Source organism: Zea mays, chromosome 1 (assembly GCF_902167145.1).
Source record: "Zea mays cultivar B73 chromosome 1, Zm-B73-REFERENCE-NAM-5.0, whole genome shotgun sequence".
Taxonomy (NCBI): Eukaryota; Viridiplantae; Streptophyta; class Magnoliopsida; order Poales; family Poaceae; genus Zea; species Zea mays.
Genome location: NC_050096.1, coordinates 68,167,276 through 68,310,808, shown reverse-complemented (window position 1 = coordinate 68,310,808; position 143,533 = coordinate 68,167,276). Strand labels below are relative to the sequence as shown.

The window sequence follows — 143,533 nt, the reverse complement described above, 5'->3', positions numbered from 1 at the left end:
GACGGTCCGCGCCTGGTGCAGATTGTCCAGCCTTGCTGGCCGGGCTATCTGCCATACCTGCAGGGTGCTGCACAAGTATTGTTTGATTTTCTATTTTTGTGGCCATTTGTTTTTCCTCAACGGCCTTTGGTCTCCATTTCTTTTGCAGTGGTGGGTACTGTGGATGTGTATCATTGAATATCTTTTCCGCCTCTTTCTCCTGGCTCTCTTTTGCTCTTAGGCGCTGTAATTTTCTCTTTTGGGACCGTGTCAATCCCGCTGGGCACCATCGAGGCATGGAGTATTTTGGATCGGCTGTTTTGATGGTAGTTGTATCTTCTTTTTTGGTTGTATTGGCCGATTCACCAAAAATCATCGGCCCTTTATTGTCTCCCTGTATGACAACATCTGCAGTGCCTATTTTGATGATGTCCTTTTTTGTTGTTCTTTGAGTTGCTGCAGGCATATGCCCCCCTGCCGGATTGGTCGGCCTTGGAGGCCGAGTAGTCCGGCAATCTTGTTAGGCCTGTGCCTGGTGACCGGATTCAGCATCGCTCAATCGGTTTTGTACTGGCGGCGCCAACCTGTCAAAAACAGATGTATGGGGTGCCCCCCAGGCGGGGTACTGTGGCATCCCAAATGGACATGGCGGCATGCCCCATATTTGATTTGGGACATATTGTGGAGGTAAGTATGTGTATGAATACGACATGGACGGATAAGGGGGTGGAGGTGTCCATGTCGGCATGTTAGGTCTCAATTGTACAATAGGACCTTTCATTTCTTCTGATTGGTGAGGTGGTCCAATCGGCCTGACCTGACGTTGCTCATGAATGGGTGAGCGGGGTCGCTTTGGTGGCCGGTCACTGGGGCTGGCCTTCTTTTTAACGTATTTAGACAGCAATTGATCGAAAGTCGGGCCAGGCTTGATCAGCCGACCAGCTGCTTTAAATGTATTTGTTTTCCACGTACCTATTTCTGGTCATCGTGGTTTGAAGGTACGTGGTCGCTGCGAGTCCTGAGCATGACCGGACCGTCCGCTGGAGTCCTCCGGACCGTTCGGAGAAGTGTCGGACCGTCCGCGCCTGGATGGCGGACTGTCCGTGATGCGTAGCACGGGTTCCCGCAACTGTCTTCCTGTCTGCGCTTGCCCCCCAGTGCTAGAGGCTGTGATGGTCACCTTCAGGGTCTCCCCTCCATCGGGAGTCTTCTCGGCCACCACTTTCCTGCAAGAAACTTTACAATCCCCATCGGGCTTTTTAGCATTGCCGATGATTGTTTCCTTGCCTTTGCCTTTATCGGCTGTATTTGGCCGAACCAGGACTGTCTTGCCCTCGAAGTCAATCATGTTCATCGGAAAGGGCTCTGTATCCACCTGCATTTCCTGAAATTTCAATCGTCCTTCATTAATGGCCGATTGAATCTGTCGCCGAAATACATTACAATCATTAGTGTCATGAGAAAATGAGTTATGCCACTTGCAGTACGCACGACGTTTTAGCTCGTCGGCGGATGGAACAGTGTGATTTATTTTAATATTGCCATTTTTGAGTAATTCATCAAATATTTTATCACACTTACCAACATTAAACGTAAACTTAACCTCCTCTTGCCGTTTCTTTTGAACCGGCTGTAAGGAGGAACAAGCCGAAGATTTGGCCTGTTTTGGCCAAACCATTTCAGCAGCGTATACTTCTACTGATTCATCATCTGAGCTACTTTGGTCGCATTCTACTATATGTACGTTGTGACGCATTGTTTTAGCAGTTTCTTTGCTCCGGCTTTCGCAAGCCAAAGCTCTCTGGTGTAACTGTGCTAGTGTAAAAAATTGGATGCCTTCTAATCTTTCTTTTAAATGATATCGTAGACCATTAAAGGCTAATCCTACTAGCTGTTTTTCTGCTAAATGAATTTGAAAGCATCGGTTTCTTGTATCCCGGAATCTCCGGATGTAATCATTAACCGATTCATCTTTTGTCTGTCGCAATGACACTAAATCTACCAAATCCAACTCATAGTCACCGGAGAAAAAATGATCATGAAAATTTTGTTCTAGATCCCCCCATGATGAAATGGAATTAGGAGGTAAAGTGGCATACCATGCAAACGCGGTTCCTGTTAGCGATAATGAAAATAAACGCACGCGAAATGCCTCTGTGTCGGCCAATTCTCCCAATTGTGCTAAGAACTGGCCTATATGTTCGCGCGTGTTTTTCCCTTGATCACCCGAAAATTTTGCGAATTCGGGTATTCTAGTTCCCTGTGGGTACGGGTGATGATCAAATCGGCTGTCATAAGGTTTCCGATATGATTGCCCCCCAGGGACCATGCTTACTCCAAGCTTATCTCGGAACGCCCCGGCTATTTCTTCCCTCACTATATCAATGGCAGCCGGTGCAAGACCACCGGCTCTCTGGTCAGACATAGGTGGGGTTGGTTGTATGTTAGTATGTTGTATTTCCCCCCATTGGTTTGAGCTACGTGGTGCATTTCCATTTGCCCTATATGGCTCATAGGTTTGATCGTTTCTTTCCGGCCTTCTAGGTGGGGCCGGAAAGCTTTCCTAGGCTCTGGATCCTGAATTAATGGGCTGGTGCATTGCATAGTGTGATGGGAAGTGTTGCTGGGACGGGCGAGGATTCAGGTAATAATCCTCCTCAAAAGACTCATGCGCGGACTGTCCGGATACGTACCCGGACTGTCCGTCGTTATATGCGGACCGTTCGTCGTTATATGCGGACCGTCCGACTGGGTAGTTTGGGTTCTGTGTCATATGTGGTGGCTCGGGCGCATGTCTGGGTACTTCATTAAAAATGGGTACGTATCCATCGGCATCCCATAAAGGGGTTGTGACTGGTCGTGACAACCTACAGCCGATGTATTACGCGTGTTACCCCCTAATTCTACCTCATTGTTGGAACTTGCTCTCAACTGCAAGGAGGCCAACAAGGGTGAACAGTAGTGACAACAGGGTTACGTGCTAGGAGGCAATAGCTCTGTTGATCTAGCCTCTCACGGGCACTGTGCGGGGGTATTTATAGGTATCTGAGTGCCCAGCGCCTTGTGTTAAGGACGCATGTGCCCTCAGACACCTAGTTTATCCCCAGAATATTCCCATAAAGCAGGGTTACAAGCTGTAATTACAAGAATGCCTTTACAAATTAGGCCCGTAACACAAAGGCGGTCACGCAGGGCCCGTTACAATGGGCCAGATCACACGTGGGCCTCAGAGCTGGACGAGGCCGCGCTGCGGGATGACGACGCCGCAGGCCTTCGTCTGGTGCCGAATGGAGCGAAGGGTGTCCCTGCCCGTTTTGTCTCTGTCAGACTAGCGACTGCAGCGAAGGCCTCGAGCGAAGGGTGGCGTCTTTGCCTTCGCCCCAACATTTGCCCTCCGAGGGACCAGTTCGACAAAGTCACCTGGTGCCGAAGACGTCGCTAGATGGCGGAGACGCTGCCCTCGCTCGAAGTGGTTCCGCGGGGGTTTTCGATGTGACCGTTGATGGACGGCGTACTGTTGGATTGCGGGTTTCCCGAAGCGCCGCGCCCTGTCGGATTGCGGGTTTCCCGAAGAGCCGCGCCCTGCCTATAAAAGGGGGCGGGGGTCGGCGCTTTTTGAACTTTGCCTTCCGCGCTCCGCGAAAACCCTAGCCGCCCGCCGTCTTGCTGCTCGTCTGCCCGCCATGCTCTTGCTCGCCGGAGATCTGGCTCGAGTGAAGCAGACCGCCCGCCGCCGCCGACGGTACGTTGCAATGCCGTCCTCTTCTTCTTCCGCTGCCACTACACCGCCGGCCGCCGCCTCGTCTGAGGAGACGTTGAGTAGCTTGATGGTGGAGGAGTTGCGCGCCGGCGACTCTGTTGATTTTGGTGTGTCGCGGATGACGTCAGCCCGCGTTGAAGATATGCATCGGTTGGGCTACTTTGGCGGCGGAGTTGCTCGTGCTCCGGGGACGGAGGAAGTCCCCGAGCCGGAGGGTGAGTTGGTCATTTTCGAGGCATTCTTCGCCGCCGGTCTCCGCTTGCCTGCGCACCGGTTTGTTGGCGAAGTCCTGCGTAGATTCAACGTTCAAATACATCAGCTGACACCGAATGTTGTGGTGGCACTGTCGAAGTATGTCTGGGCGACGACTTCGTACGGCGGACAGCCGTCGGTTGAAGTTTTTGCGAAGTATTATTGTTTGCACTGGCAGAAGAGGATGATTGGGGACGAAGTTGCCCAGTTCGGGTCATGCACATTCACGCCGAAGACCGGCAAGACCACAATGCAAGTAGTGGAGTTGGTTCCGTGCGCCCACAACAAGTGGGGCAATTGGAATGAATTTTGGTTTTACGTTGCTGAGGGTACTGTCGAAGGCCATGAGGGACTCCCCGTGTCTGAGATGTGCTCTCATTATTACTCTGCGTATCCGCCCTTTGAAGTGGCAGAGGAGGATGCAGACGAAGGGGCCCTTCGGTGCGCCGCCGGTCAGAGCAGTGGGCGTGATTTAGTTGAAGAGTTCGTGGCGTACGGGGTGTGGCCCTTGGCGCATGGCTGGGCGTTGGGCGAAGTGTGCCCTCGCCAGATGCCTTTTCACGGAGGAAGGGTGGTGCGAAGTCCTACCTTCGCACTGAATCTGCGAAACCGCGACCCGACCGCCTTTGTGCGCGATGCGGAGGACGGGGTGGTGCGGCTCGTGGGACGTTACGTGCCGAGGACGGAAGGCCAGCGCAGCTTTGATATCCGCGGGTCAAATGACCGTTTGAATAGGGTCTTCGAATTGAATCAATTGCCGTACGACGGCTATCCTGGTCAAGACGAAGCGGACCGCCGTGGGAAGAAGCCGGCGGTGAAGACTGGAGACGACCCTGCGCCGGCGGCCGCCCCTTCCTCAAAAAAGAGAAAATTAGGTACTGCGATGGGAGGACTTGGGGTGTCTGATAGTTTTGCTAGAGAGTTGATGAGGACGTGTGCGGCCCCGGGGGAAAGGATGTCTTCGCCCGAGCTCCGGGAGTCTTCGGCTCGGATGCTGAGGGTTACCGGGGGTTGCTGGCCTAGGAATGTTCCTATCCCCTGCGCGGCTGACGAGGACTGTTTTACATCTCGTATGGTTCGTCAGTGGAGAGTTTTTCTTACGGGCGGAATATCGGTGTTGTTGTGTGGGCAGTGATGGACAAGGATCGCCAAGGGGCGGCGCAAAAACGCCAGGCGGCTGTCAGGCTGCATGAAGCTAGGCCGAAGCGGCAGCGGGGGCTGCGAAGGCTGCGGCCACCGGCGGAGGCAAGCCGCCGCTGGCGGCGAAGGCGGGCGCCTCTGCACCTAGCAAGGCGCCGGAGGCAACGGCGGGCGCCGGAGGCTCCAAGTCAACGAAGGTGGTGCCGCCGGCCAGCGGAGTGGCGGAGGCTTCGAAGGCGGCCCGAGCGTTGCCGTTGTCGGGCAAACGTGTTGCCGACTTCGGCACCGATATTACTGTGGACGACTATCTTGGTGGTAAGTCGTTGGCCTATTATTATTATTATTATTTTTTAATTCGTTGATGCGTTGCAGGGTCGGACGAGGGCCAGCTTGCTATAGTTGCGCCTGGCGCGGCGATCGCGACGGCTGCCATAGTGCCGAAGGCGAGGAGCGAGGCTCTTGGCGCCGGAGGCGAGGTGTCGGCCCTCGCGGTGGTCAGGGACGAGGCGGGCGCAGCGACCCGCCGGCTGAAGGGAGTGACGGAGGCGCTGAGTCAGGCGACGGACGAGCTGAGTCAGGTCCGCTGAGCTATACTCTCTCCCCCCTTTTTTTAAAGGCAACGGCCTTACGTGTGCTCTGCAGGTGGCTAACTTCACCAGCCGTACTGCGTCGGGGGCCCTTACGGCAGCTTTGTCTGCCGAAGTCGAGAGACTTCGGACGCAACATGCTGATGCTGTCCGTGAAAAATCGGCCTCCGACAGCAAGTGCCGTAAACTGGCGGAGAAGGTGGCCGCCCTGGAGAAGGAGAAGGCTGACCTCCGGCGCCAGCTGGCGGGGGAGAGGAGGGAGGCCAACGAAGCCATCGCCAAAGAGCAGGCTGCGCAGGCGGAGGCCAAGCTGGCGCGGGCGGAAGGCAATATTGCCAAGGAGCTCGCCGGACATCTGCAGGAGCGGCTCACCGCCCTGGAGAGCCGCACGAAGGGGGCCGAGGCCGCGATGCGTGCGGAGGCCGAACGGACGCGCACACAGCTTATGGATACATATCGTGAGCTGGGTGTGTGGACCGGTGACTTCGAGGTGCCGAACCGAGAGCCCGGGCTTCGCTGTCTGGAATGGATGCAGGAGGAGCTGCAGGAACTCCCCGCTGTCGTGGGGGGTTTATGTCGTACGCCTCCCTGGTCACCTGCGAGGGGGCGGTGAACGCACTCTCCCGCGAAGGGTGCCGGCACTTCGAGGTCTTTGACCAGGCAGATGAAGATTTTGAGCGAGATGTCTATAAGGTCGAAGACCCCGTTGTGAAGGAATCCGCCGGGGCCCTCTACGACCGGATGTGGGGTCCGCACGGTCGTGAGGTGGTCAGGGAGCGGGCCGAGACTGCGAGGGCTCAGGTAACGTTGTTGTTTGTTTGGCGTTTGCTGTATGTGGGGTGTGCTTGTGTTTGCTGATTTTTGTGTGTTTTGTCTTAGGCGGCGCGTGGCGAGCGGGTGGACGACTTCGGGGCTCTGAACAGCGCGCTGCCACACCCGGAGCCGACCCCTGCGGAGGCTGTGACTGGGGTCGCCCTGGAGCCAACCCCGGAGACCGCAGCGATCGCGACGGCTGCCCCCACATCTGTTGCGGTCGGCGAAGACCTGCCCCCAAAGGTGGCCGAAGGCGCCCCTGATGCCCCCGCAGCTGCTGTGCCGAGTGTTGAAGATCCCGTGGCGGTGGCGGTGGAAACAACGGTGGAAGCAGCGGCGGAGCCAACGGCGGAGGCTCCCGCAGCGTCATGGCCTTCGCAGGTGGCGTAGTGGGTGTTTAGGGTTGGGGAATTTTGGATGTTGTGCTGAATTTTGGTTGCTGCGCAGGTTCAAGATTTTGGGCCTGCGCACGCAACCGCTACTACTGAGTTTTTGGCGGCTTTGACCGCGGAAGGTGGTAATGAATATGGTGGGTCTGCATCTGAGTTTTTTGATTTTACTGACTCTGGGAGCTCGGTTGAGTGGACTGAGGAGTCGTCAGAGGAGGACTTGGATTATTTTGCGGCCTTGGACGTGGCTGCGGCGGAGGCTTCGCCACACACCGCGGACGCGCCAGACGTGCCAGGTCCTAGCACCGGGCGCCGACGACGAAGGGCGGTTGCAAAGCGTAGGGTTAGTACGGAGGAAAGGGCTCGGCTTCGCGTGAGTAGGTCTGGTCGGCAGGAGCTGTTGTCTTTGCCGGCCGCCGCGAGTACAGGGGAAGGGGAACTGCGAAGTCTTTTTGCGGGTGAGGAGCTTAGGATAATGTTATTTAATTATAGGGAGATGGGAATTATTCCTAAGGTTGAGCCGATGTAGAGCGTGGCGCCCTCGCTTGTATATGTGTAAAGGCTTGTAAGATGAAGTTGTGTGCCCTCGCGTGCCTGTGCCTGCGAGGGCGTTGTGTACTTTGTCTGGTATGGTTGGTTATGTTGTGCTGGTGTGATTATAGTTGGTCTTAGCGCGGATGGTTTGATGCTGTTGTTTCTGCTTTTGTTGTACTAGTTCGGCTGCGCCCTTAGGCGGCTTCTGCGTGGATAGCCTTCGCGGTAAACTTCGGTTTTTTCGCACTTTTTTCGCACTTGTTGTGCTAGTCCGGCTGCACCCTTAGGCGATTTCTGCGCGGAGTTTTTGCGATAGACTTCGGGTTTCTTCGCACTTGTTGTGCTAGTCCGGCTGCACCCTTAGGCGACTTCTGCGCGGAGTCTTTTGCGATAGACTTCGGGTTTCTTCGCAGTTGTTGTGCTAGTCCGGCTGCACCCTTAGGCGACTTCTGCGCGGATAGTCTTCGCGATAGACATCGGATTTTTTCGCACTTGTTGTGCTAGTCCGGCTGCACCCTTAGGCGACTTCTGCGCGGATAGTCTTCGCGATAGACATCGGATTTTTTTCCGCACTTGTTGTGCTAGTCCGGCTGCACCCTTAGGCGACTTCTGCGCGGATAGTCTTCGCGATAGACATCGGATTTTTTCGCACTTGTTGTGCTAGTCCGGCTGCACCCTTAGGCGACTTCTGCGCGGATAGTCTTCGCGATAGACATCGGATTTTTTCGCACTTGTTGTGCTAGTCCGGCTGCACCCTTAGGCGACTTCTGCGCGGATTTGTCGCACGCGAGGGTGGCTAGCGCTTAGCCTCGCGGTGACCTCGAATTGGTCGAATGTCGAAGGCCGTCGTCGCGGTCTGTTTTCGACGCATGTTTTTGCGGGGGATTTTTCACACATATATTACATGGCTCCGCCTCGTTAAAAACCTCACCCCCCGGGAGGAAAAGAGTGCGGGCCGGTACAGGATTGTTTTTGGCGAATTACAAGGGCAAGATCAGCCCCAATGAGTCAGACAAAAAATTTGCGGAGGTTGTCGATGTTCCAGGAGTACTCCAGGTCCTCGCCGTTTGGCGTTGTGAGCCTGTAGGCGCTGGGGGATGCTTTTGTCTTGACTATGAAGGGGCCCTCCCACTTGGGCTCCAGCTTTCCCCTGGACTCCGTCCGAGCTGTTCGGACGAGTACGAGGTCCCCTTTGCTGAACTCCCTCGGGATGACTGCGTGGTCGCGCCATGCTTTGGTCTGGGCTTGGTATTTGTTTAGGGCCTGTAGGGCGAAGACCCGGTCTTCGTCAATGAGATCTTTTGAAGTTGGCTCGTCCACGTCGGGGACGGCTGACGGAACTGTACGCGGGGACCCATGCTTTATTTCTTGCGGGGTCATGGCCTCCGATCCGTATAGAAGGCGGAAAGGAGTGAACCCAGTCGCCCTGCACTCAGTTGTGTTTAGCGCCCAGACTGCCTCAGGTAATAAATCGGTCCATCTGCCTTTTTTCATCGAGGAGCATCTTCTTGACAGCTGTGAAGATTTTCCCATTGGCGCGCTCCATGACCCCGTTGGACTGCGGACGATAGACTGAAGCGAAGGCAAGCTTGGTGCCAATGGAAAAACAAAAATCCTTGAAATCTTGGCTGTCAAACTGCTTGTCGTTGTCAACTGTTAGCTCGGACGGTACTCCGAAGCGGCAAACAATGTTTTGCCAGAAGAATTTCTGGGCAGTCTTTGATGTTATTGTAGAAACAGCCCTCGCTTCGATCCATTTGGTGAATATTCGACGGCTACGAAGGCGAACTTAAGGTTCCCCTGAGCGGTGGGCAGGGGCCCGACAATGTCCAGGCCCCAGCGCTGGAGAGGCCATGTATGGGCAATCAGCTTTGTATACTGCGAGGGGTTGCCTGACCGAGGAGAAAACTTCTGGCAGGCTTCGCAGGACCTTGTGACCCGATTTGCGGCGCAGATCATTGCGGGCCAGTAAAACCCTTGGCGGATCACCTTGGCAGCTAGGGCCCTTGGCCCTGCGTGCGAGCCGCACGTGCCACTGTGGACTTCACGTAGGATCTGCATGCCTTCGGTTTCGGTGACGCACTTAAGCATTGGCTGACTGACCCTTTTCTTATAGAGTTGGCCCTCGATCAGTGCGAAGTCCCGGCTTCGATGTCTGAGGCGCTTGGCCTCGCTGACGTCGGTTGGATGATAGTACCCCTGTAGGAACAGGGCTATTGGTGCCCGCCAGTCTTCGGTCATGATTAGGTTGACTATGCGGTGGCCCTCGCTATCATTAGTTATTTGGAGCCCTTCGGGGCTCTGGACGGCTGGCGTGCCGATGGTGTGAAAGAACACGTCGGAGGGCAAGGGCTCGCCCCTGGCGGCAGCCTTGGCCAATGCATCGGCCTCCTCGTTCATGGCCCTATCCACATGCTGCAAGGTGAATCCCTTGAACTGTCTCTCGAGACTTCGGATAGCCGCAAGGTATTGCATGAGCGCGGGGTCTTTTGCTGCATAGTCTTTCTCGACCTGGCCGGCAACTATCTTGGAGTCTGTCTTGATGATACATGTGGTGACTCCGAGGGCCCTTAGCTTGTGGAGGCCGAGGATAACCGCTTCATACTCTGCTATATTGTTTGTGCATCTGTCGGATTCCAGAGCGAAGCTGAGGCGTGCTGCATATCTGTGTTTGACTCCGGCTGGTGAGGTGACGACTGCAGCGACGCCTGCCCCCGCATGGCACCATGCGCCGTCGCAATGGATGGTCCAAACCTTCTCTGTGGACGGGTCCGGCTGTGTTATTGGCCCAGTCCAATCGACGACGAAGTCTGCCAGTATCTCTTTCTGCCTCTGGAGATTGCGGTTCTTGAGGCGCAGGGCGCGCAGCTGTAGCTGTTCTTCTGTTGAGACGCCGAGGACCTCGCCGTCCTCGGTGAGGTCCGCGCCTTCCAGTGGGGCGAAGCCTGGGGGCGGCTGCGATTGTCCTTCGGGCCCGCAGGTGCGGAAGGTGTCGTCTTCGCAGGTGTGGGGAACATTGTCTTCAGTGGGATCTTGGTGGGTGGATTGGGTGAGGACGAGGGCCTTGCCCTTTCTTGCGGCCAGCAGTGCTGCCTTCGCAGCCTTGTCAGCCTTCGGGTTAGCTCTCTTGGGTGCCATCGCGGGTGGTTTTGTCGTAGCACGAACGGTGGGCACCAAATGTTGGAACTTGCTCTCAACTGCAAGGAGGCCAACAAGGGTGAACAGTAGTGACAACAGGGTTACGTGCTAGGAGGCAATAGCTCTGTTGATCTAGCCTCTCACGGGCACTGTGCGGGGGTATTTATAGGTATCTGAGTGCCCAGCGCCTTGTGTTAAGGACGCATGTGCCCTCAGACACCTAGTTTATCCCCAGAATATTCCCATAAAGCAGGGTTACAAGCTGTAATTACAAGAATGCCTTTACAAATTAGGCCCGTAACACAAAGGCGGCCACGCAGGGCCCGTTACAATGGGCCAGATCACACGTGGGCCTCAGAGCTGGACGAGGCCGCGCTGCGGGATGACGTCGCCGCAGGCCTTCGTCTGGTGCCGAATGGAGCAAAGGGTGTCCCTACCCGTTTTGTCTCTGTCAGACCAGCGACTGCATCGAAGGCCTCGAGCGAAGGGTGGCGTCTTTGCCTTCGCCCCAACACTCATGTGATGAAAAATTTGTAATGCTAGATTTGTCAAATGCACGCGCTAATCTCCTATAGTCGTTTTGCATATCCCCTATGATGTTTTGCATTTGTTCACGCTGTTCATCTACATAATTCTTAAGAGATTGCAGCTCGTTTGTATTACTTACATTGGGGATGTCTGGCGTGGGTCGCAGTGAAGCCGGATCTGTTGCCTGATGTCGGACGACCTTGTTGTTCCTGTCCACTTTGAAGTTGGCCAAGAACATCGCTTTTGCCTCCTAGATCATCTGCTCCTTGTGCTCCTCGAACTGGAGCTGTTCGTCAGCCGGCAATGTATCCCAAGTTGGCTCTATGATGTTGCTTGGGGAAATATTAGAGCTATCCCTTGAACCGGCCATTAGGACCGATTTAATAGGTCTAAATATGTTCTCCCCAGCGGAGTCGCCAAAAAGTATGTTGACGCCTTTTTGGAGCGCCAAATACTCAAGAAGAACCGGCGGCGGTGCTCTCTGGTCAGGCGCGGACGGTCTGCGGCCTAGGGCCGGACAGTCCGCGACCTGGCGCAAGGGCTAGGGTTTCCTGCCTGATGGCCGGACGGTCCGCGCCTTGGGGTCGGATGGTCCGCGCGTGCGCAGGGGCGGCGGAAGATCGCCGGCGGCGCCTGGATCTCGCTCCCGGGAGGGACCCCGTCGGGGAGGAGAGATCCTAGGGGTTGTCTAGGCTCGGGTCGGCCGACCTAGACTCCTCTAATCGGCGTAGAGTCGAAGAGAGGCGAAGAATTTGGGGATCAAGAGGCTAAACTAGAACTAGACTAGAACTACTCCTAATTGTACTGGAAATAAATGCGAATAAAAGTTGTATTGATTCGATTGATGATTACAAATCGGTCGTAGACCTCTCTTTTTATAGAGGAGGGGGGCTGGACCCTTTACACGACCGGATTCCGAGCTAATTCCGCGAATATAGCTAACAAACATAGCACAAAACTCGGAACCCTAATCTATTCTGCGCATGCGCGGACCGTCCGGCCCACAGGCGCAGACTGTCCGGATCGCGGACCGTCCGACCTCAGGGTCGGACCGTCCGCCGTCTCAAAACGATGCTCAACAGTTGGCACTAGATTTTTTTTCTCTGGCCTGATATTTATTATGGAAAACAATACGTTGTGATTAAGTAAAATGACAATATCAATATATAGTTAACAGAGGCTGCTCCACAATTATAGATTCCAATCCCCGCACCATACGCATGTACGTGCATCGGAGCTGGAAGGTGACTTGCCACGTACAAAAGGGCAGGTCGTTTATTACATCATGTTTGCGAGTATTGCAAACTCCGTCAACATCGTGCAAGTATCCATTGCGCGTGCGGACGGTTTGGGTGCTCGTGCTCCCTAGCCCACAAAGAACTTCCCTCCGACTTCGAGCCATGCAGCATGCGTATCCTACGATAGCAACTACCAAACCTATAGCTAGTAGCACTACCAAACCTAGGCCCCGTTTTTGGCAAGTGCAGCCTCTACGGCGGACGGTCCACGGTCCAGACTGTCCGTCGTAGGGGCACGGACCGTCCACGCATGCGTAGAATCAGTTAAGGTTTTATAATTTTTGTGGGATTTTAGCAAAATCCACAGGATAAGCTTGAAAATCGACTTGTAACGGGTTCAGACATCCACCTTTATATAGATGAATGGGTACATCCGATTAAAGCCCTCACAATCGATCCAATCATATTATTCATATTTACCATATTTGCACTGTTCTTTCCCTTCCTTAGGAGTAGGAGTAATTTAGACTTAGTCTAGCTCTAGTATTAGTCTTCCTCAACCTATTACTTCACCTATCTTCGGCCTCGCGTCGTCTAGAGGTGTCTTGGTTGGCCTACCAACACTAATGAACACCTAGAATCTCTCCTCCCCGATGTGTCCCTCTTCAGTGATTGGCGTCCAAATCGAAGCCAACACACTTTTTGGCGACTCCGCTCAGAAACAGGTGTCTAAATCTATAAAAAACATGTTCTCAAATGGCTGGTTCTAAAGATCACACCGATATCTCCACAGACAATATCCTTAAAACCCTGTTTGGAAGCAATCATGTTTTTAAGAAAATCAGTTTTCATCTTTTCGTTAGGAGAGGCTAGCTTTGTTTTTAAGAAATTGAGAATCTAATTTCTATAAACTAGATTATAAACAGGTATGTTTGGAACCACCCTAATTTATATAAACCACTTAAGGTAGTTCGAAAATTAATAGAGGGTCCCATTTGAAGTCCAATTAAGGTAGATCAATCGTGCGTGATTGTTACCTTATTCTTCGCAAACTGTTTAGAGAACACGACCACGTGGTACCCTTAGCTTGTCCGCACTCGTGTACTATAAAACCAACTCCAGTAGCATTTTACACTAAACATAGCTGCACTCGTATACTGCATGTTCTACTGCTTCCTTCAATTGTTACTCTCCAACCTCAAATGTAGAGTCTATGTAGTCCTACTTGCTTCCTTCAATTCTTACTCTCCAACCTCAAATGTAGAGTCTATGTAGTCCTACTCTATCACTCTCTCTGTCTTTCACTTTTCGTAGCTAGGACAAAAGCGAAGGAGATGGATGGTGGGGACAGAGGTAGGTATTTTAGATATATATTGATAAAAATGTGGTAGTTTGTATAGAGTTAAGATATTGAGTAGTTGTGGACACGTCAGTTTAGTTAGTGTATTTTAAAATGTTGATGACTAGGTTAAAAAAATTAGAGTACAAATCTATACTACTCCTATAAGATGCTAAGGAGGGCGTCCACAACTGGGTGCCCCCGCCCCCGTCTCTCGCACGCGACCCGCACCCTCTCCCCACGCCCAAATCTGCGCGACTGCGCCTCATGCCGCGCCCCTGGAACCGCCCCTGTTCCCCGTGCATGCAACTTCTATTGCCCCAAACATCGATCAGCTGCTCCCCCGCCCCCAGCAAGCACGGGACGCCGCTATCTGTGCCCTCGATGCCGATTTAGCAAGGCCGTAACCGACATCTGATTTTTGGCGCACGATCTCCGACGTTGGTTTGGAAATGCCACCGCCATGTCCCACGAATCCAACACCTCTTCCACTGATTTGGAGATCCACACCGATCTGGCTGGCCTCTGCGTCTCTTACCGCTCGCTCACTCCTCCGCTTCTTGCCCGCCGCGGCCACGGCCAACTGGTTCCTTGTCACACGGCAACAAGTTTGGGAACAATGAGCCTCTGCTTGGCGCCCATCGCCACTTCTGTTGTCAGGAGACCTCCCCTCGACCAGGTAGGATCCCTGCGCCCTCGACCCGCAGATATGGCCACGACCCAGGTAACCGAAGCTCCTGCTCTATGCGAACCAAGTGCTTCTAGGGTTGGTTCGTCACATCTCTCACTGAAAAACAGAATGAAGGATTAGTTTTTCCTAGGGTTAATTAGTTATGTGCCATTATAATTTTTCTGGTTTTGATATATGCCATCGAAGATTCTAGACTGGTAACCATGCCATTAAACTTCTTCTTAGATTTGCAATATACCATTTTATACCGTTTTTGTTGAATCAGGTCCAGTACGCGCAAGTGCAAAAAATGTCGTAGTATCTCAAATCATTTTTATTTAAAAACATATATTTGTTTCTAGAACAAATGAGAAACATATGGTTAAGAGCCAACTCTAATTCTATTCAGACTGATAACATGTGGAGCAGGGAAATGGTGTTATGTGTTTTATGGAGGTTGATCTAACTATGTTTAAGTGAGTTCTGCTTTCAGTAGTTTGCACTTTGCAGTTGTGAGTGAGTGGGCTAGAAAGAACTATATTTTGGGATGCAGTGAATTTTTTTTTCTTTTAGCATCCAAGCAATTTTTTTCCTGTAGCAGCTTCTATGTGCTTGCTGATAATCTGACTGTAATTATTCAATCATGTGAGATTGGAGAATAATCGGTTGATGTTGATCAGATCAAAATGCATATTTCAAACAGACGGCTACTTATGGCTGGTGGTGGGAAGCGAACAGACCGCAAAACACAATTGAGAGGTAGGATGAACAATACAAAAATATGCATATCTACAGGTGGAGGTGATTAAAACAGTATAAAATAGCGTATTTCAAATCTAGAAAGAAGTTTAATGGCAAGGTTGCCAGCCTAAAAAGTTCAATGGCATATTTCAAAACCAGAAAAATTATAATGGCACACAACTAATTAACCCTTTTTTCTATGCTCGCTTACCTAATGCCTGCTTTTTCAAAGTAATGTATCACATTATATTGAACGCCTCCTCACTGTGAATAAGAAAAGAACCAACAAGTTAACTTCTTCGCATATGAGGCAGTTATCATTTCTCGATCATTTTCAAATATCCAAGCTGAACACATAAAGTTTTGTTTGTAACTAAATTGTGGTATGTTTGACTACGCGCATCTTAAAATAAATGACTGGATGGAGTCAGTTGCCTTGTTGGTGTCCAAGTAATTACCCGTCTTGGTAACACAGCTGACATGGTAAATGCATTTTCAACAGGATATTTTTAAAAGTCTTGTCATCATTCGGTAGTCTTGTCATCATTCTACCGAATGAAGAAGCCAAGGTTCTGTGCTGACTTGATCCACAAAGGCCTGAATCACACCTTCCTGTTGACACTGAAAAATTTAACAAAAGGGTGGTCCTATAAAGTCGATCATATTTGTACTATGAATTCCTTAATTTTTACACCAATTTATATTATTTTCCTCTTTTTTGCAGGTTTCTATGGTACCACAAGTGAGTAAGTGAGATCTCTTTATCATTACAAACATTGCAGCAATCAAATGGTAGTACCGTTGGAGTTTTCCCAATGGTGAAGTTCTTGAAATGAACATGAATCCAAATATTGCTATTATTCAGATAGCCTTTTTCATACAGCTATACTCAAACTGTTCCACTGTTGCTACTTAGGTTTTTTTCAGCTAGCCAGTGATCTGTAGCTAAGCAAGTATTACAACTAAAAAAATGCTAGCCTACATGTGTACTGATAGGAATACTCATTGGGGGTAGGATGAACAAGGGCTACAGTTTCTAAAATATGATAAATGCATAGTTCTATTAGCATTTGTTCCTGTATACATAACTTTCTGTTGTATCCTGCATGTGAACCTATTTGCTTTCATCTCTCGTGACTTTATTGGCTTGAAGCCATTTGCTATCATCTCTTGGTCATACATATGAGATCTTTTCATCTTCTCAAGCTTTTAAATTCATTTGATCTTCATCAAACTAAAAGATGAAGTCAATTTGCTTACTTTCAGCCTCCAGTTCTAAGTTTGTGCAAAAACTCTGAATGAGGGGTATCAAATTAAAAAATAGTGCTTACATGCTAGATGATTACAAATGTGATCTGGGCTCAATTGCTCATTACTATTTTATTTTGCTTGATGATCTGTTAATGAAAGTAAAAAGTACCCTCTCCATCATCGGTCCGCCGTCGGCCACGTCGCTCTGCGACCCCATCTTCATTCTACACAAGCGCTCACCTCGTCCGCGGCACCACACAACAGCTCAGGCGAGGCACCCACCATCCATCGACACAGATGGGATGAGGTGAGGATTAGGGAGACAATTTCAGAGTTCAGACTTTGTTTCAATGTTTCGGACATTCAGAGCTTACATTGCCTCCAAGTTAGTTCTATTTAGACGTAACATTTGTTGTAGGTAATGCCCCTTTACTGTTCTTATTGATTAGCATGTTGGTACTTAACCTATTGGTGTGATGAACACAATCCAATAGTAATCTTGAAATCTGAAACATAGGCTTAGTGCAGTTCGTTTAGCCTAAAGAATTAGGGGTGTATTGTTTGATTGCTTATGCATTATGCAATTTGGTTATAGAATTTGTGACACCTGATCTGCATCTCCAGCTCCTTCACACCCGTGCAACAGATAAGGTAATTATTCTATTTGTTTGGTTGGCATGGATGAATTTTCTGAGTCGATAGGCTTCAAATTTGGGCTGGCTCCGCCACTACTTCTGGGACAGGACATTTAGAGCTCTTAGCAGGTTGACTCACACAGCTTTCATATAAAAATCTTAGTGCTTATCTGTTTTCCCCTTTAATTCATTTGACTTGCAATTAGTCAATAAACATTCTGCAACAACATCTGATCCTCCAAACATCCAAAAGATACTTAGTTACTTACCTTACTTTTTGGCAGATGCACTTCATTTTACCATGCCCACCTGAATCAGACTGAATTGTGATACTTTACCAATAATAAACATTACTCTCATTCAACAAACAATTCCATTGCCCACCTGAATCGAAAATTTTATAAATTAGTTGTCTAACATTAACACATATCCAGATGGTTAAATGATGTATCTTACATGACCTGCTATCAGTGGTGAAAGGCATTGCAATGCACGTGGCTTTGTAGGATCACTTCGGCATGTGCTATAGCTCTTAATCTTCTTCGTCAAGAACCCATCCTTACTCCCAAGAAGGACCTCCATCCCTGCAGGCTTCCCAGGTTCGCACCAGTTAATCTCTGGCTCATTCTCAGCTTGACCATTCCAAGAGTGCAGAATTATTTAGCATTCACTAACAATGTTATATTTAAAGCCCACACAAGATTATCAACCAATTCAACAAGTGAACACCCTATTGCACCATTCAATAATTAAGTTACAATATTAGAAAACTGTTAATTGGACACCATTTTTATTCAAACTTCCAAATGCAGTACTGTTCTTGATGGTGTTCAGTTCAGGTTGTGTGTAGGTACTAAAAATGCTATAAGTGCAAAGAAGAGCTGGAAAATTGTTGTATGTTAACTAAAATAGTACTATGTTTGTTTATTAGCTGCAAGTTTTATGTATTAACTTCAAGTACTACTGTCCATTATCCTTATCTATACTACTCTATATGTCTCTAACGAGGGCGTCCACAGGATTCACCATGCCCCGTTAGCGCGGACCACGCCTTCGCTCGCGATGCCCTTCCCTGCTCGCGTCCGCCGCCACGGCCGCCGCGTCATCCCCGCCTCCCCCCCCCACCCATCCCCTCCGGTCATCCCGCCTCCCCCCACGCCGCACACAGCCCGCCATCCACTCTCCTGCCCCATCCCCGCCTCCGTCATACGCACCCCGCTCGCCCGAGATCTGCTGCAGCAAATGGGGTCTCCCCCGTGATACCATGCCCCTGCCTCGGTGCACCCCCTCGCCCTCGTTAGAAACAAACTTATTGTTCTATTAACACTTTAGAACAATAAGCATATGATGCAATAGATCATACTACGTTGCGCCCCGCCTGCAAATCATGCTGCGCCCCGCCTGCAAATCCTGCTGTGCCCCAGCAAGCCATGAGTATGCCTGGTGTGGAACTACTATGAATGTCGCGACCCCTGGTGGAGTTGGAGGACCGACGGAGGATAAAGGAGAGGATAGCGAGGCCGGGTCTGAGGTCAGAGCGGCGCGGGAGTGAAGGAGACTAAGGTAAATGTTTAGACTGACCAAGACTATAATACATTGGGCAGCAAGTTCAATTGCTTATAAACAATTATTCGAAGGGTACTGTATCAGTAAGGAAAAACAAATTGATTCTATTATTTTACTGATGGTAGCACCATTGGTGTGATGGCTCTACCATCTGAGTCAGCGTTCGAGTGGTTGTGGTTTCTAGATTTGGCTAAGCACTGATTTTGTTCAAACATCTGATTTGCCTTCAGGACTGGATGTGGGCTGCTTCTCCAGATAAGCTTGTTCTTCAAGTGTAGCACCACCGGTTAATACTGTGGTCTGAAATTTGAGCTAAAGAGGCATTGCATGTTTAATATTTTAGCTAAATATGCATTGTTGTCTAAAACTGGGCTAAATATGCATTGACGTCTTAGATAACCTATTGCTGATGTCTAAGATGCATGCTTTTATTTTAATAAACACTTGCTTGGGTAATTTGAGCTAAATATGCATCATGTCGTAGCCTTGCTTCATTGAGAAGCAGTGATCTTTGTTCTTAGTTGGAATGCACTTCCTTTCAGACAAGGATGACATGATCTTTTATGTTCTCAGTACCAACACCTCTTTTGTGTAATGTTGTCTTAGTGAACCTCATGATTAAATTGTGACATGTGTTGCAGGCTTTAAATCCACAGATTGTGAGCAACAACCCTGTTCCGATCTCATCAAAGCAGCAGCATGTCTGAAGTAAATTTGCAGTTACCGTTCTGTTTACTTTTCATCATGCAGCTGTACTCGTCCTTTACTTTTAAATCTGTAACTGCATTCGTCATAAATGCAATAGAATTTCAGTAGACCAATTGAGAGTAGTATCTGAGGCATGAGCCTGTTTATATGTTGATGTTGCATCTGTATTCATAAAAAAGGTAGAACTACCCACATGAGTGGGGTCTCAGGAAGAGATGAATCGAGACAAGTCTTCCTCTCTAAATATAGAGATGCTGCTTAGAACAACCTGGTATCCTTGAAGGAAGGCTTGAGCCTGTTTATATGTTAGCTATTGACATCTGTAGTTCATGAGTGCGTGACACTTCCATTTTTTTGGTTAAGAGTTATTTTGTTTAATTGTTGATCACCGTGATTTGATATATGGAAACATTGGCACGATTTTTAAGGCACTAAAGATGTAAATGGAGGTTCAGAAGCGACTACATGAGAAACTCGAGGTCTTTTATTGAAAACTATTAATTTACTAGGTAGATGCCCGTGCGTTGCAACGGTATACAAAATATTCAACAAAATATTAGTGCATAAAAAAGAACACCGCATATTTCAGTTCCAGCAAAAACGATACATTCCCCACTTGCAGGGTCAGGGCCGTATTTTCTTCCTACTTTGCACCTTAGCGAACAACAAAAACCAAAGAACCATACAATCCATAGACACACTTGCACACTTGAAGAGCAACCAAGTCATGGTAGTCTGCTTACTGTTGCGCGCACTGCACATCTCGTTATCCTCCTCATACACCTCCTAAGCAGTTATGTTTTAATATAAATACAAACAGACTCTAATCATTGTGATTATCAAGGTACTAAATTCATATACCATAGAAAGAAAGAAAACATAGTTTAGTTTTTGCATATAATTGTTGTTTTGTGTGCTTCTCCACCATTCGCGGATACGTCCAGATTTTCCACTAACCCCACCATTAAAAAAGAAAAACACGATTCACAATAGAAGTAAACCATTTACAACATGGCTGAGTGCTACGATTGAAGGGAACTACTCTAATGACCTACTACCACAGCTAGAAAAAACAAGTGAAATAGGGCAGTCATCTTAGGTTAACAAGAAACAAGGAAGCTAATATTATTGACAATGCTTAGCTATTTTCATATCTTCTGAAATGACACATAAGCCAAAAGAAATTATAAAGTATCATAGAACCACCCAGAGAAGTCCAAACCGAACATTTGTTGCCAAAGTCCTCTCATAGTCTCATGATCCAGAATTGTCTCTGGTGACTTCTTTTCACCTGCTCCATGAACATGAGGGAATCTGGTCTTCCTTAATATTTCCACTGCATCTGCATTTTGTCTAAGTTGATCTGTTGACCGCTTGAGCTTGTTGAAAGCGAAACCACAGAAAAAGTTATAAACAAAGAAAGCTCGTAGGCGTAGAGTAGAGGAGACATAAAGAGAAGGCAACATCTTGCAATGCACGATTTTAAGTTTGCGTTTCACCAGCACCGGTAGGTAGCGTCGGAGAGACATGCCGGGCCTAGGAGTGGGAGCGGTCAGGCGCGCCTGGAACCCCAATGGCAGCAGCGTCTCATCACTCAGCCCGATATCCCGCGCGAGGGCGCCATCGTACGTCCGCGCCTAGAATTGGGTGTCACTTCATCGTCGCTAATGAGGGTGGACGGATCCTGTTCATACCAGCAGTTGCTGCCGCTACGCCAGCCGTAGCGCGCTGTGCAGCAGTTACAGGCCATGCAAATAAGAATGAGAAGCCTGCAGAAAGCACCAGAGCCGCCGAGGTTAATATACAGGACATTGTTACAATGAAACAATTGCACATCTATTTTGCTACACAAACAAAGGATGTCTGGACTATACGATGAAGTTGTGGGGATGTAATAAAAATGCACAAGTTGGGAAGCATTCTGCAATTTCAACAGCAAATCCATACAAGATAGGTGTGAATGTAGTAGTGATTATTATTAACTTTCAGATGTTTGTAACATGGTAGAGATCAGACGTACAAGACAGATCTAAGAATCTGATAACTCACCTAACCTATAGTTTGTTCAACAGATCACAACCGTACAGGACAGATCTAAGAATCTGATAACTCACCTAACCTATAGTTTGTTCAACAGATCACAACAACGGAAACTAATCAACAAATCCAGGTCTAACCAAAGTTTGACTCAGAATCAGGGTATAATATATTTTTTAATATGTGAACGCAAATAAAAACCACCAAGTGGATCACAGGCAGAACAACAGTGCATTCCAAATTCAAACCGGCCTTGTGTGTGCACATGAATGATGGATCCAATTCACATTCACGGTTGAAAAGAAAGACAATGCATTTCAGGCAGGTAAAGGCATGCATTTACCTTTATGGGCTGAGTACTCCAGCAGGGATGGAAAGCTTCCGAGTGAGCGGCTAAAATGTAGTGTCAAAAGGGAGGAAATCTAAAATGTAGATATAAAGGTAAGAAATTATGAAAACCTGCACTAAAATGTAGCGGCTAGTCAAAATCTCAATAGCTTGTAGAACATGAATAATGTGTAAGCAACAAAGGGATCTATGATTATTCTGAGTTTACGACACTAAAGGAGGTAACCATAGCAATGACAACAATTTTTATCTTAAGTGTAGACAAGTTATTAGGGTCTAAAAGTCATTCCCTCCTTGAACAAACCGCTCCTACAGGTAGCATCACAGTTTCATGAGGATGAGTAAAGTTCAAACAGTGAGGAAGGGCGCTCAATCTCTACAAAACAGGAAGTTGCCATACATGAGAAGGAAGAGCAATTGTATAAAAAATACCTTTTTCCCTTGTATAAATAGAAGGTCCCAATTAATACCTTTTTCCCTTGGCACATTCAAGAATCTGGTCAAAGTTTGTTTTCTACCAATAAGTTCTCTCCATGCAGCTCCCATGCAAAAAAGGTGCTTCCAGCCTCCCTTGCCTATAAAAATAGTAGTTTAGAGAATAATTTCTTGTCTCCTTTCACCAAATTCTACATCCTAAAGTCACATTCTAAAAGGGCTTGCAAGCAGTAAGAATTATGGTACATGAAGGATTCAACAAAAGCACACAATTATGAATACTCCACAGCACCAGAAATTATTTGAATTTATGTCTTCGTGTGTTTTTTCTTGGCGACAACCCAATACATTCTAGAGGATGAACTCATAAACAAGAATTAACCCTGTGGTCATCTTCATAGCAATAGCCGATGAACACAAAATGACGACACATATCTCAAATAAACACAAGTGTGCTATGGATAAGTGGTTAGTGAAAAAAAGTCTAAAATTGATCTGATTATACATACTCTCTGGCTCACCTTCCATCTCGTCTACCATGAAATTTTCTCTGCACTCCATGCTGCAAAAGGATTTGTCACCCCTACAGTCAGAACACAATATACCAAACATCAAACAACCATCAATAGAACCACATGCCTATTCAAGAATAGAAAAACACCCATAGCGGTGATTCATCTACTAAACTGGATCACTTACTGATAGATGTAGATGTCTTCCCCTTCTTTGAGCTTCTCGCTACAAAAACAACAAAAGATCATCACACCCTCTTTCCACATGAGGCAATTAATAAAGGGGCCTGAAGCATAACAGTACATAAGGAACTGCTAGCAGTTAACCCATTAGAATTAGGATATCTCCTTCCTCTTATCCAAATGTAATATCAGTAAGTGGAGAATCATTAATAGTAATACTTGCATACCAGTTATCACCTTCAATGAACTACAGTCTTTTATTTTTCAAAATTCTTCGGTCAAACCCTTTACTCAAAATATGATGACACAACATCGGTCCAATCTCAGTGAAAACTTACCTTCATGACAACCCAAATGCTAAAATGTGAGCGATACTCTGCTAAGGTCATGCTACCATTACCTACTTCTAGCATACCTGGGTCTACAGAAAAGCGAGGTTCAATAACAGAGTAAAATGGGCAACCTGAGTTGTGTACAAATTCTCGACGTGGCGGCATGACGTGGGAAGCGATTGGGTGGGTGGGGAGTGCTCAGACATGGTCACACAGCGTGCGAGCACATCGACCTAAATTGCCTGTTGCAAGCGGTTGACACTGAGTTTTAGTATTGGTTTCTCCAAGTTCGTCCAACAAGAAGTTCTTCGGGTATTCTCCCACTTTCACTTTGGTCTTGCCCAACTTCATCCCATATCATTTAAAGTGACACACTGAGTTTAGTAAGCAATTCAGCTGGAATCAAACAGATACATATTCTTCTGTTGAGAAAACTATGTACCTTGAGTTCTTGAAGTAAGTATGCACATGAAGACTCTGGTAGCGTAGCAGCACTCGGAGTTTTTCAGCCATCTATGATGAGAATATGCATGGACCATATTTACTTACCATCACTGTTATCATTAGCTCACAGCACAATAAAACAATATTTTATCAACAGAAGGAGAATCATAGTGTAGATAATTAGAAACATGACTCCGAGGAGGTCATCTGTGTTGAGCCATTAATACCCTCCTGAGCAGCATTCTCGCGCATTGTAGAGAATTGAAGGCAGCACCATATCGGAGGCCATCAAATGTACACCTGAAATTCACTTTTAAATTATCAATGTGAATTGCTAGCCACCCAAATGCCCCATTGAGATCAATTAAAGTAGAAGCTACCAGCAATATAAATATTAATATAGACAATAATGCTATATCACTATACATCACTAAACAAAATGTGTTTAGGTACATCAAGTACTTTAATGTTTCTCAAGTAACATAGTATGCATATAAACATTTGCATCATAGAAAAAGGTAAATAGCTAGAAGCAGCACGGCGCGGCCGTGGAAGTTCGCAGAGCGCTTCTTAAACCTTGTGTACAGGCGGTCGAAGCAGGCGGCGATGAGCTGTCGGAGAGTGACTCTGTTCCAAAAGAGAACAATATAATGCAAGCCAAATCTAATTTATAAGAAAACAAAATACAGAACATCTATCAACTATAGGTGGACCCAAGTATTGCAGTACACACTGAAATTGGATGCCTCTGAACATCCATAATTGAGCATAACTGATGAAACTACATTCAATTTGGCATATCGTGGTGAAGGGGCAACACATGAAGCATAATTCTACCCTGCACTGTATGCGAGGACTTCCAATGGGTGCTATCGTATTATAAGATGTGTTTCCTTCAAAAATCAAAAGAACAAGAATACAAAAAATTACCATCCCCACGAATCAAGGTATCTACAGATATGATGATGAAGCTTCCTCATAAGGCCATAACTAAATGATACATGAACCTTTAAAATATGCATAAGGTTTTATGCTCTATTGTTAAAACAATAAAATTAGCTGATACTCATTCGTCCTGAGAGCTATCATGGTGTTCCAACTTCCAATGCGGTAAAATAAGAAACGGAGGAGCTTGCCACTTACCAGAAAGTTGTGTTCTCACGCGATAGCTTAAGTTCAGCACATTTGGGGCATCTGGAAATCAAAACAACAGAGCATAAGCAATTACTTAAAGAAACCGACATGTACTACGCGCTAGTTTCCAAACTATAACTCTGCTTTTCCAGACATATATCACAGCAATGAGCAATCAGACCCACCCAGGTTCTACCTCAATGTTGCAACTACAAGCAGATGAGAGCCAAAGATCCGATTTCTATAACTTATACTAAATAGCGCCACAACAAAGCTGTGTCAATCGTCAGTTCCTAAAATTAGATGGACAGGTGTAGGGCTTCGAAGCAAAACATGTCTGTAATATTTAATCAGACCCACCTGCAGTAATATGAAAAAACATGATTGACAGATAAGAAAACAAAATGCAGAACCAGATCTGTACGCTCACCTAGGCCATGGCGCCCAAAATAGCCAAATCCCACCCGAGACCGACATAATTAGGTTATATTCGACAGCTCCTCCGCCAGCTCCTCCGTCCTTGCTCGCCGATGAGAAGAATCAGAGACCTAGAGGGGTGAGTCGGGGGAGGGGAGACTCACCTTTGTGCGTGCGCGAGAGGCGAGATGCAACGACGGAGGAGAGGGAGAGACGGTCGACGAGGAGCGCGAGGCAGGCGTCGGCGGGAGCACGAGGAGGGAGTGGGGGCGTGGCTACGTGCCTTCCACCAGAGATAAGCTGCGTCGTCCGCTCTGAGGGGGCTGCTGTCTTGGACGAGATGTCGATCCTTGCGGGGTCGCACGCCTCCACAACCGCCATGCGGCAAGGTCGGTCCTCGTGGGGCCGTGCGACACCGAGGCCGAGGGCGGTTCCCAAGCTGCCTGCGTCGAGGCCCTAGAGCGGCGGTGGCGACGACGTTGGGGGAGGGGCGGTGGAGGCAAAGGGAGGAAGGGAAGCGGTGGAGGCCGCGTCGGCGGTGGAGGCCGCGAGGCATTCTATCGCGGCAGGGGCAGGGGGCGGGCAACGCGAGAGAGAGAGGAACGTGTGGGGGAAGGTTAGGGATTGGGTGGTCGTGCGGTGGAGGGAGATAGAGTGTGGGAGACGCAGACGCACGATGCGATATGAACGGTCCAGATCGATGGATGGCAGAACGGCAGAACGAGGGAGGCAGACTACTATTGCTTACTTAATAAGTAGTAGAGATTTCTGTTTTTTACATCATTTTAGTTTACCGACAATCCTACTATGACCAGAAGTCCTACTTAGTTGGGGCTACTTCTACAAGCTGATATTTTGGCCCATTCTCAATATTCACTTATTAACTGTCACGTTACACCTAACAGTGGTTTCTTCTCATGGTTGTAGTAATGCTTAGTTGTCAATAATCTATTGTTGGCAGTTCTCCTGTTTTGTCTTATTGCTTGTAGTTTATGAGTCCTTTTTAGCTTCAAGATCAATCTAAATTTTCCTTGCCAACTTTCTTTTGCTTGTCTAAATAAGTTATGTTTTCAGGTTCAAAGACAACTGCAACTAACAATTAAAGCACAAGGAATATACTTGCAGATGATCATTGAGGAGCAACAAAAGCTTGGTGGATCAATTAAAGCTTCTGAGGGTCAGAAACTTTCTGATTCACCTCCAAGCTTAGATGACTACCCAGAGATCATGCAACATTCTCCCAAGAAACCAAGGATAGACGCATTATCACTAGATTCAGAGCGCGATATAGCACAGCCTAAATTTGAATCCCATTTGATCGGTCTGTGGGATCACGACATTGCATTCCCAGTGGAGGAGTTCAAAGCAGACCCTGCTATGAGCAAGTCATAAGGCAAACTTCACCTTGACAGAAAATTTTCAGAGCTGACCACCTGCTAAACAAAAATAAAAAATATGTACCTTGGATAGGGACTTGTTCCAAGTTTTTCTATATCTTGGGTAAGCAAGTGATTTGGAAATGGTTATACATGACAGGTGCTGCATGTTTGTCATAGCAAACTCTGGTTATTGTTCTACTTGTTTTTTGTCATAATTTTTGCATCAAAACTAAACTATTAAGTGGAAGTATAATTTACTCATCTCGAGGGGGATGGAGCATGTTTGGCTGATTGTCATTATAGTTAGCCTCTCTGATAGTGTTCTTAGATGTACTTCTATATATGTTGCAGGACATTGAGAGTGATGACAAGGATCTTGATTTTGAGGTTGATGATGGAGCTGAGGATGAACCTAAAGCATGATCCGAAAGATGCCCCAGCCGAACCTGCTATCAAGACAGTTGTGGCCCTAGCTGCGCCACCCAAAGAGACAGAAAGACAGTTGTCTAAAAAGGAGATGAAAAAAAGGAACTAGCAGAACTTGATGCAGTATTGGCTGAGCTGGGACTTTCTGGTATTCGAGCAGCGCTGCACAGGATGGTGAGAGTCATACATGTTTCCGTTAAAACTGCCTGATCTATTTTGTATGCTCCGGTTTAGAGAGAGTCTAAATAATTTTGAGTATTTTGAAATTCTAGATGAGTTGTAAATTTCCAACAAGACTATTGTAGTAATAGAGGTTAGATGTTCACGTGTAGGCATCACATTGGTGTGCTTTTGGGTTACCCACTTAGGTGGATTGCCTGAGTCATTCATGAAATATTATTGTGTATCATCGCAACATAGTGAATTGGTTGTTGGCAAAAAGAATTTGAGACAATTAGACTTTGTTAATATAAGTATTTTTCAATTTTATGTAATCGTTGTGCACTTGTGCTCAAACATTTTATCGAATAATTGTGCACCGTCTCAACACACGAGCATTGTACTAAGTCAAAAGAAGACGTCTACCGTGCTTTACCCACTTACCCTGGACACATCATTAGTGAGCAGTGAGTTGCTACATTTTATTGAATATTAGTGCTACAGTGATATTTTGTTACACGAATTTGTATATCATAATGATGTTTGTCATTCTGTATTTATGTTTTATACTAGGTTTTAACTCTCGTGGTAACGTACGGGCACATACAGGTACCTCACTAGGTCCAATAGAAAATGACTTCTAATAATACCGATCCCTCGTGTCGCGTAGCAAAACACATGGATTTATATGATCTCCGTAGCAACGTACGAGTACCTCACTAGGTCCAATAGAAAAATGACTACTAATAATACCGATCCCTCGTGTCGCGTAGCAAAACACATGAATTTATATGATATCTGTTGCAACGCACGGGCACCCAACTAGTTTAAAGTATGATGAATGCAGATAGCCTTACCTCCACGCGCACGACGTGGGCGTTTGTGGTTGTCGGGGACCATAATTAGGGGTACCCTCAAGACGCCTAATTCTCAGCTGGTAACCCCCATCAGCATAAAGCTGCAAAGGCCCGATGGGTGCGATTAAGTCAAGGATCAGTCCATTCGAGCGACTCGATCACGCCTCGCCCGAGCCTAGCCTCGGACAAGGGCAGCCGACCCCGGAGGATTTCCGTCTCGCCCGAGGCCCCCCTCCAACGGCGGACACATCTCCGGCTCGCCCGAGGCCTTGCCTTCGCTAAGAAGCAACCCTGACTAAATCGCCGCACCGACCGACCGAATCGCAGGAGCATTTAACGCAAAGGTGGCCTGACACCTTTATCCTGACACACGCCCTCCGGCAGAGCCGAAGTGACCGCCGTCACTTCGCCGCTCCACTGACCGGCCTGGCAGAAGGACAGCGCCGCCTGCGCCACTCCGACTGCAGTGCCACTCGACAGAGTGAGACTGACGGGCAGTCAGGCCCTGCCAAAGGCACCATAGGAAGCTCCGCCCGACCCCAGGGCTCGGACTCGGGGTAAGTCCCGGAAGACGGCGAACTCCGCTCCGCCCGACCCAGGGCTCGGACTCGGGCTAAGCCCCGGAAGACGGCGAACTCCGCTCCGCCCGACCCAGGGCTCGGACTCGGGCTAAAGTCCCGGAAGACGGCGAACTCCGCTCCGCCCGACCCAGGGCTCGGACTCGGGCTCAGCCCCAGAAGACGACGAACTCCGCTTCGCCCGACCCCAGGGCTCGGACTCCGCCCTGGCCTCTGCCGAACGACCTCCGCCTCGCCCGACCCAGGGGCTCGGGCTCGGCCTCGACCATGGAAGACAGACTCGACCTCGGCTTCGGAGGAGCCTCCACGTCGCCCGACCTAGGGCGCAGGCCAGTCACGTCAACAGGAAGCGCCATCATCACCCTGCCCCGAGCCGACTCGGGCCGCAGAGAACAAGACCGGTGTCCTATCTGGCTAGCTCCGCCAGATAGGCAATGATGGCGCCCCGCAAGCTCTGTGACGACGGCGGCTCTCAGCTCTCTTACGGAAGCAGGAGGACGTCAGCAAGGACTCAACCGCTCCAACAGCTGTCCCTCCGCCAGGCTCCGTCGCTCCTCCGATGGCCACGACATCACACTCGCTGGGTGCCAAGATCTCTCCGGCTGCCACATCGGCATGTACTTAGGGCGCTAGCTCTCCCCCGCTAGACACGTAGCACTCTGCTACACCCCCGTTGTACACCTGGATCCACTCCTTACGACTATAAAAGGAAGGACCAGGGCCCTCTTAGAGAGGGTTGGCCGCGCGGGGACGAGGACGGGACAGGCGCTCTCTTGGGGCCGCTCGCTTCCCTCACCCGCGTGGACGCTTGTAACCCCCTACTGCAAGCGCACCCGACCTGGGCGCAGGACGAACACGAAGTCCGCGGGATTTCCACCTCTTTCACGCCCGTCTCCGGCCACCTTGCTTCCCCCCTTCGCGCTCGCCCACGTGCTCGACCCATCTGAGCTGGGGCACGCAGCGACATTCACTCGTCGGCTTAAGGACCCCAGTCTCGAAACGCCGACAGTGGTATTCTGGCTTTGCTCGAATTTTTGCGTGGCAACAACAACTAGCAGTAGTCGCGGGGCCGGGTGGCCTCCAGAGGCAAAAGCCACCGGGCAGGCAGGCGCAGGCTTGCCGTGGCATGACTCGGACAGCGCACGCGCGAAAATACCAGCACGCCGCAGGGGCATTTCCGTCAAGGGCCGTCCATAAGAGTCCTGTCCACAGCCCTGCCCTCCCGCAGGCCGCAGCCGCCCTTCCCGTCCTTCTTTCTCGTGAACAGAGCAGGGCAGGCTCACCAGCCAGCACGCGCGGCCACGCCACACCCGCGGAGACGCGGCACGCCTCCACTCCTCGGCCCTCCCCCGACTCCGAGGCGAGCACGCCGCACGCTCCGCCTCGCAGTCGCGGCCCCGTGCTCTCTTCCTTCTTCTCCGTCCACCGTCTTCTCCTTCTTCGCTCGGAGGGTTCGATCTGGTGAGTTCTGCTCATTTCAAGGCTTGGTAGTAACTGATTTTTTGGGCTCATTTGGGAGCGTTGCGCCACCATTTTTTTTAGATTTCGCTCTTAGTTAACCCTTTTCGTTGTGCTACTACTGCAAGGGTTTAAAAAGGCCTGCGCAATCGAATTCCGCGCTAAGCTCACCCGGATCTTGGAGCTGCCTGCCAATTTGACCCAGCACACTAGAATCCAGTTGGTTAGCCTCATTTTGTTCTCGGCGGCTCACATATGCAGTAGATTAGTAGACAGCTAGCAGTAGTCTAACGGATTGCAGAGCGTAAATCTGATACCAGCACACTTGAGTTTCCGTATGGAAGAATCGCTGCGTCCTTCCTTCCTTCCTTCCTTCCTTCCGTATAATCAGGAAAACTCATCAAGAACTTGGTTCTATCGATTCGCGCAGGTAACTCTGGTGAGAAGTGAAGACTTAGCACAGTCTGTGCTCGTCAAGTGCCCTGGCACTCTGGCAGGATGCGGTGGCTCGGTCTTTCGGTGGCACTCTGGTGAGAACTATCCCCGTTCATCTGAACTTTCTGCTTTCACTCATGCTGCTGCTACTAACTGTTTCTATTTGATGTTGGCATACTAACGCTCAGTTTCGTCTTGGTATTCTCAGGTAGTTGTGTCCATGGGGGACAAGGTTAATCCCTGGTGCCACTGCCATTGGCATAATCCTGCATGGAAATCCGACACTGAAAGTTGTGCCGGCGATCTCCACCCACCTGACGCTGGGCATCTTACCGCCGATTCGGTCGCGTTGGCTCCAATTTTGGAATTCCCTCCACCGTACCCCTCACGCAAGAGACCTCTCGTTTTGTACCAGAAGGAGAAGCGTGCTCCTGTACTCCCAGCTCCTTTGCCGAGCAAGGGCCCGCCGCCGTTAGATCCCGTGCCGGAGCTCCAAGGTAGCAACGAGACTGACGTGACTGATGCTGGAGCAGGAGAAGAAACCGAGGAGGGTATGCACGAGAACAGGGACGAGATCAACGCGCTCCTGGACACCGACAGGCAGTCTGGTGGCGCAGCCTTGAGCGTGGAGTCGGTGGCCAGCGCTGGCGCTGGCGCTGGCGCTGCGCCGCCGCCGGCAGCCAAGAAGAGAAGGCTCAGCTCCTGCACCGACAAGTCCGTCGTTGACACGGCCAGTTCAGCAGCAAGGCCTCCTGAGCGTTCCATGGAGCAGGAGCAGAGGGTTGAACTTGCGAACGACCGCGACGCGCAGTCGTGCTGCGTTGGGGAGGTGGAAAGCGGGCGCAGGTTTGCTCTGGGGGAGGCGGAAGCGGAAGCGGCAGAGGGCGACAGCCCCGACGAGCAGAGGCGGAGGAGGGAGAGGATCCAGGAGACTGTTGCCGCGCTCAGGAACATGGTCCCCGGGGGCATCGCGAAAGACGCCGCGGCTGTTCTGGACGAAGCGATCTGCTACTTGCAGTACCTGAAGCTGAAAGTGAAGACGCTGGGAGCTGTCTCCCTCTAGCTAAGCCTATCTAGCCCTCTCTCCTCGTCGTGGTGGCTTTGTTGTCGAAGGCCGAAGCCACTGGCTTCTGGTGAGAGGAGAGCTAGCCTATATCACCCATCTGTTCAGTTCAGTCCCAGAGGAGCTCGGATCTTCTCCTACCCGACTCACTGTCGGTGGCTGCATCACCCATCTTCCTCATCGTGGGTTGGTATGCAAAAGCTAGAAACATCTTTCCGCTGAGCGTGATCCAAAGCGAAGCCCCCATTCCATGCAAAGCGCTGGGTCGTGCCGTGCGTGGGGTGGCTCCTGCTTTATATACGCGTTGTGCTCCTGCTTTGGCTGATGTTTGCTTTGGTAGTTATATATAGTTCTGTGTACTACAAAGTAAAGTAAGTCTTGTAAAACGTGCACATCCTCCAGGCGGGTTTGTTTCTCTGCTGCCCGTCTCCTATCCTGCTGGCCATGATTGTTTGGAGGCTGCTGCTGCTGCATCATGAGTCGTCCGTTGCCCTTGGAGAGAAGAGAAGAGAGGGTCCGTGCTGCGTTCCACTGCCAGGTTGGGAACCGCAAGGGTTTGCCGGGAACGGAGGGAGGGTCGGAATCCGACTGCGAGTGGGCACTGGGCACCAGCACGCGTGCGGCGCGTGGGGGTCGGAGCGTGCGGCGACGGAATGAGTGGCGAGGCAGGCCAGGCGCGGGGGCACCTGCTGCTTTCCTTGGCTTAGGTTAGGTGCGACTGGACTGGACCCCCCAGCTGAGTCCGCACTAGAGATGGCAATGGGTACACGAAATCCGGTGGATTTTTCTCTATTAGAGTATGAGTTTGTCTACCCATAGGTTTGTTAATGGGTTAAATGGAAACCCAACGGGTACGTAGGCATGAGTTTGTTCTTCCACTACCCATACCCGCAAACCCATGTGTTTTTAAAACCCGACTTAAAATCAACATTCCTTATAAATATGTCTCATAATATTATTAATTGAATATGTTCTAATTAAAATAAACTTCATGTAACAAATTTTAGGCTAAAATTAGTTATACTTGTTCCTTGTACGCTAGCTTATTAATGTATTGATTGTCATTTACATAATGAATTATTTTTTATGTTGATGTTAGTGGGTATGGAAAACCCGTTGGGTACCCGAAACCCGCGTGGGTATGGGTTTGGGCAAAATTTTATACCCGTCATGGGTATGGGTTTGGGCAAGTAATACCCAGCGGATTTTTACCCATTGCGATCTCTAGTCCGCACGCCTCCCCCCATTAGAGTTGATATGTCTTCTACTCTGTCTCCCTCCCCCGCCGCACTCCTCCGCCCCTCTCCCTCGCGGCATGGTCCGACGGACGCCAAAGGCCGTCGTGTCTCCCGCCCCATCACTCGCCTGCGATGTCGGGTATTGCCGCCCTCCCTATTAAGAGTGTAAAGTCAGCGTCTACAGCCCCGCCTTCGATGCCTGCCCGCCTTCACCTCCGCAGCGCTGGGAACACCCTCTAGAAAACATCCTGCTCGCAATGCACCCGCGTCTATCGCTGCCCGCGCTCCTCTCCCCTCTGTCGCCTCCACCGGATCTGCGAGCAGGACCGCCACCGCCTCCATGGATGATGCCTCGACTCGCTACCTCTCCCTCGCCCCCTCGCCTCTGTCACCTCCACTAGATCTGGGAGCAGGGCGTCGCGTGGAAACCCTTTGGCGGACGACACGGAAGGCCAACCTCGGGCGGCACACGCAGTCACGGCTCGCTTGAGGCCAACCCTGGACGGGAGATGCAGCCATGCCTCGTCCGAGACGAACCCTGGGCGGGACACACAGTCACGGCTCACCGGAGGCCAACCCTGGGCGGGAGACGGAGTCACGCCTCACCCGAGGCCAACCTCGGGCGGGAGACAGTCACGGCTCGCGGGGCCAACCTCGGGTGGGAGACGCAATCACCGGCTCGCTTTGGGTGAGAGACAGTCACGGCTCGTGAGGCCAACCAAACACAGCCACGGCTCGCCTGAGGTCAACATTGGGCAGGAGACACACGTGCACAATACTAGATAGATCTTTACGTCGTCTAGATATGCGCAGGTAATAAGCATTTAACGAATAGTTTGTTTAAATGAGGTAACTAGTTTACCACGTCGTAATCTGCAGTAGTCATAATTCTAGATAGTTGGTGTTGCAGAGATTAATAAGCCTGTTCCCAACAGTTACTTCACATAGATAGATCTTGTTTAAATGAGGTAACATGTCTACCACTTCGCTTCAAGAACATAGATATGCGCAGGTAATAAGCATTTAACGAATAGTTTGTGTTCTGTTACAACTTACGGACACCATACTAGTTTGTTACATAAAATTCTAATTAGCATAAAATGTTAGTACCAAATAGACAATAAATTTGTATTATTTGATATTACTATACAAATTTATTCTATTTTCTATATTATAATATTAGTAATATATTTATTTTACTAATTTAAAATATATTATTTAAATTATTTTTAAGATTTTATAATATAATTTGGAGCGTAACTGCGAGCAAGGAGCGAGCCGAGAAGACAGCTTTTCAGGCTCGTTAGAGGGGCGAGCGGAGACGAGCTCGGCTCGTTAAATAATCGAGCCACAGCGAGCCGAGCTCGATTCGGTTTGGCTCATTTCCACCCCTATTAATGGCAAGCACTCCATATTAGGAATGTATATAGAAGCATTACTTGAGGCAATTGATGTAAGGAGTTTATAGAGCCCTTCCAAAATTTAAGGATCCTTCGGTTTAATTGCTGGTAAAGTTCACTGATAAATGGAACCGGGTTGGCCAGCGGCAGCTTTCTGCATGCGACGGCCACGCCATGAGCGCTGGATCAGCACGGGGCGCGCCACGCTTGCCGACGGTTTGCCACTGTCAGTCACCTCTATCTCCTCTTGACAGAAAATTTCATAGAAATTTTATACGAATCGATCCATTTTCACAGAAAAACGCAAGAAACAAACAAAATTTCTCTGTTCCAAAGGAGCCCTCTATCTCTTGGGTGTCTTTAAATGTAAGGCAGAAGCTGACCAATACATTCTCAGGGACAAGGTGGCTCAATTTTGTGGCCCTAACTTTGGTGATATTGTTGCTTCTTCATCTGCTACGCTAGAGATAAAAGTTGATAGTGAGGTAACTAATCCTTATCCTATCCATGCTAATTATTCTAAAATGTTCTAAAAAATCAAAACATGTTAACGACAATAATATTGTGGCTCTTTCTAATATGACCATGGCACACTTTGATGAACTAGAGGATAAAACAACAGATTATGTTGATTTATCGGTTCAAGAATTTGCTCTTAAGCAACCTCAATGTGGCATGGCTTATAATTACTATGGAAATTTAAGGCTTTATGTAGTAGCCAATAAAGCTGAATTGGCCTCTTCAATATTTGAAATCGATAAGGTAAACAAAGGCGGAGTTAATGCATCTATGCCAGTGACCACTTCCACTCCTAATTCGAATCAAAATTCATGAACCGGTTATGGAACAAATAGAGAATCAAGTTTCGGTGAGGTATAATACGATTCCCCTAACCCATGGAATTTACCTAGTAAAAATCCTGTAGTTAATAGTGTACTAGTAACTTCTGTCACCGACTTGAATAAAGCTTTGAATGAGTATAAAAATGAGATGTCTAAATTTATTGAGAATAGCTTGGTGTATAGATTAAGCCTAGTAGAAACACTTATAACAAGTTGTATGCTTCAATTTTTTTTGATTTTTTTGGAAGCTACTCATAGTTGGAGGGTACCAAATTTACAAAAAAAAATTGGTGATTATAATAGTAAATCTACCATAGAACATGTTAGCTTGTTTCTTGCTCTGAGAGGTGAAGCTAGTAGCATGAAAATTGAATGTGCGTTATTTTTCTTTTTCACTTACTGGTACAATTTTTGCATGGTTTATGTTGTTGCCCTGCTTGTTGTATTGGTTCATGGGCTGGTCTGTGAAATAATTTGGCGATAGCCATTTTCTTTTTTGAGATACATTGCTTTTGCTATATATATCTAGATATGGTGCATATTTAAATGCATAATAAAAATGTAAAAATCTAAAACGTCTTATAATTTAGGACAGATGAAAGTACTAGATATTAGACATTTTTAGTGTTTTTATTAAAATGGAATATGTACCGCCTTTGATGCTACAACTTTTACTTAGCTTTTAAAACACACCATTCTAAATTGTAAAAAAATATTAAAAATGTGTTTTGCAAGATGAATATACTAACCTTTGTTATGATAATAGTTTTCATATGTTAATGGAACAAGCTAAAAAGTTTGGCAAAGTATAGTCCTATAGCTTCCATTTCGACTCAGAGAGAGTATGTTGTATCCACTAACCGTGTACACAAGATAGCCCAACTAATTAATTATTTTGTGAGCTATCACCCAACCTTCTGTTTATCATGGATTCATGGAAAAATGTAATTGCCATCATTACACTAAAAACTAAAACTTATGAAGGAGAACCATTGTCTTGCTATATATGAGATGACAAAATTTTCCAAAGAAGAGAGAAGCCGGCAGAACCCATCCTGTTTCAAATCTCTTCTACTACTTAAGTTTCTAACGTAGGCGTCCACAAAACGGATTGGTGCACGGTTCTGCCGATGTCTCCCACACACGCGCATGGAAGGAGGCAGGCACCCTTCCCCGCCGCCCCGGATCTCGCGCCAGCCCCAGCCCTACCCCGCCTGCCCTTCCATTCTTCCCCAGCCGCCCCCCGGTCAACGTCACGAACCCGGGCCTCGTGCCGTTCGCCGTGGCCACGCGGTTCGACGAGCGGGTCACGGAGCTGCTGAGCGCGCTCGCTGACGCGGCGGCGGGGCGACCAGGCAGGTGGGCCATCGGCGAAGCGCCATGGTCGTCGTCGGGGGGCAGGAACCAGGCGGTGTACGCGCGCCGCGCGCCCGGCTCTTCATCGCCTCCACCCGCTCCAGCGTCTCCACCACCTCCTTCATCGAGGGCCGACTGCGAGGCTCGCCGGCCAGGCAGCCGAGCGTCAGTTGCGCCGCTTGGAACGCCTGCTTTTGTTGATCGTTTGTTTTGGTCTGATTTCGGTGGGTCTATCCGCAGAGAGGAAGAAGCAGAAGCTCTCCGAGATCCAATCCGGCGTTGAGGAAGCTGAATCGCTGGTAAATAGATGCCGCGACACGTTCTGGTTTGGGGATCCCCTTGGCTAACAGGACATACGACATTTGGGGAATGGGTAGAAAAGCAGAGATTAGGGATTTTTCGTTTCCGTCGGTGCAGTTTTGGTGTTCCAACGGAGTTGCGAGATGTTTATGTGCCTTAGTCTTCAATTTGGGGGTTGGGGGAAAAGTAATTTTATGTTTTTGTTTTGTGTCTGCAGATTCAGAAAATGGACCTGGAGGCAAGGAGCCTACAGCCTAGCATTAAGGCTAGTTTGCTTGCAAAGCTGAGGGAGTATAAATCTGACCTCAACAACGTCAAGAGTGAGCTCAAGAGGATATCTGCGCCCAATGCCAGGCAGGCTACCCGGGAGGAGCTCCTGGAGTCTGGAATGGCTGATACTCTCGCAGTGAGCTAATGATAGGACTTGACTGTGTCTACGAGACTGCTCCTAACAATAAACTGAAGAAAGCAAAAGAAATCATTCAACGTATTCGCCGAAGAGAACTCTACAAGGTAGTATGATGCTTTAATTGCTCATATACAAGTGTCATTTTGTCATGTCATTACACATGGTTAGGATACATAGGAGATTCTGTTTTTTAACACATAGTTGTCCCATGTCCATGAATTCATTTGAATTAATTTACTCTTCGCAATCTTATACATTAAAATCGTGTTACCTATTACATCACAACTTCATGAGAGCATGCTTGTTCTGTGTAGATATGGTAGTCCTGGGAGGAAGAGCCATCGCCGCTATGTATGGCAGAACCACCCGCGAAAGCAACCTCTCTGGTCTCGCATAGCCAGAGCAGGAGCAGCTCGCTTGCGCGGCCGCAGCGCTGGCGGTCGGCCCCGCGTACGAGCGCCTGCAGGTAGGCCAGCTTCTGCTGCAATGCCCGAATCTCGGCGTCCACGCGCAGCAGCGTCGTCGCCTCCTCCTCCGTCAGCTCACCCAGCTTGGCCAGCACCCCCGTCACCCCCGCGTCCGCCATGGCTGTCGCCGGGACCGAAAGGCTAAAACTGTCACAATGACGTAAAGTTTGGTTGGTGTTGGCGGCTCACGCAAAACCAGACCTTTCCAAGTTTTACTTTAGCGGAGTTTTTTTGGAACGAGAGCAAAGCAGCACAGTTTCAAGAATGTGGGGCAATTTGAATGTTCGTTCCTGCTGCACTGCTACTGCTTTTAGAATTGTAGTATGCTTCATCATTTATTTATTTCTAAAAAAACTTGCATGAATTCTATCGTGACTTTTATTGAGAAAATAATGTATTCACGTATCTTCATGTTTCTGATAAAGGTATTTGTATATGCATCGGTGCTACATATGCGAATACAAGTTTTGTTTCAACTCTGAAGTCTCAAGTTGAATTCTAAACTCCAGTTTGTTTTCTACTGTGCTGCTGCAGGAAGCCAGGAACCCATCCGAACAAGGTTGCAATCATGATAAGCAGATAGAGCAAGCATATGATGATATTTTGAATTCGTCGAAGCATACTTTGGCCAGCATGATGGAGCTGCAGGAGGTTCAGTTATTTGCACACATTGTTTTTCTTTCACTCCTATGATTTTCCTCAATATGATCAAAATGTTTCTTTTGCAAATAATGATTGAAATGTTTCTCATTGTACTCAACCTCTTAAACTACCTATAGGCTTTGCTTGAGAGTAATCAGGCTACAAAGGATGCCAATGGTATTGCTGCTCTCTATATTGTTCTTGTTCTAATGTAAAAACTACAACACAACTCTTTACTTGATCCCAGAAATTCCTTCTGCCTCAAATGGAGACAATGACGAGTGGTCAGAAGTACAGAGATTGCAGACAAGGTAAATTTTGCAATAGAAATAACTAACCAACCATTAGTGCTTGAAAAAAACTGGACTGGTGACTGGGGCACGTGGTTTCATCAACATTTGGACCTCAACGGTCTAATCAGTATAACTTAGAAGTTGGCTAGCTCTTGAAAAACACTGCATGACACTAAGCATTTGTTTATTTTTAGCTGCTTGCACCCCTATGATTTCAAGTAACTACTTGTCTACTTGTGATAATCACCTGAATATGAGTATTTGAAATGCTTATCACGTCTCGGCAATTGCATTTCTTTTATGCGTAACTGAAGTCTGCTCTAGCTTCCTAATAGAGTTCATTTTTTAATACAGAAACCACTTTGAGATAGCCACAATATAGTAAAAGTGGCAGCTAAGGTACTAAAAACACCCATGCAAATAAGAAAAAAAATGAATCTTGTATTTTAATTTTGTTAAATACCTCTATAGTTTGGCGATATATTATGTTACCATCCTGCTTGTAGCCTGTAGGTCATTTTATATGAGCCATCAAATTGCGATGACAGTTGCCACAAATCCAGTTTCATATGAAGGTATTAGCTGTGTAACAAGCTAACTGCTGCTCTCTGCCCAATAAGTTATTCAATTGGATTAGTAGGTTGCATCCAAGGTTATTCAATTGGATCAGTAGGTTGCATCCAAGGTATACTGCTGCTCTCTGCCCAATAAGTTATTCAATTCGATCAGTAGGTTGCCTGTTCCCTTCATTTTATTAAAAAATACATAATAATATAATAAGTACCTGTTTGTTCTAAAAATAATACTTCTGTAAATGAGGTTATTAATTTTCCTTTTGGTAATAATGCAGGTTGATGATACTGAAGTCATCAGTTTTTTGTTGCAAACTGAAATAATTTCTCTGTGCTTGCGAACCATGGAGATGGGTAGTGAGCTATCCAAAACTGTATGTAGCTAGCCATATATTCTCATTCAAATATCATAATTTATCTCTTCTGCTTAATACTGGCAAAGGTGTAATAGTTTTTTTAGTATTGATTTGTCACCTGAAGTTTATCTTGTGCACTACTACTTTGCCATCATCAGTTATCTCTAGAATACTCTTATCCTGTACCATCTTCTCTCTGATAAGCCTAAATTTGTACAATTCATAAGCCTAAAAGGTGACTTATATAATATATACAAGGACCCTCAAGAGTTGTTTGGCAATTCAGTGACTGTCCTGGGTCCTGTTTTGGGGAGCTTCTGGTAGCTTTTGCTTCTCCAAAAGAAAAGCTAGAAGCTCCCCCCCAAACAGAGCAGCTTCTTCAAGCCGGTAAAAGCTTCAAAAGCTATAATTATACTAAAAACAGTGAAGCTCCCTCAGAGCAGCTTCCCAGCTCTCCAGGAGATGCTTTTGGAGAAGCTACAGTTTCCCCAAACAGGGCCCTGCTCTGTTGAACCCCCCCTTCCTGATACATATTTGAATATGAGTTTATAGTGTGTGTGGGGGGGTGTAAGTAGGGGGGTAATGGGTTCTAAATTTTATACTATAAAAATTAAGGATCAGATTAGAATTGAGCTCTATTTCTATTCATTTTTGAACTAAAATTAATTAAGGGCTCAAATGAATTATGAAGAAGCATTAGGATCATGATCCATTACCACCCCTACGTGTAAGATGTTTTTTGGTGGTTGTGGTTGATTTTGAATTTTAAGGCCGCATATGTCTCATGGACTACACAAGCTCATATTCATCTACATTTGTAGCCGTCACTAACTTAGCCAAATATGCATATGTGGCGGCTGAGAGCACCTAGAGGGGGGGGGGGGTGAATAGGTGATCCTATAAAAACTTGAAACATAATGCCACAAAACTTGATTAGGAGTTAGCACAATAAAGCCAAGTGACTAGAGAGGAGTTCTTGCAAGACACGATAACCACACGAAGATCAACACAGATAGACACAATGGTTTATCCCGTTGTTCGGCCAAGTCCAACACTTGCCTACTCCACGTTGTGGCGTCCCAACGGACGAGGGTTGCAATCAACCCCTCTCAAGCGGTCCAAGGACCCACTTGAATACCACGGTGTTTTGCTTAGTTTCACTATATCCCGCTTGCGAGGAATCTACACAACTTGGAGCCTCTCGCCCTTACAATTTGATGTTCACAAAGAAGCACGGAAGTAAGGCTGGGATGAGCAACGCACACAAGACACAAAATCAGAGCACAACACGCACACAAGTCACAACACGAGCTCACAACACAACCCAAAGAGTTCTCTACTCAAATGGAGCTCTAGTTGCTATCACAAAGAATCGAATACGCGGAATTGGAGTCTTGGTGCTTAGAAACGCTTAGAGAATGCTTGGTGTGTTCCTCCATGCGCTTAGGGGTCCCTTTTATAGCCCCAAGGCAGCTAGGAGCCGTTGAGAGCATTCCAGGAAGGCAATTCTTGCCTTCTGTCGCCTGGCGCACCGGACAGTCCGGTGCACCACCGGACACTGTCCGGTGCGGATTTCTTTCCTTCTTTAGCGAAGCCGACCGTTGGAGATTCAGAGCCGTTGGCGCACCGGACAGTGTCCGGTGCACACCGGACAGTCCGGTGCCCCCTTCTGACCGTTGGCTCTGCCACGCGTCGCACGCGGATTACGCGGCCGACCGTTGGCCCGGCCGACTGTTGGCTCACCGGATAGTCCGGTGCACCACCGGACAGTCCGGTGATTTATAGCCGTACGCCGCCGACGAAACCCGAGAGCAGCCAGTTCGCCAGAGCCAGCCTGGCGCACCAGACACTGTCCGGTGCACCCAGACTACGCAGTCTTGGCTGCACAGCCAAGTCTTTTCCAAATTGGTCTTTTTCTGTTTCTAGCACTTAGACACATTACATTAGTATCCAAAACAATGTACTAAGTCTTAGAAACATACCTTTACTCTTGATTTGCACTTTGTCCATCATTTGGCATAGATTAACACATGACCACTTGTGTTGGCACTCAATCTCCAAAATACTTAGAAATGGCCCAATGGCACATTTCCCTTTCAATCTCCCCCTTTTTGGTGATTTATGCCAACACAACAAAAAGCAACTAAAAGAAGTGCAACATCAATGCAAATGAGAACAAAAAATTGTTTTGATTCAAATTTGGCATATTTGGATCATTCTTTGCCACCACTTGGTTTTGTTTTTGCAAATCAACCTCAATTTCCTATCTCTAAGTCAAACACACTTGTTGAAACATAAAGAGAGTTGTTCCATGAGAAATTGATCAAAGATTTCAAAAACTCCCCCTTTTTTCCATAATCAAACATTCTCCCCACAAGAGACCAACTTTTGACAGAAGAGACAATAAGAGAATTTTGACAAACCAAAAAGCTCTATTCTACTATTTTCAAAATTCTCAAGTGGTAGCTGATCCATTTATTGCTTTGGCCTTATTTTCTCCCCCTTTGGCATCAAGCACCAGAACGGGATAAATCTTGGCCCTTAAAACCCCATTGCCTCACCAAAATCTTCAATTAAGAGTAAAAAGGCAATAAGAGCATGAAGATGAACTTGGAGTTAGTTACTCTTTCATCGGAGTGCAGTGGAAGTCTTTCATGGTCCAAGTCCAACATTTCCTTTCAATCCACCTTTGAGACTAAATCAAGCAAACTCAAGCACACAGTTAGTCTCAAGGGGTCAAGTTGTAGCACAACTCCCCCTAAATATGTGCATTACTTGCAAATGGACTTGTGAGGTCCGGGGAGTGTTTGTACAACTTGAGCACCATACATAAACAACAAAATGCATAAAGGAACATGATCAAGGCATAAAACACATGTATGCTATAAATCAATCCAAGTTCCGCGAATCTAAGACATTTAGCTCACTACGCAGCCTACAAAAGGTCTTCTCATCTAGAGGCTTGGTAAAGATATCGGCTAGCTGGTTCTCGGTGCTAACATGAAACACTTCGATATCTCCCTTTTGCTGGTGATCTCTCAAAAAGTGATGCCGGATGTCTATGTGCTTAGTGCGGCTGTGTTCAACAGGATTATCCGCCATGCGGATGGCACTCTCATTATCACATAGGAGTGGGACTTTGCTCAGATTGTAGCCAAAGTCCTTGAGGGTTTGCCTCATCCAAAGTAGTTGCGCGCAACACTGTCCTGCGGTAACGTACTCGGCCTCAGCGGTGGATAGGGCAACGGAGGTTTGTTTCTTAGAATTCCACGACACCAGGGACCTTCCTAAGAATTGACACGTCCCCGATGTACTCTTTCTATCGACCTTACATCCAACATAGTCGGAGTCTGAATATCCAATCAAGTCAAAGGTAGACCCCTTTGGATACCAGATCCCGAAGCAAGGCGTAGCGACTAAATATCTAAGAATTCGCTTCACAACCACTAAGTGACACTCCTTTGGATCGGATTGAAATCTAGCACACATGCATACACTTAGCATAATATCTGGTCTACTAGCACATAAATAAAGTAAGGACCCTATCATAGACCGGTATGCCTTTTGATCAACGGACTTACCTCCTTTGTTGAGGTCGGTGTGTCCGTCAGTTCCCATTGTAGTCTTTGCGGGCTTGGCGTTCTTCATCCCAAACTGCTTTAGCAGATCTTGCGTGTACTTCGTTTGGGAGATGAAAGTGCCGTCCTTGAGTTGCTTCACTTGGAACCCAAGGAAGTAGTTCAACTCGCCCATCATCGACATCTCGAATTTCTGAGTCATCACCCTGCTAAACTCTTCACAAGACTTTTGGTTAGTAGAACCAAATATTATGTCATCGACATAAATTTGGCACACAAAAAGATCACCATCACAAGTCTTAGTGAATAAAGTTGGATCGGCTTTCCCAACCTTGAAAGCATTAGCAAGTAAAAAGTCTCTAAGGCATTCATACCATGCTCTTGGGGCTTGCTTAAGTCCATAGAGGGCCTTAGAGAGCTTACACACGTGGTCGGGGTACCGTTCATCCTCGAAGCCAAGGGGTTGCTCCACGTGCACCTCCTCCTTGATTAGCCCGTTGAGGAAAGCACTCTTCACATCCATTTGGAACAACCTGAAGGAATGGTGAGCGGCATAGGCTAACAAAATACGAATAGACTCTAGCCTAGCCACAGGAGCAAAAGTCTCCTCAAAGTCCAAACCTGCGACTTGGGCATAGCCTTTTGCCACAAGTCTCGCCTTGTTCCTTGTCACCACCCTGTGCTCGTCCTGTTTGTTGCGGAACACCCACTTGGTTCCCACAACGTTTTGCTTGGGACGAGGCACCAGTGTCCAAACTTCATTTCGCTTGAAGTTGATGAGCTCTTCCTGCATGGCCAACACCCAGTCCGGATCTAGCAAGGCCTCTTCTACCCTGAAAGGCTCAATAGAAGAGACAAAAGAGTAATGCTCACAAAATTTAACTAATCTAGAGCGAGTAGTTACTCCCTTGCTAATGTCACCCAAAATCTGGTCGACGGGATGATTCCTTTGAATCGTCGCTCGAACTTGAGTTGAAGGGGCTTGAGGTGCTTCTTCCTCCATAACATGATCATCTTGTGCTCCCCCTTGATCACATGCCTCCTCTTGATGAACCTGTTCATCGTCTTGAGTTGGGGGATGCACCAATGTTGAGGAAGAAGGTTGATCTTGCTCCTTTTGTTCCTGTGGCCGCACATCTCCAATCGTCATGGTGCGTATTGCGGCCGTTGGAATGTCTTCTTCATCTACATCATTAAGATCAACAACTTGCTCTCTTGGAGAGCCATTAGTCTCATCAAATACAACGTCGCTAGAGACTTCAACCAAACTCGATGATTTGTTGAAAACCCTATACGCCTTTGTATTTGAGTCATAACCTAACAAAAACCCTTCTACAGCTTTGGGAGCAAACTTAGAATTTCTACCTTTCTTCACTAGAATGTAGCATTTACTCCCAAATACACGAAAGTATGAAACATTGGGTTTGTTACCGGTTAGGAGCTCATACGAAGTCTTCTTGAGGAGGTGATGAAGGTAGACCCGGTTTATGGCGTGGCAAGCCGTGTTCACGGCTTCCGACCAAAATCGCTCGGGGGTCTTGAACTCTCCAAGCATCGTCCTCGCCATGTCAATGAGCGTCCTATTTTTCCTCTCTACCACACCATTTTGCTGTGGTGTGTAGGGAGCGGAGAACTCGTGCTTGATTCCTTCCTCCTCAAGGTACTCTTCTACTTGAAGATTCTTGAACTCCGACCCGTTGTCGCTCCTTATCTTCTTCACCTTGAGCTCAAACTCATTTTGAGCTCTCCTTAGGAAGCGCTTGAGGGTCCCTTGGGTTTCAGATTTATCCTGCAAAAAGAATACCCAAGTGAAGCGGGAAAAATCATCAACTATAACAAGACCATACTTACTTCCTCCTAAGCTTAGGTAGGCGACGGGCCTGAAGAGGTCCATATGTAGCAACTCCAAAGGTCTTGATGTGGTCATCACATTTTTGGTATGATGAGAGCTTCCCACTTGTTTACCTGCTTGACAAGCTGCATAAGGTCTATCTTTTTCGAAAGTAACATTTGTTAGTCCTATCACGTGTTCTCCCTTTAGAAGCTTGTGAAGGTTCTTCATCCCCACATGTGCTAAGCGGCGATGCCACAGCCAGCCCATGCTAGTCTTAGCAATTAAGCATGCATCTAGACCGGCCTCCTCTTTTGCAAAATCAACTAAGTAGAGTTTGCCGTCTAATACACCCTTAAAAGCTAATGAACCATCACTCCTTCTAAAGACGGACACATCTACATTTGTGAATAAGCAATTATATCCCATATTACAAAGCTAACTCACAGACAATAAGTTATATCCAAGAGACTCAACTAAAAACACATTAGAAATAGAGTGCTCGGATGAAATGGCAATCTTCCCTAGTCCTTTGACCTTGCCTTGATTCCCGTCACCGAATATGATTGAGTCTTGGGAATCCTTGTTCTTGACGTAGGAGGTGAACATCTTCTTCTCCCCCGTCATGTGGTTTGTGCATCCGCTGTCGATAATCCAGCTTGATCCCCCGGATGCATAAACCTGCAAGGCAAATTAGGCTTGGGTCTTAGGTACCCAACTCTTGTTGGGTCCTACAAGGTTAGTACAAATAGCCTTAGGGACCCAAATGCAAGTTTTATCTCCCTTGCATTTTGCCCCTAATTTTCTAGCAACCACCTTCTTATCCTTTCTACAAATATCAAAGGAAGCATTTAAAGCATGATAAATTGTAGAAGGTTCATTACTTGTTTTCCTAGGTACATGAGCATTTCTCCTAGGCACATGATGAATGATATTTTTCCTAGCCAAATTTCTATCATGCATAATAGAAGAACTTGAAGCAAACATTGCATTTGAATCATAAGCATGTGAAATGACATCATTGCAACTTCTATCATGATGAACATTCCTGGAATATCTCCTATCATGGTATAAGAAAGCATGGTTCTTTTGAATACTATTTGCCATAGGGGCCTTCCCTTTCTCCTTGATGGAGATAGGAGCCTTATGACTTGTCAAGTTCTTGGCTTCCCTCTTGAAGCCAAGCCCATCCTTAATTGAGGGGTGTCTACCAACCGTGTAGGCATCCCTTGCAAATTTTAGTTTATCAAAATCATTTTTGCTAGTCTTAAGTTGAGCATTAAGACTAGCCACTTCATATTTTAGTTTAGAAATGCAAACTAGGTGTTCACTACAAGCATCAACATTGAAATCTTTACACCTATTGCAAATCGTAACATGTTCTTCACGAGAGGTTAATTTACTAGCTATTTCTAACTTAGCACTCAAATCATCATTAACACTTTTTAGGCTAGAGATAGATTCATGGCATGTAGACAATTCACATGAAAGCATTTCATTTCTTTTAATTTCTAAAGCAAGAGAATTTTGTGCTTCTACAAACTTATCATGTTCTTCATACAAAAGATCCTCTTGCTTTTCTAATAATCTATTCTTATCATTCAAGGCATCAATCAACTCATTGATCTTATCAATCTTAGTTCTATCTAAGCCCTTGAACAAACTAGCATAGTCTATTTCATCATCGCTAGATTCATCATCACTAGAAGCATAAGTAGACTTTCGAGTGTTTACCTTCTTCTCCTTTGCCATTAAGCATGTGTGATGCTCGTTGGGGGAAGAGGAACGACTTGTTGAAGGCCGAGGCGACGAGTCCTTCGTTGTCGGAGTCGGACGACGAACAATCCGAGTCCCACTCCTTGCCAAGGTGTGCCTCACCCTTAGCCTTCTTATAAGCCTTCTTCTTTTCCCTCTTCTTCTCTTGTTCCTGGTCACTATCATTATCGGGACAATTAGCGATAAATGACCAATCTTACCACATTTGAAGCATGAGCGCTTCCCCTTCGTCTTGTTGGGATGCTCCTTGCGACCCTTTAGTGCTGTCTTGAATCGCTTGATGATGAGGGCCATTTCTTCTTCATTAAGCCCGACCGCCTCAACTTGCGCCACCTTGCTAGGTAGCGCCTCCTTGCTCCTCGTTGCTTTGAGAGCCACAGTTTGAGGCTCGTGGATTGGGCCATTCAACGCATCATCGACGTATCTTGCCTCCTTGATCATCATCCGCCCGCTTACGAACTTTCCAAGTATTTCTTCGGGCGACATCTTGGTGTACCTAGGATTTTCACGAATATTGTTTACAAGATGTGGATCAAGGATAGTGAAGGACCTTAGCATTAGGCGGACGACGTCGTGATCCGTCCATCGCGTGCTTCCATAGCTTCTTATTTTGTTGACGAGGGTCTTGAGCCGGTTGTACGTTTGGGTTGGCTCTTCTCCCCTGATCATTGCGAATCTCCCAAGTTCGCCCTCCACCAACTCCATCTTGGTGAGCATGGTGACATCGTTCCCCTCATGTGAGATCTTGAGGGTGTCCCAGATCTGCTTGGCGTTATCCAAGCCGCTCACCTTATGGTATTCATCCCTGCACAATGATGCTAGAAGAACAGTAGTAGCTTGTGCATTTTTGTGAATTTGCTCATTGATAAATATGGGACTATCAGTACTATCAAATTGCATTCCACTCTCTACTATCTCCCATATGCTTGGATGGAGAGAGAACAAGTGACTACGCATTTTGTGACTCCAAAATCCGTAGTCCTCTCCATCAAAGTGAGGAGGTTTACCAAGTGGAATGGAGAGTAAATGAGCATTTGTACTTTGCGGAATACGAGAATAATCAAAAGAAAAGTTTGAATTGACTGTTTTCTTTTTCTCGTAGTTGTCGTCGTCCTTTTGGGAAGAAGAGGACTCGTCGCTGTCGTCGTAGTAGACGATCTCCTTGATGCACCTTGTTTTCTTCTTCTTCCTGTCTTTTCTTTTGTGGCTCGAGCCCGAGTCAGTAGGCTTGTCATCTTTTGGATCATTGACGAAGGACTCCTTCTCCTTATCATTGACCACCATCCCCTTGCCCTTAGGATCCATCTCTTCGGGCGATTAGTCCCTTACGTGAAGAGAACGGCTCAGATACCAATTGAGAGCACCTAGAGGGGGGTGAATAGGTGATCCTATAAAAACTTGAAACTTAATGCCACAAAACTTGATTAGGAGTTAGCACAATAAAGCCAAGTGACTAGAGAGTTCTTGCAAGACACGATAACCACACAAAGATCAACACAGATAGACACAGTGGTTTATCTCGTGGTTCGGCCAAGTCCAACACTTGCCTACTCCACGTTGTGGCGTCCCAACGGACGAGGGTTGCAATCAACCCCTCTCAAGCGGTCCAAGGACCCACTTGAATACCACAGTGTTTTGCTTAGTTTCACTATATCCCGCTTGCGAGGAATCTCCACAACTTGTAGCCTCTCGCCCTTACAATTTGATGTTCACAAAGAAGCACGAAAGTAAGGCTGGGATGAGCAACGCACACAAGACACAAAATCAGAGCACAACACGCACACAAGTCACAACTCGAGCTCACAACACAACCCAAAGAGTTCTCTACTCAAATGGAGCTCTAGTTGCTATCACAAAGAATCGAATGCGCGGAATTGGAGTCTTGGTGCTTAGGAACGCTTAGAGAATGCTTTGTGTGTTCCTCCATACGCCTAGGGGTCCCTTTTATAGCCCCAAGGCAGCTAGGAGCCGTTGAGAGCATTCCAGGAAGGCAATTCTTGCCTTCTGTCGCCTGGCGCACCGGACAGTCCGGTGCACCATCGGACACTGTCCGGTGCAGATTTCTTTCCTTTTTTAGCGAAGCCGACCGTCGGAGATTCAGAGCCGTTGGCGCACTGGACACTGTCCGATGGACACCGGACAGTCCGGTGCCCCCTTCTGACCGTTGGCTCTGCCACGCGTCGCGCGCGGATTACGCGGCCGACCGTTGGCTCGACCGACTGTTGGCTCACTGAACAGTCCGGTGCACCACCGGACAGTCCGGTGATTTATAGCCGTACGCCGCCGACGAAACCCGAGAGCAGCTAGTTCGCTAGAGCCAGTCTGGCGCACCAGACATTGTCCGGTGCACCACCGGACAGTTCGGTGCACCCAGACTGCGCAGAGTCTTGGCTGCACAGCCAAGTCTTTTCCAAATTGGTCTTTTCCTGTTTCTAGCACTTAGACACATTACATTAGTCTCCAAAACAATGTACTAAGTATTAGAAACATACCTTTACTCTTGATTTGCACTTTGTCCATCATTTGGCATAGATTAACACATGACCACTTGTGTTGGCACTCAATCTCCAAAATACTTAGAAATGGCCCAAGGGCACATTTCCCTTTCAGCGGCTAGCAACAGGTCCTTGGTTTCTTGGGTTATTTATTCTCTTTTTATCGTGTTTGAATGTTTTCGTGTTCATTTGCATAACATCTTAGGTCTACATCAGTATATGAATTGAGATCAAATGTGAATTGGACCACACAAGCTCATATTCATCTACATTTGTAGTCGTCACTAACTTAGCCAAATATGCATATGTCCGCTTCTGATTTCATTGTGTCTTTTCTTCAGGAGTTTGGGGATCAAGGAGAGGACTCCATTATCTTGTCACCGCGACTGAAGGAGATTAGTACTCCTGACCGCCCCGCTGCCCTCCGTTTCCTAGGTACACGCATAACAGCCATTGGTATGAATACATGTTTTATACGTGAATGGAGTTCCAGTTTAATTTAAAGCTTCAAGGTCACTACAACAAGATTTTACAGTACTGAGCCCATTTGACTTTCCTTGAGAAATAGCCAGTGCTTTTTGATCTGCGAGTTCCTGCACTTGGTTAATCAACTGTGTCGCCTGATCTTCTACTTGTTTGCGCGAGAAGGTCAAAGCCACTTTCGAAGCTATTAGTTCAGAACACACAACATCTAGCTAAATACATCACCTGTTTGAAGTCATTGATTGTATTCTTGATATCATCTTTATTCTTGAATGTCATTTGTGCCAGTTCATTTAACTCTTATGCTGCAAACCAACCTGACATCGTCAATTCATTTAATCTCTCAATCTCAGTTTCCTTTTTTTGTTTCACATTGAAGCTCCCTAATTGTTGCTTCTCGATGTGCAGTGGCCTGATTAGCTACAAGAAGCTCTTGTTCCATGGACTCGATCTCTGGACCGCACTATCGTTGCCTCAGCCCCTAGGTCATGCTGCCCTCTGGCCTCCTCATCGTACAATTCACCAACATCTCCAATGTAAGTGCAGCTGGTTCAGTAATGAACTCAGAAGTGGCATCAGAATACTCCAAGAGTTTTTTGTTCTTTTTGCCTGGATATATACCAAGGGAAATGCATTCAAAACTCCTATAGATGACGAATCCCATCTCTCCCTCTTTTCTCGGACACGGATCCCCAGGTCCGTCTCCGTGCTTTACTCATTTGTTTTTTACAAGTTCAGATCCACTTGCGTACTCACACAGTGGACATCTGTTATGCACATGTGTAAACCAGCATAAGAATTAGGAATTATGCTCATTTTATCTAAGAAGTCCTTACACTCGAAAATGCATGTGTTATTTAGCTTGAGAATAAATAAAATTATTAGCAAGGAGAAAAAAAATAGGACTAAAGAATAGAGTCACATTGGTTTAAATTAGTACCTAGAAGCAAAAAAGATGATCTAAATTAGATACATCATACGAAATACCATATTACTATTCCAGTTACCCCTTCTACTATGCCTAGATATCAAATTCTTGAAGGTTGGCCTTCTCATTTTCAGTAATAGCCTGACGAAAGTAGAGTATGTTTGTATGAGCAATTTTGCTGCTCACTACTGCCTTGTGCTATAATAGGCCACTACTGATTTGACATGCTTTTTCTACGTTAGATAGCTCACAAACATGCTAACTCAAAAAAATGATGGCAAAGGGGAGCCACAAAATGTCAATTATTTTGTCAAGTATTAGCAGTTTTCTAGTGTATGTGATCAGACTAACACTGCATGTCTTTGTTTTCCTGTAAAACTATGTATGATGAAACCATGGTGTGATTGTATTGGCTGGCCTTACCCTGTTTTGTTGCAATGCATTCGTTGCTGTACAGGTAATATGTTGAAACACAATTCATTGCATATGACAATTCTGTTTTTTCTTTCTAGAATATTGACAGATTGTTTGATCATTATTTTCTAAGCAATAATCATGGCTATTCTTATAGTATTGCATAATACCTTTTTCTTTTCGAACCCTAGCGCATTGATTCTTTAGTGAAGTGATTATAGTGATTCCAGCGGGAGAGTAGGGTGGGGGAGCAGAGGGTTGATTCTGGACTGATTTCGGTGGAGATTAAATGGGGAGCAGTGAGGAGCATGTTTTTTTAGATCCCACCAGAATATGTGCATCCGTGTCACTTCTTGCTCATGATCTCATTGGCCGAATGCTTAATCGAGAGGTCTCTTCAAGGCCCAATGCCAAAGAAGTTCTCCGTAAGTTCAAGCACCCTTGTAACTTGTGCTTTATATATATGATTCTCAATTTATCATTGACTTTTCCTAATGGCTTTCAACACAGGGCACCATGGGTCTTATTCTACACTGATTGCCCGCAGAAAGCTGAATTCTCTAACATATGGGATACTAACAAAACTGCAGCTCCCATGATTCATCGGGAGATAGTCAGGTTTGGTTACTGTGAGTCTTCATCTTCAAAATCCTCAAGTGACAACTCTGAAGAGCGAGATGAATGCGGTATAGTTGATGCACTGGTGACAACAATAACACAGGTGAGGATCTCAGAGCCCAAGAGGAGTCGGCTGTTCAGCCTACCCAACGGGTTGTTGCCGCCAAGCAGGAACAGTCTCCGAACATGAAGATGATGAATCCGTGTGTGGCTTTCTAACTTGACCTACCTAGCTCCCATCCCCATGCATGTATAAACGACATTTGGGGAATGGGTAGAAAAGCAGAGATTAGGGATTTTCGTTTCCGTCGGTGCAGTTTTGGTGTTCCAATGGAGTTGCGAGATGTTTATGTGCCTTAGTCTTCAATTTGGGGGTTGGGGGAAAAGTAATTTTATGTTTTTGTTTTGTGTCTGCAGATTCGGAAGATGGACTTGGAGGCAAGGAGCCTACAGCCTAGCATTAAGGCTGGTTTGCTTGCAAAGCTGAGGGAGTATAAATCTGACCTCAACAACGTCAAGAGTGAGCTCAAGAGGATATTTGCGCCCAATGCCAGGCAGGCTACCCGGGAGGAGCTCCTAGAGTTTGGAATGGCTGATACTCTCGCTGTGAGCTAATGCTAGGACTTGACTGTGTCTACGAGACTGCTCCTAACAATAAACTGAAGAAAGCAAAAGAAATCATTCAACGTATTCGCCGAAGAGAACTCTACAAGGTAGTATGATGCTTTAATTGCTCATATACAAGTGTCATTTTGTCATGTCATTACACATGGTTAGGATACATACTTAAGTTTCTAACGTAGGCGTCCACACAACGGATTGGTGCACGGTTCTGCCGATGTATCCCACGCACGTGCATGGAAGGAGGCAGGCACCCTTCCCCGCCGCCCCGGATCTCGCGCCAGCCCCCGCCCTACCCCGCCTGCCCTTCCACTCTTCCCCCGCCGCCCCCGGTCAACGTCACGAACCCGGGCCTCGTGCCGCTCGTCGTGGCCACACTGTTCGACGAGCGAGTCATAGAGCTGCTGAGCGTGCTCGCTGATGCGGCGGTGGGGCGACCAGGCAGGTGGTCCATCGGCGAAGCGCCATGGTCGTCGTCGGGGGGCACGAACCAGGCGGTGTACGCGCGCCGCGCGCCCGGCTCTTCATCGCCTCCACCCGCTCCAGCGTCTCCACCACTTCCTTCATCGAGGGCCGACTGCTTGGCTCGCTGGCCAGGCAGCCGAGCATTAGTTGCGCCGCTTGGAACGCCTGCTTTTGTTGATCGTTTGTTTTGGTCTGATTTCAGTGGGTCTATCCGCAGAGAGGAAGAAGCAGAAGCTCTCCGAGATCCAATCCGGCGTTGAGGAAGCTGAATCGCTGGTAAATAGATGTCGCGACGCGTTCTGTTTTGGGGATCCCCTTGGCTAACGGGACATACGACATTTGGGGAATGGGTAGAAAAGCAGAGATTAGGGATTTTTCGTTTCCGTCGGTGCAGTTTTGGTGTTCCAACAGAGTTGCGAGATGTTTATGTGCCTTAGTCTTCAATTTGGGGGTTGGGGGAAAAGTAATTTTATGTTTTTGTTTTGTGTCTGCAGATTCAGAAAATGGACCTGGAGGCAAGGAGCCTACAGCCTAGCATTAAGGCTGGTTTGCTTGCAAAGCCGAGGGATTATAAATCTGACCTCAACAACGTCAAGAGTGAGCTCAAGAGGATATCTGCGCCCAATGCCAGGTAGGCTACCCGGGAGGAGCTCGTGGAGTCTAGAATGGCTGATACTCTCGCAGTGAGCTAATGCTAGGACTTGACTGTGTCTACGAGACTGCTCCTAATAATAAACTGAAGAAAGCAAAAGAAATCATTCAACGTATTCGCCGAAGAGAACTCTACAAGGTAGTATGATGCTTTAATTGCTCATATACAAGTGTCATTTTGTCATGTCATTACACATGGTTAGGATACATACTTAAGTTTCTAACGTAGGCATCCACACAATGGATTGGTGCACGGTTCTGCCGATGTATCCCACGCACGCGCATGGAAGGAGGCAGGCACCCTTCCCTGCCGCCCCGGATCTCGCGCCAGCCATCGCCCTACCCCGCCTGCCCTTCCACTCTTCCCCCTGAAAGTCGCCTAGAGGGGGGGTGAATAGGGCGAATCTGAAATTTACAAACTTAAGCACAACTACAAGCCGGGTTAACGTTAGAAATATAAACGAGTCCGAGAGAGAGGGCGCAAAACAAATCATGAGCAAATAAAGAGTGAGACACGATGATTTGTTTTACCGAGGTTCGGTTCTTGCAAACCTACTCCCCGTTGAGGTGGTCACAAAGACCGGGTCTCTTTCAACCCTTTCCCTCTCTCAAACGGTCACTTAGACCGAGTGAGCTTCTCTTCTCAATCAAACGGAACACAAAGTTCCCGCAAGGACCACCACACAATTGGTGTCTCTTGCCTTGGTTACAATTGAGTTTGATCACAAGAAGAATGAGAAAGAAAAGAAGCGATCCAAGCGCAAGAGCTCAAATGAACACAAATGTCGCTCTCTCTAGTCACTATTTGATTTGGAGTGATTCCGGACTTGGGAGAGGATTTGATCTTTTGGAGTGTCTAGAATTGAATGCTATAGCTCTTGTAATATGTTGAAGGTGGGAAACTTGGATGCCATTGAATGTGGGGTGGTTGGGGTATTTATAGCCCCAAAACACCAAAAAAGGCCGTTGGAAGGCTGCTCTCGCATGGCGCACCGGACAGTCCGGTGCGCCAGCCACGTCAGCAGACCGTTGGGGTTCGACCGTTGGAGCTCTGACTTGTGGGGCCTCTGGGCTGTCCGGTGGTGCACCAGACAGGTCCTGTAGGATGTCTGGTGCGCCAACTGCACGTGCTCTGTCCTCTGCGCGCGCAGGCGCGCATTAAATGCGTTGTAGTCAACCGTTGCGCGCGAAGTAGCCATTGCTCTGCTGGCACACCGGACAGTCCGGTGAATTATAGCGGAGCGCCCTCTGATTTTCCCGAAGGTAGCGAGTTCAGCTTCGAGTGCCCTGGTGCACCGGACACTGTCCGGTGCGCCAAACCAGGGTGCCTTCCGGGATGTCTTTTGCTCTCTTTGTTTGAACCCTTTCTTGGTCTTTTTATTGGCTTATTGTGAACCTTTGACACCTGTAAAACTTATAGACTAGAGCAAACTAGTTAGTCCAATTATTTGTGTTGGACAATTCAACCACCAAAATCAATTAGGAAATAGGTGTGAGCCTAATTCCCTTTCAATCTCCCCCTTTTTGGTGATTGATGCCAACACAAACCAAAGCAAGTATAGAAGTGCATAATTGAACTAGTTTGCATAATGTAAGTGCAAAGGTTACTTAGAATTGAACCAATAAATATTTTCATAAGTTATGCATGGATTGTTTCTTTATTTTCATCATTTTGGACCACGCTTGCACCACATGTTTTGTTTTTGCAAATCCTTTTGTAAATAGTCAAAGGTAAATGAATAAGATTTTGAGAAGCATTTTCAAAATTTGAAATTTTCTCCCCCTGTTTCAAATGCTTTTCCTTTGACTTAAACAAAACTCCCCCCTCAAAAATCCTACTCATAGTGTTCAAGAGGGTTTTAAGATATCAATTTTGAAAATGCTACTTTCTCCCCCTTTTGAATATAATAAGATATCAATTGAAAAATTCATCATTTTAAAACCTTTTGAAAATGGGTGGTGGTGCGGTCCTTTTGCTTTGGGCTAATACTTTCTCCCCCTTTGGCATGAATCGCCAAAAACGAATACTTGAGTGAAATATAAGCCCCTTTAACTACTTTCTCCTGCTTTGGCGAACATAATATGAGTGAAGATTATACCAAAGTTGGAGAGTTGCTTGAAGCGATGGTGAAGGATGAGTTATGGAGTGGAGGTTAAGCCTTTGTCTTCGCCGAAGATTCCAATTCCCTTTCAATACACCTATGACTTGGTTTGAAATATACTTGAAAACACATTAGTCATAGCACATGAAAGAGATATGATCAAAGGTATATTAATGAGCTATGTATGCAAGACATCAAAAGAAATTCCTAGAATCAAGAATATTTAGCTCGTGTCTAAGTTTGTTCATCTAGTGGCTTGGTAAAGATATCAGCTAATTGTTCCTTAGTGTTAATATAGGCAATCTCGATATCTCCCTTTTTTTGGTGATCCCTTAGGAAATGATACCGAATGGCTATGTGTTTAGTGCGGCTATGCTCAACGGGATTATCCGCCATGCGGATTGCACTCTCATTATCACATAGAAGAGGAACTTTGGTTAATTTTTAACCATAGTCCCTAAGGGTTTGCCTCATCCAAAGTAATTGTGCGCAACAATGGCCTGCGGCAATATACTCGGCTTCGGCGGTAGAAAGAGCTACGGAATTTTGCTTCTTTGAAGCCCAAGACACCAGGGACCTTCCCAAGAACTGGCAAGTCCTCGATGTACTCTTTCTATTAATTTTACACCCCGCCCAATCGGCATCCGAATAACCAATCAAATCAAATGTGGATCCCGTAGGATACCAAAGCCCAAACTTAGGAGTATGAACTAAATATCTCAAGATTCGTTTTACGGCCGTAAGGTGAGCTTCCTTAGGGTCGGCTTGGAATCTTGCACACATGCATACGGAAAGCATAATATCCGGTCGAGATGCACATAAATAGAGTAAAGAGCCTATCATCGACCGGTATACCTTTTGATCGACGGATTTACCTCCCGTGTCGAGGTCGAGATGCCCATTGGTTCCCATGGGTGTCTTGATGGGTTTGGCATCCTTCATCCCATACTTGTTTAGAATGTCTTGAATGTACTTCGTTTGGCTAATGAAGGTGCCCTCTTAGCGTTGCTTCACTTGAAATCACAAGAAGTACTTCAACTCCCCCATCATAGACATCTCGAATTTCTGTGTCATGATCCTACTAAATTCCTCACATGTAGATTCATTAGTAGACCCAAATATAATATCATCAACATAAATTTGGCATACAAACAAATCATTGTCAAGAGTTTTAGTAAATAAAGTAGGATCGGCCTTTCCGACTTTGAAACCATTAGTGATAAGGAAATCTCTAAGGCATTCATACCATGCTCTTGGGGCTTGCTTGAGCCCATAAAGCGCCTTAGAGAGTTTATATACGTGATTAGGGTACTCACTATCTTCAAAGCCGGGAGGTTGCTCAACATAGACCTCTTCCTTGATTGGTCCGTTGAGGAAGGCACTTTTCACGTCCATTTGATAAAGCTTGAAGCCATGGTAAGTAGCATAGGCAAGTAATATGCGAATTGACTCAAGCCTAGCTACGGGTGCATAGGTTTCACCAAAATCCAAACCTTCGACTTGTGAATAACCCTTGGCCACAAGTCGGGCTTTGTTCCTTGTCACCACACCATGCTCATCTTGTTTGTTGCGGAAGACCCACTTGGTTCCTACAACATTTTGATTAGGACGTGGAACTAAGTGACATACCTCATTCCTAGTGAAGTTGTTGAGCTCCTCTTGCATCGCCACCACCCAATCTGAATCCTGTAGTGCTTCCTCTACCCTTTGTGGCTCAATAGAGGAAACAAAAGAGTAATGTTCACAAAAATGAGCAACACGAGATCGAGTAGTTACCCCCTTTTGAATATCGCCGAGGATGGTGTTCACGGGGTGATCTCGTTGGATTGCTTGGTGGACTCTTGGGTGTGGCGGTCTTGGTTCTTCATCCTCCTTGTCTTGATCATTTGCATCTCCCCCTTGATTATTGCCGTCATCTTGAGGTGGCTCATCTTCTTGATCTTCTCCTTCATCATCTTGAGCCTCATCCTCATTTTGAGTTGGTGGAGATGCTTGCGTGGAGGAGGATGGTTGATCTTGTGCATTTGGAGGCTCTTTGGATTCCTTAGGACACACATCCCCAATGGACATGTTCCTTAGCGCGACGCACGGAGCCTCTTCATCACCTATCTCATCAAGATCAACTTGCTCTACTTGAGAGCCGTTAGTTTCATCAAACACAATGTCACCAGAAACTTCAACTAGTCCCGAGGACTTGTTAAAGACTCTATATGCCCTTGTGTTTGAATCATACCCTAGTAAAAAGCCTTCTACAGCCTTAGGAGCAAATTTAGATTTTCTACCTCTTTTAACAAGAATGAAGCATTTGCTACCAAAGACTCTAAAATATGAAACATTGGGCTTTTACCGGTTAGGAGTTCATATGATGTCTTCTTGAGGATTCGGTGTAGATATAACCGGTTGATGGTGTAGCAAGCGGTGTTGACCGCCTCGATCCAAAACCGATCCGAAGTCTTGTACTCATCAAGCATGGTTCTTGCCATGTCCAATAGAGTTCGATTCTTCCTCTCCACTACACCATTTTGTTGTGGGGTGTAGGGAGAAGAGAACTCATGCTTGATGCCCTCCTCCTCAAGGAAGCCTTCGATTTGAGAATTCTTGAACTCCGTCCCGTTGTCGCTTCTAATCTTTTTGATTCTTAAGCCGAACTCATTTTGAGCCCGTCTCAAGAATCCCTTTAAGGTCTCTTGGGTATGAGATTTTTCCTGCAAAAAGAATACCCAAGTGAAGCGAGTATAATCATCCACAATAACTAGATAGTACTTACTCCCGCCGATGCTTATGTAAGCTATCGGGCCGAATAGGTCCATATGTAGGAGCTCGAGTGGCCTGTCAGTCATCATGATGTTCTTGTGTGGATGATGAGTACCAACTTGCTTCCCTGTCTGACATGCGCTACAAATCCTATCTTTCTCAAAGTGAACATTTGTTAGTCCCAAAATGTGTTCTCCCTTTAGAAGCTTGTGAAGATTCTTCATTCCAACATGTGCTAGTCGGTGATGCCAGAGCCAGCCCATGTTAGTCTTAGCAATTAAGCAAGTGTCGAGTTCAGCTCTATCAAAATCTACCAAGTATAGCTGACCCTCTAACACTCCCTTAAATGCTACTGAATCATCACTTCTTCTAAAGACAGTAACACCTATATCTGTAAAAAGACAGTTGTAGCCCATTTTACATAATTGCGAAACTGAAAGCAAGTTGTAATCTAAAGAATCTACAAGAAACACATTGGAAATGGAATGGTCAGGAGATATAGCAATTTTACCCAATCCTTTGACCAAACCTTGGTTTCCATCCCCGAATGTGATCGCTCTTTGGGGATCTTGGTTTTTCTCATAGGAGGAGAACATTTTCTTCTCCCCTGTCATATGGTTTGTGCACCCGCTATCGATGATCCAACTTGGGCCCCCGGATGCATAAACCTACAAAACAAGTTTAGTTCTTGATTTTAGGTACCCAAATGGTTTTGGGTCCTTTGACATTAGATACAAGAACTTTGGGTACCCAAACACAAGTCTTTGATCCCTTGTGTTTGCCCCCAACATACTTGGCAACTATCTTGTCGGATTTGTTAGTTAAAACATAAGATGCATCAAAAGTTTTGAATGAAATGTTATGATCATTTGATGCAGCAGGAGTTTTCTTCTTAGGCAATTTTGCACGGGTTGATTGCCTAGAGCTAGATGTCTCACCCTTATACATAAAAGCATGATTATGGCCAGAGTGAGACTTCCTAGAATGAATTCTCCTAATTTTGCTCTCGGGATAACCGGCAGGGTACAAAATGTAACCCTCATTATCCTGAGGCATGGGAGCCTTGCCCTTAACAAAGTTTGACAATCTTTTAGGAGAGGCATTAAGTTTGACATTGTTTCCCTTTTGGAAGCCAATGCCATCCTTGATGCCAGGGCGTCTCCCACTATAGAGCATGCTTCTAGCAAATTTAAATTTTTCATTTTTTAAGTCATGCTCGGCAATTTTAGCATCTAATTTTGCTATATGATTATTTTGTTGTTTAATTAAAGCCATATGATCATGAATAGCATCAATGTTAATATCTCTACATCTAGTGCAAATAATGACATGCTCAATGGCAGATGTAGAGGGTTTGCAAGAATTAAGTTCAACAATCTTAGCACGTAAAATATCATTGTTATTTCTAAGATCAGAAATGGAAGCATTGCAAACATCTAATTCTTTAGCCTTAGCAATCAATTTTTCATTTTCAACCCTAAGGCTAGCAAGAGAGACATTCAATTCTTCAATCTTAGCAAGCAAATTAACATTATCATCTCTAAGATTGGGAATTGAAACATCACAAATATTAGAATCAACCTTAGCAATTAGTTTAGTATTTTTATTTCTAAGGATGGTAATAGTATCATGGCAAGTGCTTAGCTCACTAGATAATTTTTCACATTTTTCTACTTCTAGAGCATAAGCATTTTTAACCTTAACATGCTTCTTATTTTCCTTAATTAGGAAGTCCTCTTGAAAGTCCAAGAGATCATCTTTCTCATGAATAGCACTAATTAATTCATTTAGTTTTTCCTGTAGTTGCATGTTTAGGTTGACAAAAAGGGTACGCAAATTATCCTCCTCATCACTAGCATTATCTTCATCACTAGAGGATGCATATTTAGTGGAGGATTTTGATTTTACCTTCTTCTTTTTGCCGTCCTTTGCCATGAGGCACTTGTGGCCGACGTTGGGGAAGAGGAGCCCTTTGGTGACGGCGATGTTGGCGGCGTCCTCGTCGGATGAGGAGTCGGAGGAACTCTCGTCGGAGTCCCACTCGCGGCACACATGGGCATCGCCGCCCTTCTTCTTGTAATACCTCCTCTTTTCTCTCCTCTTGCCCTTCTTGTCGTCGCCCCTGTCACTATCACTAGATAAAGGACATTTAACAATGAAATGACCGGGCTTACCACACTTGTAGCACACCCTTTTGGAACAAGGCTTGTAATCTTTCCCCTTCCTTTGTTTGAGGATTTGGTGGAAGCTCTTGATGATGAGCGCCATTTTCTCGTTGTCGAGCTTAGAGGCGTCGATGGGTTGTCTACTTGATGTAGACTCCTCTTTCTTCTCCTCTGTCGCCTTGAATGCGACCGGTTGTGCTTCGGGCGTGGAGGGACCGTCGTGCTCGATAATTTTCTTTGAGCCTTTGATCATCAACTCAAAGCTCACAAAGTTTCCTATTACTTCCTCGGGAGTCATTAGTGTATATCTAGGATTACCACGAATTAATTGAACTTGCGTAGGGTTAAGGAACACAAGTGATCTAAGAATAACCTTAACCATTTCATGGTCATCCCATTTTTTGCTCCCGAGGTTGCGCACTTGGTTCACCAAGGTCTTGAGCCGGTTGTACATATCTTGTGGCTCCTCCCCTTGGCGAAGCCGGAAGCGACCGAGCTCCCCCTCGATCGTCTCCCGCTTGGTGATCTTGGTTACCTCGTCTCCTTCGTGCGCGGTCTTTAGCACGTCCCAGATATCCTTTGCACTCTTCAACCCTTGCACCTTATTATACTCCTCTCGACTTGGATTTGAAATGTTGGATTTGTTCAACCTCCTCCGAGTCGTAATCTTTATCTCCCTTCTTTGGTACCTGCACTCCATACTCAACAATATCCCATATGCTTTTGTGGAGTGAGGTTAGGTGATGCCTCATTTTATCACTCCACATAGAATAATCTTCACCTTCAAATATAGGTGGTTTGCCTAATGGAACGAAGAGTGATGGAGTGCGTCTAGAAATGCGAGGATAGCGAAGGGGCATCTTACTATACTTCTTGCGCTCATGGCGCTTTGAAGTGGTGGAGGCCGATTCCGAGCCGGAGGTGGAGGGTGACGAAGAGTCGGTCTCGTAGTAGACCACCTTCCTCATCTTCTTCTTTTTGTCACCCATCCGATGGGACTTGATGGAGGAAGACGATTCCTCCTTATGCTTGTGGGCGGACTCCCTTGAGTGAGTTCTTCCCGAGCATGCGGTCTTGTCGCCGGTCCCGAGATCCCTCATGGCGGATGCTCCCGACATCACTTCGAGCAGTTAGGCTCTAATGAAGCACCGGCTCCGATACCAATTGAAAGTCGCCTAGAGGGGGGGTGAATAGGGCGAATCTGAAATTTACAAACTTAAGCACAACTACAAGCCGGGTTAACGTTAGAAATATAAAGAGCGAGACACGATGATTTGTTTTACCGAGGTTCGGTTCTTGCAAACCTACTCCCCATTGAGGTGGTCACAAAGACCGGGTCTCTTTCAACCCTTTCCCTCTCTCAAACGGTCACTTAGACCGAGTGAGCTTCTCTTCTCAATCAAACGGAACACAAAGTTCCTGCAAGGACCACCACACAATTGGTGTCTCTTGCCTTGGTTACAATTGAGTTTGATCACAAGAAGAATGAGAAAGAAAAGAAGCGATCCAAGCGCAAGAGCTCAAATGAACACAAATGTCGCTCTCTCTAGTCACTATTTGATTTGGAGTGATTCCGGACTTGGGAGAGGATTTGATCTTTTGGAGTGTCTAGAATTGAATGTTATAGCTCTTGTAATGTGTTGAAGGTGGGAAACTTGGATGCCATTGAATGTGGGGTGGTTGGGGTATTTATAGCCCTAAACCACCAAAAATGGCCGTTGGAAGGCTGCGGTCGCATGGCGCACCGGACAGTCCGGTGCGCCAGCCACGTCAGCAGATCGTTGGGGTTCGATCGTTGGAGCTCTGACTTGTGGGGCCTCTGGGCTGTCCGGTGGTGCACCGGACAGGTCCTGTAGACTGTCCGGTGCGCCAACTGTGAGTGCTCTGCCCTCTGCGCGCGCAGGCGCGCATTGAATGCGTTGCAGTCGACCGTTGCGCGCGAAGTAGCCGTTGCTCCGCTGGCACACCGGACAGTCCGGTGCTTCACCGGACAGTCTGGTGAATTATAGCGGAGCGCCCTCTGATTTTCCCGAAGGTAGCGAGTTCAGCTTCGAGTGCCCTGGTGCACCGGACACTGTCCGGTGGCACACCGGACAGTCCGGTGCGCCAGACCAGGGTGCCTTCCGGGATGTCTTTTGCTCTTTTTGTTTGAACCCTTTCTTGGTCTTTTTATTGGCTTATTATGAACCTTTGGCACCTGTAAAACTTATAGACTAGAGCAAACTAGTTAGTCCAATTATTTGTGTTAGACAATTCAACCACCAAAATCAATTAGGAAATAGGTGTGAGCCTAATTCCCTTTCACCCCCGCCGCCCCCCGGTCAACGTCACGAACCCAGGCCTCGTGCCGCTCGCCGTGGCCACGCGGTTCGACGAGCGGGTCACGGAGCTGCTGAGCGCGCTCGCTGACGCGACGGCGGGGCGACCAGGCAAGTGGGCCATCGGCGAAGCGCCATGGTCGTCGTCGGGGGGGGGGGGGGGGCAGGAACCGGGCGGTGTACGCGCGCCGCGTGCCCGGCTCTTCATCGCCTCCACCCGCTCCAGCGTCTCCACCACCTCCTTCATCGAGGGCCGACTGCGAGGCTCGCCGGCCAGGCAGCCGAGCGTCAGTAGCGCCGCTTGGAAAGCCTTCTTTTGTTGACCGTTTGTTTTGGTCTGATTTCGGTGGGTCTGTCCGCAGAGAGGAAGAAGCAGAAGCTCTCTGAGATCCAATCCGGCGTTGAGGAAGCTGAATCGCTGGTAAATAGATGTCGTGACACGTTCTGTTTTGGGGATCCCCTTGGCTAACGGGACATACGACATTTGGGGAATGGGTAGAAAAGCAGAGATTAGGGATTTTTCGTTTCCGTCGGTGCAGTTTTGGTGTTCCAACGGAGTTGCGAGATGTTTATGTGCCTTAGTCTTCAATTTGGGGGTTGGGGGAAAAGTAATTTTATGTTTTTGTTTTGTGTCTGCAGATTCGGAAGATGGACCTGGAAGCAAGGAGCCTACAACCTAGCATTAAGAGTGAGCTCAAGAGGATATCTGCGCCCATTGCCAGGCAGGCTACCCGGGAGGAGCTCCTGGAGTCTGGAATGGCTGATACTCTCGCAGTGAGCTAATGCTAGGACTTGACTGTGTCTACGAGACTGCTCCTAACAATAAACTGAAGAAAGCAAAAGAAATCATTCAACGTATTCGCCGAAGAGAACTCTACAAGGTAGTATGATGCTTTAATTGCTCATATACAAGTGTCATTTTGTCATGTCATTACACATGGTTAGGATACATAGGAGATTCTGTTTTTAACACATAGTTGTCCCATGTCCATGAATTCATTTGAATTAATTTACTCTTCACAATCTTATACATTAAAATCGTGTGACCTATTACATCACAACTTCATGAGAGCATGATTGTTATGTGTAGATATGGTAGTCCTGGGAGGAAGAGCCATCGCCGCTATGTATGGCAGAACCACCCGCGAAAGCAACCTCTCTGGTCTCGCGTAGCCAGAGCAGGAGCAGCTCGCTTGCGCGGTCGCGGCGCTGGCGGCCGGCCCCGCGTACGAGCGCCTGCAGGTAGGCCAGCTTCTGCCACAATGCCCGTATCTCGGCGTCCACGCGCAGCAGCGTCGTCGCCTCCTCCTCCGTCAGCTCACCCAGCTTGGCCAGCACCCCCTGTCACCCCCGCGTCCGCCATGGCTGTCGCCGGGACCGAAAGGCTGAAACTGTCATAGTGACGTAAAGTTTGGTTGGTGTTGGTGGCTCACGCAAAACCAGACCTTTCCAAGTTTTACTTTAGCGGAGTTTTTTTGGAACGAGAGCAAAGCAGCACAGTTTCAAGAATGTGGGGCAATTTGAATGTTCGTTCGTGTTGCACTGCTACTGCTTTTAGAATTGTAGTATGCCTCATCATTTATTTATTTCTAAAAAAATTTGCATGAATTCTATCATGACTTTTATTGAGAAAATAATGTATTCACATATCTTCATGTTTCTGATAAAGGTATTTGTATATGCATCGGTGCTACATATGTGAATACAGGTTTTGTTTCAACTCTGAAGTCTCAAGTTGAATTCTAAACTCCAGTTTGTTTTCTACTGTGCTGTTGCAGGAAGCCAGGAACCCATCCGAACAAGGTTGCAATCATGATAAGCAGATAGAGCAAGCATATGATGATATTTTGAATTCGTCGAAGCATACTTTGGCCAGCATGATGGAGCTGCAGGAGGTTCAGTTATTTGCACACATTGTTTTTCTTTCACTCCTATGATTTTCCTTAATATGATCAAAATGTTTCTTTTGCAAATAATGATTGAAATGTTTCTCATTGTACTCAACCTCTTAAACTACCTATAGGCTTTGCTTGAGAGTAATCAGGTGTCACACCCGGTTTTAGAAGGCAAACCGAATGCGAACCATGTACGTGCCAGGATCAGTTATTCACGTACACAGCAGTTACATAACATGGACATCATCACACAGTGCTCAAAATAGTATTACTAAGGGAAATAGTCGATTACATCATACGTCTGAGACGTCCATATAGTTCTTACAATAAATCAAAGTGCGGAAAAGAAACGTAGATAACCGCGGCCTTCACAGGCAGCCGACTGGGGGTTGCCGCTAACCCACACCTAGAACTCGTCGTAATCTTGGAACTCCTGGAAGTCTCCTTCCACAGCTTCATCTTCGACTGAGCAGTGGTTGCAATGCTGACAACCTGGGGATGGGGGGGGGGTTTGGTGTGTAGAGCAAGGGTGAGTACACATCAACATACTCAGCAAGTATCCTGTTTGGCTGTAGTGGACTAGCTTTATGTGGGGATAAGTCAAGCAGTTGCTTTTAGTTGGTCAGATTATTATTTACTAATAGAAAGCCAAGTTTTAGCATTAACCCAAGTTATTAACCCAAACGTACTCCTTTCCAAACGGAAAGAGTACCACTTACCAGCATCATAGTCATAACCAGAATCATCGATCTCATAACCACCTGTACCAAAGTATCTCTGATCAAGTACCACTAATCACTGGAGCTCCCTTGGCTGCTCATAACCGTGAGCACGGCTGATATATCAGTTTTCAAACACTCTGCAGAGGTTGTGCACTTTACCCACAAGCCGTGATTCCCATTCTGCCCGGAGATCATGACTCTCCATTGATCACTACCAAGGTGACCCAGCAGGGCATCACTACGTAGCCTTTACAAAGATTCCCCGGGACTGTAGCCACCCGTTAGGTTTCCTAAATGCACCGCACTCCTCCCCAAGGGGCGAACCCAAACTTGGCAGAGCGAGCCGCATACACCGAGCCCCATTGACGGCACGATGGCTAAGTGAACTACACCCCGGATCCTCTAATTATTCAGCTAAGGGCACCCCATTCCACCCTCATGGTTGCACTGTTTTTGATAGTCGCCTAGAGGGGGGGTGAATAGGGCGAAACTGAAATTTACAAATATAAACACAACTACAAGCCGGGTTAGCGTTAGTAATGAAGAAACGAGTCCGCGAGAGAGGGCGCAAAACAAATCGCAAGCAAATGAAGAGTGTGACACGTGGATTTGTTTTACCGAGGTTCGGTTCTCGCAAACCTACTCCCCGTTGAGGAGGCCACAAAGGCCGGGTCTCTTTCAACCCTTCCCTCTCTCAAACGGTCCCTCGGACCGAGTGAGCTTCTCTTCTCTAATCAAAGTTGGGAACAAAACTTCCCAACAAGGGCCACCACACAATTGGTGCCTCTTGCCTTGATTACAATGGGTTTTTGATCACAAGAACAAGTGCGAAAGAAAAGAAGCAATCCAAGCGCAAGAGCTCAAAAAGAACACGGCAAATCTCTCTCTCTAATCACTAAAGCCTTTTGTGGAATTGGAGAGGATTTGATCTCTTTTGGTGTGTCTAGAATTGAATGCTAGAGCTCTTGTAGTAGTTGAGAAGTGGAAAACTTGGATGCAATGAATGGTGGGGTGGTTGGGGGTATTTATAGCCCCAACCACCAAACTTGACCGTTGGCTGGGTTGTCTGTTCGATGACGCACCGGACAGTCCGGTGCACACCGGACAGTCCGGTGCCCCTGCCACGTCATCACTGCCGTTGGATTCTAGCCGTTGAAGCTTCTGACTTGTGGGCCCGCCTGGGTGTCCGGTGCACACCGGACATCTACTGTTCCTTGTCCGGTGTGCCGGAGTGGGCGCGCCTGACATCTGCGCGCGCAGAGCGCGCATTAAATGCGCGGCAGAGAGCCGTTGGCGCGGAAATAGCCGTTGCTCTCGAGTCGCACCGGACAGTCCGGTGCACACCAGACAGTCCGGTGAATTATAGTGGACGGGCCGATGGCTTTTCCCGAAGCTGGCGAGTTCCTGAGGCCGACCTCCCTTGGCGCACCGGACACTGTCCGGTGTACACCGGACAGTCCGGTGAATTATAGCGGAGTCGCCTCTGGCAATTCCCGAAGGGGGCGAGTTGGAGCTTGAGTCCTCTGGTGCACCGGACACTGTCCGGTGTACACCGGACAGTCCGGTGCTCTCAGACCAGAGGGCCTTCGGTTCCCACTATGCTCCTTTGTTGAATCCAAAAACTTGGTCCTTTTATTGGCTGAGTGTGAACCTTTTACACCTGTGTAATCTATAAACTTGTGCAAACTTAGTTAGTCCAATTGTTTGTGTTGGGCAATTCAACCACCAAAATTAATTAGGGACTAGGTGTAAGCCTAATTCCCTTTCAATCTCCCCCTTTTTGGTGATTGATGCCAACACAAACCAAAGCAAATATAGAAGTGTATAATTGAACTAGTTTGCATAATGTAAGTGTAAAGGTTGCTTGGAATTGAGCCAATATGAATACTTACAAGATATGCATGGATTGTTTCTTTCTTTATATAACATTTTGGACCACGCTTGCACCACGAGTTTTGTTTTTGCAAATTATTTTGTAAATCCTTTTCAAAGTTCTTTTGCAAATAGTCAAAGGTAAATGAATAGGATTTTTGCAAAGCATTCTCAAGATTTGAAATTTTCTCCCCCTGTTTCAAATGCTTTTCCTTTGACTTAAACAAAACTCCCCCTAAAAGAGATCCTCCTCTTAGTATTCAAGAGGGTTTTTGATATATCATTTTAAAATACTACTTTCTCCCCCTTTTGAACACAATAAGATACCAATTGAAAATAAGATACAAATTGAAAAATATTCAACACTAAGTTTTTGAAATTGGTGGTGGTGCGGTCCTTTTGCTTTGGGCTCATTTCTCCCCCTTTTTGGCATGAATCGCCAAAAACGGAATCATTAGAGCCCTCGAAGTGCTATTTTCCCTTTTGGTCATAAATAAATGAGTTAAGATTATACCAAAGACGAAGTCCGGTCCTTTGGCTTTGGGCTCATTTCTCCCCCAAAGTCCTTTTCTTTGATGCTCATGCTTATCTCCCCCGAGAACGGAGAGTTGCTTGAAGTGATGGCGAAGGATGAGGTACGGAGTGGAAGCCTTTGTCTTCGCCGAAGACTCCAATTCCCTTTCAATATACCTATGACTTGGTTTGAAATAGACTTGAAAACACATTAGTCATAGCATATAAAAGAGATATGATCAAAGGTATATAAAAGAACAATGTGTGCAATTTAACAAAAGAAGTTCCTAGAATCAAGAATATTGAGCTCATGCCTAAGTTTGTTAAAAGATTGTTCATCAAGAGGCTTGGTAAAGATATCAGCTAATTGATCGTTAGTATTAATGTATGAAATCTCGATATCTCCCTTTTGTTGGTGATCCCTCAAAAAGTGATACCGAATGGCTATGTGCTTAGTGCGGCTATGCTCGACGGGATTGTCGACCATTTTGATTGCACTCTCATTATCACATAGCAAAGGGACCTTGGTTAGTTTGTAACCATAGTCCCGCAGGGTTTGCCTCATCCAAAGCAGTTGCGCGCAACAGTGGCCTGCGGCAATATACTCGGCTTCGGCGGTGGAAAGAGCGACCGAATTTTGCTTCTTTGAAGCCCAAGACACCAAGGATCTTCCCAAGAACTGGCAAGTCCCGGATGTGCTCTTCCTATTGATTTTGCACCCTGCCCAATCGGCATCCGAATAACCAATCAAATCAAATGTGGATCCCCTAGGATACCAAAGCCCAAACTTAGGAGTATAAGCCAGATATCTCAAGATTCGTTTTACGGCCGTAAGGTGGGCTTCCTTAGGGTCGGCTTGGAATCTTGCACACATGCATACGGAAAGCATAATGTCCGGTCGAGATGCACATAAATAGAGTAAAGAACCTATCATCGACCGGTATAGCTTTTGATCCACGGACTTACCTCCCGTGTCGAGGTCGAGATGCCCATTAGTTCCCATGGGTGTCTTGATGGGCTTGGCATCCTTCATTCCAAACTTGCTTAGAATATCTTGAGTGTATTTTGTTTGGCTAATGAAGGTGCCCTCTTGGAGTTGCTTGACTTGGAATCCTAGAAAATACTTCAACTCCCCCATCATAGACATCTCGAATTTCTGTGTCATGATCCTACTAAACTCTTCACAAGTGGACTCGTTAGTAGATCCAAATATAATATCATCAACATAAATTTGGCATATAAACAAGTCATTTTCAAGAGTTTTAGTAAAGAGTGTAGGATCGGCTTTACCGACTTTGAAGCCATTAGCAATAAGGAAATCTCTAAGGCATTCATACCATGCTCTTAGGGCTTGCTTGAGCCCATAAAGCGCCTTAGAGAGCTTATAGACATGATTAGGATACTCACTGTCTTCAAAGCCGGGAGGTTGCTCAACATAGACCTCTTCCTTGATTGGTCCATTGAGGAAGGCACTTTTCACGTCCATTTGATAAAGCTTAAAGCCATGGTAAGTAGCATAGGCTAATAATATGCGAATTGACTCAAGCCTAGCTACTGGTGCATAGGTTTCACCGAAATCCAAACCTTCGACTTGGGAGTATCCCTTGGCCACAAGTCGAGCTTTGTTCCTTGTCACCACACCATGCTCGTCTTGCTTGTTGCGGAAAACCCATTTGGTTCCTACAACATTTTGGTTAGGACGTGGAACTAAATGTCATACCTCATTCCTAGTGAAGTTGTTGAGCTCCTCTTGCATCGCCACCACCCAATCCGAATCTTGAAGTGCTTCCTCTAACCTATGTGGCTCAATAGAGGAAACAAAAGAGTAATGTTCACAAAAATGAGCAACCCGAGATCTAGTAGTTACCCCCTTATGAATGTCGCCGAGGATGGTGTCGACGGGGTGGTCTCGTTGGATTGCTTGGTGGACTCTTGGGTGTGGCGGGCGTTGCTCGTCCTCCTTGTCTTGATCATTTGCATCTCCCCCTTGATCTATGCCGTCATCTAGAGGTGGCTCATTTGATTGATCTTCTTCTTCATCAACTTGAGCTTCATCCTCATTTTGAGTCGGTGGAGATGCTTGCATGGAGGAGGACGGTTGATCTTGTGTATTTGGAGGCTCTTCGGATTCCTTAGGACACACATCCCCAATGGACATGTTCCTTAGCGCGATGCATGGAGCCTCTTCATCACCTATCTCATCAAGATCAACTTGCTCTACTTGAGAGCCGTTAGTTTCATCAAACACAACGTCACATGAGGCTTCAACTAGTCCAGTGGACTTGTTAAAGACCCTATATGCCCTTGTGTTTGAGTCATAACCAAGTAAAAAGCCTTCTACAGTCTTAGGAGCAAATTTAGATTTTCTACCTCTTTTAACAAGAATAAAGCATTTGCTACCAAAAACTCTAAAATATGAAATATTGGGCTTTTTACCGGTGAGGAGTTCGTATGATGTCTTCTTGAGGATTCGGTGTAGATATAACCGGTTGATGGCGTAGCAAGCGGTGTTGACTGCCTCGGCCCAAAACCGATCCGAAGTTTTGTACTCATCAAGCATGGTTCTTGCCATGTCCAATAGAGTTCGATTCTTCCTCTCCACTACACCATTTTGTTGTGGCGTGTAGGGTGAAGAGAACTCATGCTTGATGCCCTCCTCCTCAAGAAAGCCTTCGATTTGAGAGTTCTTGAACTCCGTCCCGTTGTCGCTTCTAATTTTCTTGATCCTTAAGCCGAACTCATTTTGAGCCCGTCTTAAGAATCCCTTTAAGGTCTCTTGGGTTTGAGATTTTTCCTGTAAAAAGAATACCCAAGTGAAGCGAGAATAATCATCCACAATAACTAGACAGTACTTACTCCCGCCGATGCTTATGTAAGCGATCGGGCCGAATAGATCCATGTGTAGGAGCTCCAGTGGCCTGTCGGTCGTCATTATGTTCTTATGCGGATGATGAGAGCCAACTTGCTTCCCTGCTTGGCATGCGCTACAAATCCTGTCTTTCTCAAAATAAACATTTGTCAATCCTAAAATGTGTTCTCCCTTTAGAAGCTTGTGAAGATTCTTCATCCCAACATGTGCAAGTCGGCGATGCCAGAGCCAACCCATGTTAGTCTTAGCAATTAAGCAAGTGTCGAGTTCAGCTCTATCGAAATCTACCAAGTATAGCTGACCCTCTAACACTCCCTTAAATGCTATTGAATCATCACTTCTTCTAAAGACAGTGACACCAACATCAGTAAAAAGACAGTTGTAGCCCATTTGACACAATTGGGATACAGAAAGCAAATTGTAATCTAAAGAATCTACAAGAAAAACATTGGAAATAGAATGGTCAGGAGATATAGCAATTTTACCCAATCCTTTGACCAAACCTTGATTTCCATCCCCAAATGTGATCGCTCTTTGGGGATCTTGGTTTTTCTCATATGAGGAGAACATCTTTTTCTCCCCAGTCATGTGGTTTGTGCACCCGCTGTCGAGTATCCAGCTTGAGCCCCCGGATGCATAAACCTACAAAATAATTTTAGTTCTTGATTTTAGGTACCCAAATGGTTTTGGGTCCTTTGGCATTAGACACAAGAACTTTGGGTACCCAAACACAAGTCTTGGAGCCCTTGTGCTTGCCCCCAACATATTTGGCAACTACCTTGCCGGATTTGTTAGTCAACACATAAGATGCATCAAAAGTTTTGAATGAAATGTCATGATCATTTGATGCACTAGGAGTTTTCTTTCTAGGCAACTTGGCACGGGTTGGTTGCCTAGAGCTAGATGTCTCACCCTTATACATAAAAGCATAATTAGGACCAGAGTGAGACTTCCTAGAATGAATTCTCCTAATTTTGTTCTCGGGATAACCGGCAGGGTATAAAATGTAACCCTCGTTATCCTGAGGCATGGGAGCCTTGCCCTTAACAAAGTTGGACAATCTTTTAGGAGGGGCACTAATTTTGACATTGTTTCCCCTTTGGAAGCCAATGCCATCTTTAATGCCCGGGCGTCTCCCATTATAAAGCATGCCACGAGCAAATTTAAATTTCTCATTTTCTAAGTTGTGCTCGGCAATTTTAGCATCTAGTTTTGCTATATGATCATTTTGTTGTTTAATTAAGGTCATATGATCATGAATAGCATTAACATCAACATCTCTACATCTAGTACAAATAGATACATGCTCAACAGTAGATGTAGAGGGTTTGCAAGAATTAAGTTCAACAATCTTAGCATGAAGAATATCATTTTTATCCCTAAGATCGGAAATTGTAGTTTTGCAAACATCAAAATCTTTAGCCTTAGCAATTAAATTTTCATTTTTCTGTTCTAAGGCTAGCAAGAGAAATGTTTAATTCTTCAATCCTAGCAAGCAAATCATCATTATTATCTTTAGGATTGGGAATTGAAACATTACAAACATGTGAATCAACCTTAGCATTTAAACTAGTATTTTCATGTCTAAGGTTGTCAATCATCTCATGGCAAGTGCTTAGCTCACTAGATAGTTTTTGACATTTTTCTACTTCTAGGGCGTAAGCATTTTTAACCTTAACATGTTTCTTGTTTTCCTTAATAAGACAATCCTCTTGGGAATCCAAAAGGTCATCTTTTTCATGAATAGCACTAATTAATTCATTTAATTTTTCCTTTTGTTCCATGTTAAGATTAGCAAAAAGGGTACGCAAGTTATCCTCCTCATCACTAGCATTTTCATCACTAGAGGTTTCATATTTAGTGGAGGATCTTGATTTTACCTTCTTCCTTTTGCCGTCCTTTGCCATGAGGCACTTGTGGCCGACGTTGGGGAAGAGGAGTCCCTTGGTGACGGCGATGTTGGCGGCGTCCTCGTCGTCGGAGGAGTCGCTTGAGCTTTCGTCGGAATCCCACTCCCGACAAACATGGGCATCGCCGCCCTTCTTCTTGTAGTACTTCTTCTTCTCCTTTCTTCTCCCCTTCTTGTCGTCGCCACGGTCACTGTCACTAGATATGGGACATTTAGCAATAAAATGACCGGGCTTACCACATTTGTAGCAAACCTTCTTGGAGCGGGACTTGTAGTCTTTCCCCCTCCTTTGTTTGAGGATTTGGCGGAAGCTCTTGATGACGAGCGCCATTTCCTCATTGTCGAGCTTGGAGGCGTCTATTGGTTGTCGACTTGGTGTAGCCTCCTCCTTCTTTTCTTCCGTTGCCTTGAATGCGACGGGTTGAGCTTCGGATGTGGTGGGTTCGTCAAGCTCATTGATCTTTCTCGAGCCTTCGATCATGCACTCAAAACTTACAAAATGCCCGATAACTTCCTCGGGGGTCATTTTAGTATATCTAGGATTACCACGAATTAATTGAACTTGAGTAGGGTTAAGGAAAATAAGTGATCTTAGAATAACCTTAACCACCTCGTGGTCGTCCCACTTTATGCTCCCGAGGTTGCGCACTTGGTTCACCAAGGTCTTGAGCCGGTTGTACATGTGTTGTGGCTCCTCCCCTTTGCGAAGCCGAAACCGACCGAGCTCCCCCTCGATCGTTTCCCGCTTGGTGATCTTTGTGAGCTCGTCTCCCTCGTGCGCGGTTTTGAGCACATCCCAAACCTCCTTGGCGCTCTTCAACCCTTGAACTTTGTTATACTCCTCTCTACTTAAAGAGGCGAGGAGTATTGTTGTTGCTTGAGAGTTGAAGTGCTCGATTTGGGCCACCTCATCCTCATCATAATCCTTATCCCCTACGGATGGTACCTGTGCACCAAACTCAACAACATCCCATATACTTTTGTGGAGTGAGGTTAGATGAAATCGCATTAAATCACTCCACCTAGCATAATCTTCACCATCAAAAGTTGGTGGTTTGCCTAACGGGACGGAAAGTAAAGGTGCATGTTTAGAAATGCGAGGGTAGTGTAGGGGAATCTTACTAAACTTCTTACGCTCTTGGCGTTTAGAAGTTACGGAGGGCGCGTCGGAGCCGGAGGTTGATGTTGATGAAGTGTCGGTCTCGTAGTAGACCACTTTCCTCATCCTCTTTTGTTTGTCCCCACTCCGATGAGGCTTGTGGGAAGAAGATTTTTCCTTCTTCTCTTTGTGGTGAGAAGAAGATTTCTTCTCCTTCCCTTTGTTGGAGGAGCTCTTCTTCTTCTCCCTCCGTTTGGTGCGGGACTCTTCCAATGAAGTGCTCTCGTTGCTTGTAGTGGGCTTTTCGCCGGTCTCCATCTCCTTCTTGGCGTGATCTCCCGACATCACTTCGAGCGGTTAGGCTCTAACGAAGCACCGGGCTCTGATACCAATTGATAGTCGCCTAGAGGGGGGGTGAATAGGGCGAAACTGAAATTTACAAATATAAACACAACTACAAGCCGGGTTAGCGTTAGTAATGAAGAAACGAGTCCGCGAGAGAGGGCGCAAAACAAATCGCAAGCAAATGAAGAGTGTGACACGTGGATTTGTTTTACCGAGGTTCGGTTCTCGCAAACCTACTCCCCGTTGAGGAGGCCACAAAGGCCGGGTCTCTTTCAACCCTTCCCTCTCTCAAACGGTCCCTCGGACCGAGTGAGCTTCTCTTCTCTAATCAAAGTTGGGAACAAAACTTCCCAACAAGGGCCACCACACAATTGGTGCCTCTTGCCTTGATTACAATGGGTTTTTGATCACAAGAACAAGTGCGAAAGAAAAGAAGCAATCCAAGCGCAAGAGCTCAAAAAGAACACGGCAAATCTCTCTCTCTAATCACTAAAGCCTTTTGTGGAATTGGAGAGGATTTGATCTCTTTTGGTGTGTCTAGAATTGAATGCTAGAGCTCTTGTAGTAGTTGAGAAGTGGAAAACTTGGATGCAATGAATGGTGGGGTGGTTGGGGTATTTATAGCCCCAACCACCAAACTTGACCGTTGGCTGGGTTGTCTGTTCGATGGCGCACCGGACAGTCCGGTGCACACCGGACAGTCCGGTGCCCCTGCCACGTCATCACTGCCGTTGGATTCTAGCCGTTGAAGCTTCTGACTTGTGGGCCCGCCTGGGTGTCCGGTGCACACCGGACATCTACTGTTCCTTGTCCGGTGTGCCGGAGTGGGCGCGCCTGACATCTGCGCGCGCAGAGCGCGCATTAAATGCGCGGCAGAGAGCCGTTGGCGCGGAAATAGCCGTTGCTCTCGAGTCGCACCGGACAGTCCGGTGCACACCGGACAGTCCGGTGAATTATAGTGGACGGGCCGATGGCTTTTCCCGAAGCTGGCGAGTTCCTGAGGCCGACCTCCCTTGGCGCACCGGACACTGTCCGGTGTACACCGGACAGTCCGGTGAATTATAGCGGAGTCGCCTCTGGCAATTCTCGAAGGGGGCGAGTTGGAGCTTGAGTCCTCTGGTGCACCGGACGCTGTCCGGTGTACACCGGACAGTCCGGTGCTCTCAGACCAGAGGGCCTTCGGTTCCCACTATGCTCCTTTGTTGAATCCAAAAACTTGGTCCTTTTATTGGCTGAGTGTGAACCTTTTACACCTGTGTAATCTATAAACTTGTGCAAACTTAGTTAGTCCAATTGTTTGTGTTGGGCAATTCAACCACCAAAATTAATTAGGGACTAGGTGTAAGCCTAATTCCCTTTCAGTTTTCCCGGGCGGTCATCCATAGAACAGGTCCTTACGGAGAGGCACTCGAGAAACCGCTCGAGCCCCCTTGAAGACCACAAGCACAACATCATAATAAGAGAAGGGAAAACAGCGTATCATAGATAATCTCATCATGTTCATTGATTAGAGTTAAGCAATAGCATAAAGCTAAACAGTAATAATCCAACCCAAATAGGTGAACAAGGACATGGATAACAAAAGCTAGTCAATCCTTAGGCATAAATGTGTAAAGCGGGAGGTGAATTAAATAATGAATAGGACATAGATAGGTCAAGGGACACTTGCCTCCACCAACCGACTGCTGCTCAGGGGCTTCTCCTGCGGGTTCCTCGGGCTCTTCAACCGGATCGTTCTCTATGCGAGCGCAAACATACACACATCCACATATTTAATACCAAAGAACAGTACACCATACAATAGAATGCAATAAGTAAACAGACGTTCCACGCGGGCTCGCGAGTACGGTTAAGAGAGAAAGAGGAAAAGACAGTCGAGAAACGATCACGTTGCATGATTATAAATTAGCCACTAGCTTAATGGAAGGAAATTTAATGTAGACACTATGTTTAGCGTAAAGTAAAGTCATGTTTCATGTCTAATTATTATAAGCAGGTGGAGACAAATAAAAGGATAGCCGCGCGGCGAGACGCGCGACAAAGCTCTCTAAAACAAATTAAGAAGTTAACGACTCGTCGCGCGACTGAGCACGCAGCGAGACACTTCGCCTTAGTTAAGAGGAGACGTTAAGCGTCGCGCGACGAAGCGCACGACGGCATACGTCGACTAAACTGAGTCCAAAGTGGAACGTCGCGTGAATACACACGCGGCGTTACACCTTAAACAACCTGAAACAAAATGGATCGTCGCGCGACGAAGCGCACGACGCAACACAGGATAGAATCTGAATTTTAGATAAATCCGTCGCGCGGCGAAGCGCGCGACGCAACACGCTAATTAACGAGCAATCACCGCGAGCGCGGGCGAGCGAAGATACGGTCGGGCGAGGCCGGGACGGGGGAACGGGCGGGCGAGCTGGGGCCAGGGCGGTTGAACCGGCCAGGGGGGGCGGTTGAACCGGCCAGGGGCGGCCGAGCCGGCCGGGGCCGCGCCGGGGACGCGCCGGGGGCTGGGGGCCACGCCGGGGTCGCGCCGGCGAGCAGGGGCCACCGGGGCCGCGCCGGGCCATGCCGGGGGCGCGCCGGGGCCGCGCTGCGCGCGAGCAGGGGCGGGCGGGCGCCGCCGCGGGGAGGGGCAGGGGCGGGCGGGCGAGCGCCGCCGCGGGGAGGGGCGGGGGGCGGGCGCCGCCGCGCGCGGGGGGAGAGGCGGGGACGGGGCGGGGTCGCCGCGGGTCGGGGTGGGGGCGGGCGCCGCCACCGCGCGCGAGGGGGAGGGGCGGGCGCCGCGGCCGGGGTGAGGGCGGACGAGCGCCGCCGCGGCCGGGGGAGGGCGGGCGCCGCCGCGCGGGGCCGGGCAGGGGCGGGGGGCGCCGCGCCGCCGGTGAGCGGGGGCGGGCAGGGGCGCGCGTGAGCAGGGGGAGAAGGGGGGCGCGCGTGGGGAGAAGAAGAGGAGGGAGAGAGAGAGAGAAGAGAAGGGGAGGGGAGGGGAGCTCACCTCGGGGTCCAAAATCCGGTGATCGCCGTCTCCAAATCCTAGGGCACCACGGGGAGAGAGAGGTGGAAGAGGGAGAGGAGAGGTTGTTGCGCGGGAGATCCAAATGAGAGAGAGAGAGGAGGGGGGGCGCATGGGGGGGTTTGGGCGCCAGGGGCGCGCAGGCCGGGGCGGGCCGGGCCGGCTGGGCTGGGCTGGACTAGGTTGGGATGGGTCGGGCCACTTCGCGGATCGAAAACCCGCGACGAGCGCGGACCACTAAACGGAATTAAATCGCGAACCGAAATCCGGAACGGAACGAGACGAACACTCAACATCAGACAAAGAAATGTGCTTCGGCATGATGCAACACCCATGACACTTAGGTTTTGGTTTATACATGACACGGACACCTGCCGCTATACTGGTTTGAAATTGGGAAGAAGGAGCAAACGGGGAAAGAGAAAAGAGAGTAACGCCCGAATTTGGTGAGAGAAAAGAAGAAAAATTCTACCCCCAAATTCAGGGCGTTACAAACCTATCCCCCTTAAAAGAATCTCGCCCTCGAGATTCAGGGTTGGCTAGCAAAGAGCTCAGGGTACTTGGCCATCAGATCATCTTCACGCTCCCAGGTTGCTTCTTCCTCAGAGTGATGATCCCATCTGACTTTGCACATTCTGATGGTCTTCCTCCAGGTGACTCGGTCTGCAACCTCAAGGATTTGCACTGGCTTCTCAACGTAGGTCAAGTCCTCCTGGACTTCAAGACCTTCTACTGGCAACTGCTCTTCTGGCACACGCAAGCACTTCTTCAACTGAGACACATGAAAGACATCATGCACAGCAGACAAATTCTCTGGCAAACTGAGCTGATAGGCCACTTCTCCACGTCTTGCAAGAATCTGATACGGACCAATGTAGCGGGGTGCTAGCTTGCCTTTCACTCCGAACCTTCTGACTCCTCTGATTGGTGACACTTTCAGATAGACAAAGTCTCCGACTTCGAAACTCAGCTCTCTTCTTCTTGTGTCTGCATAGCTTCGCTGCCTCGATTGCGCTATCTTCAGATTCTCTCGGACCATCTTGATGTTCTCTTCGGCTTCAAGCAAAATGTCTGGCCCAAACACTTGCTTTTCTCCAGGCTGATCCCATTGCAACGGAGTTCTACAACTCCTTCCATAGAGCGCCTGAAATGGTGACATCTTCAAGCTGGCCTGGTAACTGTTGTTACAGGAAAACTCTGCATAAGGCAATCTCTTATCCCATCCGGACTGATCTTGCAACGCACAGGCTCTCAACATATCTTCAAGAATTTGGTTGGTCCTTTCGGTCTGGCCATCTGTCTGTGGATGATAAGCTGAACTGAAATTCAGATGCGTGCCCAAAGCTTCATGCAACTGCTGCCAGAAATGAGAGGTGAACTGCGTTCCTCTGTCTGACACTATCTTCTTTGGCACACCATGAAGACAAATGATCCGAGACATATACAATTCTGCCAATACTGCACTGCTGTAGTTGGTCTTGACAGGTATGAAGTGGGCTGACTTGGTCAAGCGGTCCACTACTACCCAGATGGAATCGTAGCCGGCTCGAGTGCGAGGCAATCCGACTATGAAATCCATACCGATTTCGTCCCATTTCCACTGAGGGATCTGCAATGGTTGCAACAATCCAGCAGGTCTCTGGTGCTCTGCCTTAATTCTTCGGCAACTATCGCACCTAGCCACATGCTCTGCGATCTCCCTCTTCATTCCGTACCACCAGAATTTCTTTTTCAGATCCTGATACATCTTCTCACTGCCAGGGTGAATCGAATAGGACGTCTCATGAGCTTCCTTGAGAATCAACTCCCGAATAGACTGGACATTAGGAACACACAAGCGGTCTTTGAACCATATCACGCCTTCTGCATCTTCTCGAAATTCTTTGCCTTTGCCATCTAGAATCAGTCGCCGGATCTCGCTGATTTTCTCATCATTCTTCTGCGCTTCTTTGATTTCGCGCTCCAAGGTAGGTTCCAACTCAACTTTGACTCCTCGCGAATTATTCAGAAAACCGAGACTCAACTTGTCAAACTCTTTGGCCAACTCATAAGGCATCGGACGAGCGACCATCAGATTGACTTGACTCTTTCTGCTCAAAGCATCTGCCACTACGTTTGCTTTGCCTGGATGGTAATGAATCTCCAACTCATAATCTTTGATCAACTCTAACCATCTTCGTTGCCTCATGTTCAACTCTGACTGAGTGAATATGTACTTCAGACTCTTGTGATCTGTGTAAACATCGCATTTCTGTCCATACAGATAGTGCCTCCATGACTTCAGTGCGTGAACCACTGCTGCCAACTCTAGATCATGGATTGGGTAATTCTTCTCATGAACCTTCAGTTGTCGGGACGAGTAAGCCACAACTCTTCCCTCTTGCATCAACACACATCCCAAACCTGTGTAACAAGCATCACAATACACTGAGAAGGGCTTGTGCACATCAGGCAAGACTAGGACAGGCGCTGTAGTCAACTTCTCTTTCAGCGCTTCAAAGGCCTCTTGACATTTCTGGGTCCACTTGAACTCAACTTTGTTGCCTAGCAACGCTGTCATTGGTTTTGCGATCTTCGAAAACCCTTCAATGAATCGCCGATAGTATCCGGCCATTCCAATGAAACTCTTGATTCCTCTAGCATCTGTTGGCGCTTTCCAGTTCAAAATGTCTGCCACTTTCTTCGGATCCACAACCAATCCTTCTTTGTTGATTATGTGACCCAAGAACAGGACCTCACTGATCCAGAACTCACACTTGCTCAACTTTGCATACAACTGATGCTCTCGCAATCTCTGCAATACCAACCTCAAATGATCTGCGTGCTCTTCTTCGCTTTGAGAATAAACCAGAATGTCATCAATGAATACCACCACAAACTTATCGAGATAATCCATGAATACACTGTTCATCAAGTTCATGAAGAACGCTGGCGCATTGGTCAAACCAAAAGACATCACTGTGAACTCATACAAACCATACTTGGAAATGAATGCCGTCTTCGGAATGTCCGAAGGTCGGATCCTGAGCTGATGATAACCTGACCTCAGATCAATCTTGGAGAACACACTGGCTCCTCTCAACTGGTCGAACAAATCTTCTATTCTGGGCAAGGGATACTTGTTCTTGATCGTGACTTCATTCAAAGCTCGATAATCGATACACATCCTCTTGGTGCCATCTTTCTTCTCCACAAATAGGACAGGGGCGGCCCAAGGCGAGGTGCTTGGCCGAATGTAACCTTTCTCTGACAGCTCATCAATCTGCTTCTTAAGCTCAACCAACTCTGGTCCAGATATTCTGTAAGCTCTCTTAAAGATAGGGGCGGTTCCGGGAAGAAGCTCTATAGCAAACTCAACTTTCCGCTCTGGTGGCATACCCGGTAAGTCCTTTGGAAACACATCTGGGAACTCGGACACAACCTTGATCCTCTCGATTGGGTCTGCTTCACTGCTATCAACAGCTATCTGATAACAACTTCCTTTCTTTGGCTCAGGCGGGACTAACTCGGTCACCACTTCCTCTCCTAGTGGGGACACCAACTTGATGGTCCTTTTATCACAACTGATAACTGCCTGATACTTATCTAGCCAATTCATCCCTAGGATGACATCTATTGCCTGAGTACCCATTACTATAAGGTTGGCGGGAAACGCTATCCCCCTTATTTCCACACTTATATTCAAACAAATGCTATCGGCTCGAATTCTACCACCGGCTGAGTCAATTTGAATGGGGGTTGACATGGTAGTAATTGGAAGGTTATGTGCTTCTACCCATGATGCAGTAATGAAAGAATGCGTTGCTCCAGTATCAAATAACACTTCTGCAATATGGGAGTCGACTGGGAACATACCTACTATCATGCCGGGGGTCTCCTGCACTGCTTCAGCCTCCAAGTGGTTCAGCCTTCCATGATTATAGCGCGGCTGAGAGCGATTGCCTGCTCCAGGCTGAGGCACATTCTGCTTCGCTGGGGCATTGGGGCCTGACTGCTGCTGGGCTGCCTTCTTCGGACATTGCATCACCCAGTGGCCTTGCTCTCCACAGTGGAAACATGCTCTGTTTCCAACCTGAGCTGGTGCTGCCTGACTGTTCTGCTGATTTGCTGGGGCAGGAAGACGAGGTGCTTGCTGATTCTGCCTCTGAAACTGACCTCCTGACTGATTGCTCTGACGGTTCTGGTACTGGTGCTGAGGATACTGCCTTTGGAATTGCTGCTGCTGCTGAGGTGGACGCTGGTTCTGCCTGAACTGCTGAGGTTGATTGCCTGAGAAACGAGGACGATTGCTGCTTCCAGGCTGGGGTCCACTGATCTTGCGCTTACGATCTTCCATCTCCTTACGCTTCCTTCTGTCATGATTGCTCTGTCAATCAGGTGCTGGAATGTCGGGAAGGTGTGATTCATCAGTTGGTACTGCAGAGGGTCAACCAAGCCTCTCAGGAAACGGTACTGTCGCTTGGCGTCGGTGTTGACATCTTCAGGAGCATAGCGAGACAATTGCAGAAACCTGTCTCGGTACTCACTGACAGACAATGGCCCTTCCTTGAGGGCCAGGAACTCCTCCTTCTTCACTGTCATCAGACCTGCAGGAACATGGTACTGACGAAAGCTACCTCTGAACTCTTCCCAGGTGATGGCGTCAGGATGGGCATGGGTGGCGAGGTAAGACTCCCACCATGACTGGGCTGCTCCTCTCAACAGACGGGGACCATACAGGACTTTCTCCCTGTCATCGCACTGAGCGGTATGCAACTCCCGCTCCACAGTGCGCAGCCAATCTTCAGCATCCATAGGGTCAGAAGAATGAGCGAACGTTGGTGGATGACCTCTCATGAATTCAGCACGCTTGTCTCTGGGCATCTGAGGCATCTGAGGTTGAGGTGGGGCCTGCTGCTGCTGCTGCTGCTGAATGGCGGCCAGAGTCTGACCGATGGCTTGAACTGCCTGAGTCTGCATCAGAAACATCTGCTCGATGGACATCGGGGGCGGGGGCGGCAGGTGCTGCTGCTGGGGCACCTCCTCCTGTTGAGCGGCTCGCTCCTGCTGAGCACGCCTTCCTCCTCTGCGCCTGTTCTCTGACATCTGCAGAATGCAACCACACATCAGGACTGATCTGGCAAATCTTGCAGCATAAGAAAAGAGAATAGAATTCTTCAACAGCACTGAACAGATGAGCATCTTCACTGATCTCCAACACAGACCACACAGTTTCTCAGATAAAGAGGAGAGTGGAATAAAAGGTTTCCCAACTATATAACTAACTCTATTAACATAATAGGTAAACCAAAATGCAGGGGGTACCCACACTCTGGTGACAATCATTACAAAGATCCAAACCAAACATAGTTCATCATGACAAACATAAATGCACAGGATATAGCAAACTACCCTGTTTAACTAAGACTAACTAAGACCGAGACTAACGCTAAGACTGAAGCTTCTATGTATATATTTCGTATTAATTACAAGATCCAACTCTAACGATATATGGTTCTAGAGTTATCTTGGTCTTGCAGGCGGGATTGCCATAAGACTGGTGTCCACGCTGAGGTGAGCGGTACGGGTGCTGAGTCCCGACGGGAGCGGGGGAACCACCATCCAGGTGACGACGTTCCGCGCGCTCAGCCCGCAGCAGGGCGATCTCAGCACGAGCCCTACTCAGCTCGTCTAATGCATGGTCCAGCTCCGTGTTTAGCACGGCGGCTAGGTTGACTGTGCTGCTCAACCTAGGATTGCCCTCACCGACAGGTGAGACAATCACGCCTCCTGTGCTGCCAGATGGACGGCGGGGGTAATACTTCAGGTCAAGACCGTCAGCTGCCCCACCGAAAACCGAGCAGTAGTGCGAAAGCGCACGCCGTGCAGCATCTTGCATGGCTGCCTCAGCTGAGTCCCGCTCAGAGATAGAATAGTGCTCTGAGCAGGCCTCCGCACCCTGGAGACTGTTCTCCGGGCAGCGCACCAAGCAGGTTGCCTCCCAGCGGTCCGGGTAGACCCCGCGACTGTGCTGGTAGACCACACAGCGATACTCGACAGACCAAGTATGCTGGTTAAATGCCCGACGTAGCAGGGTGTCGAGCGCATCGTGGAAGTGACACCCGCGAGCAGCGTCGCGAGTGATGGGTCGAGTAACCCATCCTTCCGGCTCAAGGTTAGCAGAGAAGTCGGTGTCGTGGCTCGAGCTGTCGTCGCCATCTCCATCGTCTGGGTCTCCTCCAGCAGCTACTCCAGAAGCTGGGGCGCCCAGTGGTGGTGGAGGGGGCGGCTCCAGAGGAAGCACAGGGGAGCAGCTCCTCACAGACTCTATCTCCTGGTGGAGCGAGAAGGAAGAGCTCTGCTGCTCCTGTCGTCGACGCTCCTGCTCCTCACGCAGGCGGTGGTGTAGTCTCTCCAAGTGGCTGGACTGTCCGGCCACGGGACGGCGAAGCGGACGCTCAGCAAGGCGGGAGGGTAAGAAGGGGATGACTGACTTTCGTGCAGTGTGTCTAAGTCGAGCCATCTACAAAAGACATCGCAAGCAAAAAGGTGAGAACAGAATTAATATGACCAGCAAATAATGAATCATAAGTAAATGAAGGACTGGAATAAAACATGATTTTCAGCAAGGTATAATATATAGTAGAACATAGGTTTGGTCGGTATGACCAACTTTTGAAGGGATATCAAAGTCAAGGCAGAGACAGAGGTCTATAGTCCTTAGAGCGACCATTCTATTCTAGGTTAGCGGTCCTACAGTCAGCACGGCTTTGATACCACTTATGTCACACCCGGTTTTAGAAGGCAAACCGAATGCGAACCATGTACGTGCCAGGATCAGTTATTCACGTACACAGCAGTTACATAACATGGACATCATCACACAGTGCTCAAAATAGTATTACTAAGGGAAATAGTCGATTACATCATACGTCTGAGACGTCCATATAGTTCTTACAATAAATCAAAGTGCGGAAAAGAAACGTAGATAACCGCGGCCTTCACAGGCAGCCGACTGGGGGTTGCCGCTAACCCACACCTAGAACTCATCGTAATCTTGGAACTCCTGGAAGTCTCCTTCCACAGCTTCATCTTCGACTGAGCAGTGGTTGCAATGCTGACAACCTGGGGATGGGGGGGGGGTTTGGTGTGTAGAGCAAGGGTGAGTACACATCAACATACTCAGCAAGTATCCTGTTTGGCTGTAGTGGACTAGCTTTATGTGGGGATAAGTCAAGCAGTTGCTTTTAGTTGGTCAGATTATTATTTACTAATAGAAAGCCAAGTTTTAGCATTAACCCAAGTTATTAACCCAAACGTACTCCTTTCCAAACGGAAAGAGTACCACTTACCAGCATCATAGTCATAACCAGAATCATCGATCTCATAACCACCTGTACCAAAGTATCTCTGATCAAGTACCACTAATCACTGGAGCTCCCTTGGCCGCTCATAACCGTGAGCACGGCTGATATATCAGTTTTCAAACACTCTGCAGAGGTTGTGCACTTTACCCACAAGCCGTGATTCCCATTCTACCCGGAGATCATGACTCTCCATTGATCACTACCAAGGTGACCCAGCAGGGCATCACTACATAGCCTTTACAAAGATTCCCCGGGACTGTAGCCACCCGTTAGGTTTCCTAAATGCACCGCACTCCTCCCCAAGGGGCGAACCCAAACTTGGCAGAGCGAGCCGCATACACCGAGCCCCATTGACGGCACGACGGCTAAGTGAACTACACCCCGGATCCTCTAATTATTCAGCTAAGGGCACCCCATTCCACCCTCATGGTTGCACTGTTTTCCCGGGCGGTCATCCATAGAACAGGTCCTTACGGAGAGGCACTCGAGAAACCGCTCGAGCCCCCTTGAAGACCACAAGCACAACATCATAATAAGAGAAGGGAAAACAGCGTATCATAGATAATCTCATCATGTTCATTGATTAGAGTTAAGCAATAGCATAAAGCTAAACAGTAATAATCCAACCCAAATAGGTGAACAAGGACATGGATAACAAAAGCTAGTCAATCCTTAGGCATAAATGTGTAAAGCGGGAGGTGAATTAAATAATGAATAGGACATAGATAGGTCAAGGGACACTTGCCTCCACCAACCGACTGCTGCTCAGGGGCTTCTCCTGCGGGTTCCTCGGGCTCTTCAACCGGATCGTTCTCTATGCGAGCGCAAACATACACACATCCACATATTTAATACCAAAGAACAGTACACCATACAATAGAATGCAATAAGTAAACAGACGTTCCACGCGGGCTCGCGAGTACGGTTAAGAGAGAAAGAGGAAAAGACAGTCGAGAAACGATCACGTTGCATGATTATAAATTAGCCACTAGCTTAATGGAAGGAAATTTAATGTAGACACTATGTTTAGCGTAAAGTAAAGTCATGTTTCATATCTAATTATTATAAGCAGGTGGAGACAAATAAAAGGATAGCCGCGCGGCGAGACGCGCGACAAAGCTCTCTAAAACAAATTAAGAAGTTAACGACTCGTCGCGCGACTGAGCACGCAGCGAGACACTTCGCCTTAGTTAAGAGGAGACGTTAAGCGTCGCGCGACGAAGCGCACGACGGCATACGTCGACTAAACTGAGTCCAAAGTGGAACGTCGCGTGAATACACACGCGGCGTTACACCTTAAACAACCTGAAACAAAATGGATCGTCGCGCGACGAAGCGCACGACGCAACACAGGATAGAATCTGAATTTTAGACAAATCCGTCGCGCGGCGAAGCGCGCGACGCAACACGCTAATTAACGAGCAATCACCGCGAGCGCGGGCGAGCGAAGATACGGTCGGGCGAGGCCGGGACGGGGGAACGGGCGGGCAAGCTGGGGCCAGGGCGGTTGAACCGGCCAGGGGGGCGGTTGAACCGGCCAGGGGCGGCCGAGCCGGCCGGGGCCGCGCCGGGGACGCGCCGGGGGCCGGGGGCCGCGCCGGGGTCGCGCCGGCGAGCAGGGGCCACCGGGGCCGCGCCGGGCCATGCCGGGGGCGCGCCGGGGCCGCGCTGCGCGCGAGCATGGGAGGGGCGGGGGCGGACGGGCGCCGCCAGGCGGGCAGGGGCAGGCGGGCGCCGCCGCGGGCGAGCAGGGGCGGGCGGGCGCCGCCGCGGGCGAGCAGGGGCGGGCGGGCGAGCGCCGCCGCGGGGAGGGGCAGGGGCAGGCGGGCGAGCGCCGCCGCGGGGAGGGGCGGGGGGCGGGCGCCGCCGCGCGCGGGGGGAGAGGCGGGGACGGGGCGGGGTCGCCGCGGGTCGGGGTGGGGGCGGGCGCCGCCACCGCGCGCGAGGGGGAGGGGCGGGTGCCGCGGCCGGGGGGAGGGCGGACGAGCGCCGCCGCGGCCGGGGGAGGGCGGGCGCCACCGCGCGGGGCCGGGCAGGGGCGGGGGGCGCCGCGCCGCCGGCGAGCAGGGGCGGGCAGGGGCGCGCGCGAGCAGGGGGAGAAGGGGGCGCGCGTGGGGAGAAGAAGAGGAGGGAGAGAGAGAGAGAGAAGAGAAGGGGAGGGGAGGGGAGCTCACCTCGGGGTCCAAAATCCGGTGATCGCCGTCTCCAAATCCTAGGGCACCACGGGGAGAGAGAGGTGGAAGAGGGAGAGGAGAGGTTGTTGCGCGGGAGATCCAAATGAGAGAGAGAGAGGAGGGGGGCGCATGGGGGGGTTTGGGCGCCAGGGGCGCGCAGGCCGGGGTGGGCCGGGCCGGCTGGGCTGGACTAGGTTGGGATGGGCCGGGCCACTTCGCGGATCGAAAACCCACGACGAGCGCGGACCACTAAACGGAATTAAATCGCGAACCGAAATCCGGAACGGAACGAGACGAACACTCAACATCAGACAAAGAAATGTGCTTCGGCATGATGCAACACCCATGACACTTAGGTTTTGGTTTATACATGACACGGACACCTGCCGCTATACTGGTTTGAAATTGGGAAGAAGGAGCAAACGGGGAAAGAGAAAAGAGAGTAACGCCCGAATTTGGTGAGAGAAAAGAAGAAAAAATTCTACCCCCAAATTCAGGGCGTTACATCAGGCTACAAAGGATGCCAATGGTATTGCTGCTCTCTATATTGTTCTTGTTCTAATGTAAAAACTACAACACAACTCTTTACTTGATCCCAGAAATTCCTTCTGCCTCAAATGGAGACAATGACGAGTGGTCATAAGTACAGAGATTGCAGACAAGGTAAATTTTGCAATAGAAATAACTAACCAACCATTAGTGCTTGAAAAAAACTGGACTGGTGACTGGGGCACGTGGTTTCATCAACATTTGGACCTCAACGGTCTAATCAGTATAACTTAGAAGTTGGCTAGCTCTTGAAAAACACTGCATGACACTAAGCATTTGTTTATTTTCAGCTGCTTACACCCCTATGATTTCAAGTAACTACTTGTCTACTTGTGATAATCACCTGAATATGATTATTTGAAATGCTTATCATGTCTCGTCAATTGCATTTCTTTTATGTGTACCTGAAGTCTGCTCTTGCTTCCTAATAGAGTTCGTTTTTTAATACAGAAACCACTCTGAGATAGCCACAATATAGTAAAAGTGGCAGCTAAGGTACTAAAAACACCCATGCAAATAAGAAAAAAATGAATCTTGTATTTTAATTTTGTTAAATACCTCTATAGTTTGGCGATATATTATGTTACCATCCTGCTTATAGCCTGTAGGTCATTTTATATGAGCCATCAAATTGCGATGACAGTTGCCACAAATCCAGTTTCATATGAAGGTATTAGCTGTGTAACAAGCTAATTGTTGCTCTCTGCCCAATAAGTTATTCAATTGGATTAGTAGGTTGCATCCAAGGTTATTCAATTGGATCAGTAGGTTGCATCCAAGGTATACTGCTGCTCTCTGCCCAATAAGTTATTCAATTCGATCAGTAGGTTGCATGTTCCCTTCATTTTATTAAAAAATACATAATAATATAATAAGTACTTGTTTGTTCTAAAAATAATACTTCTGTAAATGAGGATATTAATTTTCCTTTTGGTAATAATGCAGGTTGATGATACTGAAGTCATCAGTTTTTTGCTGCAAACTGAAATAATTCCTCTGTGCTTGCGAACCATGGAGATGGGTAGTGAGCTATCCAAAATTGTATGTAGCTAGCCAAATATTCTCATTCAAATATCATAATTTATCTCTTCTGCTTAATACTGGCAAAGGTGTAATAGTTTTTTTAGTATTGATTTGTCACCTGAAGTTTATCTTGTGCACTACTACTTTGCCATCATCAGTTATCTCTAGAATACTCTTGTCCTGTACCATTTTCTCTCTGATAAGCCTAAATTTGTACAATTCATAAGCCTAAAAGGTGACTTATATAATATATACAAGGACCCTCAAGAGTTGTTTGGCAATTCAGTGACTGTCCTGGGTCCTGTTTTGGGGAGCTTCTGGTAGCTTTTGCTTCTCCAAAAGAAAAGCTAGAAGCTCCCCCCAAACAGAGCAGCTTCTTCAAGCCGGTAAAAGCTTCAAAAGCTGTAATTATACTAAAAACAGTGAAGCTCCCTCAGAGCAGCTTCCCAGCTCTCTAGGAGATGCTTTTGGAGAAGCTACAGTTTCCCCAAACAGGGCCCTGCTCTGTTGAACCCCCCCCTTCCTGATACATATTTGAATATGAGTTTATAGTGTGTGTGGGGGTGTAAGTAGGGGGGTAATGGGTTCTAAATTTTATACTATAAAAATTAAGGATCGGATTAGAATTGAGCTCTATTTCTATTCATTTTTGAACTAAAATTAATTAAGGGCTCAAATGAATTATGAAGAAGCATTAGGATCATGATCCATTACCACCCCTACGTGTAAGATGTTTTTTGGTGGTTGTGGTTGATTTTGAATTTTAAGGCCGCATATGTCTCATGGACCACACAAGCTCATATTCATCTACATTTGTAGCCGTCACTAACTTAGCCAAATATGCATATGTGGCGGCTAGCAACAGGTCCTTGGTTTCTTGGGTTATTTATTCTCTTTTTATCGTGTTTGAATGTTTTCGTGTTCATTTGCATAACATCTTAGGTCTACATTAGTATATGAATTGAGATCAAATGTGAATTGGACCACACAAGCTCATATTCATCTACATTTGTAGTCGTCACTAACTTAGCCAAATATGCATATGTCCGCTTCTGATTTCATTGTGTCTTTTCTTCAGGAGTTTGGGGATCAAGGAGAGGACTCCATTATCTTGTCACCGCGACTGAAGGAGATTAGTACTCCTGACCGCCCCACTGCCCTCCGTTTCCTAGGTACACGCATAACAGCCATTGGTATGAATACATGTTTTATACGTGAATGGAGTTCCAGTTTAATTTAAAGATTCAAGTTCACTACAACAAGATTTTACAGTACTGAGCCCATTTGACTTTCCTTGAGAAATAGTGAAAGGGAATTAGGCTTACACCTAGTTCCTAAATAATTTTGGTGGTTGAATTGCCCAACACAAATAATTGGACTAACTAGTTTGCTCTAGTGTACAAGTTATACAGGTGCCAAGGTTCACAACAAGCCAATTAAAAAGACCAAAGTTGGGTTCAAAATAGAGAGCCAAAGGCATCCCGAAAGGCTCCCTGGTTTGGCGCACCGGACTGTCCGGTGGCGCACCGGACAGTGTCCGGTGCACCAGGGGACCTCGCGCAGAACTCCTCAGCCTCGGGAATTTTTCGGAGCCGCCGCGCTATAATTCACCGGACTGTCCGGTGTACACCGGACAGTGTCCGGTGCTCCAAGAAAACGCGGCTCCGGAACTTGGCAGCCTCAGGAAATCAGAACGGCTGCTCCGCTATAATTCACCAGACATGTCCGGTGTACACCGGACTGTCCGGTGCAACTGCGGAGCAACGGCTACTTCGCGCCAACGGTCACCTGCAGGCGCATTCAATGCGCGCCAGAAGCGCGCAGAAGTCAGGCACACCCATGCTGGCGCACCGGACACTCTACAGTACATGTCCGGTGCGCCACCGGACATCAAGGCGGGCCCAGAAGACAGAACTCCAACGGTCAAATTCCAACGACTTTGGTGACGTGGCTGGCGCACCGGACTGTCCGGTGCACCATATGACAGACAGCCTCCACCAACGGTCATGTTTGGTGGTTGGGGCTATAAATACCCCAACCACCCCACCATTCATTGCATCCAAGTTTTCCAGCTTCCAACCACTATATAAGAGCTAGCATTCATTGCAAAGCACACCAAAAGAGATCAAGTCCTCTCCCAACTCCACACAAAGCCTTAGTGATTAGAGAGAGTGATTTGTAGTGTTCATTTGAGCTCTTGCGCTTGGATCGCTTCTTTTCTTTGGCATTCTTTCTTGTGATCAAACACTCACTTGTAATTGAGGCAAGAGACACCAATTGTGTGGTGGTCCTTGCGGGAAGTTTGATTCCCAAGTGATTTGAGAAGAGAAGCTCACTCGGTCCAAGGGACCGTTTGAGAGAGGGAAGGGTTGAAAGAGACCCGGCCTTTGTGGCCTCCTCAACGGGGAGTAGGTTTGAGAGAACCGAACCTCGGTAAAACAAATCCACGCGTCTCACTTCATTATTCGCTTGCGATTTGTTTTCACGCCCTCTCTCGGACTCGTTCTTATTTCTAACGCTAACCCGGCTTGTAGTTGTGTTTATATTTGTAAATTTCAGTTTCGCCCTATTCACCCCCCCTCTAGGCGACTATCAATTGGTATCAGAGCCCGGTGCTTCATTAGAGCCTAACCGCTCGAAGTGATGTCGGGAGATCACGCCAAGAAGGAGATGGAGACCGGCGAAAAGCCCACTACAAGCCACGGGAGCACTTCATCGGAAGAGTCCCGCACCAAGAGGAAGGAGAAGAAAGACTCCTCCAAAGGGAAGGAGAAGAAGAAGGACTCCTCCAAAGGAAAGGAGAAGAAATCTTCTTCACACAAAGAAAAGAAGGAGAAGTCTTCCTCCCACGAGCCGCAACGGAGTGGGGACAAGAAAAAGAGGATGAGGAAAGTGGTCTACTACGAGACCGATTCTTCATCGACATCCACCTCTGGCTCCGACGCGGCGTCCGTCACTTCTAAACGCCAAGAGCGTAAGAAGTATAGTAAGATTCCCCTACGCTACCCTCGCATTTCTAAACATACACCTTTACTTTCCGTCCCATTAGGCAAACCACCAACTTTTGATGGTGAAGATTATGCTAGGTGGAGTGATTTAATGCGATTTCATCTAACCTCACTCCACAAAAGTATATGGGATGTTGTTGAGTTTGGTGCACATGTACCATCCGTAGGGGATGAAGACTATGATGAGGATGAGGTGACCCAAATCGAGCACTTCAACTCCCAAGCCACAACCATACTCCTCGCCTCTCTAAGTAGAGAGGAATACAACAAGGTGCAAGGGTTGAAGAATGCGAAAGAAATTTGGGATCTACTCAAGACCGCGCACGAGGGTGATGAACTCACCAAGATTACCAAGCAGGAAACGATCGAGGGGGAGCTCAGTCGCTTCCGTCTTCGCCAAGGGGAGGAGCCACAAGATATGTACAACCGGCTCAAAACCTTGGTGAACCAAGTGCGCAACCTCGGGAGCAAGAAATGGGATGACCACGAGGTGGTTAAGGTTATTCTTAGATCACTCATCTTCCTTAACCCCACTCAAGTTCAATTAATTCGTGGTAATCCTAGATATACACTAATGACCCCCGAGGAAGTTATTGGGAATTTTGTGAGCTTTGAATGTATGATCAAGGGCTCAAAGAAGATCAACGAGCTTGATGATCCCTCCACGTCCGAAGCACAACCGGTGGCTTTCAAGGCGACGGAGGAGAAGAAGGAGGAGTCTACACCAAGTAGACAACCAATTGACGCTTCAAAGCTCGACAACGAGGAGATGGCTTTAATCATCAAAAGCTTTCGCCAAATCCTCAAGCAACGGAAGGGGAAGGATTACAAATCCCGTTCAAAGAAAGTTTGCTACAAGTGTGGTAAGCCCGGTCACTTTATTGCTAAATGTCCATTATCAAGTGACAGTGACAGGGATAATGACAAGAAGGGCAAGAGGAGAGAAAAGAAGAGGTACCACAAGAAGAGGGGCGGTGATGCCCACGTATGCCGCGAGTGGGACTCCAACGAGAGCTCCACCGACTCCTCCGACGACGAGGACGTCGCCAACATCGCCGACACCAAGGGACTCCTCTTCCCCAACGTCGGCCACAAGTGCCTCATGGCAAAGGACGGCAAAAACAAGAAGGATAAATCTAAATCCTCCACTAGATATGAATCCTCTAGTGATGAAAATGTTAGTGATGAGGAAGATAACTTGCGATCTCTTTTTGCCAACCTCAACATGCAACAAAAAGAGAAACTTAATGAATTGATTAGTGTCATTCATGAAAAGGATGATCTCTTGGACACCCAAGAGGACTTCCTTATTAAAGAAAATAAGAAGCATGTTAAGGTTAAAAATGCTTATGCTCTAAAAGTAGAAAAATGTGAAAAATTGTCTAGTGAGCTAAGCACTTGCCATGAGACTATAAACAACCTTAGAAATGAGAATGCTAATTTGTTAGCTAAGGTTGATTCTCATATTTGTAATGTTTCAAGTTCCAATCCTAGAGATAATAATGATGATTTATTTGCTAGGATTAAAGATTTGAACATTTCACTTGCTAGCCTTAGAAATGAAAATGAAAAATTGCTTGCTAAGGCTAAAGATTTTGATGTTTGCAATGTTACTATTTCTAACCTTAGAAGTGAAAACGACATATTACATGCTAAGGTTGTAGAATTAAAATCTTGCAAACCTCCTACATCTATAGTTGAGCATGTATCTATTTGTACTAGATGTAGAGATATTGATGTTGATGCTATTCATGATCACATGACTTTAATTAAACAACAAAATGATCATATAGCAAAACTAGATGCTAAAATTGCCGAGCATAACTTAGAAAATGAAAAATTTAAATTTGCTAGAAGTATGCTCTATAGTGGGAGACGCCCTGGCATCAAGGATGGCATTGGCTTCCAAAGGGGAGACAATGTCAAACTTAATGCCCCTCCTAAAAGATTATCTAATTTTGTAAAGGGCAAGGCTCCCATGCCTCAGGATAACGAGGGTTACATTTTGTACCCTGCCGGTTATCCCGAGAGCAAAATTAGGAGGATTCACTCTAGGAAGTCTCACTCTGGCCCTAACCATGCTTTCATGTACAAGGGTGAGACATCTAGCTCTAGGCAACCAACCCATGTTAAGTTGCCTAAGAAGAAAACTCCTAGTGCATCAAATGAACATAGCATTTCATTTAAGACTTTTGATGCATCTTATGTTTTGACTAACAAATCCGGCAAAGTAGTTGCCAAGTTTGTTGGGGGCAAACACAAGGGCTCCAAGACTTGTGTTTGGGTACCCAAAGTTCTTGTTTCTAATGCCAAAGGACCCAAAACCGTTTGGGTACCTAAAGTCAAGAACTAAAATTGTTTTGTAGGTTTATGCATCCGGAGGCTCAAGTTGGATACTCGACAGCGGGTGCACAAACCATATGACAGGGGAGAAGAAGATGTTCTCCTCCTACGAGAAAAACCAGGATCCCCAACGAGCTATCACATTCGGGGATGGAAATCAAGGTTTGGTCAAAGGTCTTGGTAAAATAGCTATATCTCCTGACCATTCTATTTCCAATGTTTTTCTTGTAGATTCATTAGATTACAATTTGCTTTCTGTATCTCAATTATGCAAAATGGGCTACAACTGTCTTTTCACTGATATAGGTGTCACTGTCTTTAGAAGAAGTGATGATTCAATAGCATTTAAGGGAGTGTTGGAGGGTCAGCTATACTTAGTAGATTTTGATAGAGCTGAACTCGACACTTGCTTAATTGCTAAGACTAACATGGGCTGGCTCTGGCATCGCCGACTAGCACATGTTGGGATGAAGAATCTTCATAAGCTTCTAAAGGGAGAGCACATTTTAGGATTAACCAATGTTCATTTTGAGAATGACAGGGTTTGTAGCGCATGCCAGGCAGGAAAGCAAGTTGGAGCCCATCATCCACACAAGAACATCATGACGACCGACAGGCCGCTTGAGCTACTCCACATGGATCTATTCGGCCCGATTGCTTACCTAAGCATCGGCGGGAGTAAGTATTGTCTTGTGATAGTGGATGATTATTCTCGCTTCACTTGGGTGTTCTTTTTGCAGGAAAAATCTCAAACCCAAGAGACCTTAAAAGGATTCTTGAGACGGGCTCAAAATGAGTTCGCCTTAAGGATCAAGAAAATAAGAAGCGACAACGGAACGGAGTTCAAGAACTCTCAAATTGAAGGCTTCCTTGAGGAGGAGGGCATCAAGCATGAGTTCTCTTCTCCCTACACGTCACAACAAAATGGTGTAGTAGAGAGGAAGAATCGAACTCTATTGGACATGGCAAGAACCATGCTTGATGAGTACAAGACTTTGGATCGGTTTTGGGCTGAGGCGGTCAACACCGCCTGCTACGCCATCAACCGGTTATATCTACACCGAATCCTCAAGAAGACATCTTATGAACTCCTAACCGGTAAAAAGCCCAATATTTCATATTTTAGAGTCTTTGGTAGCAAATGTTTTATTCTTGTTAAAAGAGGTAGAAAATCTAAATTTGCTCCTAAGACTGTAGAAGGCTTTTTACTAGGATATGATTCAAACACAAGGGCATATAGAGTCTTTAACAAGTCCACTGGACAAGTTGAAGTTTCTTGTGACGTTGTGTTTGATGAGACTAACGGCTCTCAAGTAGAGCAAGTTGATCTTGATGAAATAGGTAATGAAGAGGCTCCATGCATCGCGCTAAGGAACATGTCCATTGGGGATGTGTGTCCTAAGGAATCCGAAGAGCCTCCAAATGCACAAGATCAACTATCCTCCTCCACGCAAGCATCTCCACCGACTCAAAATGAGGATGAAGCTCAAGTTGATGAAGTAGAAGATCAAGCAAATGAGACACCTCAAGATGACGACAATGATCAAGGGGGAGATGCAAATGATCAAGACAAGGAGGATGAAGAGCATAGGCCGCCACACCCAAGAGTCCACCAAGCAATCCAACGAGATCACCCCGTCGACACCATCCTCGGCGACATTCATAAGGGGGTAACTACTAGATCTCGTATTGCACATTTTTGTGAGCATTACTCTTTTGTTTCCTCTATTGAGCCACACAGGGTAGAGGAAGCACTCCAAGATTCGGATTGGGTGGTGGCGATGCAAGAGGAGCTCAACAACTTCACTAGGAATGAGGTATGGCATTTAGTTCCACGTCCTAATCAAAATGTTGTAGGAACCAAATGGGTCTTCCGCAACAAGCAAGATGAGCATGGTGTGGTGACAAGGAACAAAGCTCGACTTGTGGCCAAAGGATACTCCCAAGTCGAAGGTTTGGATTTCGGTGAAACCTATGCACCCGTAGCTAGGCTTGAGTCAATTCGTATATTATTGGCCTATGATACTTACCATGGCTTTAAGCTTTATCAAATGGACGTGAAAAGTGCCTTCCTCAATGGACCAATCAAGGAAGAGGTCTATGTTGAGCAACCTCCCGGCTTTGAAGACAGTGAGTACCCTAACCATGTCTATAAGCTCTCTAAGGCGCTTTATGGGCTCAAGCAAGCCCCAAGAGCATGGTATGAATGCCTTAGAGATTTCCTTATTGCTAATGGCTTCAAAGTCGGAAAAGCCGATCCTACACTCTTTACCAAAACGCTTGAAAATGATTTGTTTGTATGCCAAATTTATGTTGATGATATTATATTTGGGTCTACTAACGAATCTACATGTGAAGAGTTTAGTAGGATCATGACACAGAAATTCGAGATGTCTATGATGGGGGAGTTGAAGTATTTTCTAGGATTTCAAGTGAAGCAACTCCAAGAGGGCACCTTCATTAGCCAAACGAAGTACACTCAAGACATTCTAAACAAGTTTGGGATGAAGGATGCCAAGCCCATCAAGACACCCATGGGAACTAATGGGCATCTCGACCTCGACACGGGAGGTAAGTCCGTGGATCAAAAGGTATACCGGTCGATGATAGGCTCTTTACTCTATTTATGTGCATCTCGACCGGATATTATGCTTTCCGTATGCATGTGTGCAAGATTCCAAGCTGACCCTAAGGAAGCTCACCTTACGGCCGTAAAACGAATCTTGAGATATTTGGCTTATACTCCTAAGTTTGGGCTTTGGTATCCTAGGGGATCCACATTTGATTTGATTGGTTATTCGGATGCTGATTGGGCGGGGTGTAAAATCAATAGAAAGAGCACATCAGGGACTTGCCAGTTCTTGGGAAGATCCTTGGTGTCTTGGGCTTCAAAGAAGCAAAATTCGGTCGCTCTTTCCACCGCCGAAGCCGAGTACATTGCCGCAGGCCATTGTTGCGCGCAATTGCTTTGGATGAGGCAAACCCTGCGGGACTATGGTTACAAATTAACCTAAGTCCCTTTGCTATGTGATAATGAGAGTGCAATCAAGATGGCGGATAATCCCGTCGAACATAGCCGCACTAAACACATAGCCATTCGGTATCATTTTCTTAGGGATCACCAACAAAAGGGAGATATCGAGATTTCTTACATTAACACTAAAGATCAATTAGCCGATATCTTTACCAAGCCTCTTGATGAACAAACCTTTAACAAACTTAGGCATGAGCTCAATATTCTTGATTCGCGCAATTTCTTTTGCTAAATTGCACACATAGCTCATTTATATACCTTTGATCATATCTCTTTCATATGCTATGACTAATATGTTCTTCAAGTCTATTTCAAACCAAGTCATAGGTGTATTGAAAGGGAATTGGAGTCTTCGGCAAAGACAAAGGCTTCCACTCCGTAACTCATCCTTCGTCGTCGCTCTGGGCCACTCTCCATCTTTGGGGGAGAGAGCAAAAGACTTCGTCTTTGGTACAATCTTAACTCATTTATTTATGACCAAAGGGGAAGAAAGTACTTCGAGGGCTCTAATGATTCCGTTTTTGGCGATTCATGCCAAAGGGGGAGAGAGTATGAGCCCAAAGCAAACGGACCGCACCACCACCAATTTCAAAAACTTAGTTTTTCAAAGAGTATTTTCAATTGGTATCCTATTGTGTTCAAAAGGGGGAGAAAGTAGTATTTCAAAAATGATATATCAAAACCCTCTTGAACACTAAGAGGTGGATCTCATTTAGGGGGAGTTTTGTTTAGTCAAAGGAAAAGCATTTGAAACAGGGGGAGAAAATTTCAAATCTTGAAAATGCTTCATAAAATCGTATTCATTTACCTTTGACTTTTTGCAAAAGAACTTTGAAAAGGATTTACAAAATAGTTTGCAAAAACAAAACATGTGGTGCAAGTGTGGTCCAAAATGATAAAAACAAAGGAACGATCCATGCATATCTTGTAAGTATTTATATTGGCTCAAATCCAAGCAACCTTTGCACTTACATTATGCAAACTAGTTCAATTATGCATTTTATACTTGCTTTGGTTTGTGTTGGCATCAATCACCAAAAAGGGGGAGATTGAAAGGGAATTAGGCTTACACCTAGTTCCTAAATAATTTTGGTGGTTGAATTGCCCAACACAAATAATTGGACTAACTAGTTTGCTCTAGTGTACAAGTTATACAGGTGCCAAGGTTCACAACAAGCCAATTAAAAAGACCAAAGTTGGGTTCAAAATAGAGAGCCAAAGGCATCCCGAAAGGCTCCCTGGTTTGGCGCACCGGACTGTCCGGTGGCGCACCGGACAGTGTCCGGTGCACCAGGGGACCTCGCGCAGAACTCCTCAGCCTCGGGAATTTTTCGGAGCCGCCGCGCTATAATTCACCGGACTGTCCGGTGTACACCGGACAGTGTCCGGTGCTCCAAGAAAACACGGCTCCAGAACTTGGCAGCCTCGGGAAATCAGAACGGCTGCTCCGCTATAATTCACCGGACATGTCCGGTGTACACCGGACTGTCCGGTGCAACTGCGGAGCAACGGCTACTTCGCGCCAACGGTCACCTGCAGGCGCATTCAATGCGCGCCAGAAGCGCGCAGAAGTCAGGCACGCCCATGCTGGCGCACCGGACACTCTACAGTACATGTCCGGTGCGCCACCGGACATCAAGGCGGGCCCAGAAGGCAGAACTCCAACGGTCAAATTCCAACGGCTTTGGTGACATGGCTGGCGCACCGGACTGTCCGGTGCACCATACGACAGACAGCCTCCACCAACGGTCATGTTTGGTGGTTGGGGCTATAAATACCCCAACCACCCCACCATTCATTGCATCCAAGTTTTCCAGCTTCCAACCACTATACAAGAGCTAGCATTCATTGCAAAGCACACCAAAAGAGATCAAATCCTCTCCCAACTCCACACAAAGCCTTAGTGATTAGAGAGAGTGATTTGTAGTGTTCATTTGAGCTCTTGCGCTTGGATCGCTTCTTTTCTTTGGCATTCTTTCTTGTGATCAAACACTCACTTGTAATTGAGGCAAGAGACACCAATTGTGTGGTGGTCCTTGCGGGGAGTTTGATTCCCAAGTGATTTGAGAAGAGAAGCTCACTCGGTCCAAGGGACCGTTTGAGAGAGGGAAGGGTTGAAAGAGACCCGGCCTTTGTGGCCTCCTCAACGGGGAGTAGGTTTGAGAGAACCGAACCTCGGTAAAACAAATCCACGCGTCTCACTTCATTATTCGCTTGCGATTTGTTTTCACGCCCTCTCTCGGACTCGTTCTTATTTCTAACGCTAACCCGGCTTGTAGTTGTGTTTATATTTGTAAATTTCAGTTTCGCCCTATTCACCCCCCCTCTAGGCGACTATCAAATAGCCAGTGCTTTTTGGTCTGCGAGTTCCTGCACTTGGTTAATCAACTGTGTCGCTTGATCTTCTACTTGTTTGCACGAGAAGGTCAAAGCCACTTTCGAAGCTATTAGTTCAGAACACACAACATCTAGCTAAATACATCACCAGTTTGAAGTCATTGATTGTATTCTTGATATCATCTTTATTCTTGAATGTCATTTGTGCCAGTTCATTTAACTCTTGTGCTGCAAACCAACCTGACATCGTCAATTCATTTAATCTCTCAATCTCAGTTTCCTTTTTTTGTTTCACATTGAAGCTCCCTAATTGTTGCTTCTCGATGTGCAGTGGCCTGATTAGCTACAAGAAGCTCTTGTTCCATGGACTCGATCTCTGGACCGCACTATCGTTGCCTCAGCCCCTAGGTCGTGCTGCCCTCTGGCCTCCTCATCGTACAATTCACCAACATCTCCAATGTAAGTGCAGCAGGTTCAGTAATGAACTCAGAAGTGGCATCAGAATACTCCAAGAGTTTTTTGATCTTTTTGCCTGGATATATACCAAGGGAAATGCATTCAAAACTCCTATAGATGACGAATCCCATCTCTCCCTCTTTTCTCGGACACGGATCCCCAGGTCCGTCTCCGTGCTTTACTCATTTGTTTTTTACAAGTTCAGATCCACTTGCGTACTCACACGGTGGACATCTGTTATGCACATGTGTAAACCAGCATAAGTCCTTACACTCGAAAATGCATGTGTTATTTAGCTTGAGAATAAATAAAATTATTAGCAAGGAGAAAACAAAAAAATAGGACTAAACAATAGAGTCACATTGGTTTAAATTAGTACCTAGAAGTAAAAAAAGATGATCTAAATTAGATACATCATACCAAATACCATATTACTATTCCAGTTACCCCGTCTACTATGCCTAGATATCAAATTCTTGAAGGTTGGCCTTCTCATTTTCAGTAATAGCCTGACGAAAGTAGAGTATGTTTGTATGAGCAATTATGCTGCTCACTACTGCCTTGCGCTATAATAGGCCACTACTGATTTTACATGCTTTTTCTACATTAGATAGCTCACAAACATGCTACCTCAAAAAAATGATGGCAAAGGGGAGCCACAAAATGTCAATTATTTTGTCAAGTATTAGCAGTTTTCTTGTGTATGTGATCAGACTAACACTGCATGTCTTTGTTTTCCTGTAAAACTATGTATGATGAAACCATGGTGTGATTGTATTGGCTGGCCTTACCCTGTTTTGTTGCAATGCATTCGTTGTTGTACAGGTAATATGTTGAAACACAATTCATTGCATATGACAATTCTGTTTTTTCTTTCTAGAATATTGACATATTGTTTGATCATTATTTTCTAAGCAATAATCATGGCTATTCTTATAGTATTGCATAATACCTTTTTCTTTTCGAACCCTAGCGCATTGATTCTTTAGTGAAGTGATTATAGTGATTCCAGCGGGAGAGTAGGGTGGGGAGCAGAGGGTTGATTCTGGACTGATTTCGGTGGAGATTAAATGGGGAGCAGTGAGGAGCATGTTTTTTTAGATCCCACCAGAATATGTGCGCCATTTTGCTATTTGGCTGAGGAGTGATGCTCAGGGAGAATCCGTTCTCAGGAGCTGTGCCAAATGTCGCCTTAGGTTTTATGATATGACCTGACTTCTGTGTTAATATTTGTTAGATCTTTATTTTATTTGAGGTTACAAAGGTGGTGTTCTCAAGCTAGAAACAAAGTTGTGGCTAGGTCAAAACTAGATGATGCTCTTGAACCGTGTCTTTTGACTCTGTTACTTGTTGCAGGTTTGATGTTCACTAATATGTTGTTCAACTTTGAGCAGGTCAGCAATTGACTGGTGTTGCTGGTAGCCTGGCATATCTGGCACCTGAGGTTCTACTAGGAAATTACTCCCAAAAGGTAGATGTATGGGCTGCCGGGGTGCTTCTGCATGTTCTGTTGATGGGCACTCTTCCGTTCCAAGGAAAATCTATCGAAGCTATCTTTGATGTTATAAAGACTGCTGAACTTGACTTTCACAATAGTCAGTGGGCATCTGTGTCACTTCTTGCTTATGATCTCATTGGTCGAATGCTTAATCGAGAGGTCTCTTCAAGGCCCGATGCCGAAGATGTTCTCCGTAAGTTCAAGCACCCTTGTAACTTGTGCTTTATATATATATATAATATATATATATATATGATTCTCAATTTATCATTGACTTTTCCTAATGGCTTTCAACACAGGGCACCCATGGGTCTTATTCTACACTGATTGCCTGCAGAAAGCTGAATTCTCTAACCTATGGGATACTAACAAAACTGCAGCTCCCATGATTCATCGGGAGATAGTCAGGTTTGGTTACTGCGAGTCTTCATCTTCAAAATCCTCAAGTGACAACTCTGAAGAGCGAGATGAATGCGGTATAGTTGATGCACTGGCGACAACAATAACACAGGTGAGGATCTCAGAGCCCAAGAGGAGTCGGCTGTTCAGCCTACCCAACGGGTTGTTGCCGCCAAGCAGGAACAGTCTCCGAACATGAAGATGATGAATCCGTGTGTGGCTTTCTAACTTGACCTACCTAGCTCCCATCCCCATGCATGTATAAACGAGATAAACGAGCTCTGTGATTTTATAGATGGAAAATTTTCACCGTGGTTGATGTTTTGCGATTGCTAGCTCGCTGAGCCTGCAATCCTCTGTAAATATATCATTGTTGTCATCATTTTTGTACATCGATGACACCGTAATTGATTCGATTTAGTTTTTTGTCCTATGGCCGTGGGTAGTGCTTGTTAAGAAATACTTATGATCGCTTCAGAATAAAGACAGTTATTTAGACTACATAATGTAGAAACAATATAAGCCGTTTTAGATTAAAGCCAAACGAAACGCTTAACTACCTCCGTTCCAATTTATGTGTCGTTTGGCTTTTTATATTTTATTCTTTTTTAATCAAAGTCATACTCTGTTTGGGAGGGCTTTCATTCAAAAATTTAGGTCTATTACAACTTCTTGCCATACAGTGATTTATAGACTTATGTATTATATCTCAGTTGAGAAGCACATGGGTTGTGAATGGGTAGGAGGACTTAAGTGAAAAATTTCAACTCTTGCTATTTGTGTTCCTTGCCTCTTGGGTTTCAGTTAACACACTTGAAATGTTCTATTTTCAAATCACTTACCACTTCTATGTTCCAGCAATGTAGTTTATCTTTGTTTTAATAGCTCTTTCTTTGCAAAACAACATTTTGTTGCGGTTATTATGCGAATAAGAGAACCTAAAACTACGGCACCGATGTTTGTGTGACATAAGAGAACCTAAAACACATTGATGACATTTGCGGCCAAGAGCTACAGTGGGGTGGTTGATGTGCTTGGAGAATGAGAAGTTGAAGAATGGACTTAAGTTATTTCAACGACTTCATTACCTGGCGCGCACACAAGTATTGTATAATGCATTATCCTTTTATGGAATCAATGTGTTTTATTTGAGATGTTTTAATATTCGCTACAATATTGTTTATTTTTTATAAATGATAAAACACATGTAAACCTTGTATGTCTCGTAAAGATCCACTTTTAGTGATGCTAACAAAAGTACAAAATTAAAAATAACAATTAGTGTTTTTACATATAATGTATTTTATCATATTGATTTCGTAGCAACGCAAGGGTATATTTATATATAAGTTTTTTTGAAAGGAAGGGGCAAAAGACTTGCCGCTCCGATATATATTATATTAGAGAGAAAAGAAATGGATAATACAAAACCAAAGCGACTGGAGGGCAGAGGAAAAGAAAGAAAAATAAAAATAAAAAGAGAAGAAAAAGAACCCACTAGACCAGACCAACAAGACCTCAGCTACTAGCAATATCCGATGACTGTAAGGGCCACTTGATTAACGCTTCTATGCTGACTTTGGAAAATTCTGTTATTCCTTTCCAGCCATAAATTCCACCAAAAATGAATTAGCATGCCGTCGAAGCGTCTTCTTGACTGACTGTTGCAAAGGCTACGCAGACCCGTCCACCAATCATACAAAGAAGTGTCGCTGAGAATCCCATTCGAGGGAGGAAGGTTGGCCCAGGACAACACTTTGTTCCACACCTCTCTACTAAAGGGGCAGTCCTTGCATAAGTGTAGAATTGTTTCTGGGGCTGAGTTACAGAGACAACATATTGGGTTGCAAGGCCAACCCCTTTTAAGAAGGTTATCGGCCGTTAGAATTTTCTTATGTAGTAATGTCCAGGCAAAAAACGGCACCTCGGTTCCACCTTAGCCTTCCAAATAGGGCAGAGATTCATTGTACTGTAATTAGATGAGAATTGGATGTTGTAAGCACTGCTTGCACTGTACTGCCCATCTGCCGACCATCTCCAAGTAATGGTGTCCTCCAAACCATTGAGCTCTTGCATGTTACCTATGGCTTGCCAAAGAGAGACGAACTCTCTAAGCTCAACCTCCCCCGAGCATGGGAAGCATAATCGTATCCATTTGTTGTTAGTGAGTGCTTTGTCAACCGTGATGTTCTTCCTCTTTGTCTTCCTGAAGAGTGAAGGTGCAATGCTCTTAGGGGCTTGACCTTGGATCCAGCTAGATTTCCAGAACTCAGCTATCTTTCCATTGCCAACTGTCACCATTGTGGATGCATTGAAGAGATCTTCATCAGTTCTGTCACAAGGAAGCTTCATGGCAGTCCACGCCCTGTCTTTGCTCTTCCATCGTAACCAAAGCCATCTTAGTCTTAACCCCCTCGCAAAACGATCAAGATCCAGAACTCCAAGACCCCCCTTGCTCTTTGGGAGGCAAGTTGTGGGCCAGTTGATAAGGCAGTGACCCCCGGAGCAAGCCTCTGGATTGTTCCCTTTCCACAGGAAGTTTCGTCTCATTTTGTCAATTGAATGCAGCAACCATTTCTGAGGCGGAAAAATTGTTAGGTGGTAGATTGGCTGTGCGGATAGCACCGATTTTACTAGAGTTTCCCTACCAGCCTTGGACAGCAGTTTACCTTTCCAACCAGCCAACCTGTTGTTAATTTTTTCGATTAGTGGTTGGAGATCAGTCCTTTTTACATTCCTGTAATGAAGGGGTAGCCCTAGATACTTTCCAGGAAGGCTAGAGTAATTTCCAGGGAACACGTCCATTAGCGTTGGCCATAATGATGTTGGATATCGAATTGGGAAAATTTATGTTTTGTCATAGTTGATCTTTAGTCCTGAACACCCCTCGAACGCGTTGACAATCCCTTTCAGCACCTCCAAGTCTGATTTGTCAGCTCTGACAAAAACACCCGCATCATCCGCATAGAGAGAGCACCGAAGCTTAGCTCCTCTAGGCAATACCTGTCCAAGCAGTCCATCCTCAGCGGCCTTCTCAATCATCCGATGCAGCGGGTCCATCGCTAAAATGAATAGGAAGGGAGATAGAGGGTCCCCTTGTCGAACCCCACGTCTGTGCTTGATTGCCTTTGAACGTTGCCCATTTAAAATTATTCTTGAGGAGGACGATCCCAGGATTTCAGCTACCCAATTGCGCCATTTCTGGGGGAACCCACAGGCCCTTAACACATCTAAGAGATATGCCCAATTCAGGGTGTCGAAAGCTTTAGAGATGTCAAGCTTGACAAATAGAGCTGGATTACCTTTTTTATGCAGCTTCATGATCACCCTCTGCACGTATAGAAAGTTATCATGTATTGACCGGTTCTGGATGAAGGCGTTCTGAGCGTTGGATATAATTTCGTTCATTCTTGGCGCAAGCCTATTTGCCATGATTTTTGTTATAATTTTCATGAAGCTATTGATCAGGCTTATCGGCCTAAACCTATCAATTCTGTCAGCATTTTCCCCCTTGGGTATGAGGATGATGTTTGCTTCGTTGACCAGATGCAGGCTTTTGGATCTATGTTGGAAAAAACCATTTATTGCCATGGAGAGGTCGTTTTTTATCAACTCAAAGCAGCATTTGTAGAACCGTCCAATGAACCCATCCGGCCCGGGAGCCTTTTCAGATTGAAGCCTCATGATCACGTCCTTAATTTCACTATCATCAATCAAGTTGTCCAGCTCAGCTAGCTCAAAAGGAGCATACCCCAGATGGTCCCAACAAACAGCACTGGTCCTCCTTCCTGTCATGCCTAGAATCTGACCGAAGTGATGTTGTACCTCATTCATTTTGTCTTCCTGGCTCGTTAACAGCGTGTCATCTCGAATTAGCGATCTGATTAAATTTTTCCTTCTTCTATTATTGGCCGCTAAGTGAAAGAACTTAGTGTTAGCATCGCCCAATCGCATCCAAGTAAGTCTGGAATGTTGTCTTGCTCGTGACCTCTGAGCGGAGGCAATATCCAGAATCTTGATTTTAAGGGTCCTCCTGAATTCCAATTCTTCGGAGGAGACTTGTCTAATTTCTTGTGCTTTCTCCAGAAGAGTGAGGATGATCTGAATGATAGCCATCCGCACTTTGAAGTTGCCAACTGTATTGCGTCTCCAGGTCAAAAGAGCCTTGGCCGTGCGAGTCATCTTCACGTGAAGGTGGAGGATTGCATCATCAGTGTTAACTGTAGAATTCCATGCTTGATGGACTACATCATTGAATCCCTCAATCTGTGGCCAGAACGATTCGAATCTGAACCCCCGGTAGAATTTAACCGTAGAGTGGCCTTGCATTAACAGTGGGCAATGGTCCGACGTCATGGTGCACATGGAGAGTAGATCAGCTGTGGGGTACAGATCATGCCATTCTGTTGTCGCGAAGAATCTGTCAATCCTAGTCATGGTAGGGTTAGCTTGTTCATTTGACTAGGTAAATGCTCTATCGGTGAGATCTAGCTCTAAGAGGTGCAGATCATCAATTGTGCTATTGAACTGCCTCATCACCCTTCTGTTGATTGACCCTTTGTTTTTTTCTCTTGCTCTCCTGATCATGTTGAAGTCACCTAAAATTACCCATTCTGGCCTCACCATGGTTTGAATATTTCTGAGCTCAGAGAGGAATATCATTTTTTCATTGTCCGGTTGGGGGCCGTAAACACCCGTGAGATCCCAAACTTCATCCACCAATCTGGAAAAGATCCGGACAGACAGCGAATAGGCTGCAGAGCCTGGTAAGAGGACCAAGTCAAAGTAGTCTGAATCGGCAGCGATTAGGATGCCGCCCGAGGCACCCTGAGAAGGCACATGAAAAGTTTGATTTGCAAGCTTGGCACCAACAGTTTCCTTTAATAATATATTTGACCAGCTCGAGATCTTTGTCTCTTGAAGGCAAACAATGGATGCGCCAGTGGATAGAATTGTATGCCTTACGCTTTCTCTCTTAGCATGGTCATTTAACCCCCGCACATTCCAAGAGAAAATAGTGCATTTCGGATTCATAAAGTAATAAAAACCACTCTAGTTGAGACAGAACGAAGCCGCCAATCAAATCCCAGCCAGGAACCCTGCTGCAGCAAACCAACAGCGAATAATAATTTCGAACAAGGATTCGCCGAACTAGTACAAAGCCCAGAACCAAAGGACAATCTGAGAGTACAGGGATACAAAGGCATGCCAGGGACCCTATAGCATAGCCCAGACGCGCTAAAACGAGCATAAATTAAAAAGAGAAAAAAGGGTGGGGTGGACCCGGAACCGCGCCAAAAGCGCCTAGCCATCTGAGGAAACATTGATCAGCAACAGAACCACCAACAAACCCAGTCGCAGCAGCTCAGAACCCCTTAGCCTTCACGGCTTCGGAGGTTGGCATCACCTTTCGACCCTTCTTTTTAGTCTTCCCTGCCTTCACGTTGTCTTGATTTATCAACTCCATGATTGCCTCCATTTGGTTCTTGGTAAGAGGCCTTGTGAATAGACTTGCGATCTGCTCAAATGAATCATCAAAATCATTAAAGTCTGAAGAACTAGAGCAGTCTGGAATTTTAACTGCAGAATTGTTAAGTTTGGCGCGAATGATTTCCTGAGCTTTGGATATTGCATCTCGGTTAGTACCAGTATTAAAGTTTTTCTTCGCAGCCAACCTAACACTTGATCTTCTAGTGATGGGTTGCTTCTGAAATTTTAATGTATGTGATGAATTGGTCGTGTTACTTTTCGGCAGAGATGGGATCAGTGGTGGTTCTGGTGGCGTTGTTATTGCCGCGATGAAGTTGGTCAACTGAGTATTGTCGGTTAAGATGTTCCCTGTCCTCAGAGCAGGAGGAGCTCTCAAGGTTTCATGATTATTGCTGTCAACTGGTTGACACATTGGATGGTTATCGCTAACGCCCGGCTGAAAAACTGGGCAGGACAAATTGTGGATAGTTGGGGCACCCATTAGGCCGACCCGTTCAGCAGCTGGCAAGTTGTGATGTACAGCTTGATTAGCATTCACGAGTTGGGAGCCAAGCAACACAACCGATTGGGCAGCTATGGACTTGGCTGGACTAGAATTGTCCAGGGTCAGAACATTGTCTAAACTGTCGAGGACAGCAGCTGGCAAGTTTTGATCTACAGCTTGATTGTCGTTTACCAGTTGGGGGCCTAAAAACTCAGTCGGTTGGACAGCTGGGGCCTTGGCTGGAATAGAATTGTTCAGGGCCAGAACACTGTCTAAGCTATTTAGAATTGAGGCGAAAACATTATTAAGATCCACAGAATTGGTTACCTTGCACTTGGAGGCATCAGGGTCATGTGAGGTTTCCTGGTTGACACCGCCAACAGACCCTGGCGTGCTTCCAACACCAACAGCAAGCTCCAGGCCACCTACCTGCGGCCAGACAGCAGAAACAACAGGGTCTGCAAATGAAACAGTTTTGCCCTTTCTCTTGGGCACCCAGCAGCGAGTTGATGGTGTCATCCCCAGACCATGACGGCGGAAAGGAGTTGAATGCCTATGCTTGTCGTTGGATCTATAGCAGTCATCCATCCCTCCCCGGCATCGCGATGAACGCGCCCAACCGGAAAGACTTCGGTGCCTACGGTTTCCTCTGCGTCTGTCACGCTGAAAGTCCCCCTCATCATCATCGTGGCCCCAGTCACGATGCCCAGTCTCTCTACCTCTGAAAGTTTCTGTACGTTCTCTTTTTTCACCCATTGAGTCCGGGGCGCCATAGCTCCAGACAAATTCTCTTCGCTGCTTGCGATTAGGAGGGCCCCCTGGATCCCCTCCCACGGAGGAAGGAGAGGTCTTCCACTACCTCGATGTGATTGCGAAGAGTGTATACATGACCAGCTTTCAGATCGGAAGGTTCATCATGATGAGCACCAGCAAGCGGTAATGGGGTGCTAACTGGTGGGAGCTCCCTGTCCGGTTCTAAAACCGTTAGCTGGACCTCTTTGGGTATGTCACAAGGGTCAGAGCACCATGCCCATAGGTCGAAGGACCTAGTGCGCTCTCTACGCCTTGTGCCCTCTTGCACATAGTGAATTACACAGCTCTTGCCTAAGGCCTTCGAAGCCACTTCTTCCCCCCAACAGTGAACCGGAATACCTTCAACCCGGACTTTAACTCTAAACTCCAGGTTCATTTTCCTAGCATAGCTGTCCTCTGACCAATCTCCAAAATGGAAAGTCCGACCACGATACGAGACCGAACCCCTATCAAGCGCCCACAGCTTCGACCTTTGATCCGAGAATATGATAAAAAACTGCTCAGGAAAGTGCTTGACTAGCTGATACTGACCGTGGTGAAGGTTGAACTTCTCCCTTAGCATGTCTCCTGCAGCTAAAGTGTCAACCTCATGGCTGTTGTCGTCGAAGGAGCAAACCACAGCCTTGTCAATCAGCTCGTCTCTACGGCGACGGAAGGAGCCGGTCGCTGAGACCGTGCAGAAGGCACGCGATGGTCTTCCCCGGGGGTCTCCAGGGTAGCGAGCCTCCATTCCTCGGTCTCCCTGAACAACCTGGAGGTAGGATTTCTTGTGTGTGGGGGGCGGTTGACTGAGTGGAGCCTTACAGCGTTGCTCATGGTTCTTATGTAGATCGTCAGTCCATAGTCGTGCCTCATGGTAGGTAGGGGTCCTTGATGGTTGCACGGCTGGCTTAGGAATATAGCTAGCAGCAGTGAATGTCTCCTGAGAGCTTTTCCAGTTGCAGGACCTTGCTCGATGTCCGGATTGGAGGCAAAGCCAGCAGCGCGAAGGAGCCTGGCAGCAGAAAGCTAGATGTTCTGGTGAGAAACAGTTGTAACATTTGCCCTTTAGCTTCAATTTGAAAAGACCAGTGCCCTTCACGTCGAATTGATGATATTGTCGTGTTCGCTCAGGAGACGTCCAGCTCTTGCGCCACCAGTACCACGGTCTGACCACCGACCAGCCCCCTTCAATGACATCCGGCGCAGCAGGGTATGGCCTCTGTCCATTCAAACGCGGCGCGGCATCGCGACCAGCAGCACGCTGATGTGACCAAACGTTGCCCGAATTCAAATCCCCTTCCGGCTTGCAGGAGAGCTGGAAATCCGGCGAGCGATCTGCAACCTCTTTGGCCTTTCCAGTCGCCAGGATATGCGGCATTGAAGTCTGCCGAAGAGGATCACCAAGTACTGCCTGCACTGGACGCGAATCTGCTTTGGATTTTGATCTTGGATCCACCCGGGTCGTCGAAACAGAGCCATCACCAGCCGCGACGGACCATTGAAGCTTCGATTGAGGAAATGGGTCGCCCTTGCCTTGGGAATCTTAAGTTATCATGGTATTATATGTTAACGGGCACTCACCTAGTATATCGATGAAGCTCTCATGCATGTCCAACAATCGTGTGAGGTGTTTATTCGGAAAGGATGATGAATCACATTTAAGCTTTTAAATTATTCTGTTTTTGTTTGACATATGAATCACATTTCAGCTTTTTAAACATGCATGCTTCTCTCGCTTGTGTACACATTCCCACGGCGTGGCGGTGAATACAATCGACGATGATTAAATCATGTGGTGAGGATGGGCGGGAGGATGTCGGACTTGTTGCCGAGCACCTTGGCGTTGGTGTCCGGGAAGGTTTCCGTCGTGGCCACGACCCGGCCGTCGTCGTCGTCGAGCACGCTGACCGGGTACGCCATGAGGTGGCCCGGGAGGTCGCCCTGGAACGCGTCGCTCGCGAACATGTCCCAGTGCTGCTTGGCCACCTGGTTCATCCGGCGCACGCAAGCCAGGCTCGACGGACGGAAGAGATCGTCGCCCATTCCCGCCGCCGCCGCCTCGCCCAGGTGCTCCTGCCACAGGGAGACCCGGAAGCCGTGGACCTGCCCCTTCGCCGGCCGGTTCCTGGTCGCCAGGTAGCCCGGCTGGTACGCGCCCATCGCGATCTCCGTGTCGCGGCCGCCGTCCATGGAGCGCTGGTTGATGTTCGCCGAGCCCACGATGATGTACTCATCGTCCACTGCTCGCGAGTCAGACCTCAGACGTACGGAAGCCATTGTTATTATTGCTAGATGAATCGTGTCGTGTGTGTACCTATCATGGTCTTGGCGTGGACGTAGATCATGAAGCGCCTGGCCTGCTGCGCCCTCTCGTAGTCGGTGTTGGGGTCCGGGTGCTCCGGCGGCACGTACTCGCCGGGGCTCGGCGCCTCGCGGTTGCCGAGGCAGAAGAAGGTGAGGTAGTCCCTGGGGTCGGCCCGGAGCCCCCTGGCGCGGATGGCCAGCGTCACGTCCTTATACATCATCTCCATGGTGCGGCGCTGCCAATCCAGGATGGCCTGCACGGAGCCGCTCTCCGGCACGCCCTCCGGCCACAGCGGCACCACCACGTACACGACGAACCGCTCGCCGGCCTCGATCTTGCTCACGATCTTGAGCGACAGCTCCTTGGGGATGAGGTGCAGCGCGTTGATGTCCTCCACCGTCACGCCGTCGTTCTGCCGCCACGCGTAGGAGCTCCCCAGGAAGTACTGGTTCTCGATGTAGATGAAGTCCCGCGCCCGCCGGATGGCGTGGATGTACGCGTCCTGGATGCTGCGCTCGATCACGTGGTCCTTGCCGCTCACCAGCCCGAGCGCCGCCGCCTCCCGGGGCGCGTTCGCGGAGCCCTCCGGGAACCCCGCCGCCGCGCCGCCGTCGATGGACCGGAACACCTGCACGTTCCACGACTCGGCGTCGCCCCGCGGGGCCGCCTCGCGCTCCGCCCACGCCTTGTTCAGCGCCACCAGGAGGTTGTCCCCCTTGCCCTGCTTCTTCCACCTCTGCTCGAAGTTCTCCAGCACGTCCCACGCCGCGGGCCCCTCCACGCGGCAGTGGATGTCGTGCCACGGCTCCCTCGGCCCGCCCTTGCTGATGGACGCGCCGGGGAAGTTGGGCTGGTGGAAGTCCTTGCTGTGCGTGGTGCCCAGCGTGCGGAACAGCGGGTGGTCCTGCGTGTCGTACCTCCCGTCGCACAGGTCGATGCCGCCGAGGAAGCTCACGAGGCCCGGCGGCGTCTCCGGCGCCGGCGCGCCGCCGCCGTCGACGATCACCGTCTTTTGGTGGTGTGTGAACATGGTGGCCGTCTCGATGTCCTGCACGTAGCTCCGGTCCTTGTCGGGGTTGCGCGGGCAGAGCACGCACTGCACGCGCGTGTCGCGGAAGAAGCTCGCCGTGTCCTGGTCGTGCGTGGCCATCAGCCCGTCGCGCTTGATGGGGCCGAGCCCCACCGAGGTGCGGTCGTCCCACACCAGCATCAGCACCGCGACGCCCTCGTCGGCCTTCCGGATGAGCAGCTCGCCGAGACTCTCGGACGACGCCGACGGTTCCCGCGGGTCGCGCACCAGCACCACGTCGGTGTTCACGGACCATCCGGCGATGTACACCATCCTCCGGGCCCGGTTGATTGCGTCGAACACGTCCACCCAGCACCGGCGCGGCTCGTAGAAGCTGCCGTCCGCGAGCCGGACGCGCGGCGCGAAGTCGCCGGCCACGTGCGCGTCCTCGTACAGCCGCACCCGGCATCCGCGGCGCTGCTTGAAGAAGGTGTAGGGCACGCCGCCGTACGCCGCGCTGCCGATCCCGGCGCCCCAGCCGGCGGTCGGGTCCGCGGCGACGTCGGTGAACTGGACCTGGACGTGTATCTGGTCACCGCCTTCCAGCGGCTGGCGCTTCTCGTCGCGGATGGGGAGCCACAGGTCCACCTTCCGGCCGGCGACGACGCCCTCCGTGGGCAGGTAAGCGCGGCCGATGAGCGTGGCGCCGATGGCGTTGTCGGCCTTGACGGTGAAGATGATGTTGCTGGCGTCGTGCGCGCAGTAGAGGTGGAAGGACTCGTCCCACATGGGGGAGTGGACGGGGGGCACCATGCGCGTCCGCCCCACGCGCGCCTTGTCGATGTCCACCGTCGCGTACAGCTTGCCGTCCGTGCCGAGACCGATGGCGTTCTCCAGCTGTTGCTGCGCCCAAAACGCACAAGGGTCATGTACCATGCCAAGGAATCAAGGAAGGCAGGTGCAGTACTACCAGGTACCACAAAGAATGGAGGATGAGGGAGACCTGGTTTCTGCAGAATGTCAGCTTCCTGATCCATGAGAAGACCTTCTTCTTCATCAGAGTCTGATTGCAGTCAAGTTCAAGATATTTGAGGAATATATACATGATAGAGTGACAATGAAATGCTAGTATAAAATGATAAAGACATAAAATTTAAAAGCTACAACGGTTAATATTTTGGGACGGAGAGAGTAGTTTATTATTATTGGAGCCAGTATTTAACTTAAGCAACTTAGTCTTAAAGATAATTTGTTTTGCGTTGGGATGTTTAAAGCATGTGTATGACAAATTGATTTGGCTTCAACGTATCACTACATTGTACTGAAATCCTCTATGATATAGTTTGTGACAATTTAAGAGAGAGAAAGGGAGAGAGTTAAGAAAGGTAGAATTTAACATTAGCTTTTGTGACACGTATCACTACGTTTTTTTATGTTCCGATCCTTGTGATTTTCTCTCCAGATTAGATTAGTCTAGTCTCAGTGTAAATCAACAGCAAGCATGTAGGGCAGAGCATATGCTATATATACGTACGTACCTTCTTGGTCGGCTGCAGCTTGCCGTCTGTGGTGACGGACAGGTCGGCCTCCAGGATGGTGGCCTCGATCACCCCGTGCAGCAGCAGCTGCGTCGTCTGCGGCTCTGCCACCATGCCGTTCGTTCGGCGGCTTCTTCGACCCATCTCCGACGACCACATGCTCTTCCGCGCGCCGCCTAGCCTGCCCCTGGCCTCTCGATACTAGCTCTAGCTTCTTGTGGATCGGAGGCCAACACAAGGTACACGATAGCCGACGACCCCTACCGGCGAGGATCTGTCTGTCTTATATATATATATCCATGGAGATGCATGAACGAGAGAGGAAAGCTGCTGCTAGCTAGGAGAAGAGAACACGTACGGTGCTGTGTGTGGGGCAGTCGCTTGCGCTAGCTTTCCCTCCTTCCTTGCTTCAGCAACAATCCGAGAAGCCTGCCCGGACAAAGCTGATCCCGATGGAGTATCGCGGTAAGGGATCGGATCTGACCATGACTATGAGCACGCACAAGAAGCCCGCCCGCCGATCCCTGGGTTTCCCACCGGGGTTTCGCGAGATGCGTCGTCGCGATCGCTTTCTTTTCTGTGGGTGCTTCGATCGGAAGTCTTCGATAGAATCCAGAAAAGTACCTGTCTGGATTAACCGATCCCTGGATGATCCAAGACGCAGAGAGACGTGCTATGACCAATCGCTCAATGCTGGTTTCCAGAAAAGATGCAGAAGAAACTTTCCTAGTTCAACGTTCCTGATCGGCGGTCAGGGGCGGATTGAAGCCAATAATTGGAGTGGAATAAATCTCCGGCTAGTCAAAAATGAATAGAAGAGTATTTAAAGGGTGTTTGATTCAATGAATAAAGTTTAGTACGAGTTATGTTTGAATGACTATTACTAGTATTAAATATAGTTTAATTGTAACAAATGTTTACTCACATTTGTTGTTTTGCTGTGTAAATTCCTGTGTGCTCTCCAAACCAGCACACACACCCACTTCTATATCTCCATTATGCACAAGGGACCCTTACAAATATTCTAATTCCAACAACACTCCCCCTCAAGATGGGCAAAAGATATCAACCATGCCCAATTGCCCATCTTGTTACATATTGACTCGTTCTCACTTGGGCCTAAACCTTTTGTAAGGCAATCAGCTAATTGATTACAAGAATTGATATGCTCTAATCTTAATACCCCGCTATCTATCTTCTCCTTGATAAAGAACTTGTCAATCTCCACATGTTTAGTGCGCTCAAACTGAACTGGATTGTTTGCAATATTTATTGCAGCAACATTGTCACAGTGGAGTCTCATAGTTCCATTCCTCAACACTTTCAACTCCCCTAATAGACGCTTCAACCACATCATCTCACATATGCTTAATGTCATTGCCCTATATTCAGCTTCTGCAGTTGATCTAGCCACCACTGCTTGCTTCTTGCTTCGCCATGAGACAAGATTACCTCCAACAAACACACAATATCCAGATGTAGATCTTCGGTCATCTCTACTACTTGCCCAATCGGCATCACAGTACCCTTCCAAGTTCATGTGCTTGTTCCTTTTAAACCACAATCCTTTCCCAGGAGTTCCCTTCAAGTATCTCAAGATGTGATAAACAACATCCATATGTCCTGTCCTAGGATCATGCATATACCTACTCACCACACTTACTGCATAGCATATATCAGGTCTTGTGTGGCATAAATAGATCAATCGCACAACCAATCTTTGATATGTCTCTCTATTGACAGGATCCCCTAACTCAGCATGGATTTGGTGATTTTTATCAATAGGAGAGCAACATGGACGACACCCCAACATTCCAGTTTCTGTCAACAAGTCGAGGACATACTTTCATTGGGAGAGAACAATTCCCTTTGATGATCGAGCAATTTCAATTCCAAGGAAATACCGAAGTAGTCCCAGATCCTTTATCTCAAATGCTTTCCCTAGCTTCTCCTTCAACCACTTGATCTCTTCCACATCATCTCCGGTGATCACAATATCATCAACATAAACAACCAATATAGTGATAGATGAACCCTTGTGCTTGAAGAAGACCGTATGGTCAGCATTACATTGGGAATACCCCATACCAAAAACAGCACGTCTAAACCTGTCGAACCATGCACGTGGTGACTGCTTCAGACCATAGAGTGACTTCTTAAGTTTGCACACTTTCCCAACTGTCTGTTCATTCGCAAACCCAGGAGGAATTTCCATATAGACCTCTTCCTGTAAGTCACCATGAAGAAATGCATTTTTCACATCTTGTTGATGAAGGGGCCATCCAAAATTAGCTGCACATGAGATCAAGGTTCTAACAGTGTCCATCTTTGCCACGGGAGCAAAAGTCTCATCATAGTCAATCCCATATGTTTGGTTGTATCCTTTTGCAACCAGTCTTGCTTTGTACCTGTCTATCTTTCCCTCAGGGGTCTGTTTTATAGTGAAGATCCACTTACAGCCCACAACCTTCTTCCCTTCTAGGAGTGTTGGAACTTGTTCTCCCGAGCAAGTTGATCCAACGGGGGAGTGAGAGCAACGTAAACAAGGTTTCAATTCGAGATGGCAAAAGCTCTGTTAATCTCGCCTCTCAAGGGCACTGTGCGGGGGTATTTATAGGTATCTGAGTGCCCAGCGTCCTGAGTTAAGGACGCATGTGCCCTCAGGCGCCTAGGTTATCCCCAGAATATTCCCATAAAGCAGGGTTACAGACTGTAATTACAGGGAGACCTTTACAAATTAGGCATGTAATGCGCAGCGGCCACGCAGGGCCTGTTACAATGGGCCGGATCACACGTGGGCCTCCATGTTGGACGAGGCCGCGAGATGAGACGACCTCGTCACAGGTCTTCGTCCGGCGACGCGTGGGACGAAGGGTAAGTCTGCCAGTCGTCTTGTCTCCGTTGGTGCATCGAGGTTGGCGAAGGCATCGAGCGAAGGGTGGCGTCTTCGCCTTCGCCCCAACATTTGCCTTCCGAGGGACCAGTTCGACTAAGTCATCTGGTGCCGAAGACGTCGCTAGATGGTGGAGACGCTGCCCTCGCTCGAAGTGGTTTCGCGGGGGTTTTTGACATGACCGTTGATTGACGCCGCACTGTTGGATTGCGGGTTTCCCGAAGCGTCGCGCCCTGTGTATATAAAGGGGGCGGGGGCGGTGCGGATTGAAATTTACCTTTCTACACGCCGCGAAAACCCTAGCCTCACTTTCAGACTGCTCGCTTGCTCGTTTGCCCTCCTTGCTCCTGTTCATCCGAGAACTGGCCCGCGTGAAGCAGACCGCACGCCGCCGTCGACAGTACGTAGCCATGTCATCTTCCTCCTCGTCTGCTGCGACCACGCCGACGGCCGAGGCGTCTTCTAAAGATCTCTCGGGCACTGTGGCGGCGGCGGAGTTGCTACCGGGTGATACAGTGGAATTCGGTGTTTCGCGGATATCGTTGGCCCGCGTTCAAGATATGCAACGGTTGGGGTATTTTGGCGGCGGGGTTGGTCGGGTCCCGGGGGCGGAGGAGGTCCCCGAGCCCGAGGGCGAATTGGTTGTTTTTGAGGCGTTTTTCATCGCCGGACTTCGCCTGCCGGCGCATCGTTTTGTGTCGGAGGTTTTGCAGAAGTTCGAAGTCCAGGTTCATCAGTTGACACCGAACGCCGTGGTTGCGTTGGCGAAGTATGTCTGGGCAACGACGTCATATGGCGTCCAGCCTTCGGTGGAGGTCTTCGCCAAGCAATACTGTCTGCACTGTCAGAAGAGAAAAATAGGACAGAAGATTGCGCAATTTGGATCGTGCACTTTCACGCCGAAGTCCGGGAAGACTTCGATGGAAGTGGTGGAGCTGGTCCCCTGTGCCCGGAACAAGTGGGGCAACTGGTGGGACTACTGGTTTTATGTTTTGGAGGCTGAAGTCGAAGACCACCCAGGGCTCCCTGCCGCCATTATGTGTTCGCATTATTATGTGGCGTACCCGTCGTTTGAAGTGGCGGAGGATGATGAAAATGAGGTGGCCCTTCGGATTGCTGCCCGCTCGAGTAGTGGGCGCGATCTAGTTGAGGAATTCATAGGGTATGGGGTGTGGCCTTTGGCACATGGATGGGCATTGGGCGAAGTATACCCTCGCGAGATGCCCTCCCTGGGTGGATGGAAGGTGCGAAGTCCGCGTTTTGCTTTGGATTTGCGAGGGCGGGATCCCGCCTCGGTTGTGCGTGAGGCAGAGGATGGGGCGGTGAGAATTGTTGGGCGCTATGTGCCAAAGACGGAGGCCCAGCAGAGTTGGGATATACGTGGATCCAACGACCGCCTGAATAGGGTCTTCGAGTTGAATTCTTTGCCGTATGGCGGTTACACTGGGGAGGACGTCGTCGATCGCCACGGGAAAAACCAGCGATCGTGACTGAGGATGACCCCACGCCGGAAGCCGCCCCAGCCACTAAAAAGAGGAAGCTAGGTACTGCGGTGGGAGAACTGGGGGTCTCCGATAGCTTTGCTATGGAGTTGATGGGAACATGTGCGGCCCCCGGGGAAGGATGTCTTCGCCCGAGCTCCGGGAGTCTTCGGCGCGGATGCTGGAGGTTACCGGGGGTCGATGGCCCAAGGACGTTCCTATCCCCCGCGCGGCCGGCGAAGACTTTTTTACGTCTCGCATGGCTCGTGACTTGAGAGTGTTTCCTTACGGACGAAATATTGCTGCTGTTGTGTCGGCAGTGATGAACAAGGATCGCCAGGAAGCTGCGCAGAAGCGCCGGGCGGTCATCAGGCTTCCCGAAGCTAGGCCGAAGAGGGCGCGGGGGACTGCGAAGGCTACCGCCCCCGGCGGTAGCCAGCCGACGCTGGCGGCGAAGCCGGCCGCCCCTGGGTCCAGCAAGGTGCCGGAGAGCGTGAAGGTGGCCGGCGTCGGCGGAACCAAGTCTGCCCCGGACGGAGCCGCGAAGGCCCGGGAATTGCCTTCGCCGGGGAAACGCGTTGCCGACTTCGGCACAAATATTAGTGTGGACGATTATCTCGTTGGTAAGTTTTTTTTGACTGGTGATACGTTGCAGGATCGGGCGAGGGACAACTTGTTGTTGTTCTGCCTGTGGTGGCGACCACGGTGTCTGCCGCGGTGCCTAGGGTGAAGGGTAGCGCTCTCAGCGCTGGCGGCGAGATTTCGGCGGTCGCTGCCATCAAGGACGAAGCGGGCACTGTGTCTCGCCGGCTGAGGGAGGCGTCACAGCAGTTGAGTCAAGTAAGTTGAGCTGGACTTCGGTGTTTACCGCTTTCATGGGGATTGTGTTCTCATGTGTGTCTGTTAGGCGGCCGACTTCGCCGACCGTGTGGCGTTGGGGGCCCTTACTGCAGATGTGTCTGCCGAAGTCGAGAGACTTCGGGCGCAGCATGCTGACGCCGTCCAGAAAAAGTCGGTTGCAGATAGCAAGTGCCGCAAGCTGGCGGAGAAGGTGGCCGCCCTGGAGGGCGAGAGGACAGACCTCCGGCGCCAGCTGGTGGAGGAGAGGAGGGAGGCCAACAAGGCCATCGCCAAGGCGCAGGCGGCGCAGGCGGAGGCCAAATTGGCGCGGGTGGAGGGAAGTCTTGCCAGCCAGCGCGCCGAGGAATGGGAGGTGCGGTTCAACGCTTTGCAGGCCCGCATGGAGAGGGCCGAGGCCTCTACACGCTCGGAAGTTGAGCGGACGCGCAAACAGCTCGTGGACTCATACCGCGAGCTGGGCGCGCGGACTGCTGACTTCGAAGTGCCCGACCGAGAGGCGGGCCTTCGCTTCCTCGAGTGGCTGCAAGAGGAATTGTTGGCGCTCCCGACCATCGTGGAGGGATTTATGTCCTATGCCTCCCTCATCACCTGCGAAGGGGCGTTGAACGCGCTGTCCCACGAGGGGTGCAGTCACTATGAGGACAACAATTCCCGCTTGCCAGCCCTGCCCACACGAAGCCGACCGCCATCCACTTCACTCACTCTACGCTTCGCCACCGTCCTTCGCCGCCTATGCCCAGCACTCGGACCAGGCAAAACTTCAGCATCCGTAACATGCGGAGAAGCCTCCGCCGCAGCCACATCCAAGGCCGCAAAATAATCCAAGTCCTCATCCGAAGACTCTTCCGTCCACTCAACCGAACTCCCAGAGTCATCAAAATCAGAAAACTTAAACGCAGACTCATCCGATTCATTTCCAGCGACCACGGTGGGCGCCAAATGTTGGAACTTGTTCTCCCGAGCAAGTTGATCCAACGGGGGAGTGAGAGCAACGTAAACAAGGTTTCAATTCGAGATGGCAAAAGCTCTGTTAATCTCGCCTCTCAAGGGCACTGTGCGGGGGTATTTATAGGTATCTGAGTGCCCAGCGTCCTGAGTTAAGGACGCATGTGCCCTCAGGCGCCTAGGTTATCCCCGGAATATTCCCATAAAGCAGGGTTACAGACTGTAATTACAGGGAGACCTTTACAAATTAGGCATGTAATGCGCAGCGGCCACGCAGGGCCTGTTACAATGGGCCGGATCACACGTGGGCCTCCATGTTGGACGAGGCCGCGAGATGAGACGACCTCGTCACAGGTCTTCGTCCGGCGATGCGTGGGACGAAGGGTAAGTCTGCCAGTCGTCTTGTCTCTGTTGGTGCAGCGAGGTTGGCGAAGGCATCGAGCGAAGGGTGGCGTCTTCGCCTTCGCCCCAACAGGGAGCATAGCAAGTTCCCATGTTTTGTTCCTCATGAGAGCATGTAATTCTTCTTCCATAGCCTCCTTCCACCTTGGATTTTGTTTTGCACATCTCCAATCTTTCGGGATGGACACAGCCTGCAGGGATACGATGAAGGTTCTATATGTAGGCGACACATTACTGTATGACATGTAGTTAGCTATATCATACTCAAAGCCAAAGCGAGATGGAGGTTTGCCAGCATTGATTCTATGATCCCTACGTTGCGCAAGGGGTAAATCAACATGTTCAGGAGAAGGAGTAGTATTACCCATTTTAGGTAGAGATGAGGAGCTTGATGGAGAGAGACCTGAGGAGAGATCTAGGACTGGAGATGCAGGTGATTGAGGCTCTGGCTGCATGAATTGCTCCCCCTGATTCTTATATCGCCTTCTTTGATACACTATTACTTGTTTCTCATTAGTCTTCATATCATCTATCCTTACTTCTTTATCTTGATTCCCTCCTATGTATTCTTTGGGACATGGAATTGTCCCAACGACTACAACTTCATTGCCATCATGAACCTCATTCCTTTCCTTGGAACCATTAGTCTCATCCGCAATAGATGGGATTCTTCCAACAATTGCCTCTTCTTGTGTACTATTGTCTCCTTCTTTAGAGTTACTTTCACCCCCTCTACAATCACTTTCATTGACTGAAGAGAACTCATCAAAGAAGTGATCAAGATCACACTTGTTTGAATAGTATGGTTCAAATTCACGGAAAGTCACATCCATGCTTACAAATAACCTTCTCCTAATAGGGTCCCAACACTTGTATCCCTTTTGTGTAGATGCATAACCAACAAAAACACACTTGACTGCTTGCGGATCCAATTTACCCACTGAAGGTCGATGGTCGTGCACAAAGCAAACACAACCAAAAACTCTAGGTGGGACTTTAAACTCTCGTTGTTTCAATAGGAGTTCAGCAGGTGATCTCATACCTAGTACCCTCGATGGCATGCGATTGATCAGGTATGCAGCTGTCATCACTGCCTCACTCCAGAGATACTTAGGCACATTCATTTGAAACATCAGAGACCTTGTCACTTCTAACAGGTGTCGATTCTTCCTCTCGGCCACACCATTCTGAGAAGGTGTACCAGGACATGTGGTTTGATGAATAATCCCTTGATCTGAAATGAATGAGGTAAACTCATTGTTCACATACTCAGTTCCATTATCAGTGCGAAGGATTTGAATCTTGGCATTAAATTGATTAGTGACCAGTTTGTAGAAATCCTTGAAACATCGAAATACCTCATTCTTGTGCTTCAACATATATATCCATGTCATGCGAGAATAGCAATCAATAAATGTGACAAACCATTTAAAACCACTCACATATGTAATTGAGCAAGGACCCCAAACATCAGAATGTATTAACATAAATGGATCACTGCTACGAAGTCCAATACTAGGGTAAGTAGATCTGGTGTGCTTGGCAAACTCACATGCATCACACACAAGAGTTCCTTTCTCCATTCCCTTAAAGGATTCAGGGTACAATTTACTCAAGTTCTCAAAAGGTACATGTCCTAATCGACGATGTAGCAGCATGATTTCCCTTTTATCTCTTTCTGTTGTTGCTGACAAAGCTTGCTCCTCTTGACTGATGAACCATAGCCCATTACGCCTGACTCCAGTCCCAATCCTCTTCCCAGTTCTCTTCTCCTGAAAAACACATGATTGTTCATCAAATATAGCTAGACACTTGAACTGATCAATGATTGAGCTGACAGAAAGGAGATTGACTAGAAATGATGGGACATGCAAAACTGATGATAGATTAATGGATGGTGTACACTCTGTAGACCCTACACCATGAATGAGTTGGGAGGTACCATCAACAATTTGGACAGTTTCAGGGTGAATAGAATGAGAGTATGTTTTAAAAGAATCAATTAGTCCTGTGACATGTCTAGATGCTCCTGAATCTATTATCCACTCTCTATGACTTCTACATGAAGATGCAAGGGCTTGTGCCTGAGTTTCTGTGCCCGAATGGGCGTAGTTGGCAAAGTTACCGAAGTGCTGGGTGGATGTAGTTGTCACAGAACCAAGAGGAGTGCTGGTTGGACACTCAGATTCTTTTCCCTTATGCCATTCTTCCCATCGTTTAGCTTGTTCCCCAGTCAGGGTGATTGAGGGGGTATCTTCAGTGACTGCAACATTAATACGAGGGTTACCACGACCTCTACCCCTGGCACGGCCACCACGCCCCTTCCATAGCCTCCACGACCTCCTCTATAAGTACTACGAGTGGCTCCACGAGTTCCACCACCTCGCTCACCACTGCCACGAGGATGAGGACAATTGTAACTCAAGTGTCCCTTCTCACCACAATTATAACAGTCTCTATCATCAGTTGCGGTGTAGGCTGATTTCACAGGATCATTAGCTGTCATTACCCGAAGCCTGCTTTCCTCATTAATCATTGCTGACACAGCCTCATCCATGGTAGGAAGACTCTCTTGGTGACAAAAGGCAGCTCTCCTGCTCTCAAACTCTGGATCCAAATTCTTTAGAAAGTGAGTCACTCTCCTGTCCTCTACCCACTTGTGGACAACCTGTGCATCCTGAGGACAAACCATTTGCAGATGAGCATAGTGATCTAGTTCTCCCCACAAGTACTGAAGTTCACTAGCATATTGTTCCACTAGTCTCCCTGTCTGTTTCACTGCATCTGCCTTACTTTGGATTTCCATCATCATCATCACATTCCCCTTTCTTGAATACATATTGCTCAAGGTCTTCCAAATTTGTGCAGCAGTGCGCATGGCTTCAACCATCTTACTTACAGACGAAGAAATGGATGCCAACAACCACGCCACAATAATCGAGTTGGTGGTATACCAAACCCTCCATTCAGGGCTGAGCCTATCAACGGGTTCAACACAACCCTCTTCCAAATAGTGCTCCACTCCTTTACCTCCCAAGAGCACTCGCACCCTCCTAGACCAACTCAAGTAATTCTTGCTCCCTTCTAGCTTCACATCATTTGGAACGAGTTCCAACTTTAATTCGGATGAGATAGGCAAAGCCTTGGGACCAATCATACCTAGCCCCATGAGTTCCTGAATCATATTCCTCATCTCGTTTCTCATCTCACTTTTTGTGATTAGTGGATCCTCTTCTTTCTTGTCACCACGAATCATTGCCCTTTTTTCAGCCTCTTCCTCCAACCTTCTTGCTTCAGCCTCCTCTGGACTCATCATCATCAATGCCTCTTCTTCCACCGCCAGGAACGCGCAGGTGCAGCAGCTCAGAAGCAACAACCAGCCGACAAATCCTGCAACAACTCGTCCTCTTGTACACCAGCAGCACGCCCTCTTCTACCAGGAAGCAACACGCCCTCTCCCCCACTGGCTCCTCTGCATCTGACTACCGGTTGTCTCAGCGGTCTTCTTGGCTCAGCAGTCTTCTTGGGCAGGAGCACCGACGCCGGACAGCAGGGCTCCTCATCGAGCACTTGGCGGCGACGAGGACCGGAGGCGGCGAGGGGAACGAGCAGAGATTGGGCGGCCCTGTCCAGTCCGGTGGCCGACGGCGAGGGGAAGCAGTCAGACGCAGGGCGCGGCCGCTGGCTGCCCAGGCATGCGGCTAGCGCACGGGCGCGCTGTAAGACCTAAAAATCGGTAGAAGAAAAAAATATCCTAAAATAATAAACTAAAGAAATAAAAATATCTATGAGAGTGTTCTAGAATTTTTGAAACCTTTTTGGATTTCTCATGCTTTTGAATGTTCAATAAAAAGGAAGTAAGCTAGCCAAATAACCAAAACAAATAAATAATAAAATGATGAGGAGTGTTCCTCTCATGAGCTATATAATTAACACTTTAAGAAGTTTTACTAAAGAAATCATGCTAAAAATATTATCCCAACATCTTCCTATAAATAAGTATTAAATATCAAACTTCCGATAAATCCTTGAGTTTAGTATACATTCAAATACATGACTTCTTTGAAATAAATAAATAAAATAGGTGTATGTGGTTTATATTTGAAACATGTGGTTAAACACGTATTAATATAAATAAAACCATTGCTTTTCATGATGGAGTTCTGTGTTGTGCACCCTAATTGATGTTTAAATTTGAAATCCGAATCAAGTTTTTGTTTGAAATAGGAATTTGAAAATTTGAGAAAAGAAATAAAAAAAAGAGAACAGACCATAATTCGCTGTTGGGCCTGCGGATCCTTTTTTTCGACCCATCTGCACTTACCACCTCGCGCCGGCCCTGTCCACCATCCTGTGTACGTGCGTGGCCACACTGACGACCAGGTCCCATCTGGCAGTAACTTTGCCAACATCCCACCCAAAATCCACGACAATGACATGTGGGGCCCAAGCGTCGGACTTCTCTTCTCCACAGTCAAGGATATGGCCGCTGCTCGTAACAAACCCCGCCCATCGCTCGGTACTGCTGGGATCGGGCTGACCATAACGCCACTAACAGATTCTACGCCGATCTCCTCGGTGCGGACTCGCCTCCTGCTCCTATAAATGTTTGGCATCGTGACCCCGTGCCATCGCATCGCAGCGCCTGGTATTGCAAACAGACCGAGGGAGAGAGAAAGCTTGCCGCCATAGAGGAAGTCAGCCGCCGTCGTAGGATGGAGGAAGACGACGGGTCCGCCGCCGTGATTAGCGCCATTTGGAGGGTTGAGGAAGGACCTAGGCGAGTCACCGATGATGTCCGCTGCTCAATCGGGGGAAAATGGGTGATCGGGTGGTTTGGGAATTGCTCACCCACGCAGAACCTCGCCATGGCCCCGCACTTCGTCGAGGATAGCACTGCAGTCGCCACCGTTTGAGGCAAGAACTCCTACAATTGATTCGCAATGTCCTCTGTATGCTTATAGCTCTTTCGCGTGTTACTCCGTTCATCGGGGCCCAGCGCGGGATTGCCGGCCATGAGCGTGTCGTCGTGTACTGTCTGGCCGCCGCTCTGCTGGCCGAGGAAGATGAGTGGGATGGGGATGAGACTGGTGTCGTTGAGAGGCGGATGTGTGGCTGTGATTAGACAGGGAGCATACCTCTTCGGTCACTTAATCCAGGCCACTAGATCTTTGGCCAATGGCCGAGATTGGATCTCCGGGTAATGAGTTAGCACCGTTAGATTTAGATCTGAAGGATCTCATGGCATACCAGTTCAATTAAAAGTAGATTTAATCTGTGCCATCCATTTATGATCAACCAGCCGAAATCCACCAATACCCCTTCGGCCATTCAAATTTGCAAAAGAAACCCTACTCTTTATTATAAATAACCTGCCATCCCCGCGGGAGTAGCATGTGTTTATTGTTCGATTTAAACCCCGACTTTCTCTGTATTAGTGCGCCCAGTCCAGGAATTAAAGAAAATAGGAAAAAGAGATTTAGAAATTGATTTTGAGTATAGAAATAATTGTAAAACTTGTATAATCCATAGAAAATTCATATTAAGTCCAAATTAGCCCATTACAGTTCCTATAATTTTGTAATATTATGGTTTATCATTTAGTGCCACTGCTTTGACATAAAAGTCACATTAAAATTGTTATCTTAATTAATCTGTACAAAGCACATAGAATCTTTGGAAATCTATAACTCAAAATCTATAACTCCAAAATTAATAACTCCTTTTCCTGTGATCTTATTTCAATATGTAGATTATTAATATGTATTTTGCATATATGTTTGGTGTGATGTTAATTTTGTCTATACATGTTTGTCTGTATTGCTACTGTCGGGGACCATAATTAGGGGTACCCCCAAGACTCCTAAACTCGGCTGGTAACCACCATCAGCACAAGCTGCAAAGGCCTGATGGGCGCAATACAGGTCAAAGCTCCGTCCACTCCAGGGACACGATCTCGCCTCGCCCGAGCCCAGCCTCGGGCAGGAACAGTAGACCCAGGCGGATTCACGCCTCGCCCGAGGGCCTCCTCAGGCAACGGGTGCACCTTCGACTCGCCCGAGGCCCAGCTCGGGCAGGCTTCGCGGAGAAGCAACCTTGGCCAGATCGCCTCGCCAACCGACCATATCGCAGGAGCATTCAATGCAAGGATCGCCTGGCACCTTATCCTGACACGTGTTCCTCAGTCGACAGGGCCGAAGTGACCGCAGTCATTTCGCCCCTCCACTGACTGACCTGACAGGGAAATAGCGTTGCCTGCCCTGCTCCGACTGCTGTGCCACCCGCCAGGGTGAGGCTGACAGCAACCGAATCCAGCCCCAGGCGCCATAGGAAGCTCCGCCTTGCCCAACCCCAGGGCTCGGACTCAGCCTCGACCTCGGAAGACGGTCTCCACCTCGCTCGACCCCAGGGCTCGGACTCAGCCTCGACCTCGGACGATGGACTCTGCCTCGCCCGACCCCAGGGCTCGGACTCAGCCTCGACCTCGGAGGAGTCTCCGCCTCGCCCGACCTTGGGCTCGGACCGACCACGTTACAGGGGGCCCATCATTACCCTACCCCTAGCTAGCTTAGGCTACGGGGAACAAGACCGGCGTCCCATCTGGCTCGCCCCGGTAAACAGGTAATGATGGCACCCCGCGTGCTCCCATGACGACGGCGGTTCTCAGCCCCTTACGGAAGCAAGGAGACGTCAGCAAGGACCCGACAGCTGTGCTTCTACAGGGCTCAAGCGCTCCTCCGACGGCCACGACATCACATGAACAGGGCAGCAACACCTCTCTGACAGCCACGTCGGCATGTATATAGGGCTCTGGCTCCTCTCTGCTAGACACGTTAGCACATTGCTACACCCCCCATTGTACACCTGGGCCCTCTCCTTACATCTATAAAAGGAAGGTCCAGGGCCCTCGTACGAGAAGGTGGTCGCGCGGGAGGACGGGCTGACAGACAGGCCCTCTCTCTCTCTCCCTCGCGAACACTTGTAACCCCCTACTGCAAGCGCATCCGCCCTGGGTGCAGGATAACATGAGCCGTGGCTTTTCCCCCTTGTGTTCCAACTCGCGTCGACCCATTTGAGCTGGGACACGCAGCGACAATTTACTCGTCGGTCCAGGGACCCCCCGGGGTCGAAACGCCGACAGTTGGCGCGCCAGGTAGGGGCCTGCTGCGTGTTGACAAAACAGCTTCTCGTCAAGCTCCAGATGGGTAGTCTCCAGCAACCTCTCCAGCCCGGGACGATGCTCCGTTTCGGGAGTCTCGAGTTCATGTCCCTCGATGGCAGCTATGACATGGTACTCCTTCCTCCGCTGCGCGACAACGACAATGGCAGCCATCAGCCCGCCCGCCGGCGGCGGAATCGACGACATCTTCCCTCCATGGCGGAAGAGCAGCATCCAGGCCTGTCCCGTCACCTTACCCACCGCAGGAGGAGGAGGCGGGGCAGCCATGGCCAAGCAGGAGGCGACACCTCGTTGGCTGTCGAGCGAGTCGACGACGCCGGTGCCCCAGCGGGGGACACGTCGGGCGTTGACCTCGCGTCTGAGATGAAGACGAGCGTCGTTTCCCCGCAACACGCCAACCCCAAGCGGACGGATGACGCCAGCACGCTCGCGAAGGACTTGTTGGGCGTTAACCTCGTACCTGAGATCACGGTGCAGTCCGTCCCCGACGCGACTCCGTCAACATCCGTCGATCAAGAGGTACTGTCTGTTTTCCACCCTATGCCTTTTAGATTCAGCTTCGACCCACCAAGAGACCCCGCTTCGATGGACGCTTTTGTAAAGGCATATCCTAACCTTACGGGGTACCACATGTGGTCAACCTGGGACCGACTGACGGCTGTCTCGACCTACGGGCCCCCGGGTTCCGAGGAAGATGATGAGCCCGACTATGGTTGGGATTTCTCCGGGCTCGATAACCCCAGTGCCATGCGGGACTTCATGGCCGCATGTGACTACTGCCTCTCCGATAGCTCTGATGGTGGCCATAGCCTTGGCGACGAGGACTGTGGCCCAAGTCATGAATGTTTCCACGTCGATCTAGGGGGTCTCGACGAAGGCAACCATCTTGGTATGCCGGAGGACGGTGATCCCCCTAGGCCTGCGCCTCGCGTTGACATCCTTCGGGAGCTAGTTGTGGTCCCAGTCCCTGCGGGGGGTCAGGACGCATAGCTCGAGCAAATCCGCGAGATGCGGGCCAGGCTCGACGAGGAAGCAGGACAACTTGTGTAGCTCCGGCAGAACATCGAGCAGGAGTGGGCAGGCCGAGCACCAGCCGAAGAAGCACGTCATCTGGCCCAGGACGTCCAGCACCGCATCGCAGACGACGCCAGGGCAAGGCTGCCCCCGGCTTCCAGTGGGGTCGGCCAGAACCTGGCTGCAGCAGCAATACTACTCTGAGCGATGCCGGAGCCATCCACCACCGAGGTGCGGCGTATCTAGGGAGAGCTCAAGAATCTCCTGGAGGATGTCGCGGTCCGACGGGCCAAAAGCTCTGCCTCTCGAAGGCAGGGGTACCCCTCGGAGCATCGCACCGTGACTTCCCGATTCATGAGGGAAGCCTCGGTCCACACCGGGCGCACGCGGGACGCAACGCCTGCAGCCCCGGGTCGCCTCGGCAACGAGCACCACCGCCGCGACCGTCGAGCCCACCTCGACGAGAAGGTGCGCCGAGGCTACCACCCCAGGCGTGGGGGACGCTATGACAGCGGGGAGGACCGGAGCCCCTCGCCCGAACCACCCGGTCCGCAAGCTTTCAGCAGGGCCATACGACGGGCGCCGTTCCCGACCCGGTTCCGAACCCCGACTACCATCACGAAGTACTCAGGGGAAACAAGGCCGGAACTGTGGCTCGCGGACTACCAGCTGGCCTGCCAGCTGGGTGGAACGAACGATGACAACCTCATCATCCGCAACCTCCCCCTGTTCCTCTCCGACGCCGCCCGAGCCTGGTTGGAGCATCTGCCTCCTGCGCAGATCTCCAACTGGGACGACCTGGTCAAAGCCTTCGCCGGCAACTTCCAGGGCACATACGTGCGCCCTGGGAACTCCTGGGATCTCCGAAGCTGCCGCCAGCAGCCGGGAGAATCCCTGCGGGACTACATCCGGTGATTTTCGAAACAGCGCACCGAGCTGCCCAACATCACCGACTCAGATGTCATCAGCGCGTTCCTCGCCGACACCACTTGCCGTGACCTGGTGAGCAAGCTGGGTCGCAAGACTCCCACCAGGGTGAGTGAGCTGATGGACATCGCCACCAAGTTTGCCTCTGGTCAGAAGGCGGTCGAGTCCATCTTCCGGAAGGACAAGCAGCCTCAGGGGTGCCAGCAGGAAGACGTCCCCGAGGCATCCGCTCTGCGTGGCGCGAAGAAGAAGGGCAAGAAGAAGTCGCAAGCGAAACGCGACGCCGCCGACGCAGACCTTGTCGCCGCCGCCGAGCACAGGAACCCTCGGAAGCCTCCCGGAGGCGCCAACCTGTTCGACAAGATGCTCAAGGAGTCGTGCCCCTATCATCAGGGTCCCGTCAAGCACACCCTTGAGGAGTGCGTCATGCTTCGGCGCTACTTCCACAAGACCGGGCCCCCGGCGGAAGGTGGCAGAGGCCATGACAACGACAAGAAGGAGGGCCACAAGGCAGAGAAGTTCCCCGAGGTCCACGACTGCTTCATGATCTATGGTGGGCAGGGGGCGAACGCCTTGGCTCGACACCACAAGCAAGAGCGCCGGGAGGTCTGCTCGGTGAAGGTGGCGGTGCCAGTCTTCCTAGACTGGTCCGACAAGCCCATCACCTTCGACCAAGGCGACCACCCCGACCGCGTGCCGAGCCCGGGGAAGTACCCGCTCGTTGTCGATCCTGTCATCGGCAACGTCAGGCTTACCAAGGTCCTCATGAACGGAGGCAGCAGCCTCAACATCATCTACGCCGAGACCCTCGGGCTTTTGCAGATCGATCTGTCCGCGATCTGGGCCGGTGCGGCGCCCTTTCACGGGATCATCCCCGGGAAGCGTGTCCAACCCCTTGGGCAACTCAATCTACCCGTCTGCTTCGGGACTCACTCCAACTTCCAAAAGGAAACCCTCACGTTCGAGGTGGTCGGGTTCCGAGGAACCTACCACGCAGTGCTGGGAAGACCATGCTACGCCAAGTTCATGGTCGTCCCCAACTACACCTACCTCAAGCTCAAGATGTCGGGCCCCAACAGGGTCATCACCGTCGGATCCACGTACCGACACGCATACGAATGCGACATGGAGTGCGTGGAATACGCTGAGGCTCTCGCCGAATCCGAGGCCCTCATCGCCGACCTAGAGAGCCTCTCCAAGGAGGTGCCAGATGCGAAGCGCCACGCCGGCAACTTCGAGCCAGCAGAGGCGGTTAAGTCCGTCCCTCTCGACCCCAGCAATGATGCCTCCAAGCAAGTCCGGATCGGCTCCAAGCTCGACCCCAAATAGGAAGTCGTGCTCGTCGACTTTCTCCACGCAAACGCCGAGGTTTTTGCGTGGAGTCCCTCGGACATGCCTGGCATACCGAGGGATGTCACCGAGCACTCGCTGGATATCCGAGCTGGAGCCCGACCCGTGAAGCAGCCTCTGCGCCGATTCGACGAAGAAAAGCGCAGAGCCATAGGCGAGGAGATCCACAAGCTGATGGCTGCAGGGTTCATCAAAGAGGTATTCCATACCGAATGGCTAGCCAACCCTGTGCTTGTGAAAAAGAAAGGTGGGAAGTGGAGGATGTGTGTAGACTATACTGGTCTAAACAAAGCATGTCCGAAGGTTCCCTACCCTCTGCCTCGCATCGATCAAATCGTGGATTCTACTGCTGGGTGCGAAACCCTGTCATTCCTCGATGCCTACTCAGGGTATCACCAAATCAAGATGAAAGAGTCCGACCAGCTCGCGACCTCTTTCATCACACCTTTTGGCATGTACTGCTACATTACTATGCCATTCGGTTTAAGGAATGCAGGCGCGACATACCAAAGGTGCATGAACCACGTGTTTGGAGAGCACATTGGCCGAACGGTCGAGGCTTACGTCGATGACATCGTAGTCAAGACGAGGAAAGCCTCCGACCTCCTCAAACGACATTCAAGTGTCTCAAGGCGAAAGGCGTAAAACTCAATCCCGAGAAGTGTGTCTTCGGAGTCCCCCGAGGCATGCTCCTGGGGTTCATCGTCTCCAAGCGGGGCATCGAGGCCAACCCAGAGAAAATCGCGGCCATCACCAACATGGGACCTATCAAGGACTTGGAAGGAGTACAGAGGGTCATGGGATGCCTTGCGGCTCTGAGCCGCTTCATCTTGTGCCTCAGCGAAAGAGGGCTGCCTCTGTACCGCCTCTTAAGGAAGGTCGAGCGCTTCACTTGGACCCCTGAGGCCGAGGAAGCCCTCGAGAACTTAAAGGCGCTCCTTACAAGCGCGCCCATCATGGTGCCCCCTCTGCGGGAGAAGCCCTCTTGATCTACGTAGCCGCAACCACTCAGGTGGTCAGCGCCGCGATCGTAGTCGAGAGACGAGAAGAAGGGCATGCATTGCTCGTCTAGAGGCCGGTCTACTTCATCAGTGAGGTACTGTCTGAGACCAAAATCCACTACCCGCAAATTCAGAAGCTATTGTACGCGGTAATTCTGACGCAGCGAAAGTTGTGACACTACTTCGAGTCTCATCCGGTGACTGTGGTGTCATCCTTCCCCCTGGGGGAGATCATCCAGTGCCGAGAGGCCTCGGGTAGGATTGCAAAGTGGGCGATGGAGATCATGGGTGAGACAATCTTGTTCTCCCCTCGGAAGGCCATCAAGTCCCAAGTCTTCGCGGACTTCGTGGCTGAATGGGTCGACACCCAGCTCCCAGCAGCTCCGATCCAACCGGAACTCTGGACCATGTTTTTCAACGGGTCGCTGATGAAAACAGGAGCGGGCGTGGACCTGCTCTTCATCTCACCCCTCGGGAAGCACCTCCGCTACGTGCTGCGCCTCAGTTTCCCGGCGTCCAACAACATGGCCGAGTACGAGGCTCTGGTTAACGGGTTGCGCATCGCCATCGAGCTAGGGGTTCGGCGCCTCGACGCTCGTGGCGACTCGCAGCTTGTCATCGACCAAGTCATGAAGAACTCCCATTGCCATGGCCCGAAGATGGAAGCCTACTGCGATGAGGTTTGGCGCCTGGAAGACAAGTTCTATGGGCTCAAGCTCAACCATGTCGCTCGACGATACAACGAGACTGCGAACGAGCTGGCTAAAATAGCCTCGGGACGGACAATGGTTCCCCCGGACGTCTTCTCCCGAGACCTACATCAACCCTCCATCAAGACCGACGACACGCTTGAGCCCGAGGCACCCTCGGCCGCCGAGGGTGAGGCACTGCGCATCGAGGAAGAGCGGAATGGGGTCACGCCTAATTGAAACTGGAAGACCCTGTACCTGCAATATCTCCACCAAGGAGAGCTACCCCTCGACAGAGCCGAAGCTCGGCGACTGGCGCGGCGCGCCAAGTCGTTTGTCTTGCTGGGTGACGGAAAGGAGCTCTACCGCCGCAGCCCCTCAGGCATCCTCCAGCGATGCATATCCATCGCCGAAGGTCAGGAGCTATTGCAAGAAATACACTCGGGAGCTTGCGGTCATCACGCAGCACCTCGAGCCCTCATTGGAAACGCCTTCCGACAAGGTTTCTACTGGCCAACCGTGGTGGCCGACGCCACTAGGATTGTACGCACCTGCCAAGGGTGTCAGTTCTACGCAAGGCAGACGCACCTGCCCGCTCAGGCCCTGCAAACAATACCCATCACCTGGCCGTTTGCTGTGTGGGGTCTGGACCTCGTTGGTCCCTTGTAGAAGGCACCCGGGAGCTTCATGCACCTGCTGGTCGCTATCGACAAATTCTCCAAGTGGATTGAGGTCCAACCCCTAAACAGCATCAGGTCCGAACAGGCGGTGGCGTTCTTCACCAACATCATCCATCGCTTTGGGGTCCCGAACTCCATCATCACCGACAACGGCACCCAGTTCACTGGCAGAAAGTTCCTGGACTTATGCGAGGACCACCACATCCGGGTGGACTGGGCCGCCGTAGCTCACCCTATGACGAATGGGCAGGTAGAGCGTGCCAACGGCATGATTCTGCAGGGACTCAAGCCAAGGATCTACAACGACCTCAACAAGTTCGGCAAGCGATGTGAAAGGGAAATGTGCCTTTGGACCATTTCTAAGTATTTTGGTGATTGAGTGCAAACACAAGTGCTTAAATGTGAAAATGTGCCCATAGTTGAACAAAGTGCAAATCACAAGTAAAGGTATGTTTCTAAGCCTTAGTACATTGGTTTTGTGTACTAATATCTTGTCTAAGTGTTAGAAACAGGAAGAAGAAGAAAAGAAAAGAAGTGGAGAGTGGCTGTGTACAGCCAAAGGCTGTTTCGGGCTGGGGCACCGGACTGTCCGGTGCGCCAGACCAGCGTGGAGCAAACCAGCCGCTCTCGGGGTTTTCTCCGGCGACTTCGGCTAAAATTCACCGGACTGTCCGGTGTGCACCGGACTGTCCGGTGAGCCAACGGTCGGCCGGGCCAACGGTCGGCCGCGCGATCGGCGCGCGACACGTGGCCGAGCCAACGGTCGAAAAGGTACACCGGACTGTCCGGTGTGCACCGGACATGTCCGGTGCGCCAACTGTGTGCAGATCTGCATCAGAAAGCAACGGTCGGATGAGCTTTTTATGGAAACAAATCGGGCACCGGACAGTGTCCGGTGTGCACCGGACTGTCCGGTGCCCCCGACGACAGAAGGCAAGGATGGCCTTCCAGATTTGTTCTCAACGGCTCCTAGCTGCCTTGGGGCTATAAAAGGGACCCCTAGGCGCATGGAGGAGAACACCAAGCAACTCTTGAGCATTGTTGATCATCCACACTAAGTTCTTGCGCATTCGTTTGTGATTCTAAGTGATTCGAGCTCCGTTCTTGTGAGAAACTGTGAGATAGTCTTTGAGCTCGAATCTTGGCCGTGTGTGTGCGCGTTTCGCTGTGGATTTGTGTGTGTTGCTTCCCTCCCTTACTCCGTGCTTCTTTGTGAATCTTAAGTGTAAGGGCGAGAGACTCCAATTTGTGGAGATTCCTCGCAAGTGGGATAAAGATAAGCAAGGCAAAAACACCGTGGTATTCAAGTGGGTCTTTGGACCACTTGAGAGGGGTTGATTGCAACCCTCGTCCATTGGGACGCCACAACGTGGAAGTAGGCAAGTGTTGTACTTGGCCAAACCACGGGATAAATCTCTGTGTCTTCTCTGTGATTGTCATATTGTGCAAGATCTCCTCCTTAGCCACTTGGCAATTATTGTGCTAACTCTTAACAAGTTTTTGTGGCTATAAGTTAAGTTTTTACAGGATCACATATTCACCCCCCCTCTAGGTGCTCTCAATTGGTATCAGAGCCGTTCTCTTCAAGAAAGGGACTAATCGCCCGAAGAGATGGATCCTAAGGGGAAGGGAATCGTGATCAACGATAAGGAGAAGGAGTCCTTCGTCAACGAGCCCAAAGATGACAGGCCTAACGACTCTGGCTCGGGTCATAGACGGAAGGAAGGAAAGAAGAAGACAAGGCGCATCAAGGAGATCGTCTACTACGACGACAGTGATGAGTCTACTTCTTCCCAAAAGGACGACGACCACAACGACTACGAGCAAAGGAAACCGGTCAATTCTAACTTTTCCTTTGACTACTCTCGCATTCCGCAAAGTTCAAATTCACATTTGCTTTCCATTCCACTCGGTAAGCCCCCACACTTTGATGGGGAGGACTACGGATTTTGGAGCCACAAATGCGTAGTCACCTATTCTCTCTCCATCCTAGTATATGGGAGATTGTAGATAGTGGAATGCACTTTAATAGTTCGAATAGTCCTATATTCATTAATGAGCAAATCCATAAGAATGCACAAGCTACTACTGTTCTTCTAGCTTCATTGTGCAGGGATGAATATAACAAGGTGAGTGGCTTGGATAACGCCAAGCAAATCTGGGATACCCTCAAGATCTCTCATGAGGGAAATGACGCTACCTTGCTCACCAAAATGGAGTTGGTGGAGGGCGAGCTTGGACGGTTCGCGATGATAAGGGGCGAGGAGCCAACTCAAACATACAACCGGCTCAAGACCCTTATCAACAAAATAAGGAGCTACGGAAGCACGCGTTGGACGGATCACGACGTCGTCCGCCTACTGCTCAGGTCATTTACCGTTCTTGATCCTCATCTCGTGAACAATATTCGTGAGAATCCCAGGTACACGAAGATGACGCCCGAAGAGGTACTTGGAAAATTCGTGAGCGGGCGGATGATGATCAAGGAGGCAAGATACGTCGACGACGCGTTGAACGGTCCACTCCACGAGTCTCAACCCATTGCTCTAAAGGCAACAAGGAGCAAGGAGTCGCTACCCAGCAAGGTGGCACAAATTGAGGCTGCCGGTCTTAATGATGAAGAGATGGCCCTCATCATTAAAAGATTCAAGACGGCGCTAAAAAGTCAAAAGGGACAGCCAAGCAAGGCCAAGACCAAGGGAAAGCGATCATGCTTCAAATGCGGTAAGCTTGGTCATTTTATTGCTAACTGTCCCGAAAATGATAGTGACCAGGAGCAAGGGAAAAATGGGAAGAGAGAGAACAAGAAGGTTTACAAGAAGGCCAAAGGCGAAGCACACCTTGGAAAGGAGTGGGATTCGGATTGCTCTTCGTCCGACTCCGACGACGAGGGACTCGCCGCCACTGCCTTCAACAAATCGGCTCTCTTCCCCAACGAGCATCACACTTGCCTCATGGCAAGGGAAAAGAAGGTAATCACTCATAATGCTAATGCTTATGATTCTTCTAGTGATGATGAATCTAGTGAGGATGAGATTGATTACTCTAGTTTATTCAAGGGACTGGATAGAACTAAGATAGCTAAGATTAATGAGTTGATTGATGCCTTAAATGAAAAGGATAGAATCTTAGAGAAACAAGAAGACCTTTTATATGAAGAACATGATAAATTTGTTAGTGCACAAAATTCTCTTGCTCTAGAAGTTAAAAGAAATGGAATACTTTCTTGTGAACTTTCTACTTGTAATGAAACCATTTCTTCTTTAAAAGGTGAAATTAATGTTTTAAATGCTAAACTAGAAGTAGCAAGTAACTCTTGTAGTGAAAATATTGCAATTTGCACTAGGTGTAAGGATTTTGATATTAATGCTTGTAGTGAACACTTAGTTTCAATTTCAAAACTAAATGATGAAGTGGCTAGTCTTAATGCTCAACTTAAGACTAGCAAGAGTGAAGTTGATAAAATAAAATTTGCAAGGGATGCCTACACAGTGGGTAGACACCCCTCAATTAAGGATGGTCTTGGTTTCAAGAGAGAGGCCAAGAACTTAACAAGCCATAAGGCTCCCATCTTCGTCAAGGAGAAAGGGAAGGCCCCTATGGCTAGTAGTGCTAAAAGGAACCATGCTTTCTTGTACTATGATAGGAGACATGCTAGAAATGCTTATAATGATTTTGATTCACATGCTTATGATTCTTATGCTATGACTGCTTCTAGTTCTCATGTTGTGCATATGCCTAGGAGAAATTTTGCTCATGTTCCTAGAAAAGTTGTAAACAAACCTTCTACCATTTATTATGCTTGCAATGCTCCCTTTGCTATTTGTAGAAAGGGTAAGAAGGTAATTGCTAGGAAATTAGGGGCAAAATGCAAGGGAGACAAAACTTGCATTTGGGTCCCTAAGGATATTTGCACTAACCTTGTAGGACCCAACATGAGTTGGGTACCTAAGTCCCAAGCCTAAATTTGCCTTGCAGGTTTATGCATCCGGGGGTTCAAGCTGGATTATCGACAGCGGATGCACAAACCATATGACGGGGGAGAAGAAGATGTTCACCTCCTACGTCAAGAATAAGGATTCCCAAGATTCAATCATATTCGGTGATGGGAATCAAGGCAAGGTAAAAGGGTTAGGTAAAATTGCAATTTCTAATGAGCATTCTATATCTAATGTATTTTTAGTAGAGAGTCTTGGATATAATTTGCTATCTGTTAGTCAATTATGTCATATGGGGTATAACTGTCTATTTACAAATGTAGATGTGTCTGTCTTTAGAAGAAGTGATGGTTCACTAGCTTTTAAGGGTGTATTAGACGGCAAACTGTATTTAGTTGATTTTGCAAAAGAAGAGGCCGGTCTAGATGCATGCTTAATAGCTAAGACTAGCATGGGCTGGCTGTGGCATCGCCGCTTAGCACATGTGGGGATGAAGAACCTTCACAAGCTTCTAAAGGGAGAACACGTGATAGGTTTGACTAACGTGCATCTCGAAAAAGATAGACCTTGTGCAGCTTGTCAAGCAGGTAAACAAGTGGGAGGAGCGCATCACAGCAAGAATGTGATGACCACTTCAAGACCCCTGGAGCTGCTGCATATGGACCTCTTCGGACCTGTCGCCTATCTGAGCATAGGAGGGAGTAAGTATGGTTTAGTTATTGTTGATGACTTTTCCCGCTTCACTTGGGTATTCTTTTTGCAGGATAAGTCTGAAACCCAAGGGACCCTCAAGCGCTTCCTCAGGAGAGCTCAAAATGAGTTTGAGCTCAAAGTGAAGAAGATAAGGAGCGACAACGGGTCCGAATTCAAGAACCTTCAAGTGGAGGAATTCCTTGAGGAGGAAGGGATCAAGCACGAGTTCTCCGCTCCCTACACACCACAGCAAAATGGTGTAGTAGAGAGGAAGAACAGGACGCTCATCGACATGGCGAGGACGATGCTAGGAGAATTCAAGACCCCCGAGTACTTTTGGACGGAAGCCGTAAACACGGCTTGCCACGCCATCAACAGGGTCTACCTTCATCGCCTCCTCAAGAAGACGTCGTATGAGCTACTAACCGGTAACAAACCCAATGTATCTTACTTTCGTGTATTTGGAAGCAAGTGCTACATTCTAGTGAAGAAGGGTAGAAATTCTAAGTTTGCTCCCAAAGCTGTAGAAGGGTTTTTGTTGGGTTATGACTCAAATACAAAGGCGTATAGAGTCTTCAACAAATCATCGGGTTTGGTTGAAGTCTCTAGCGACGTTGTATTTGATGAGACTAATGGCTCTCCAAGAGAGCAAGTTGTTGATTGTGATGATGTAGATGAAGAAGATGTTCCGACGGCCGCTATACGAACCATGGCGATTGGAGAAGTGCGGCCACAGGAACAAGATGAACGAGATCAACCTTCTTCCTCAACTATGGTGAATCCCCCAACCGAAGGTGACGTACAGGTACCTCAAGTGGAGGCGATTGATCAAGGGGGAGCACAAGGTGATCAAGTGATGGAGGAAGAAGCGCAACTGGCACCTCCAACCCAAGTTCGAGCGATGATTCAAAGGGATCATCCCGTCGACCAAATTCTGGGTGATATTAGCAAGGGAGTAACTACTCGATCTCGATTAGTTAATTTTTGTGAGCATTACTCCTTTGTCTCTTCTATTGAGCCTTTCAGGGTAGAGGAGGCCTTGCTAGATCCGGACTGGGTATTGGCCATGCAGGAGGAGCTTAACAACTTCAAGCGCAATGAAGTTTGGACACTGGTGCCTCGTCCGAAGCAAAATGTTGTGGGAACCAAGTGGGTGTTCCGCAACAAACAGGACGAGCACGGGGTGGTGACGAGGAACAAGGCTCGACTTGTGGCAAAAGGTTATGCCCAAGTCGCAGGTTTGGACTTTGAGGAGACTTTTGCTCCTGTGGCTAGGCTAGAGTCAATTCGTATCTTGCTAGCATATGCCGCTCACCATTCTTTCAGGTTGTACCAAATGGATGTGAAGAGCGCTTTCCTCAACGGGCCAATCAAGGAGGAGGTGTACGTGGAGCAACCCCCTGGCTTCGAGGATGAACGGTACCCCGACCATGTGTGTAAGCTCTCTAAGGCGCTCTATGGACTTAAGCAAGCCCCAAGAGCATGGTATGAATGCCTTAGAGACTTTCTACTTGCTAATGCTTTCAAGGTTGGGAAAGCCGATCCAACTCTTTTTACAAAGACATGTGATGGTGATTTGTTTGTGTGCCAAATTTATGTCGATGACATAATATTTGGTTCTACTAACCAAAAGTCTTGTGAAGAGTTTAGCAGGGTGATGACGCAGAAATTCGAGATGTCGATGATGGGCGAGTTGAACTACTTCCTTGGGTTCCAAGTGAAGCAACTCAAGGATGGCACCTTCATCTCCCAAACGAAGTACACGCAAGACTTGCTAAAGAGGTTTGGGATGAAGGACGCCAAGCCCGCAAAGACTCCGATGGGAACCGACGGACACACCGACCTCAACAAAGGAGGTAAGTCCGTTGATCAAAAAGCATACCGGTCAATGATAGGATCTTTGCTTTACTTATGTGCTAGTAGACCGGATATTATGCTTAGCGTATGCATGTGTGCCAGATTTCAATCCGATCCTAAGGAGTGTCACTTAGTGGCGGTGAAGCGAATTCTTAGATATTTGGTTGCTACGCCTTGCTTCGGGCTCTGGTATCCAAAGGGGTCTACCTTTGACTTAGTTGGATACTCAGACTCCGACTATGCTGGATGTAAGGTCGATAGGAAGAGTACATCGGGGACGTGCCAATTCTTAGGAAGGTCCCTGGTGTCATGGAACTCTAAGAAACAAACCTCCGTTGCCCTATCCACCGCTGAGGCCGAGTACGTTGCCGCAGGTCAGTGTTGCGCGCAACTACTTTGGATGAGGCAAACCCTCCGGGACTTTGGCTACAATCTGAGCAAAGTCCCACTCCTATGTGATAATGAGAGTGCTATCCGCATGGCGGAAAATCCTGTTGAACACAGCCGCACAAAGCACATAGACATCCGGCATCACTTTTTGAGAGACCACCAGCAAAAGGGAGATATCGAAGTGTTTCATGTTAGCACCGAGAACCAGCTAGCCGATATCTTCACTAAGCCTCTAGATGAGAAGACCTTTTGCAGGTTGCGTAGTGAGCTAAATGTCTTAGATTCGCGGAACTTGGATTGAATTGTAGCATACATGTGTTTATGCATTTGATCAGGTTCATTCTGCATTTTGTTGCTTATTGTGGTGCTCAAGTTGTACAAACACTCCCTGGACCTCACAAGTCCGTTGCAAAGTGATGCACATGTTCAGGGGGAGATGTGTTACAACTTGACCCTTTGAGACTAACCATTTGCTTGAGTTTGATTGATTTAGTCTCGAAGGTGGATTGAAAGGGGAAAGGTGAACTTGGTCCATGCAAGACTTCCACTGCACTCCGATGAGAGGGTAACTTATTCCAAGTTCATCTCTATGATCTTATTGCCTTTGTACTCTTAATTGAAGATTTTGGTGAGGCAATGGGGTTAAAAGGCCAAGATTGATTCCGTTTTGGTGCTTGATGCCAAAGGGGGAGAAAATAAAGGCCAAAGTGATAAATGGATCAGCTACCACTTGAGAGATTTTGAAAATAGTAGAATAGAGTTTTTGTTGTGTCAAACGCTTTTATTGTCTCTTTTGTCAAAAGTTGGCTACTTGTGGGGAGAAATGTTGATTATGGGAAAAAGGGGGAGTTTTTGAAATCCGTGGTCAAATTTCTTTGGAATGACTCTCTTTATGCTTCAACATGTGTGTTTGACTTAGAGATAGAGATTTGAGTTTGATTTGCAAAAACAAACCAAGTGGTGGCAAAGGATGATCCATATATGCCAAAATTGAATAAAACTCAAAGTTAGTTTTTATGTGAAGTAGTTTTGCACTTGTTCCACTTGCTTTATGTTGTGTTGGCATAAATCACCAAAAAGGGGGAGATTGAAAGGGAAATGTGCCTTTGGACCATTTCTAAGTATTTTGGTGATTGAGTGCAAACACAAGTGCTTAAATGTGAAAATGTGCCCATAGTTGAACAAAGTGCAAATCACAAGTAAAGGTATGTTTCTAAGCCTTAGTACATTGGTTTTGTGTACTAATATCTTGTCTAAGTGTTAGAAACAGGAAGAAGAAGAAAAGAAAAGAAGTGGAGAGTGGCTGTGTACAGCCAAAGGCTGTTTCGGGCTGGGGCACCGGACTGTCCGGTGTGCACCGGACAGTGTCCGGTGCGCCAGACCAGCGTGGAGCAAACCAGCCGCTCTCGGGTTTTTCTCCGGCGACTTCGGCTAAAATTCACCGGACTGTCCGGTGTGCACCGGACTGTCCGGTGAGCCAACGGTCGGCCGGGCCAACGGTCGGCCGCGCGATCGGCGCGCGACACGTGGCCGAGCCAACGGTCGGAAAGGTACACCGGACTGTCCGGTGTGCACCGGACATGTCTGGTGCGCCAACTGTGTGCAGATCTGCATCAGAAAGCAACGGTCGGATGAGCTTTTTATGGAAACAAATCGGGCACCGGACAGTGTCCGGTGTGCACCGGACTGTCCGGTGCCCCCGACGACAGAAGGCAAGGATGGCCTTCCAGATTTGTTCTCAACGGCTCCTAGCTGCCTTGGGGCTATAAAAGGGACCCCTAGGCGCATGGAGGAGAACACCAAGCAACTCTTGAGCATTGTTGATCATCCACACTAAGTTCTTGCGCATTCGTTTGTGATTCTAAGTGATTCGAGCTCCGTTCTTGTGAGAAACTGTGAGATAGTCTTTGAGCTCGAATCTTGGCCGTGTGTGTGCGCGTTTCGCTATGGATTTGTGTGTGTTGCTTCCCTCCCTTACTCCGTGCTTCTTTGTGAATCTTAAGTGTAAGGGCGAGAGACTCCAATTTGTGGAGATTCCTCGCAAGTGGGATAAAGATAAGCAAGGCAAAAACACCGTGGTATTCAAGTGGGTCTTTGGACCACTTGAGAGGGGTTGATTGCAACCCTCGTCCATTGGGACGCCACAACGTGGAAGTAGGCAAGTGTTGTACTTGGCCGAACCACGGGATAAATCTCTGTGTCTTCTCTGTGATTGTCATATTGTGCAAGATCTCCTCCTTAGCCACTTGGCAATTATTGTGCTAACTCTTAACAAGTTTTTGTGGCTATAAGTTAAGTTTTTACAGGATCACCTATTCACCCCCCCTCTAGGTGCTCTCACGATGGATGAAGGAACTCCCCTCGGTGGTCTGGAGTCTGAGGACGACGCCAAGCCGAGCCACGGCCTTCATGCCGTTCTTTCTAGTCTATGGGGCCGAGGCTATCTTGCCCACAGACTTAGAATACGGCTCCCCGAGGACAAGGGCGTACGACGACCAAAGCAACCAGGCCAGCCGAGAAGACTCACTGGACCAGCTGGAAGAGGCTCGGGACATGGCCTTACTACACTCGGCAAGGTATCAGCAGTCTCTGCGACGCTACCACGCCCGAGGGGTTCGGTCCCGAGACCTCCAGGTGGGGGACTTGGTGCTTCGGCTACGACAAGACGCTCGAGGGCGTCATAAGCTCACACCTCCCTGGGAAGGGCCGTTCATCATCGCCAAGATTTTGAAGCCCGGAACATACAAGCTGGCCAACAGTCAAGGCGAGGTCTACAGCAACGCTTGGAACATCCGACAGCTACGTCGCTTTTACCCTTAAGATGTTTTCAAGTCGTTCACATACCTCGTTCTCTTCACATACGCAAAAAGAGTCTAACCGTCAAGGAAGGGTCAGCCTTGCCTCGGCAAAGCCCGACCCTCCCTCGGGGGCTAGAAGGGGGGAACCCCCTCTGCGTCAAAATTTTCCTCGGAAAAAGTCTTTCTGTCAGAACGTCTTTCGCGCTTTTCGACTACTTCGATAGTGGAATCCCAAAAACGACGGAGTACACGTAAGCGGCAAGGTCGACCGAGCTGAGGGACTCCTACGCCTCCGGGATACGGATACCTCACTCATCACCTTCTGCGATAAGTAACTCTCGCTCGGATAAGCGATTCTGCTGCCGAACAAGTCTTAACGCTCAAAAACCTTCCTGGCAGAATGATTTTTCGTGCCTTCTCGACTGTATCGATAACAAAATCTTACGGACGAGTAAGAGTACACGTAAGCGGCAAGGCCGACCGAGCCGAGGAACTCCTACGCCTCCGGGATACGGATACCTCACTCATCACCTTCCATGAAAAGTAACTCTCGCTCGGATAAACGATTCCGCTACCGACGAACAAGTCCTGATACTCGAAATAAGAGGAAAAGAAACGCAGCTTTACAACACGACAACGATATGTTTGGGCCTCGGTGGCCGCAAAAAAACATACGCACACTATATATAAATTGTTCCTGCAGGTTCAGACATCAGTAGGGGGAGCAGCAGCACCCTCGGCATTGACTCCACCTTCGGCGGAATCCGACCCAGCCTCGGACAGCAACACGGTCGGAGGATCTCCACCTTGAAGGAAGATATCAGCACCGCGCCTGGGCCATCATCGCTAGGGTCTCCTCTAGGAACCCGACCTGAGCAGACGGCTTGACCGGCCGCTCCGTAGCCTCAGCCAGCTGACCCCCGAGGACATTAGCCCGGCTCATGGCCTCGGCAACCCGACTCCAGGGTTGGTCCCGCCAAGTGGACGACCTGGCCAGGTTCCAGCCGCCGCTGCTACGCCTCCTCGGCCTGGGAAGTCCCCTGCTCCTGGGCCGACGAAGTTTCTTCTCCAGCCGACTCCACCTCTGTTCACGCTCACACCGCTGCCTCCGGCTCCGGTTCATCGCAGAGCGGCCGAGGGTTTTCTTTAACTAAGCAAGAGAAGCCTCGGGCGGCAAGGCCGATCGAGCCGAGGGACTCCTAAGCCTCCGGGATACGGATATCTCACTCGTCACCTTCCGCACGGGGCAACTCACACTTGGTTAAGCGATCCAGCTAGCCGACAGGCGAGTCCTGATGCTCGAAATGAGGAAGAAACACGATATTGCACTCAAATACCAAGATGTTCAGGCCCCGACAGCCATAATGAACAGACACCGGCACTCAAGGTGCCATTACAAACGAAACTCCGGTTCCACTCCCGCGGGTATGAACAACCCCCACATCGGAGGGCCTGCGGGACGACAAGCTCCGGGTGACTCGCCGGCGACCTCTGCAGCAGCAGCGATGGTTCCAGGGCGGACGCTACCACTGGAAGGCTCTTGTTCGTGTCCCCACTCGAGGGACGAGAACCATACATTAAAGCCAAAGAGCCGGAGGTTGGTCCGCGGTTGGCGCTGACGGTCTCGTCGGCGGAGAAGCTTTCTCCAGCTGCCACCACCTCAGCACCGGCGGCGGCGTCCACCTGCCCACCAACACCGCACCAGCGGGCGCCGGCCGCCCCAAAGCGCACTGACAGGTCCTCACTCCCGTCCTCGCCACGAAAATGAGAATGGGACCATCCCAGAACACGAGTACCGCCCTCGCGGCGTACGACGTGTTGTGAGACCCCCTGGTGCGGCTGGCCACCGTCGCCCGGACTCAGGCTGGGC

The 143,533-nt window shown here is 48.3% G+C and overlaps 3 protein-coding genes and 4 long non-coding RNA genes across 17 annotated transcripts; 6 read left to right on the top strand and 1 right to left on the bottom strand.

Moving 5' to 3' along the window:
- The first annotated feature begins 29,735 nt into the window (after nucleotides 1-29,735).
- On the top strand, nucleotides 29,736-31,896 carry LOC100275478 (uncharacterized). 2 transcript variants are annotated; one of them, NM_001348916.1, is made up of 3 exons: nucleotides 29,736-29,970; nucleotides 30,398-30,497; nucleotides 30,611-31,896. In NM_001348916.1, the coding sequence occupies exon 3, from the start codon at nucleotides 30,623-30,625 to the stop codon at nucleotides 31,463-31,465; it is 843 nt and encodes a 280-aa protein (NP_001335845.1). In that variant the 5' UTR covers nucleotides 29,736-29,970; nucleotides 30,398-30,497; nucleotides 30,611-30,622; the 3' UTR covers nucleotides 31,466-31,896. The 2 variants fall into 2 exon arrangements, with proteins under 2 accessions (NP_001335845.1, NP_001143014.1); NM_001149542.1 differs by having other exon boundaries at nucleotides 29,742-30,497; nucleotides 30,611-31,833.
- A 4,198-nt stretch (nucleotides 31,897-36,094) lies between these two features.
- LOC111589783 (protein claret segregational) lies at nucleotides 36,095-52,173 on the top strand. The gene is made up of 3 exons (XM_023300692.1): nucleotides 36,095-36,220; nucleotides 36,301-36,600; nucleotides 51,881-52,173. The coding sequence occupies exons 1-3, from the start codon at nucleotides 36,095-36,097 to the stop codon at nucleotides 52,076-52,078; spliced, it is 624 nt and encodes a 207-aa protein (XP_023156460.1). The 3' UTR covers nucleotides 52,079-52,173.
- LOC109943640 (uncharacterized) lies at nucleotides 38,082-38,460 on the top strand. Its single transcript, XR_002266686.1, has 3 exons — nucleotides 38,082-38,128; nucleotides 38,257-38,296; nucleotides 38,367-38,460. It is a non-coding gene; the product is annotated as an uncharacterized lncRNA (long non-coding RNA).
- Nucleotides 52,174-53,086: 913 nt separating the features above from the next.
- On the top strand, nucleotides 53,087-63,735 carry LOC109943639 (uncharacterized). The gene is made up of 3 exons (XR_002266685.1): nucleotides 53,087-53,180; nucleotides 63,262-63,420; nucleotides 63,630-63,735. It is a non-coding gene; the product is annotated as an uncharacterized lncRNA (long non-coding RNA).
- A 763-nt stretch (nucleotides 63,736-64,498) lies between these two features.
- Nucleotides 64,499-86,953, top strand: LOC109943638 (uncharacterized). Its single transcript, XR_002266684.1, has 3 exons — nucleotides 64,499-64,583; nucleotides 86,807-86,825; nucleotides 86,896-86,953. It is a non-coding gene; the product is annotated as an uncharacterized lncRNA (long non-coding RNA).
- An 11,957-nt stretch (nucleotides 86,954-98,910) lies between these two features.
- On the top strand, nucleotides 98,911-101,257 carry LOC111590593 (uncharacterized). The gene is made up of 2 exons (XR_002749730.2): nucleotides 98,911-100,737; nucleotides 100,844-101,257. It is a non-coding gene; the product is annotated as an uncharacterized lncRNA (long non-coding RNA).
- An 8,085-nt stretch (nucleotides 101,258-109,342) lies between these two features.
- LOC100280265 (phospholipase D family protein) lies at nucleotides 109,343-113,355 on the bottom strand. Of its 10 annotated transcripts, none has more exons than XM_008674993.4 (5): nucleotides 112,923-113,355; nucleotides 112,565-112,842; nucleotides 112,030-112,089; nucleotides 110,027-111,929; nucleotides 109,343-109,952 (listed from the first exon to the last, which is right to left on the bottom strand). In XM_008674993.4, exons 2-5 carry the CDS (start codon nucleotides 112,721-112,723, stop codon nucleotides 109,501-109,503), a joined length of 2,574 nt encoding a protein of 857 aa, XP_008673215.1. In that variant the 5' UTR covers nucleotides 112,724-112,842; nucleotides 112,923-113,355; the 3' UTR covers nucleotides 109,343-109,500. The 10 variants fall into 10 exon arrangements, with proteins under 10 accessions (XP_008673215.1, XP_008673217.1, XP_008673226.1 ...); XM_008674995.4 differs by having other exon boundaries at nucleotides 112,565-112,838; XM_008675004.4 differs by having other exon boundaries at nucleotides 112,565-112,824.
- Nucleotides 113,356-143,533: the final 30,178 nt, after the last annotated feature.

Bases quoted from the DNA above. Each gene is read 5' to 3' on its own strand.
- LOC100275478 (NM_001348916.1), top strand. From the start codon at position 30,623: ATGGGGGACAAGGTTAATCCCTGGTGCCACTGCCATTGGCATAATCCT.
- LOC111589783 (XM_023300692.1), top strand. From the start codon at position 36,095: ATGGAAGGAGGCAGGCACCCTTCCCCGCCGCCCCGGATCTCGCGCCAG. The intron at 36,221-36,300 runs GTTCGCCGTGGC...CGGGGCGACCAG, and splicing joins ACGAACCCGGGCCTCGTGCC to GCAGGTGGGCCATCGGCGAA. The intron at 36,601-51,880 runs GTAAATAGATGC...TTGTGTCTGCAG, and splicing joins TTGAGGAAGCTGAATCGCTG to ATTCGGAAGATGGACTTGGA.
- LOC100280265 (XM_008674989.4), bottom strand. From the start codon at position 112,723: ATGTGGTCGTCGGAGATGGGTCGAAGAAGCCGCCGAACGAACGGCATG. The intron at 111,930-112,029 runs GTCTCCCTCATC...TTTTGGGCGCAG, and splicing joins TGACATTCTGCAGAAACCAG to CAACAGCTGGAGAACGCCAT. The intron at 109,953-110,026 runs GTACACACACGA...ACTCGCGAGCAG, and splicing joins CCACGCCAAGACCATGATAG to TGGACGATGAGTACATCATC.